General features: G+C 40.4%; 2 protein-coding genes across 2 annotated transcripts; both read left to right on the top strand.

Annotated features, from left to right (window-relative positions):
- Positions 1 to 33921: 33921 nt before the first annotated feature.
- fgf8a (fibroblast growth factor 8a) lies at positions 33922 to 41517 on the top strand. The gene is made up of 5 exons (XM_042502285.2): positions 33922 to 34482; positions 34578 to 34614; positions 35474 to 35654; positions 38046 to 38152; positions 40105 to 41517. The coding sequence occupies exons 1-5, from the start codon at positions 34451 to 34453 to the stop codon at positions 40387 to 40389; spliced, it is 642 nt and encodes a 213-aa protein (XP_042358219.1). The 5' UTR covers positions 33922 to 34450; the 3' UTR covers positions 40390 to 41517.
- A 19062-nt stretch (positions 41518 to 60579) lies between these two features.
- fbxw4 (F-box and WD repeat domain containing 4) lies at positions 60580 to 115223 on the top strand. The gene is made up of 9 exons (XM_042502255.2): positions 60580 to 60927; positions 63379 to 63474; positions 63962 to 64147; positions 65647 to 65779; positions 66537 to 66622; positions 95704 to 95769; positions 105836 to 105976; positions 112445 to 112586; positions 113232 to 115223. The coding sequence occupies exons 1-9, from the start codon at positions 60743 to 60745 to the stop codon at positions 113364 to 113366; spliced, it is 1170 nt and encodes a 389-aa protein (XP_042358189.2). The 5' UTR covers positions 60580 to 60742; the 3' UTR covers positions 113367 to 115223.
- The last annotated feature ends 12044 nt before the right edge of the window (positions 115224 to 127267 follow it).

The raw sequence follows: 127267 nt of genomic DNA on the forward strand, positions 1-127267 counted from the left end.
AACACATTCTCATCCCGGGTTGTCACACAAACTTCCACATCTACATATTAAGCTCTATGTATGCCTCTGTGTCTGCTGTTGACATTTCATGTTGCCGCTACTTACACCGGGATGTCAACTATAAAAGCATATGGTTATGTTTACACAGAAAAAGGCAACCAATGCTAGGATGTCAACAAAAGCAGATGCTTAGGATTTGGCAACAAAGGCATGGATGGTTAGGTTTAGTTACTAAGTGAAATCATGGAAATACTAGCTAAAAATAGGCAATAAACTCCTTTCTCATTGCTAGTAGATCAGAGGAGATGTCTAAGAAGGAGGAGAATTTTCTTGACACAATGGAACACGTCATCCCTTAATTTATCACAAATATTCAAAATCAGCACATCTGGAGAAAAATGATTTTCACTGGACAGGAAGGGGATGAAAAACTGTCATCTGAAGGAAACAAACTGTCAGACAAATGTAGTGCAGTTGTACCTAAAGTTCCTCAAGTTGGTACATAGGTACTTGACAGTACATTTGTTAGGGGGAAGCAAGCCTGTTGAGGTAGTCTGGACGGTTAAATCATTCCACAAGCAGAAACAATGGATTACCAGAACCATCCGGAAACATGAACAATGATAAAGCAGCAGCCAACAATTTCAGAAAACACAAGAAAGGACTAAATTACAGTTCACAAGTTAAAGAAGCTGATGGGATCACATTTCACTGGAGTTGTATCTGAAATAATTCTTTGTGTCAAATAAATGATTGATGCAGTCCAACCAAGTCGAGGTGAAGTGGATCCACCAAACTTGAGGACTCCTGAAACATGCTACCAAACAATCATAAGCAATGTTAATACAGTAAGTTTCCAAGGGGGATTTCAAGTGTATTAATGCTGTTTACAGAAACATTGTTCTGCACAGAAGCATAGCAGAGGTCATAATGCATAGGTGTGACTGTGCTTGGCCAGGGGAGCTGATGTGGTCAGAGGTGTGTCCAGCCCTGCTGGGTGGAGCTCAGTCCACGTAGAGAATAGCTTAAACTGACCATCTGTAACCTGTGATTTCAGCAGCCAGCGGCCGCATTCTGGACTGTCTCAGATGTGTGAGGTTGACCTAGGTCAACTTTCAGCCCAGTCTGCCTTAAACCTTTCACTGCACACTTGTGTTGCACTACCATCCAACTAAATTATGTCGCCTGTGAAAACTGTGGAATGTCAGATGTGGAAAGGAACACCCTTGTTGTGATGACAAGGAAGTAATATACTTTGAGGGCCACATTATGGGGAGGAAATGTGTACCACAGCCAGTGATGGCTAAATTGTTTTTGAGGCAAATGACAACAGTGAAGTTCAATGAAGAAACCAAAGGAGGTCCAGTGAATGACAGAAAAAAGGGTACAGTTTAGGGACATAACATGCAAAGAAGAAGATGAAATATAAAATAAAGTTTTCCTCCCAAACTGATCATGTTTTCTATTGCGGTATCGTCTAAGGATCATTTGAGTCAGTCTGCACCTGCAGGATTTTCTTGTAATCACAATTGATCTGAAGTCTTGCAAGCCTTGTAAGCAATTAACAAAATCATAGAGGTGATAAAAGAAGACATGCAGATATTTCATCAGTACATCTATAATGTGTGTGCATGCGTTTCATGCAAATGTAGGCATAAACTATAGGGGTGTTTCCACCAGGAGGTCATGTTAGTTCAGTTCAGATGCATTTTTTGCCTTTTAAATGTGAAAAGTTGTTAATGGTACCTTAGAGCTGTCCTCATTTTTCGTCACCCCTGTTGGGTTACCTCGCACACCGATCTTGTACTAAAAGGTGGAGCTAGAAACACTGCAGTCTGTGGATTGGTCAGTAGAGAATCAACACTGTGTTCAGGGCTAAGCTAGCTGCTTTAACCGCTGATTCATACCATGACAAGAGTTTCAGACAATAGTAAACTATAAAATAAAAGGGTGTGTTGTAGCCTCTAGCAGCAGCTGGAGACTGAGAGAAATGCCGTAAACTTTTAAGGTGGAATCTTTACTTGTAATGTCACTCAATGCATGACATGACGATGTGAATCCATCAACACACCTGAGATTTCAATATGACAGCGTTGACCAGGATGACATTCACTTTTTGTAATAAGTGGATCTTCAAACATAAACAAATTATTTGTGACCAGATTATGCAAACTGCATATATTTTAATTCTCACTAGGAGAAAAAAATGTATGAGAGTGTAGTTCCTTTGTGCTCTGCAGCAGTAACCTCTGTTCTTGCCCAACAAGGAGTCAATGCACAAACCCACTATTTATGAATATTCCATTGAGAAAGACTCTCACTCCAGCCTGCTCTTTTTTGTTCTGAAAATGTCACCATGCAGCCCCATTCTGAGGACGATAAACATGGTGCAGACTTCACTCTGTATCACTGGTGAACAAGGAAAATCAGCAGGTGCAGCTGGATGTAGCAGTGAGTAACAACAACCTGTTCACATGTAAGAGTACTATCTACAGTGGAAATGCTAAACTGATCTAGGTACGTGTTTGTAGGGATTAATTTTGGATCCAAAGCCACAGTGACTCTCCATCACCTCTCAGGCCAGGATGTGTTATTACAGAAGGGACAGCCCATCCCTGGCTGCTTACCAGTGGATATCTCTGCAGTACAATACGTAGACATCTTAGACCTAATGTCAAAGGTGTTAATTCTTCACACTCTGTTGATATGGTCAGCTCTTTTTTTTAATGTTTCCAACTAAAATTATGTCCGGATCGATTTAGTTGATCCAGGGCGGCTTTGGCTCAGGGGTAGAGCAGGTCGTCCCCCAACAGGGAGGTCAGCAGTTCAATCCCCAGCTTCTCTGGGCAACAAGATGCTTAATCCCAAATTGCTCCTGATGCCGCATCATCTGAGTGTGAGTGCGTGTAAATGATACTGAGTAGCAGGTGGCACCATGTACGGTAGCCTCGGCCACCAGTGTGTGAATGTGTGTGTGAATGAGTGAATGTGACAATGTAGCGTGAAAGTGCTTTGAGTGGTCAATAAGACTAGAAAAGCAGAATACAAGTACAGTCCATTTACCATATACCATCTTACAAAATGCACCTTTAAAAGTGATTGCTTGACAGAAGAAATGTCTAATCTGCAGTTGAGGTTACACGCGGATGTATCTTTCAGCAGGTTTCTGAAGCTCACATTACATGGTGAATATATGTTCAAAACTGCAGCGTTCGATCAGACCATTCAGTATTGACTGTATAGCTCACCACATTTGTATGACTTGTGGCTTCTCTACAATAACCACAAGAACTTAAGTCTAAAAAGTCATCATATTCTCCATCTCTCACTGTCAAAGAGAATATTTTTCTTCCTCTCCAGTCTACATTATTTGTTCCTGATCCAGCTCCATGTGTCCCAACTAGTGTTTTTCACCCTTGGAGAAGTGAAGACATCTCATCGCAATTTGTCCAAATCACAGCACAGCCCTCATGTAATGAGCGGGCCACCACAGCTATGATGATTACAGCGCTGACGGTGGCTAGCAGGCCACAATAATAACTAGTGGGACGCATAGGAATAGAATGAGAGCAGGAGAGAGTATGAATGGAAGATAAAGAAGAGAGAAATATGTTGTAGGAGGAGCTTTGTACATAGTCTCCAAATCCAACACAATCTGTGATGTTTCTTTGTACTCTCAGATATTCTCATAAAGATCATTGCTGAAAAGCAGCTGTGTGTACGCACATGCTGTACATCTATTATGTTAGAAAGAGGCACTTTGATTTACATAGTTTATGAGGAGTACTACTCAGACCACATTTAAACATGAATGGCCCTTAAAGAAAAGTCTCTCCTTTGAGTTAAAAAACGATTCTTGTGTACATGGATCTGTAAAAACAACCTAAAATGCTGCAGTATGCATGCAAGGCCAGGAGCTGGCAGTGTAACTTTGTAAAGACACACCAAAGAAGAACACCACAGGCCTGCCAAGCCCCCAGGAAGTGCACCAGGCGTTGATGCAAATTTTACATTGTGGCCAAAAGTAGAATTACACCATCAGGGTCGGTCACGTGGTGAAAGAGTTTTCCCAGGATAGAGACGTCTGTAATCATTCATTCATTCATTTTCCATAACCGCTTGTCCTTGCAAGGGTCGCGAGGGGGCTGGAGCCAATCCCAGCTGTCTTCGGGCGGAAGGCGGGGTACACCCTGGACAGGTCGCCAGACTATCGCAGGGCCGACACATATAGACAGACAACCATATAGGCGCACAGTCACACCTAAGGGCAATTTAGAGTCACCAATCAACCTGAGCTGCATGTCTTTGGAATGTGGGAGGAAGCCGGAGACCCCGGAGAGAACCCACACAGACATGGGGAGAACATGCAAACTCTGCACAGAAGGGCCCCCGCCCACAGACTGAACCGCGTTCCAACCCGGGTTCAAACCAGGAACCCTCTTGCTGTGTAAAACACACCACTCCGTCTGTAATCAGTTAATCATTTTCTGTTAGCATCAAAACCCCGCGAAATGACTTAATTTAATCCATTCAGTTCAATAACATTTGAAAGGTCTCAAAGAACTGCAAGATTAATTTTTTTTGACCGCCATTTAAGCTAGCAAGGCATTAATCCAACAGTCAGTCTCTCCGCTGGCAGAAGTTACCTACTTGGGCATTAACTGGTTTTGTCATACGAAGCTGCTGAGAGTTTTATTTTGCAAGTTGAATGAAAAACCAAAAGGCTAACATACTGCATAATGATTAGGCCCTTGGTGATATGGCTGTGTAAATGTGTGTGTCATCTGCATAATTATGTGCTTGGGCACACTCCGCTGTGCAATTCTACACCTGGAAAAAGTTTTTTTCTGCTTCATTTGCTAATGAGCAGCTCTCAAGGCCCCGCCCCCATGGTTGTATCCAGACATCCTTATTATTACATCATGGCACCTGTGCATAAACGGTTAAAAAAATATTAATACCAATTGCATTTGGATAATTGCACATTGTGATCAACTGCACATTCTGATAATAAAATTGTACACTGTAATATTGAAATTGAACAGGTTTACGTCAATTTTGTCATGTCTCTGTTAAACAATTATACACACAGTCCTGTCCAGCTTCAATGTGTGGACATGTTGCTATATTTGTATATGCAAAATACAGTGTAATGCATTGTTGTCAACTGGTACTGCTAACCTGGCTAGAACTGGTATTGCCAACAACATCTTGGTTTTTAAATTTGTATTAGAATGCAGTCACCTCGGTTGTGATGTCATTCCAATATCTGACCTTTGACATAAATAGAATCAAGCATCAAGTCAGTATATCTAACCCTCTGGTATATCAATTTTACCCACGCTTTCTTTTGCCTGTCCCTTGTGAGCACAGCAAAATGATGGTTTAAATGCAGTTGCAAGTCACTGGAGTACACCTTTAATTATTTTGTCTTTGCAAAACCATTAACAGCCGTTGCTAAGTAGCTGAGAAGCTCTTGAAGAAGAAGCACAGAAGAAGGAAAATGAACAGAGGCTGGCCACGCTCCATGGACAGAGACAAACAGTAGAGAGCGGCTGTACCTCAACACAAACACATGACCATACACGCACACACACACACACACATACACACACATGCTACGAAATGTTTTCGACTCCACACAAACAAATCCACATCAGCTATTTCAGCTATGTATGCTATGCTCTCTCTCTCTCTCTCTCTCAGACTCTTCCGCTCATTCACTAACCACTGTGCTGACACACTGGGGCGTGCTGCACAAAGTGTGCTCAGCAGAATTACAAGTCACACAGTGACAGGAATGTTGTTAAATGGTGACAAATTAACACTTTTTTCTTAAGTTTCAAATATGCTTGTGAATTCTGTAAAATGTAATTTTCTGATATTCTAGCTCACAGCCCACACACTAGATTTCTTATGGAGCTTGCAAGCACAACACATAGTCTTCCTGTGTGTTTGCTCACTTGTCATAAGATCCTTTTATAATTTTGTGCCGTTATTATTATAAAAAGGTATAATTTTAAGCTGGCAGCAGTAACATCTGTGTTTTGTTTGTTTGTCGTTATTAAGTTTTAATTGCAATAACAAAGACACCGGGTGACATACGTACCTTGTTTGAGCAAAATGGAATGAATTAAGAATAAATGTGTTTGTACAGCAAATACTATTAGATATTATTGTTATTTCAGTCATATAGCGTATTCATCAATCATTCGGTAACTTGGCCTGTTTTTCTCCCAGCAGCAGTTGCAGTGTGTGTCAGCAGTGATGCATTGAGTCCTCTCATTAGCATACAGCTTCAGCCAGAGATGGATTGTTCTTCTGCTGCTCTCATCCTACAGGTGATTGATCTGTTAACAACAATTTCCCTTACAGACTTTTGATTGAGTGCTGCTTGTCTTTGCCTGAAAAGACCAGTGTGTGTGTGTGTGTGTGTGTGTGTGTGTGTGTGTGTGTGTGTGTGTGTGTGTGTGTGTGTGTGTGTGTGTGTGTGTGTGTGTGTGTGTGTGCTGGAGGCCGGCCCAGAGCAGCCTCAGCTGGGTGTCTTTCAGCTCTCTATTTATGAGCTCTTCTTTACATATTCATTCTGCTACATTTAAACAAAGACCACGGATTGCCTCTCTCCCTCTGTGACTGTACTGCAGTGTGTGTGTGTGTGTGTGTGTGTGTGTGTGTGTGTGTGTGTGTGTGTGTGTGTGTTGATGATGACAAAAAAAGAATGAGAGGAAAGAGAAGCAGGAGAGTGCATTGCTCTAACTTTTTGTCTTTCATTTATTTCTTTATTTCCTGGTTAAGCACTCACAGTCAGAGTGGGATCTTGATGTTTGTGGATTCATGTCACAGATGATATTTTGGACCATATTTTATGTTTTTAAATTTTTTGTTATTTCCTCCAGACAAATTCTTGGCAAACATTTGAACCAGTCTGCAGTGAATGATGAAACTTTTATCAGCTTGTTCAGAGTGATTTACTGTAGGTTTTGTCATACGAAGCTGCTGAGAGTTTTATTTTGCAAGTCAAAAAAAACCAAAAGGCTAACATACTGCACAATGATTAGGCCCTTGGTGATATGGTTGTGTAAATGTGTGTGTCATCTGCATAATTATCATAACACGTTTTGTTATTTTCCATAGTGTGAGCCAATGGAAACATGTAGATGTTAAACAGAAGATGTCCCAGAATGGGGGAATGGTAAACTCCACGTCATTTTTGAACATTCACACAAGAAGTTGTCCCTTTTCTTTAATTAAGAACATTACTTGCTTGTTTTGTTTTATACTTTTTTCTTTTTTTATTTGTTGCTAATTTTCAGGTATTTTTCTGTAGCTTTTTACAAATTTCCTGCTATTTTTTAAAACATTTTTTCTTAAGTTGCTCATAAACTTCTGCCCATGTTTCTGAAAGAAATCAAGCTAATTTACTCCAGTTTCACAGGGTTAAACCACTGCAGAAGAGATACATTGATTTAAAGAGCTGCAGCGAAAGCTTAAAAGAAGAAAAAAACATGTAAAAAAAACATGATGGAAATATGACATTTCTGTTGGTGTTATACATTAATGTGAGCTAGAACATTTTAAATCTGTCAGTATAGTGTGGAAGCCTGGGTTACATGCTTCATGTACATCATCATATACACATAACGTTTTATTTTGCTTTTATTAATAAACAAATAAAGCCACATGTAAAACAGTTTTTAATATTTTTACTTTTTTAATTTCCAGGGTTTTTTTCTTTTTGCTCAGTTTTTTTAACAACAGCACTTCAAACTGTGGCTTACATTTTTTTAAATGTAACATTTTAAAATCATAACTCAAGGTCCATTTACTAACTTTTTTAGATTTCATGGTCTTGATCAATGTGTTGATTGAGTTTCCTCAGTTGTAAAGCAATTTTGTTCTGTTTGTTTGTTTGCTTTTAATGTTGCCATTTGTGTCTTAAACCTCCAATATGGTGACATTTTGTCATTTACTTATTAAGGCATTAAAGCCAAAAAAATTGACTTAACAGCTTTGTTGATTCATTCCCTCAGTAATAATTTTTTATGCTCGGTATCTCGAGAGTCTTTCATCACATTTGATAAGTGGTGAAATCTCACCATTGCACATACAGTATGTTTCAGCAGGCCAAGAGGGCGGCTGGCCCATCAGGGTCAGCATCTTGTTTCTGAAGCTTTTCTATCTAAATCAGCATAATCTACTCTGAGTCGTTTTTGTTATTTGTGTCACTCTCCATGTTGGTTGTGACATCCCTCTCAGGTCTAAAGTCAGAGAGAGAGAGAGAGAGAGAGAAAGATCTGACAGCTGTGTAGATAACAAGGCCCTGGTTGCCATGGTGAGGGGATCTGATTGACGGCTAAAGGGGGGTTGATTGATAAGGACCCCCCTGCTATTCCAGTGACAGCTCCTGTCAGAGAGCCAGCTCGTCTCACATCAAATGTATCAACTGGTACAGCCCACTCCCACCCCCAACACACACACACACACACACACACACACACACACATACTGAGACAGCAGCCCAAACATTTAGCTTACCAACTCATACATGTCTGTCTGTCTTACAGTTGCCACTGGTTTAACATGTCTTATCTTTTCAGACTGAATATAACAAAGGAATGCACCCATCAACATAAATACTGTAATGTTTCACTTTGTTTTACAAGAGTGTGTGTTTGGTGGATATCAGCTCTATGCATTGATGGATAACAGTGAAGATATAGTGTTTAAGTTTTGCTATACACATTTTATATTCAAGGTGCAACTACTGTACTATCTTGTGTTCATACTCATCAAAGTACAAAGACTGCATTAACTCCTTATGTTCAACTACTTCAGAGCACGTGAACCATCAAGCTAAGAAGAACTCTGTTACACATTGCTGCATTTTCATCAGTAGTAAAGAGAGCATAAGTAGAAAAGACAAAAAAGTGTTGATCAGTTTGTGATTACAATGTGCAGCAAATGAAGTGCTTGCCATGATCTCTAACCTATTTTACATCTGAGGCAAAGCTTATCAGCTTGGTGATACTCTAACAAAGGATAAGAATCAACTTTCTCACGCACACCAGTGTCTCAGTGCACCAGCTTTGAGGTCAGACAGGCCTAGTGTCAGACTGAGCTCCTCTGGGAGCTATTTCAGGCTGCTGATAGGAAGGCACACACACACACACACACACACAAACACACACAGGGTCCTACAACATGTTTTGGGAAGGCGAAGAGAGTTCACTGTCCAAATTAGAACCAATAGACTGGGGGAAGACAGATTCGGTTCCACCCATCATTTTGACTTATACTTCCAGAACTCTGTCTTGGCCTAGTATTATGATGATCATGATCACTTTGATCTTTGTGTGTTCAGTACACAGGTAGACATTAAGGGTGTGTTCAAGTTTAGCTTAGTACAGATATGAGGCTGGACTTTAGCACAGTGATGGTTTGAGCCGTACCAAACATCAGCATGCTAACATGCTCACAGTGACAACACAGATGATGTTTAGAAGGAATTAATGAAGTGTCACTTTATCCCATGATGGACCAGGACAGATTGGGAGTTGTTGAAAAGCAAATGTCGAACAAATTTAAGCAGGTGTAGTATCCATTACTGCAGGAAGGCATGGCAGTTGAAATAGCCACACCAGAAGGACGAAATAACAAAACGTATTTAGGCCTACCTATAATGTTTTGGCTTGGCATGTCATGACTGGTTGATAAACACAATCAGGACATGAACATGGGCATCTGCATCACTGTTTTAAAAAGTTTCTTCCCATCAAGACTAAAACAAAACCCTGGACAATCAATCACTAAAGTTATTACAATTTATCCTAAAGGGAACATGAAATTCTAAACATTCAGTATGTTCTCATTCCAAAGTTCTCAATACCACCGCTTTGGCACTTTTCAGCATAGGATCCTGACACAAAAGCCCCCTTTTGTGTCTGCATGATACGCCATTGGACAGGATCAGATGAATGTGGCTGGACAGAATTGGTTGCAGTGTTTTTATATGCAAGCAGATGGCCGGATGTCACCTGCCACGGCAGAATATATCAATTGCGAACGCAGACAAACAGAATCTGTCATGTCCACATGATACGCAGCTGGACAGCTTCAAGTTGAAACATTGCCAGTAACGACGCAACATAAGGAGTGCAAAAGTCGCTATAAACCCTGACTTTCATGAGGGACTCCGTTGTTCACTTCTTGTCTGAATATGATGGGTTTTTATGTGCTTCCTTCCTCTAATCCTAACCATCTGTGCCAGTATGTGCTTTTGTTGACGTCCTGGCCTTGGTTGTCATGTGCCTTTGATGCCGACACATATCCACATTCAGAGTAATTCCACCATGTGCTCGTGTTGGCATCACGGCATCCCTAAACATCAACAGCAGACATAGAAGGATACCAAGAGTGTAACATGTAGATGTGGAAGTCCACTGACAAAGTGGCAACATTCGATGACTTGGGATGAGAACACGTTGAAACAACAAACTCCATCAAAGAGTTGTTGATATAGTAAATTTATTATAGGGGAACCAAAAAAAATTGTACCAAATGTTGGACCATTCTATTGAATAGATGTGATATTTTTTAAAATTTTTTTCAAAGATAGTTTTTGGGGCTTTTTGCCTTTATTGGATGGGACAATGACAGCGTGAAAGGGGGAGAGAAAGAGAGGACAGCATGCAGCAAAGGCTCGAGGCCAGACTTTAACCCACGGTGGCTGTGGCGAGAACATAGCCTCTATACATGGGATACCTGCTGTACCAGGTGATCTACTGGACGCCCCAATGCTGTAATAATTATATTAAAACTTTGACCTGTTATAGTCAATAGACATTTTATATATTTCACTCTGGAACAAAGTGGTGGACCAATGGACCTACTGACTGAGTAACATCCACATCCCTAGAGCCATTCCATAAGGAAAAAGTGAAAGTGAGGTTAAACTGCTAGTCTGACTTTTTCAAAAGTGAAAAATATGCCTTCCATTAACTTTAAAGCTATCGCCTTTACACACTGAATGTTGTTAGCTTAAAATCTACTCATGAATTCTATTCTTTTTTTCAGAGAAGATTCATTTTAATGCTCAAAACTTGTGATCTCATGGAGGGGACAATCCCATTATTGACTCCAAAGATAAACGGAATGCAAAATTGAAATAAACTTGAAATATTGTCTCAGTAGTCTCTGGGTAAGACAGGAAACCATGTCCATGATTGAGATGAGCTGTCCTCTGTACCACAGTAGGTCGTGTTCAGATTTGTCAGGAAGACTATGTTAGGTATAAAAGTGGAGGTGATGGACGGCTGTCTTGTTGTGTTTTAGTTATCTAACTCCACCTTTACTATAATCTTACTCCCTCCTGCATGGTAATCCTGCTGTAGTTGATATGCACAGATAATGTTGAAAATTATTATAAAAGAAATAACACTGAACATAAAAAAAAGAATCTGTGTCTGGCTGTGAGTACACTGAATTAATAGAATTGTAAGTCAAACAGAGTGCTTGGGAGTTTCAGCATGAAAAGTGGTCACACACTCAAAATATGAAATATCTGTATGAACTATTTAAAATCATAGAGTAGTTTGGCGCAGACTTTATTTGAAAAGGAGACAGAGATGAGGAGGTGTGTGCAGAGGAGTGAACATGTTGTCAGTCGGTCTCACTGGACAGTGAAGGTCTCTGCTTGGTGGGTCCGCGGGGTTATCAGCCCTTTTCAGATATGTGCGACCTTCTCTGTCACCACCCAGGGGTGACAGGCCCGCTGACAGGGCAGAGAAGAGATAATGGATCCAACTGACAGCCTCCTCTTCCCCCAATTAACCGTGGCTCTCCTTGCTACGTGAACGTCCCACAGCCTTCAGGCATCCCAATCCCACCACAGAACCTTCCTCTGGTGCTGCCTAAATACGGACTGGTGACTGAGGTGGGCATCACAGCGAGAGGAACATGACTGTAACGCCTGATGAACCAACGGGATACCTCAGTCTCCTGAGGGTTGCACTACTGTGCAGGGGTCAAAGGTCAAGGTTGTGCAGGACACTGATATAAAACATATCATTATTATCATCATCACTTTTTTTCCATTTCAGTGTCATCAATTTTATCTATTTAGTTAATGTAAAATAAGTCATAATATCTTCGCAAATGTTTAATTCATAGCAACAGCAAAGACAGCTTGTGAAAAAAAGTACATTTAAGACTTTTTGAGGCTTTTTAATGCCACTCAGAATTACATTAAAGACTAATTTTACAACCAAAATCCTATAATAATAATAATAATAATAATAATAATAATAATTTTTTAAAAAAGAACCAACATCAATTATTTACTGTTGGCAAACTGTCTCAGCAATTTTGTGTTTCTCACTTTGCATTTGGGATTCCACTAATTTGATTCCCATCATGCCAAGTGAAAAACCTTCACATCCCTATGTTGTCCAGGGTACAGTGACAGCTATCTAGCAGAAACTGGATCCTCTGCTTGCAGCATAATGGCCGTGAACAAAATATCAGTGGGGTTGGTTCTGTTATCCTGATCTGCATGACATTAATGCAAGAGAGATTCAGTAAATTATTTTAAGGAAAACAGATGTTATCTTGAGATTTTAAAAAATAATTTCAGGAGAAAAATCAATTCATAGAATCCTACCTACGATGTCTTAGCATTTTTAAGACTTTTGAAAGATTGATTTAAGACATTTTAATACCAATAAAGTCCTTGTAACACCCACAAATGTTATAACATCCCACAAACATAATTCAAATCTGCAGCTTTTAATGTAATAATCCAACAAATGTAATAGCAGTTGCCTACTACAAAGAAAATATGAAATTTCCTGCAAATGTCCAGGAAAGATATCTATATAACATCCAGAGAAGACATCTATATGTCATAGAAGACGTAGACATAGAAGACAAGACATCAATACTATGTACAGAGGGGACATCTATATGACTTACAGAAAGGACATCTATCCAGAGGAGACATCTACATGATGTACAGAAAAGACATCTATTCTATGTCCATGATGTAGTATGGATGTCTTTTCGTAGTTTGTTTGAAGTAGGCAACTGCTATTACGTTTGTGGGAAATTTATTCTGTTTGTTGGATTATTACATTAAAAGCTGCATATTTGTATTACAATTGTGGTTTACTACATTTGCAGGTGTTACAGGCCTCACAGAGGCCTTTGAGATTAAGCAATACAGTTCCTTTTAAGACTCTCTGAGGATCCATAGCAACCCTGGTTTTATTTAAATTATTTATTATTTAAATTACAATTTCAACTTTTAAATTACATTAAAGCCAGAGTGAGTATGCTTTGAAAGAAGAAATAACACATTCGACCTTTTACAAATGAAAACTTGAATATAAAAGTAATCAAACACATCCTTGTTCAATTCAATTTTCTTAGGGGTTTTGCCGCCATACTTATGACCAATTGAGAACACAACTGTTTGCAGTGTTGATGCCAGGTTAAAACGTTATAGCTATAGGGCAGGTGGGATACATGTGCACATACAACATTTTGTGATGTATAGAGAAAGATAAAATGCTATATGACAGATAATAACCTCTTAAAACAGCATGCAGACTGTGCAGTAGATGGTTTAGTCCTTGAACATAAGCTAATTGGCTTGATTTCTTTCAAAGAGAGAGGGCAATGAGCAACAAAAGGAGAAATTACCCAAAAATTTGCAGGAAATGTGTAAAAAGTTCAAGAAAATTACCAGAAAATTAATAAGAAAAACAAAACAAAACAAACAAAAAATGAAGAGGATAAAGTAAGTAAAAACAAATAATAAGGCACGCAAGACTCAGAAAACGTCCCTAAAAATAATACAATTCTGTAAAATAACCTTAAAGTATAAACAATTTTTTCCTATAGCTAGTCATTTTCCCATACATTTCCCCCCCAAATTTTAAAATAATTTTCTACATCTTCTTTTTCAATTTCTGTAACATTTCTGACCACATTGCTCATTTTATTCTCCCCCATGTTTTTGAAAGAAATGTACTCAGGATTCACAGATTAAAAACTAGTGAAAGGCATCCGAAAGCAGCGCAAGAGAAATGATGTTGCTCGAGGTTTCAAAGAGTGAAGCTCCTTTGCATTTAGGGACAATTACCCAGTCTGAGCTGTGAATTTCATGTCCTCACTTAGTCCTGTGGCTGGAGATTTTCATTGTGTCACACCTTGTCCCCTCTTCACTCGTCTCATTTTTTAACCGGATCCAGCACAGCAGCCATCTTTCAGTCTCTCTGTCATCAGCAGGCAGCCGGTCTTCATGCTGTACGTCTGCAGGTTCACCAGCAGTGCCATGCTGGAGCTCCCTCTAAGCCCCGTCCAGGCCGTCAGGAGCCCTGCTCCCTGCAGCTCCAGTCCTGCAGGTACTGTGCAGCGCTGTGCTCCAGCTCTAACCCCCAAAGCAGCGTATGGTAAAGCCATCAGGGCCAGCGTCCCTTTGAAGAGGGGGACCAAAAGAAACACAACAGCTCTGAACACGATGCCGCGTCTCCCCTTTCCACCGGCCCGTTTTTTTCTTTTCCTCTTCGAAAAAATTCCTGCAAGACCCCGTATTACTCTCTGCTTTTTCAATTTATTTCCCCTCTTGCTCGCTGCCTAATCTCTCCCTCCCTCTCAGTCTCTCACTCATTCCACTTAACCCTAAACTGCCTCATACTCCCGCTCTGTCTTGCTATCTTTCAAATATGAACACTGATGCTGAGGTTTTTCCTCAGTAGTCACACAGATTGGCTGTTTTCTCATCAATTTATACAGTAAAACACTGCACAAAAGTTTCTTTTTTCACCGTATGTACAACATTACAGAACACTGTGTATTTGGCCTGTTTCTAAAATGGAGCAGAAGGTAGAACTGGAGTGATTCTTTTATTACAGCTAATTTCATTAAAATAAGTGATTATCATTTTGTCTTTGTGTTTCCAAGCAGTGTGTGTGGTGCATCTGCCAAAGATGTCACACATGCTGCTCCACTCAACATCAGGCCCATTTGGTGGTTGCCCTCTCAGGAATGTGAAGACTGCAGTCACCTGATGTCCTGTGTGTATGTCATTGTCATGGCATGGTGCCATATTAGGTTACACTTATCTCTGCCAATAAGTGAATATTAAGGAGAAGTCTGTGTCATTGCAAAATACTTGTTTTTGTGTTGATATTCACTGTTTAAATTTGCAAATTTTATGAAAAAACATAATTGTTCATTAAATAATTAAACTTCAAAACTGATTCTGAAAAGATATGTTGCTTTTGATTTTTTTTTTTTTAATTCTCTTTATGGAGTTTTTAAAATGTACTATTATACAAAATAATGTACAAAATCTTGAGGAAAGAAAGAAAACTACCTTCTTCTTTCATCTGATGCCATCAGTGGTGTTTCACATGCGTGCAAAAGATGGCATTTGGCGAATTCAGAATGAGAACGGGTTGGTCATTTAGTAAACCCTCTGTGTCATCATGGAGCCCCAGTTTTTAATTGAGCACAGCTTTTTCTACTTTTAGTTTTCTCAAGATGTCAAATGCACCTGAGCACCTGGAACCTCCCACCTCTGTTGACCAAGAAATCAAAAAAGTGAAGCTTTACCATCCAATGTCCCATTACAGACTGTCTTTGTCTGTCCCCCTACTTGTCGATGCAATCTTTGTTTTTGCAGTGCTTTATTGCAATAAAATTGCTCTAGCTGGTTCTGCATGTGTGTGTGTGCGTGATTCACAAAAAAATAAAGGCAACTCCTTCCAGTGAGACTAAAAGCCCACCATTATTAATGATCTATGGAGCAAAACCAAAAAGGTTGAATCAAGCTTTCGCACCGTCATTCAACGCCTGTCATGTTGTCATATACACACATACACACACAATATGTCATGTAAAAGAAAAATGCACTTCTGTCACTATGATATTTACTTCACTGACATTACCACTAACCTGCAGATTTAAGTGAAGCTTATAGCAGAGTTTCAGGAGCAGGACTACACCTCTACCGCACCTCAACCGCGCCTCTTCCGGCTTAAATATCCTCCTAACCCGATCTCCCCCTTTCGTTCTTGTTATTCTGCACCCCTCCCTCCCTCCCTCAATCTCTTTCCTTTTCCTCCTTCTGTCCGTAGGGTCCTAGGGGATCTGTCGTGCCCGGGAGCCACGGCGGATTCCCACCGAAGCTTCCCCACACCGCACTCAACCATCCATTCCAATAATCCAACATCAATGTTTATACCAAATCTACATTCACGTCAATAAATTGTTAAAATTAATTCCGATTGAGGTGTGGTCCTTGCTAGTGAATATATCTTCTAACTCACTTTGATTCTTTCAGCATGTGCATTAAATGTGGATGTAGCAACCTCTATCATGGTGATTTTCCACAGGGCAACTTAATGTTCCTGCTGACCTTTACATGAACACAAGGAAACCACCGTGTGTCAAGTCCATAATACATCTGACTGTGATGTCATAAACACACAGGTGTGATGATGTTAGGTGTGCTCTCCTGGACACTGATTTCACACACAGAGGACAGGTAGTGAGGTGTTCAGTTGCAGCTGACAATCTGTAAGACAGTTATCAGCAACCTGCTCACACAAAGACTCACTGAATCCATTAGATTCACAGAGTGTGTTATGATCACAAACACCGTTCAGCACTCTACACACACATGCGTAGAGTCATGGTGGGAAAATGCAGGACCAGTTGGGATTCAAATCAATTGGATAGACCGTAACACATACACACACACACACACACACACGCACACACATACACTTCACACAATGTGTCCATCAGTGTGAACCGAACAGTTTCCGCCTTAAACCCACGCTGCTCCACTCACCAACTGTGGGAACAGTTTCCCACGCTGGTCTACCTCACCGCCTCGCCCACGCCTGCGTGTGTGTGTGTGCGTGTGTGTGCTCAGTACTATGTGTGTGTTTATATTTCTTAAATTCTATATTTATGTGCATGTCTGTGTGTGTGTGTATTTTATGTCATGTTATAATGTATAAATTGTGTGTTCATGTGTATATTTAGAAGTACAGTATTATATAATACAATATATACTATGTAATATTATCCACGTGTCTGCATCTGTACAGAATGTGACTGTGCATGTTTATGTCTTTGAGTGTGTCTGATAATGCATTTGTTCCCACACTGTGCTTGTATGTGGGGGCTCTCATGTATGTGTGTGTGTGTGTGTGTGTGTGTGTGTGTGTGTGTGTGTGTGTGTGTGTGTGTGTGTGTGTGCGTGCGTGCGTGCGTGTGTGCGTGCGTGCGTGTGTGTGTGTGTGCGTGTGTGAGCGTTTGTGCATGCAGTGTGCATGTGCCCACAGTCTGGTCGCTGCAGCACTCTCAGACATTCACTCAGCTCAGCTAATTCTCAGCAGAGGCAGTTTGCCAGGTATTTTTACTGCCTCACTTCTGTGTGTGTGTGTGTGTGTGTGTGTGTGTGTGTGTGTGTGTGTGTGTGTGTGTGTGTGTGTGTGTGTGTGTGTGTGTGTGTGTGAGTGTGGAGAATGTGAAAAGCAGTCCAGCGACCTCCAGAGGACTGATGTGAGGGCAGAGACCATGGCAAAGCCTGAAGCAGATCCGGAGGCAGCACTCTCACCCAGAGCCATCAGTGGAAGGGTATGAGTCTCCAAATGAACACTGATCACACACATCCTAGTTCAGGTTTCATTGTGTAGCACAATTTCATAGAAATGGTCCTCATTTGTTGCATGTAAGCGCTTTACCTCAATATAAACATAGCAAAAAACTGGGTTTTCTAGCACACAGTTTGTATGTTTTCCTACAAAAGTAATGAAAAGTTCATACATATCCCCCTTCCAACCGGAACACAACTGGACAGCATCAGATGAGAACACGCTCAGACAGAATCGATGGTGTTGTTATTGTTCGCTGGTGGATTGCCAGATGGCATCAAGTGCGTTGACATGCAACACATATGGGCGGTGTCACTTGAGAACACGGTCAGTGCACATGAAGCGCTGAAGGACAGCATCAGGTAATAACACTGCCACTAACCATGTAATATAAGTTCACTAGCAAGGACCACACCTCAATCTGAATTAATTTTAACAATTTATTGACGTGAATGTAGATTTGGTATAAACATTCATGTTGGATTATTGGAATGGATGGTTGAGTGCGGTGTGGGGAAGCCGATTAAGAATCCGCCGTGGCTCCCGGGCACGACAGATCCCCAAAAGCGTGCATTATATGAGAGAGGAAAAAGCCAATTTGAGATTTCTTAGGTCGGAACGGACGTAACGGTGATAAGCTTGGGAGGACCATCTGCCCATGATCTGAATAAAGTGTTCTGGTATACCGCTGCGGGAAGCCGAGGTGGCAGCTCCGATTCTGAAAGAATGTCCGGAGTAATTCATGGGAGAGATGCCTGACAATGACGGGACGTGACGGAAGTGTTGGCGGAACCAGAAGCCAGTAACCACCTGGCCGGATTCAGATGCAAACAGAGGGTCATCTTGGGATTTGCTTTGTGATGTCCAGAAATGTAAATAATTGGAGAGAATAAGGAAGGCGTTTAGAACTGATTGAATGTAGTAAGTAGAAGGCAGGAGTGGGTTGGCTTAGATTAGTTGGTTTTGGTTTTTTAAAAATAACTATGGTGTTGTTAGAGAAAAAAGGTCCAAGAGGCAGGCATGCCGACGTGGATCGTATCAAAGGGTCGAAGCAGTGAATTCTGAGCATCTGAGGAAACGGAAGAAGGCGAGAATGAACATTGCCTCTTGAGTTTGGTTGACGTGAGGTATGCTGTATCTGGAGCGGATGGTGTGGATACAGCGTGACAGCAGATCCGTGGTTAATGGGAGTCTACGAGGATTTTGGGCTGGTTCTTAGCGTGAGAGGCCTCTGAGTAGTGAGGTGATCTGGGGATGAGCTGGCCATGACTACCGGTTAGGAGTTTAGAGATGAACGAAGTGCCGCTGAGGTAGACTTTGATTGTCTGGGTTTTAATTTCCCAAGACAGAATGGCCGTGGGTGATGAAGGTGATGAGATCAAATGAAGGAAAAGTGATGTTATGCATGTCGTGAAAGTTGTGGAAACAATTCCAAGCCAACCGATATGGAGAGAGAGTTGCATGGGGACAGGCTATTGATGATGGTGTTCTGAGATTCCAGATCAGGGGCATGAAAGCTGGGTTTAGATGTTGAAAGACAAGGTCGAATATGGAGGAACGGAATTGGTGTGCGTCTACATGAGGAGCCAAGCTTCTGAACTTCTTTATTTATGATGTCAAACTACTGCGAGATTGTCTGAATAGATGAGGACAGATAGGCGACTCCATTCACAGCGACGATGATGGGGTAGATCTCAAAGAGAGCAGATAAAGTGACCTGGCAGTCTCCTTCCAACTCTTGGGGCCATTTGCCTACAAACCAACTTTCATCGTAAAAAACCCCAAAACCGGCCAGGCAGACGTCATCGAAAAAGTTGACGTCCTGAGGATGAGACAGGTGATCGTCATAAAGAAGGAGAATTGTTCCAATCGTCGAGCAGACGGAGCCAGAACCAGAGCTTGGCAAGAGATGGAGAGAGACGGAGGCCATGAGCGACGGGACGGAAGAAGCAACAGGCAACGGATGAGAAAGGAAGCGCCCCCCGGGGAACAATGCAGATGCAGGCTTCGAGGGTAAGCAGTAGAGGGTACTGGCAGCCCGGTGCCAAAAGCCCCAAGGAGAGTGAACCGTTGCAGTAGCTGATGTCGTACGTCTGGGGACCCCGACATCTCGGCGCCAGATGCCCCAAGGAGGCGAACTGTCGAAGTCACTGGGCCGTAGAACTGGGGGGGCAGCACCTCGGGCGAGTTAAGTTAGTACGGTTGCTGGGGCGTGCACAGAGAACATGGCATCCCAATGCTATACTCCCCAGCAAAAGCGAACTGCTGCAGGCGTCGATGTTAAGCAGTAGAGAGCACTGGCAGCCGCTGCCAGATGCCTCAGAAGAAGTGAAGCAGTGCAGTAGGAGAGGTCATACGGCCGGGGCACAGCATCTCGGTGCCAGAAGCTCCAACGAGGCGAACTGTCGAAGTCACTGTGAATATGCGACTGGGGCAGCGGCACCCGGTGCCAGATGCTAGCGAGGCCAAGTGGTTTGGTTGCGGCGTGCACAGCCGGGGGCAATAGTATCCCAATGCCAGACTCCCCAGCAAAAGCGAACCGCTGCAGGCATCGATGTTAAGCAGTGGAGGGCACTGGCAGCCTGGTGCCAGATGCCTCAAGAAGAGGGAAATGGTGCAGTGGCGGTCGTGCGGCGAGTAGCGGCATCTCGGTGCCAGAAGCTTCAGCGAGGCGAACTGTCAAAAGTCACTGTGAACGTACAACTGGGGGCAGCGGCACCCCAGTGCCAGAAGCCCCAGCGAGAGCGAAGTGGATTGGTTGCCAGGCGTGCACAACCCCGGCCCACATGGGTTGGGAGGCATAGGCGGGAGTCTCAACCAAGGCCGGCTGCTGCGGGTCATGCAGATGCACGGTGAGGGGCACTGACTACCGGTGCAGATGCCCAGCGAGGCGAACTGGTGCAGTGGCTGGGATTGCACGGCTGGGGCGCCCGACAACCCAACAGACCAGGAAGCTGTGGGTGTACGACTGGTGACAACAGCATCCCGGTGCAGGGTGCCCCAGTGAGAGCGAAGTGGTGCGATTGTCGAGCATACGCGGCCGAGGGCACCGATACCCTGGTGCCAGAAATTCCATCAAGAAACAAATGCTGCAATTGCTGAGGTTGAGCAGTAGAGGGCACCAGCAGCCCGGGGCCAGGTGCCCCAAAGGGACAGATCTGCTGTGGATGGCCAGGAAGAGCAGGAAGTGGCGCTGGCATCCCGGTGCCAGGCCGCCAACATGAGTGGGCTGCTCAAATTGAGGAGGGAGAACAGTCAAGGCAACACAGCGTCGAGAATCCCAGGTCAGGTGAGCTGGCGGGAGTGGGAGGGCGCCATGACACTTCAGACGTCTCAGGCAAACCTGACCTCCGCGGCCAGTGGGACCGAGGCAAAGCGACTTTTTTTTTTTTTTTTCCGGGAGTTTTTCCTTGGGTGATGGGAGGGTCTAAGGGCCGAGGGATGTTGTAAACTGCACAGCCCACTGAGGCGAACCATGTTTTGTGATAATGGGCTCAACGTATAAAATTGACTTGACTAGACTTCACTCGAGACGCCCGAGGCAGCATGTCCCCGCTTCCTACTTACGGCCGCGGAAGTGGTTGAAGACGAACCGGCCCTTTAACAGAGGTGCTGACGTCATGGCGCACGACGGGAGCCGCCGCGATGACGTCGCCCGGAAGAGCGCCGATGTTGACAGAGCAGCGCTTGGATGTCAGGATGTCAATAAGCTTGTTGTCAGTTCTGCGAAACGGTATTCCCCAGTCTGCAAAGGCGGCCGGCAATCGGGAGACCTCGCTTGTCGCTCGACATCGGGCCGCCGAGCCGGCAGAGTCAAGACAACGGCGGGAAGCCGCCACCATCCTCCGCTGCGATGGAGTAGGAGAACCGCGGCGGCGCAGGGCTGCACGGGGGCGACTGCGTCCTCGTCTTTCCGCTGAGGGTGGCGGACCAGGAGATGCAGAGGAACCATCGGCCGAGCCGTACATCTGGATGGTGAGCAGAGAGGGGCGGGTGGAACATGGACCATGGAGACAACCGGGGCGGCGGCGGTTACTGCGAAGTCGGCGTCTCCGGCACGGATGCGGCAGAGAAGTTGTCGGCGTCGGACCCTGAGGACGCCTGCACAGCCAGATGGAGACGGCGAGGGCCATCGTCACGGCTTCGATCGAAGGTCGTCATCCGATGGGGACGGAGAGACAGAATCCATAATAGGGGCGAGTGAGTGAACCGCAGCCGACTGAGAGCGAAACGCTACGTGGTGTGTCGGTACGCGCTCGTGCAGAATAACGAGAACGAAAAGGGGAGATCGGGTTAGGAGGATATTTAAGCCGGAAGAGGCGCGGTTGAGGTGCGGTAGAGGTGTGGTCCTGCTCCTGAAACTCTGCTATAAGCTTCACTAGCATGAGTGCACTTATATGGCAGTGGGATGACACAGCACGGTCCTTATGTTTAAACAACTTTTCTAATATGAAGTGCTATTTTTAAATGTTCTTGTTTACAAATGTGCCACAGCAATAAAATGCCAATCCCTCGCTCCTCAAATGCTCCATAAAAACTCCGGCTCTGTCCTCACCTTTTGTTGTTTGAGGCAGATCCTCTGGTAAAGTCAAATCACAGTATGCTGCTGTGACTGCCAAATGAAGTGTGTCATTCACATTCACTTTCATCAAGTGCAATGCAAAGTTGCAAACTTTCTGTTTGTGTATTTGTCCGTCTCTTTGTATCATTCTGTGTCCGCTCTCTAAATTTGGATTATTTTGTCGGTCTGTGAATACGGAGCTCTTTGTCAACTACTGTTTTTTTCTCAGCAGCAGTTTATGCAGTTGAGTCGCAGGTTGGATAATTTGACCATTCATCAGATCCGATCAATGGATGAGAGAAGCAGCTGCTGCTTAGGGAGTAAAAGCAAACTTTTAGACCCAGCAGAATGAAAGGTTAAGTTTCACTTTCACTGCATGGGATGTTCTGCTGCTCTGTCTGTACCAAGAGTGCATATACTATGAATAACCGAATGGTAGGCTATATATATTCCAGCAGCACTCTTAATGAACGCTTCAGCTCTGAAAAAAGAAAATCAATATGATGGCAGATGTTGTTATAAAATAAAAGAAGAAAGTGTAGGAAACCTTGCACTTGAACAAAAAACTCTCTTGCATACTTATTGCTAGTGTGGCTTTAGTTAAGCTACATCAAGCCTATGGTGGCACAGGTGCCCAAGGTTGCTGATCCTTGTGCTACAGTCTCCCTGCACATGCACTAGAAGGCAAGTTTTCATTAGAGATTTGTGCAAAACTTAAGTGATTTTTTCAAAATGTTGACAAAACATAATTGCAAGACGAATATCGTATAGCTTTATTTCTATTGTAGCCAACGCATTAGCCATCATTATTTCCAATCCAAGGCCACGTAGGCATGTTATTCTAGCAATAATGTAAAGGCAAGTCCCTTATATGTGGGAGCGGCCATGTATGAGGGATTTCTGGGAGGTGATAGTCCACAATTTTGTGGAGTCAAAACTTCTCCAAGATCCACTCAACTTTTGTTGAGTTATATGATGCAGTAACACGTCTTGTGGCTCCTGCTGCATCATGAGGGAGCCAGTTCCCACTGACAAGCACATTGCCATAGCATCATGTGACCTAGAAAAGCCAAAAAAGTGTTTCCATTGCAATTTTGCCAAATATGGCTTTTTTTTAAATGCTTGAAATAATACTTTATGCAAGCATTACAACTTTTTTGCGATAAATGGGATTATTTTTTGTAATTGATGTGTTTCCATTAGGTGTATTAATATAGAGGACTTCCTGAGAGGGAGAATCACTGCCTGGTTGGGAGACAGCACCAAATGGGACAACCTGGTCCTGCAGAGGGTGGTGTCATCAGCTAAACACAGCATCCAGTGTCAACTCAGAACTCAATGACCCTAAAAATGCAATGAAGAGTAGAGGTACCTATAGTAACAGTTAGCAAGCAAACAGACAGACAGGGAGTGACCTTTTTTTTTTTTTCAAACAGCCAGGAGATCAGTTTCTGTATTCTCGCTATGGACTACAGACACAGAGGTCATCTGTTTCTCTGTGTGTTCTCTGAGTAACAGCACAAGTCATGAAACACATGTGAAGCTCTCTGTAGAGACTCTTGACCTCTGCATCAACATGATCCTGCACCACCAGGTCAGAGTCACAGTTCACTGCTGGCTCTGGTAAAACACTGTGTGTGTGTGTGTGTGTGTGTGTGTGTGTGTGTGTGTGTGTGTGTGTGTGTGTGTGTGTGTGTCGGAGTATTGACTATGGTGGTCCTCAGCCCTCCTGCCAGTAACTAAATGATACCCACAGACTGGAAGACCATCACAACGATTCAACATGCATTTTTTCCATTAAGAAGTTGCCAATTTCATTACTGCTATCATAAGTGTTACTACATCAACCAAATTAGGCAGTTATTAGCTATTAACTGTTAGTTCCTTTGGATGATATAGTTTTCCTCTGTATCATCAATTTGTTTGACTGATTGGGAAAATAAATATTTCCAACCCCGGCTCTGCCCGTGGAGCAGTAGTCCTACCACCTCCATGAGATGTGGAAAAACTGTTGCACCCTGCACCCCAAGTCAAGTCAGAATAGTACCAAGTCCTGACAGGCAGTCCCAAGTCAAGTCTGTCAACTCCTAAGTAGAGCCACAAGCCTTACACTTTGAGTTTTGAGTCTTAAACAAGACATAATACGCTCCTGACATAATACAATACACGAGGGTAATAATATATTGAATTTACAAGGACACTGATTTTTTTTTTTTTATGTGTTTATTCCTTAAAACAAGTTTGGTTCAACTTTTTGCATGTAGGTCTGTATTTTTCAACCTGCACATTTCACATACAGAAATGTTGTTTTTTGTTGATCACTGTGTAGTTTTTGCACACAAATAAAAGTATCTTTGGTATCATTTTTCTTACTAATGCTCAGTAAAGGTAGTTCTTTCAGATTCTCTCTTGCAGCTTGATTGGACACTGTTGATAGGGAATTAGGTGCCGACTTGATAGGAATGAAGCCTTAATGTTAGTAGATTTGGAGGGAAATTAATTGATTCATGGCAGACTTCTTAAATAACATGATTTTCCATCTTTGAGATTGGGGAGAAGTTATCAATTATTTGTTTAAGTCAAAATGTTCAGTTGTCAAATTTGTTACTTGAGTCCACATCTCTTCTCTGTAGCTTTCTGACAAAAATGATTGAAAATTTCTTGGTTCTTACTTTTTATTACTGCATGTCTTCTCTGTCTTGTTCTCCCTCCTCTGCTGGTCAGTGGCCCAGTACCACACGCTTTCATTAAGGCACGTTTCAGACCAAAATCATTCATTCCAATAGCAGGCTAGTAACATGAATGCAAACTGTCTCAACAATGTTGAACTTTGATAAAACATGTCAGCTTTTTCTAAGGCAGGAACTGAACGGTCCTCGACCTAGCTTTTCTGAACTTTGAACAACCTTGTGGTGGTATGTTCTTACTGGGACTGAAATGTTTTTTACTAACATGTTTTCAATTTACTTCATAAACCACAGAAGTGGTGCTGATGTTGAAATAGTAGTAGTCACTATAGCCAACAGCCATGAGAACATGGTCTGATAGAACTTGGCCCTGGCAGTAATTTTTGTGTTCTGTACCCCTTCTTTCATTTGAAGATGGGCCCTTCCCTGCTTATCTACTAGCTGCCACCACTAAGTTTCCCACACTTGTTCATCACCTGACCTAGTCACCTGCTTCTCCTCTAACAGTAAGCTGTTTAATTTTAAGTAAACTGCTTTAAATGCACGTTCGTGGTTGCAGTGTCCTCAGAGTCCTCATCAAGATCTTCAGAGGTCTGCACACTCATTTCTTTCTACTTCCACACCTCTACATTTTTTTACTTTTCACACTTGTAGTCTTAAGATTCAGCGGACACTGTCTTCGGTGACATCAATTAAGGACAAATATTAGACTTCACACACAGCTCCTTCTGGAGAGATTAAATTGGCTTTATACTACTTTTTCACATTTGCAGTAGAACTCCTGGAAACATTCTGATGTTCTCTATAAAACAAGTCGTTTTTTAAGCCTCCTGCAGACTTTGAGAGTTTGGGAACCTTATAAATTTAGAGAAGGAGAATATGGACATGGCCGTGGCTGTGGGAAAGAGGCCAACTTGGGATGACAATCTTGTAATTGTTTGTCATTGAGTACTGATGAGTGCCTCATTTAATGCTGCATTTCTGTTGGTTGGTTAGTAGATGTAGGTCATAACAGCAGTCACACAGTGAATGGTCATTCCAAATGTCTGACACTGTCAGAATTTCATCCCAGGCTGTCTTTGATTGTACGAGCATGACCTGCAATCCTTGCATCCCTCTCATTGTGTTGGGACCATCACTTTAAAGTCAGGGCCAAAGATACATTTAGGTTACAATGGCAAGCTTTTGTCTGGCACAGCCCAAAATCGCAGTGTGTACTGGCCTTTAGACCATGATGGTGAGGATTCCCTTGAGCTTAAAGCGATAGTTGTTTCTAATCCAAACAGTCCCAGGCGGCTAAACACTTGGGTTGGAGATGCTCTGCAGAATCCACTCCTGCAAACATGGCTTCACTGTCAGACTCAGGGTTGAACAGATCCAGGTGTCAGAGCAGAGGCAGACAGGGGCTGCTGCTGAAGCCTCTGTGCTGGGTTTAAGTGGTCATATGGAATGGGTATTATGAGCATGTGTTCCTTGAAGGAGGGTATATTTGGTCAAACCCAGCAGGCCAATCAAAGACACGCAGGATTGGCGACTGGAAATGTCTGTAATGCCAGGCTCTCTCTCTCTCTCCCTCTCTCTCTCTCTCTCTCTCTCCATCCAGATGGATAAACCCTTGAAGGCGCACACACCTAATGAGTGGGGCCTGAGAAAGTGAGTAAAGGACCACAGAGTTACTTGAGACTTCTGGCTGAGCTCTGACTGTTATTTGGGTGGTTGTAATTGTGTCTGAGGCAAAGCCGAACAACCATGTACTGTTGATGAGACATAGTCCCAGAAAGAAAAGTTACATAAAATTTGATTGAATTGCTGACCGGGACGCTTTGAAGCTTCAATCATCACCATAATAATCAATATCCAAATGAGAATACATCGTTGTTGTTGTTTTTTTCCATCAGTGAACTGGTGGAGGAAACTGAAAAGAGGTGGCAAGTGCCAGACACTGTGTCATCAGCACACTCATTAACGCCCAACCAAAGCAAGTAAATTGATAGCCTGAGGATGTACAGTAACAGGTGAGACAAACTGTGGATGGTTATTGACAGCTGGCAGCTGTGGTAAATGGTAAAAAGGCTGCACTTGTGTGGCACTTTTCTGGTCATCCGACCACTCAAAGTGCTTTTACACTACATGTCACATTCACCCATTCACACATAGGGCTGGGCGATAAAACGATAATGATATCAATCGAGAAATAACTTCTCTTTTATTGAAATATGAGACGTAGTCGATAGAATGTCGATAGAACGCATTCCAGCCATGTTTTTACAGACAATGCGATTAGCCGATGATAATAAGAATAGCGCCGCGCAAACCAAACGCAGTGAATGACTTTGACTGGGTGTTTGACAACCAAGTTGTATGTGCTTTGACAGCATTTCATTATCGTGGATCAAACAGCTGACGGTCCGACAACAGCGCAGTGAGACAGACAAACAGAGCGGAGCTTCTCCAGCACCAAAGTGTCTGAAACAACCAAATTTGAGGTGGAAAGTGCCTTCTGTAGATATTTACAGACTACTTTGTGTTAGTTTCAGGTTAAATCAGACTTTGGATGGAATCATTTAGAAACACCAGGACGCATCGCTCATGTCTCATACAGCCACTCCTGCTGAGCTCTCATTACCTTATTTTCACCCTTTCTTTAACTGGGGATGTTGGCGAGCTGTTGGCAGCTATAGGAGAAGTAGGCCTACCCAAAAGTTGTTTTTTTCCTGAGTAAAATGATCACTAACGCAGATGTTTCACAGAAGATTCACAGAAGTTCAAGTCCTGAAGTCGGAGAGGTTGGCCTATTATCCACACAATGTGCTTAAATGTACCTGAAGTTTGTTTAAGATGGAGCTTTTTAATTTTAGATAATGCTGGAAAGTTTAATAAATCATATGCTTATAACACTCCAACATACCATGGTCAAATGAAACTGTGTCAGTGAACTATGAGGGCAAAAAACAAACCACAAAAAAAGCAAAATATTTGTTCATTAATCGTAATCAAATTAAAATGTTGATATTGATCGTGATCGTGATATTGATTTTAGGTATGAGGTTTGGACCTTTGCTGGGAGGAAATTTTAGTAACTGGACCTCTTTGAATTTTAGTAGAATAGGTCCTCCAGTAGGTGATACCTGTTCTACAGTATATTTGTCATGTTCAATGTCTGACAGAAAATAAATATTTAAACCAAAATTAACCTTATGATATCTTCATATATCAGGAGTAAAAGGGAACCTTTAAGCTTAACAGAAATATTGATTTGATGTATATCGTTATATATACATCGATATTGGCTGATATGAAAAAAATTTATTGTGATAAATTTTTCCATATCGCCCAGCCCTATTCACACATTTGTGGCCGAGACTATCGTACAAGGTGTCACCTGCTCCTCAGTAACCATTCATACAAACTAACACTCTGATGGCACAGCATCTGGAGCAATTTGGGGTTCAATATCTTGCCCAAGGACACTTTAACATGTTGACTGGAGGAGCCTGGGATCAAACCGCTGATCTTCTGATTAGAGGACAACTCACTCTACCTCTGAACCACAGTGCTTGCTTTGCATCCAGTGATACAGCCCAACCTATGGCGTTTGAGTATTATTAACTTACAGAAACATTATCTTCAATAGTCTACCTTCCACTTTCTCTTTCAACCCCTCGATCACTCTCTCTCTCACACACAGGGTGGCATCAAATCCTACCAAAGTCGAAGCATATTTGGGTGGTTCATTAGCATTTCTGAATATAATTGATTACTATTACCCCTTGTCGAAGGTTGCATCTTGCCGAAGCTTTAATTATTCATGGATATATTATCACTGAACCTTTAAGGCTCCAGACAAAAATGGTATTCAGGACAGACCAGTGTTGGTTTGAGGCTGATGCTGGATGACTGGGTACTGCTGACATATCTTTGGATTGGACCTGCACAGTTACTTACTTATTTGTTACATTTAATTATCATTAAGGTGTTAGAATCACAAATGCTACAGAACATGACATTAACGTAATGTATATGCTTTAAAAATTATGATGTAAAGATGGATGGTGGACGTATGGATGTAATCCTGCTGTCTCTAGTTTGTAATTAAGGAACTAATTGCGAATCCCCCAGTGAACTCACAGGAGCTATTTGTCATACTAATTAAATAACAAGGCATATCTAGTAGCAACTTGGTAAGATACATCACTTTACACGAGGGTGCATAAAATCACTAACTAATGAATAATGAACAAGCCGTTACTTCTTGTTCACATACACGTGATCAAAGTGCTCAGTATGCTGATTTATAATTATTTTTGGGCTAATCAGTACCTGAATCATTAATGTAGTATCTCCCAGTGTTGCAATTCACTAGTATATGCTTATTGATGATTTATTAAATATCAGAATGTTCCTGATTCATCCCTCGCTCATTCTTTAGTAACTCACTCAGTTTAGTTTTCTCAGCAGTGGACGCTCAGTACCTTTTAACAATGTTGGAAAAAGTTGATATATTGTGTTAGTTGACTATAACTGGACTTTCAAAATAAACAAGTGGGTTCAATGGAAATCAGACTAAATTGAATTTCTCACAGTCCAACTAACACACACAGATTCTGCGATTAGAGGTTGATTGACTGGCAAAGGCATTCTGCACGTGCTGCAATCCCCGCACTGCGTTTTGGCCCTAAGTCGAACAGCATAAATTCATAGAAAACAAAAGCCGGGGGAAAAAAAGAGGAAGAAGAAGGGAGGAAAACAAAACAAGACAAAGGTACCAAGAAAAGTGCAGATTACGTATGACATGCACAGCACTGTCAAGTTATCCATGTTGTCACTGTTCAACAAGCAACCTGTTTGTCACTTGCTAACTTTTTTGGTATGTGATGTAATAGATCAACTGGAAGAGGATCCAATAGCAACTGGCTGAAAGAGGGCATATTTCCACCTGCCATGGAGGAGTCAGAAATGCTTCAGTCAGTACATGGATTCTGGTGCTTGTACACTGGGACAAGAACAGCAGTCCAATTAAATGAGCTAATCAAGCTGTAGCTGTAGTTCCACTTAACTGTGCATGGAAAATCACTGACTGTAATATTTCAACCTACTGATGGTATGAATACCAAAAAGGAGAGACTGTCCGACAGTGGGCCCTGTCATCCCCATTTACATGCACTGACTTTTCACCAGAGTGACCATCTAGAACGGGCAGAAACACTGAGACAACCTACTAAGACATGAAAGCCAATCCTAACCCTAAACAAGCTTGACTGGGTAAAGGGATGAGAGAGAAATGATGGAGAGAGGAGGAAGGGTAGAGGGAGGAGGGGAGATGGCAGATGGCTGCACATTGGAATGCAGAGCAGGAATGATGGAGGGAGAGAGAGGTGTAACCAAGGTAGTAAATTGAAGAAAGGGGGGTTAGAGGGGGAAGGGGGATGATATTCAATAGAAAAATTGCAATGTGAAAAATTCTATAGAAGAAATGTTTCAGTGAAAACTGTTTTCTTTGTGTCCTGTGGAGTATCCAGAGAAAGAGAGGGAAATGTCACTGTTTATCGTTTAAGACTGAGCATCACAAACTAAATTCAGCTCTGCACTGTGGTAGAGGCAGAAATGTCAAAGGATAAATTTTGGTTGGAATGAAAATCAGGTTGATGATATTTCAGATGTTTAACAATGTTAGAATTTCACGTTGTGTGGATGTTAACATTTTGACATTCTCCATACCTTACAACTAAATGTCATTATTCTGCACCAAGATGTTGTTGGCATGAGATATTTGGAGGACGTTGGATTTTGGTTACTCAACAACACAACTTAAAACCAACAAAATAACAACGTCATCTGTTGCCAGTATTCTTTGGTATATTGATGTTGGCCTTAGACATTGTCCTGTCATTTAATTTTGGTCACCTGATTTTACAACCTAAATACAACCAAATATAAATATTTGATTAAGTTTGAGACCAGCTGGGTTGAATGTGCTTTTCAACCTTTAGAGCAGCTGCCAATGTCATCATAATTCACTACAAAGTGCAAGTCAGTTTAAGTGATGTAATCAACCACTTCCGTAAACCATCAGTTACATTATTGTTCTGTAGTTCTGTAGTGCAGATTTTACAGTATACTAAAATGAATGGAACCTCATGGATGACGAACTGAAAAAAATATTAGGTAATATAAAGCACAAACAATTGGTATTAACAAAATGCAAAAAAAAACCAAAAAAACCCCAAAAAAACATGCAAAATACTGGTCACCTAAGGTATTTTTAGTCATGTTCCATTATGGTCCAAATCATTCTATACGTTTCTATGAGCAGTTAAGTAAAGCTACAGTTATAGCTTGTTGAGGTCATTTAATTGGACTACTGTCCTTGTCCCAGTATACAAGCAGCGGGGTAGAATGGACATTTGTATATCTGACTTCACCACAGTAGGTGGAGATATGCCCCCTTTCAGCTAGTTGCTATTGGACCTTCTTCATTTTAACCTATTATGTCACATACCAAACAAGCTAATTTGCTGCATGTCTAACAGTGAAAATATGGATATATTTTTACCGCTGCAGATTTTGTACATACTCTACCCTTTACTTTTGACTTTTGTCTTGTTTTGTTTTCTAACCTTCTTTTGTTTTTCCCAGCTTTCCTCTACAAATTCATACCATTCGACTTACGGGTCAAAGCCTGGCATGGCAACTAGGAGAATGCGCAGAACACCTCGACCAGTTCAGGTCTGATTGAGGCATACCTATACATGAAAGAGTGAATCAACCCCCAACTGCATTATCAAGATGTGTTGGTCCACCTTTGAGAAATTCCATTTAGTGCTATTTCAGTCAGACTAACATGTTTACATTTATTTAAAAGTCCAGTTTTAGTCTGCCTAACAATAATTCGACTGTTTCCAACATCATGTACTGACTGTCCTTGATTGGCATTTGCTACCTATCCAGGACATCATTCGGGAGAAAACACCAATATACTGACATGAATTATGCTTTTTATTTTCAGTGTAAAAATATGTTTTTCATAAGCCCACACTGGTGGCGCTCTGTGCATGAGTAAAGGAGCAGAGAGGAGAGAAGGAGAGTATGGAGCAGAGGGGGAAGGGTGTTTGCCCCCCTGCAGGGCTGCTGATGGATGCAGTGCTCCTGGGGTTAAGGGGAGGGCAGCCAGGCCCTGAGCCAGGGTACAGAGTGGCAGCTACCTGCCGCTCATCAGACACTCAAACACACACACACAGTGTAGAAGATGCTAATGGGAGGGAGGGAAGGAAACAGAGAAACAAACCATGTGACAACACGAAGCCTGTCAGAGGAGCAGATGAAGTGACTTCAGCATGTGATGCAGACAAAGCAGAGCCTCATTCACAGCTCCACTCTGTCTTTAACACTGTCATATTACACCATCAAGGCCACTGGAGCATCACTCAGGCCAAACTTAGCCTTTTGAAACCTGGGGCGACATTGTTATTCTTGTGCTGCTTTTTTTATGTCATTCACAAGTATTATACCTTGGAACGGAAGCATATTGGTGCAATTTTCTTTTAAAAACACAGGAAAAGGGCAATAAAGGCAAGAAATGGTCCACAAACTGCAAGTTGAAAAGTGGAAATTGAATGTATTTTATTTTATTTTATAAAGCTTGGAAAAATATCTCTGGAAAAAAAACTAATTACAGAATTCTTTCAGTTTTAAGCACTTTTTGCATGTCTTGTTTGCCTTCTTTGTTTGTTGTTGTTGTTTATTTGTTTTGTGTTGTTTTTTGTTTGCCTGATTTGTTTTTTTACTCACTTTCAGTTTGCAGGTGATTTTCTTATATTGTTTGTTTAATTCGGGGTCATTTTCTCTTTAAGTTGCTATTTGCCTTCTTCCTAGGTTTTTTTTAAGAAATCAAGCCAATTTGCTCAGGTTTCAAAGGGTTAACTAGCCTCTCTGGAGCGCCCACTGGTGGCTTCTTCCTGTATGACCGGTTGACAGTGAAACTGTCTCTGGTGGGCTGTTTGAGTGTGACATTCACTTCTGTCTGTCAAGATGTATCACGGCCAATATGAACATATTCATTCATAACTCCACATACTTTAAAGTGACCCTAAAGAAACTCTTTAATTTGACTCCCAGTCTGCTGTCTTGCATCTTCTGCGTCCCTTTGCTCTCCAAAAAGCGGAGAGGGAGTCCTTAGTGGAGCACATCAGGCCTCCGCAGCTAATTTAATGATGCCTTAAATTTATTAATCAGCTCGTGCTGAGTTTCTGTGGCCTTGATGTGGCCGATACTGCGGTCTAATTAATGGCCAAACAATCAATAAGTGATAATGATCACGCTCAGAGGCCATTCGCTATAATAAAAGGGCGCGGTTTGCGGATAATTAATGTGGCGCAAAAAAAACAAAACGGGCCTATTTCATGTCAAGCTGCGGAGGTGTGAATGTCCCACTTGTCCACGCTGCTGTCTGCTCCATCTTAATGCATTCATGTCTCACCCTGTCATCCTCAACAGCTCTGCTCTGCAGTATCCAAAAAAACTGAATCCAGTCTTTAAAAGCCTGTTTGTCTCTCCTTAACCTCTCTCTTTATCAAATGAAGGGAGGGGGTGTTTTAAAAACGCTAATCGCCTGTAATCCTTTTAATATGTCTCACACTTTGCTCTGTCAATACACAAAGCTGAGCAGCTCATCCCCAAACTGGAGGAGCGGAGGAGAGGAGGCAGGAGGGTCATCGGGTTACCACTCCTCACAAACACATCTGATGAGGAGAGGGAGTCATTTTTTGATTTTTCCACAGACCTGTGTTGCGCGCGGGGCATGCCCAGGCTCCTCCTCGCCTCCTCTCTTCTCCCCCCCACCAAGTGTGGACCGCTCCTCAGGTACAGAGATGTTTTAGAAATCGCGGAGGGGGGGTCAGGGGAAGGAGGGGAGGGAGGGGAGAGTGGGGCTGGGGCTTTTGTTCTGCAGAAAAAGGGGGCTTGTTCTTAGCAGATCAGCCTGCCATTTTTAACCGGGGGTGTGCGAGCGCCGATCGAGAGGCTTGACACGGGAGCGCTGTGGGATGGGAGCAGAGAGAGGAGAGAAGGAGCGTCCAGCCTGCAGTCCTGCCACAGCCGAGCGGAGCAGCAGCAGCAGCAGCGAGACACCGACACGCCACTGAGTCTCCTCCACACACCTGAAGGCCGCAGAGGATTACAAAGCACCGGGAGTAGCCTGACAGCAACTTTTTTTTAACAGGAGAAGAAAACCTTGCAGCGCTTTTCTCTGACGCACAGCTCCGCTTCTGCAAGTGCACTTATTGCGCAGCCTTGTGACAGAAACAGATCTTAATTAATGTGAATGAAAAATCATAATTAGTCATTGCCATTTTTTGAGCTTGGCCTGTTCTGGACATTTATTTGGGGAATGTGCGTGCCGTGCGCCCATGAGCCTCTCTGACTTTTTTTTTTCTTGTGGATTTCGATAAAATTTTTGGACTCTGGTTTGTAACCCGCTGGACTCTGGAGGGACCCTCCTCAGAATTTACTGGAAGATCGTTTTACATTTATCCAAAATGCGACCCATCCCATCCAGACTCAGCTATCTGTGAGTGCTTCTCCTCCACGTCCTCTTTTTACGCAGTTATTCCTCCTCCACGCCAGTAACTTTACGCATGTTATTCTCTCTCTCTCTCTCTGCAGGTGTCTACACTTATTCGCGTTTTGCTACTATGCTCAGGTATGTCCCTGCTTTCATTTACTTTCATATGCATGTTTTAGAGTGTTCCGTTTTTGTTTTATTATGAAGCATATGGCAGTCGGAGCTCGCGATGCGCGGCGCAGTAACAGCGCGAGGAGGAAAGGTGAAGGATCATCATAACATTATGTGATACAACAATATCGGATGGCTCCCACGGTGCGCCGGACAGCGGGGGCGCGCGGCCTGCTGGCAGGTTGCTGATGAACATACCGGCCCTGGCACGGGACGCGTGGGCACAGACGGGGCATCGGGGCATCGGGAAATGCTTGCGAGTCTTGTGAAAAATGTCGTGGGGTTTAAAAGTGACCTGGGCCAATGTTTCCATCAGCAGCAGTCATTCCATCACAGCGAAGCGCGGCGGAGACAGACATCCAAGTGAATTGAAATACTGACTTTTTTCTTTTTTTTTTTTTTTTTTGCTTAAAGTTAAAGCTCTGTTAGCTGATTTATCCAACGTGTTTGTGCGATGTGGCGCGCATTCTCCTGTACGCACAACCTGTAATCACACCGCGCGTCTGTTTTGGAAGCTGTTAATTTGATTTGGCAGCAGTTTTCCTGGAACTTGTTACACTTGTCACTCTGGGAAAAACAACAACAAGCTGTTGTTGCGTTTGGAAATCTTTCCTCTGTGTTTAGGAGCCTCAGTCATTTCCTACAGTGACCCAAAGACACACAATTGGCTTCTCTGCTCCTGTTTTTTTTTCTTTCTTTTTGTTTTTTAATTATTAGCCTATTTAACTCTGGTTATTTTTGCGCGATTTATGTGCGTAAATTAACACATAAAATAAAGACAGGTGTACACATACTGATGATTGTGATGACATCTAATTTCTGACAGGTAACCAATCAGTCCCCGCCTAATTTCACGCAGCATGTAAGCGAGCAGAGCAAAGTGACGGACCGCGTGAGCCGCCGGTTGATCCGGATCTACCAGCTGTACAGCCGGACCAGCGGCAAGCACGTGCAGGTCCTGCCCAACAAGAAGATCAACGCCATGGCCGACGATGGAGATGTGCACGGTAAGAGAAGCCCTGCAATTTAATACGAACACCGAGACCCTCTGTGGGAGCCAAAAACCCTCCTGTGAAACCCGCCGGGGTCATCCCAATGTTTGAGTTTATTTCGCTTTTTTCCCCCTTTTTTGTGGAGTTTACAATACTATATATTTTTGGTGTTGAAACTGCAAAGAAATGATAATCTGGATTTATTTCAAGTATTGTTTATTTTTCCCTTTATACCTCTTGACCCAAACATAAATCTTTAATTGTCCTTTCAGCCTCGGAAATATCATGTTTTCTGCGCTGGACTGAATTTCGGTATACAATTCAAATTAAAAAAAAGAAAAGAAAAAAATCTGCCCTTATTAGATTTTGATCTGGCCTTGCAAATTTACACAATCTTGCAATTCAATTTATTATTATTATTATTATTATTATTATTATTATTATTATTATTATTATTATTATTATTATCATTATTATTATTATTTCACACTAGTTTTAAAACATATTTTTCGAGATTTATTTTGACATCTACATTTCTTTTTTGACCAAAATCATTCCCAGTATTTTTTGTTAACATGGCTCAAGGCCAGTATTCTAACACAATTAGCCCTTTAAAACCTGAGCATGTTTCTTTCAAAAACATGAGGAGAAAAACTTAGAGCGGAAAAAAAGCAAAATCAAATCGACAAGGAATTGACTTGGGGGAAAAAAGTTCTTAAAAAATAATAATTTTCTGAAATATTTTTAAAATGAATTATTAAGATAATAATAGGTGTAGTTTTGGAACATTTTCCCTTGTTTTTAAAAATGATTGTCTAAATCTATTAATTTATTACAATAGCCAGAACACTTCTTAACAAGTTGCTCATTTCCTTTTCCCCTCAAAACAAAACAAGCCAATTTGCTTGTGGCTCAAATGTTTAAATACTTCAGATTTAGATTTTTCCCCCCGTTCACTCAGGCATTCAAATTTGTCTATTTCTGGCATGTTTCAAGATGATGAAATTTCCAGACAAAAGTGAAACGCTCTTATCATCAACATTATCTTGAAGCCTTTTAAGCAAACTGTTGAATTGCTCTTCTTTGCACCATTTGTGCTCCTTCCCTGTGCTGCTGGAGCAACTCCGAGTGCAGAGAAACTGTCCACTGGATTGTAGATGGTGCTGGAGGTGATCCTCCAGAGATCCCGCAGATCTGGAAGAGCCATTAGAAGTCATCCTACTTCTACCTTCCGAACATTTCCTGCATAGCTCCCCTCTCCCCTCCTCCACCCCCACCTTCAACCCCGCTCCGTCCAGCCTGAACCGAACGGGCCTTGCCGAGCTTTGCAGCCACTCTGGCCTACAAATTTTTGTTGTATATGGGAACTCCACTGAAAAAAATCTGTAGATAATGTTGTGTTTTCTGCAAATGGGATCAAATGTTGCAGGATGTAATTGTATGCACATAAAAAAAGCGTGCAAGCAGGTTCATACTGGAGTCATTCTCTATGAAATGAGAAAGTGTGAAAGAGAGAATGTGTGCGTGTGTGTCTCCCACGACTGTCTCTGACTCTGCCTGTCACTCAGCTCACCACAGCTCTAACTCTCAGACGTGTAGTGGTTAGTCAGTGGGTGTGTGACCTCAGTAACCCTGTGGTCGACGCCATGGAACCATTTTTATGAGACAATGTGGATTAAAAAATGGTTTTTATAAGAGGTCATCTGCTCTTGGCTTTGAATGTTCTGGAGAAATATCTATGAGAACTTCAAATCACCGCAGTGTACACACACACACACACTGAATGAACTGACGATGAAACTCATCTGTCATTCTGCAAAAAGTCAAATAATAATTGTTTTTTATCTTGCTGAAAAGCAACATCACATAAAGTCATGCTCTGCGAACTGTCTATATGTCCTGTGTCTTTCAGTATGTTTCTGGATATAGAGATAAATGTGGAGCTTTATGTGTGAGGTCAATGCAGATTTATTTGAAAAGGAATTCTTGATGAGCCTGCCAGGGTTGCCTCTTTAGCTTTCAAAGAATCAAAAGACACGTGGTTTTATCATTTTGCAAGAATTTCAGCTTGCATAAATCCCCAGGAATGGTCCCAAAGGTTTTGTGTGTGTGTGTGTGTGTGTTTGTGTGTGTGTGTGTGTGTGTGTGTGTGTGTGTGTGTGTGTGTGTGTGTGTGTGTGGAAAGAGAGTTTGCATGCTTGGAAGCACACTCAAGCTTTTCTGCGTGTGTTGTCGATGCTTTTATGTCCGCTCACACATGCATTCGCACTGAAAAGTCAATCATTCAGCTTTGAATGTTTTCGGAATATTTCAGACCCAAAAAGACACGTTAATATTTTTTTAACAACCCCCCTGTTCTCAGCTATTGTTGCTAAAAACAAAACTCTTTCTGTTTCATTTATTTAGCTAAACTCATTGTGGAGACGGACACATTTGGGAGCCGAGTGCGCATCAAGGGAGCTGAGACAGGCTTCTACATCTGCATGAACAAGAGGGGAAAGCTCATCGGCAAGGTGAGGAGAAAAGCTGGTCTGAAGCAGAAACAATGAGAGGTTAGAGGAGGATTTTGAGTTTGTCCTGGGGGCTTTTTGTAAAGGAAAACCTCAAGGCAAATTTCTGAGAGCAGAAAATCAAAATCACTCATTTGTCCTCAGTGTGTCACTCTGGGACTCCGTGTTGGCATCTATGAGTGCATTTTGCGAGATGTGAAAAAATAAGGTATAGAAGCTCTATAGAAATCTGAAGATGCATCTAAGAATAGAAGGTTTGTGTGAATACAGGTCAGGTTCACAGTATCAGTATATGAACACCATTCTGAATGAGCCTGGACTATTTTCATGGTGTGTTCAGTTAGATATCACTGCACAGCATAGGAAAACATGAATCTCTCATAAAATAGTTCCAAAAGTTACCTAAGATACACACTAATTAGTTTAAGTAATACCATTGGTTCTATTCTATATTTTTCTGATATCAACGAATCCCATTGAATGGCTGCAACCAACCCCAAAACAACCAGCTCTTCACAAAAATAATCTCAAACAAAGTCACTATTTACTTCCATCTGTCCATCTGTTAAAAACTGGGGTGATCAGCACTTTTAGGAAATTACTAAACCTTTTTTTATCAATGTAAATTTTTAAAAAATTTACATCTTCAGAAGGAACCAATGGGCTCAGAGCTGAGAGCCATCAACAGGCCAAAACATAAAAGTCTTTACAAGGAATTTGTTAAGAATAAGAAGATTACAGCGCACACACACACACACAAACACAAACACACACGTGTTTATGTATATATTCCAACCTGCAGACTGTATCTTGAGATAAAATTTAATGTGACGCAACACAACGCAGTGCAACATAACACATCTTAATGTAACGCATAACTCACAACGTGCAAAATGAAACTTTCAACACAACGCACAACACAATGCGCAATGCAATCAAGTGTTATGTACGGTAATCTAATGTGTTGGGTAAGGTGGTCTTTATCAAGTACACAGTGTGTTTTTGGGATAATTATATATGTGGTGTGTTAATTAGAGTTTCTAGGCTGGGGTTTAGTTAGTTAGTGTCCTGGATGTTTATTCGTTGCTGTTCTGTGAGTGTGTAGGTGTGTGTTATCTCAGTGCCCCTCTCTCACTGTGACGGCTAATAAACAGAGCTGCCAGCCTCCCTTACCCCCCCCCTCCCCAAACACACGCACTCCCCTCCACCCACCAAGCACCCTGCCTCGTACACCATCTGCCCCGAGCTACCGGCCCAGTCACAGCCTGCCCCAGCCCCAGTGTGTGTGTGTTTGTGTGTGTGTGAAGAGAAAGAATGAACAGAGAGTGTGTCTTTTGGGTGTACGATGACTATTTTTAACACACTGCTTGTTACAGTAGGCTCGTGCTGCGTCCAAGTCCAGTGAAAGCTGTTTGAGCTGACCTTACTGTACAGTCGGTGGATCGTGTTTTTCACTCGGTGATATCAGCGACTGGAGGTCACACTTCAGCCAGCTGTGCACTGTCACTGCACACCACTGGGGAGGAGTATTTAAGGATCTATTGATTCAATTGAAGAAGAGCTGCTCGGTTAAATTTAACCACAGTGCAACAGGAGATCAAACCAGAGGTGAAAGTGACACTTGGGGGCTGATTAAGGCTTTATGGCTGGAGGATCCGTCCTGCAGCTACTGACCCGCAAGGGCTGCTGGATGTTTGCTAAGGGGGGAGAAGAGTCATCGCTTACTGTCATCCCCCTCTCTCTGATCTGTAATGACTGTAGCATATGCCGCATGTATGAGGGGAGGGCTCTGTGTGTGTGTGTGTGTGTGTGTGTGTGTGTGTGTGTGTGTGTGTGTGTGTGTGTGCAGGGGACAGGCTGCACAGGGAAGCCTTTATACATCTGATATTTGCCATCTGTAAATCTTCTCTGAACATTCCCACTAACTGTGTTTCTGCGTTTTTGTCTTTCTGCAGAAGAACGGACAAGGCCGCGACTGTATCTTCACAGAGATCGTTCTTGAAAACAACTACACGGCGCTGAGGAACGCCCGCTATGAGGGCTGGTACATGGCCTTCACCCGCCGTGGGAGGCCACGGAAAGGTTCGCGTACGCGCCAGCACCAGCGCGAGGTCCATTTCATGAAGAGGCTGCCGAAGGGGCAGCAGCCCGCCCACTCCAGCCACCACCGCCCCTTTGACTTCATCCACTACCCTTTCAGTCAAAGGACTAAACGCACACGCTACTCATCAGAGCGCTGAGAAGGGGAGCGAGAGGAAAGACAGAAAGAAAGAGGAGAAACTGACAGACTGACCAAATTCCCAGCAGCCGGCACACTCCTCCGCTCTCCTGCAAAACCTCTAAAGACATTTTTATACTGAGCATTACTATATCTTAATATGTAGGTTGTTTTCTATTTTTCTCAAAAAAAAGCTGTACATAGACAAAAACATGAGAATTTATTTTTGTACTCCAGACTTAGTACTGACCTGTGTGTTTGTAGATGCACATCACTAACTGTCTGACTTATCGAGACTCTTAGTAGAGTGCACTGTGTTGTTGTTTTTTATTTCATTTGACCAGTGGAGTCTGTTTTTGGACTCTCGCCTGCTGCTCAAGGAGACTTGAAGGGCCCTGATTGACCGCACTGCCAGGAACGCTGCATTCACACACACAAACTGTCACACACTGTGCGTTGGGTAAACGTTGCAGAAGCGTGTGGCGGTAACACTGCAGTGTTTTAAGCATCCTGACTGGGATGGTTCTGTGTCGCTCTCACACAGTGATGGAACAATGTGGCAGCTACATTTGATAATCACAGGTTCTGACTGTAATATTGATGTGTACAAAATGCAGTGTGTAAGGCACCCGACACGCCTGCTCCCCCTCACCCTCTTGTGTTCTCGTTGCCCACTGAATGTTTGTTTTTATACATATATAAATATATTTTTATTTGAGGATGTGTAAAATAATTTTAAGGATGGAATATTTATTTAAAATGTGTAATAAATGTACATTAAATACTGATATTAAACTCTTGTTTGGTACATACGTGCTTTGGGCCCATTTGTGAAACCTTGAAAAGACACACAGCAGTTTGCTGAGGAGTGTAATCTTCTGTGCATACGTACTGAGCTGTGTGTTAATACTTCTGAGCTCAGTCTGATAGCACCTGTACCACACCTGTAAGACACGTGACTTACCTATGCTCTCAGATTATCATAATTAAGTTAAATAATACGTTGAAGGTACATCCAGGACAACACGATGTCAGTACCAGTTATATTTGACATAAACAGTAACAGTTGTCTGACCACGGACAATCTCATCTTAAAGAGCAAATTGGATTCAGTACAACATGTTTAACCCTTGATGCATGTTTGGTGCATTTTACATGCCTTTCATTGTTCACTTTTTGCTAATTTTGGCTGTTTTAATGCAAATTTTGGCAAGATTGAGTATCTTTGTTCAATCTTGGAATTTCCAGCTCAGCTCCTACAATAAGTCCTACAATAAGTCTAAGGAAACTAAATTCGTACATTGATACCGTTAAGTGCAAAAATGTGCCATTGAAACCCACTAAAATTTTTGATCCCACAGCCATCAAAGCATATACAGTAAACATGAATTATATTATTTCTGGGTGCATTCTGGGCTTTTACCTTGGAATTCGTCATTTATACTATTTTCCATCTGATGATGCCTTTTTTTAATTTATTTTTTGGCATATGGAGAAAATACATGCTATTTCCACAAGGTGCATTGTCTCAATCAACGCTGCTAATCAATGAATTGAATGAATTGACATCCTGACAGAAACCTTCTTTTTTTATTAATAAATATTTCGTATTTATGATTAGGGCTGATGTTGGTTAAAAAAACAATAAACTCAATAAAAGAAGAAATCATGTTAATGTCTAATATTTTTTATGGCCTGATGTTGAAAAGTGCATTTTGTGTACAGAACAATAAGAATGTAAGTATTTGGCACTGCACAAAAAATAATGTATAAAAAAAAAAACCAATGTCACTGCTAATTATTGACATACCCTAGACTGTGATAATCATCATATTAATTATCTACTTAGCAAGTAGCATTAGCATTAGCATGAAGTTTATTGAAAATACTTAAATTTTTGTGGGTTTTTTTTAATCTGAAACATAGTGGCATCATGACAAAAACCTGGCATTTAAAGGGTTAACATTCCAACAATTAACAAATATTTGACATTGATGATTAGGACAGGTGTGAGTAAAAAAAAAAAAAGTGGTGAACGTAGAAAATCATATTAATGTATATTTTTTCTACCTTGATTTTAAAAAGCGCATTTTATCAGCAGTGCGATAAGTGTGTGTAATATCAAAGTGGGCCCTAAGGGTTAATGTTAAGTGGTGCTCATTTATGTACACAAATCACTCATCTCAAGGCAAAAATGAGTTAATTTGTTCATTGTATGTGTTGGCGCCATAGATGGTATATAAATATAGATGACATGTCCTCACTTAACTCCACTGTACAGAAATGAAGCCCAAATATCCTGGATACGGCTCCATTCACTAACATAGAGGGGCGTGCTTTATGACTTATACTGCAGTCAGACACCAGGGGGTGATCCAGATGTTTTGGCTTTACTGTTAGGGAGCTGTTATGTCATCCCTACAGTCTAAAGAGTAGACGCGAAGTCTGATGTGCACCTCTCTAAAAGCTTCATTACAAGTTGTTGCAATGCAGACCTGTTTATTTTCTAAAGCCTCATTTCCACTGCACAATAAACCCGGTAACACCCGCTAAGATCTGGCTCTTTAATGCTATGGGAATGCGTACGATTGGCATTCACACCAGGGTCAAATGACTCTGCAGTAGACATGGCCTCCGATTAGCATTGATGGGAATGCAACACCTGGGTAAACAAGCTAATTTCAGCTGTTGGCGAGATACAATGATGCGCCTTCAGTCATTATTGTTCATGTCCACCAAAGCAGCTAAAACACCAATCCAAATACAGAGATAAATAACATGAAGAAAGCACTGAAAAGTTTTCTAAGACATCTGTTCCTGCTGCTGTCTACTGTTCACCTGTTCTCTTGCCTGTTCGTGAGGTCACACCAACTCACCAAAAAGACAACGCACACACGGACGCATGCACGCACACACACATGCCAGCAGACAGAAAGTTGCCCTCCAGTGGTAAATGTGGCAGTGAGACATTCAGACATTTAGCGGGTTTACCCCTGTTTAAAAAACTTGCGTGCACCTGCTGATTGTGGTGGGAATGAGGTATAAGCTGACAACCAAGCTGTAAACTGGAGACAAAGCTTTTGTTAACTTTTATTTTACAGATTAGAAGCAATCAATGGTGAAGTTGATAGCCCCATTTACACTGCAGGAATATCAAGCTGTTATGTCACCTTCACATTTTTTATAAAATGTCCAATCATGGAAAGGAGGGGCAGAGTTGTCTCAGCTCTAAGTCATGAACGGAGGTAGTCACAGCCCCGAAACAAGGTCTGTGCAAAATGTAAAGCTGGAAAGGCATGACCATGGGCATGAGGTTTTTACAATGTGAGTATGCAACCCACTGCGGGAGATTTAAAAAATAGCTGTTACCTCTGCAGCTAATTAATTAATTAAGTGAAGCTTTATAGCAGAGTTTCAGGAGCAGGACCACACCTCTACCGCACCTCAACCGCGCCTCTTCCGGCTTAAATATCCTCCTAACCCGATCTCCCCCTTTCGTTCTCGTTATTCTGCACGAGCGCGTACCGACACACCACGTAGCGTTTCGCTCTCAGTCGGCTGCGGTTCGCTCACTCACCCCTATTATGGATTCTGTCTCTCTGTCCCCATCGGATGACAACCTTCGGTCGAAGCCGTGACGATGGCCCTCGCCGTCTCCATCTGGCCGTGCAGGCGTCCTCAGGGTCCGACGCCGACAACTTCTCTGTCGCATCCGTGCCGGAGACGCCGACTTCGGCAGTGCAACCGGCCGCCGGCCCCTCGGTTGCCTCCATGGTCCATGTTCCACCCGGCTCCTCTCTGCTCACCATCCAGATGTACGGCTTGGCCGATGGTTCCTCTGCATCTCCTGGTCCGCCACCCTCAGCGGAAAGAAGAGGACGCGGTCGCCCCCGTGCAGCCCTGCGCCGCTGCGGTTCTCCTACTCCATCGCAGCGGAGGATGGTGACGGCCTCCCGCCGTTGTCTCGACTCTGCCGGCTCGTCGGCCCGATGTCGAGCGATGAGCGCTGGAGCGCCGTGTGGACATCACAAAGCAAATCCCAAGATGACCCTCTGTTTGCATCTGAATCCGGCCAGGTGGTTACCGGCTTCCGGTTCCACCAACATTTCCATCAGGTCCCGTGTCAGGCATCTCTCCCATGAATTACTCCGGACATTCTTTCAGAATCGGAGCTGCCACCTCGGCTTCCCGCAGCGGTATACCGGAACACTTTATTCAGATCATGGGCAGATGGTCCTCCCAAGCTTATCACCGTTACATCCGTTCCGACCTAAGAGATCTCAAATCGGCTTTTTCCTCTCTCATATAATGCACGCTTTTGGGGATCTGTCGTGCCCGGGAGCCACGGCGGATTCCCACCGAAGCTTCCCCACACCGCACTCAACCATCCATTCCAATAATCCAACATCAATGTTTATACCAAATCTACATTCACGTCAATAAATTGTTAAAATTAATTCCGATTGAGGTGTGGTCCTTGCTAGTGAAAAACAACAACAACAGTGGCCGTAATTGTCTGCAAACTGGGAAAACAATGAGGTTCAGGAGCTCCTTACCCTCCAAGCAGAGGACGAGATCGGCCTCCATATAACAGACACTGGAGCAGAATGATGCTGCCATTGGTTGGTTCTGTGTAAAAATGCAGGGACGGTATATGCGCTGTGGCCCTATAGTGCAACCTCTGTGTTAAAAAAATAAATAAATAAAATAGAAAAATAAAAAAAGACCTCACACAATAGCATTTTAAGTCTTGTGTCTGATTTAGAATGGTGTCACATAAGTACAGGACAGGCCGCTAGTCAGAAGGCAAATATTTGCAATGTGAAATGTCATTGTGCTAATAATGTAAGCATGTTGCATTTGTGGGAAAAAAAACGTGCATTGTGTTTTGTCTGTGCATCTTCCGAGTTATAAGTTATAAGTTATAAGGACAGATTTGTGTATTTGTGTTTTTGATGTGTTTTAGATAATTTAATTTAACAAAATTTCACAGAAACCCCATTGCCAACTATGGATATGTAACTGCAAAGCAACCAAACAAATGCTCCAAATGGCCCGGCCACTTGCCTACCTACGCACTTTACTTGATCATATGGCGGACATTTCTTTAGAGACAAATGCACGTTTCAAATATTGAGGGGGGCATGTCCCCCACATATACTCCCATGATGTACACCTATGGTCTTACATTAAGTGCGTCTTCCCTAGAAAAGTGAATTAAAAAAAACTTTGCGTCTAATGGCTTATTTCTTGCTCTAAAATGTAGGGGTTTAGGGCTTAAAGAGATACTTTTAAATTTGTTTGTAAACATTTTTATACTGAGCATTACTATATCTTAATATGTAGGTTGTTTTCTATTTTTCTCAAAAAAAAGCTGTACATAGACAAAAACATGAGAATTTATTTTTGTACTCCAGACTTAGTACTGACCTGTGTGTTTGTAGATGCACATCACTAACTGTCTGACTTATCGAGACTCTTAGTAGAGTGCACTGTGTTGTTGTTTTTTATTTCATTTGACCAGTGGAGTCTGTTTTTGGACTCTCGCCTGCTGCTCAAGGGAGACTTGAAGGGCCCTGATTGACCGTGACTGCCAGGAACGCTGCATTCACACACAAACTGTCACACACTGTCGTTGGGTAAACGTTGCAGAAGCGTGTGGCGGTAACACTGCAGTGTTTTAAGCATCCTGACTGGGATGGTTCTGTGTCGCTCTCACACAGTGATGGAACAATGTGGCAGCTACATTTGATAATCACAGGTTCTGACTGTAATATTGATGTGTACAAAATGCAGTGTGTAAGGCACCCGACACGCCCGCTCCCCCTCACCCTTACCCTCTTGTGTTCTCGTTGCCCACTGAATGTTTGTTTTTATACATATATAAATATATTTTTATTTGAGGATGTGTAAAATAATTTTAAGGATGGAATATTTATTTAAAATGTGTAATAAATGTACATTAAATACTGATATTAAACTCTTGTTTGGTACATACGTGCTTTGGGCCCATTTGTGAAACCTTGAAAAGACACACAGCAGTTTGCTGAGGAGTGTAATCTTCTGTGCATACGTACTGAGCTGTGTGTTAATACTTCTGAGCTCAGTCTGATAGCACCTGTACCACACCTGTAAGACACGTGACTTACCTATGCTCTCAGATTATCATAATTAAGTTAAATAATACGTTGAAGGTACATCCAGGACAACACGATGTCAGTACCAGTTATATTTGACATAAACAGTAACAGTTGTCTGACCACGGACAATCTCATCTTAAAGTGCAAATTGGATTCAGTACAACATGTTTAACCTTTGATGCATGTTTGGTGCATTTTACATGCCTTTCATTGTTCACCTTTTGCTAATTTTGGCTGTTTTAATGCAAATTTTGGCAAGATTGAGTATCTTCGTTCAATCTTGGAATTTCCAGCTCAGCTCCTACAATAAGTCCTACAATAAGTCTAAGGAAACTAAATTCGTACATTGATACCGTTAAGTGCAAAAATGTGCCATTGAAACCCACTAAAATTTTTGATCCCACAGCCATCAAAGCATATACAGTAAACATGAATTATATTATTTCTGGGTGCATTCTGAGCTTTACCTTAAATTAGTCATTTATACTATTTTCCATCTGATGATGCCTTTTTTTAATTTATTTTTTGGCATATGGAGAAAATACATGCTATTTCCACAAGGTGCATTGTCTCAATCAACGTTGCTAATCAATGAATTGAATGAATTGACATCATGACAGAAACCTTCTTTTTTTATTAAGATATATTTCATATTTATGATTAGGGCTGATGTTGGTTAAAAAAACAATAAACTCAATAAAAGAAGAAATCATGTTAATGTCTAATATTTTTTATGGCCTGATGTTGAAAAGTGCATTTTGTGTACAGAACAATAAGAATGAATGAAATTTGGCACTGCACAAAAAATAATGTATAAAAAAAAACATTGTCACTGCTAATTATTGACATACCCTAGACTGTGATAATCATCATATTAATTATCTACTTAGCAAGTAGCATTAGCATTAGCATGAAGTTCATTGAAAATAATTACATTTTTGTGGGTTTTTTTTTTAATCTGAAACATAGTGGCATCATGACCAAAACCTGGCATTTAAAGGGTTAACATTCCAACAATTAACAAATATTTGACATTGATGATTAGGACAGGTGTGAGTAAAAAAAAAAAAAGTGGTGAACGTGAAAATCATATTAATATTTTTCTACCTTGATTTTAAAAAGCGCATTTTATCAGCAGTGCGATAAGTGTGTGTAATATCAAAGTGGGCCCTAAGGGTTAATGTTAGGTGGTGCTCATTTATGTACACAAATCACTCATCTCAAGGCAAAAATGAGTTCATTTGTTCATTGTATGTGTTGGCTCCATAGATGGTATATAAATATAGATGACATGTCCTCACTTAACTCCACTGTACAGAAATGAAGCCCAAATATCCTGGATACGGCTCCATTCACTAACATAGAGGGGCGTGCTTTATGACTTATACTGCAGTCAGACACCAGGGGTGATCCAGATGTTTTGGCTTTACTGTTAGGGAGCTGTTATGTCATCCCTACAGTCTAAAGAGTAGACGCGAAGTCTGATGTGCACCTCTCTAAAAGCTTCATTACAAGTTGTTGCAATGCAGACCTGTTTATTTTCTAAAGCCTCATTTCCACTGCACAATAAACCCGGTAACACCCGCTAAGATCTGGCTCTTATATGCTATGGGAATGCGTACGATTGGCATTCACACCAGGGTCAGATGAGTCTGCAGTAGACATGGCCTCCGATTAGCATTGATGGGAATGCAACACCTGGGTAAACAAGCTAATTTCAGCTGTTGGCGAGATACAATGATGCGCCTTCAGTCATTATTGTTCATGTCCACCAAAGCAGCTAAAACACCAATCCAAATACAGAGATAAATAACATGAAGAAAGCACTGAAAAGTTTTTCTAAGACATCTGTTCCTGCTGCTGTCTACTGTTCACCTGTTCTCTTGCCTGTTAGTGAGGTCACCAACTCACCAAAAGACAAGCGCACAGACGCATGCACGCACACACACATGCCAGCAGACAGAAAGTTGCCCTCCAGTGGTAAATGTGGCAGTGAGACATTCAGACATTTAGCGGGTTTACCCCTGTTTAAAAACTTGCGTGCACCTGCTGATTGTGGTGGGAATGAGGTATAAGCTGACAACCAAGCTGTAAACTGGAGACAAAGCTTTTGTTAACTTTTATTTTACAGATTAGAAGCAATCAATGGTGAAGTTGATAGCCCCATTTACACTGCAGGAATATCACGCTGTTATGTCACCTTCACATTTTTTTATAAAATGTCCAATCATGGAAAGGAGGGGCAGAGTTGTCTCAGCTCTAAGTCAGGAAGCGGAGGTAGTCACAGCCCGAAACAAGGTCTGTGCAAAATGTAAAGCTGGAAAGGCATGACCATGGGCATGAGGTTTTTACAATGTGAGTATGCAACCCACTGCGGGAGATTTAAAAAATAGCTGTTACCTCTGCAGCTAATTAATTAATTAAGTGAAGCTTTATAGCAGAGTTTCAGGAGCAGGACCACACCTCTACGCACCTCAACGCGCCTCTTCCTCCGGCTTAAATATCCTCCTAACCCGATCTCCCCCTTTCGTTCGTTATTACTGCACGAAGCGGCGTGCCGACACCACCTGCGTAGTTTCGCTCTCAGTGGCTGCGGTTCGCTCACTCACCCTAATTATGGATTCTGTCTCTGTCCCCATCGGATGACAACCTTGGTCGAAGCGTGGCGATGGCCCTCGCCGTCTCCATCTGGCCGTGCAGGCGTCCTCAGGGTCCGCGCCCGACAACTTCTCTGTCGCATCCGTGCCGGAGACGCCGACTTGACAGTGCAACGACGCCCGGCCCCTCGGTTGCCTCCATGGTCCATGTTCCACCCGGCTCCTCTCTGCTCACCATCCAGATGTGCGGCTTGGCCGATGGTTCCTCTGCATCTCCTGGTCCGCCACCCTCAGCGGAAAGAAGAGGACGCAGTCGCCCCGTGCAGCCCCTGCGCCGCCTGCGGTTCTCCTACTCCATCGCAGCGGAGGATGGTGGCACCTCCCGCCGTTGTCTCGACTCTGCCCGGCTCGTCGGCCCGATGTCAGCGATGAGCGCTGGGCGCCCGTGTGGACATCTACAAACAAATCCCAAGATGACCCTCTGTTTGCATCTGAATCCGGCCAGGTGGTTACCGGCTTCAGTTCCACCAACATTTCCATCAGGTCCCGTGTCAGGCATCTCTCCCTTGAATTACTCCGGACATTCTTTCAGAATCAGACTGCCACCTCGGCTTCCCGCAGCGGTATACCGGAACACTTTATTCAGATCATGGGCAGATGGTCCTCCCAAGCTTATCACCGTTACATCCGTTCCGACCTAAGAGATCTCAAATCGGCTTTTCCTCTCTCATATAATGACGCTGTTTGGGGATCTGTGCCCAATGACGGGCGGATTCCCACGGCTTCCACACCGCACTCAACCATCCATTCCAATAATCCAACATCAATGTTTATACCAAATCTACATTCACGTCAATAAATTGTTAAAATTAATTCCGATTGAGGTGTGGTCCTTGCTAGTGAAAAACAACAACAACAGTGGCCGTAATTGTCTGCAAACTGGGAAAACAATGAGGTTCAGGAGCTCCTTACCCTCCGAGCAGAGGACGAGATCGGCCTCCATATAACAGACACTGGAGCAGAATGATGCTGCCATTGGTTGGTTCTGTGTAAAAATGCAGGGACGGTATATGCGCTGTGGCCCTATAGTGCAACCTCTGTGTAAAAAAAAAATAAAAATAAAATAGAAAAATAAAAAAAGACCTCACACAACAGCATTTTAAGTCTTGTGTCTGATTTAGAATGGTGTCACATAAGTACAGGACAGGCCGCTAGAAGGCAAATATTTGCAATGTGAAATGTCATTGTGCTAATAATGTAAGCATGTTGCATTTGTGGGAAAAAAAACGTGCATCGTGTTTTGTCTGTGCATCTTCCGAGTTATAAGTTATAAGTTATAAGGACAGATTTGTGTATTTATGTTTTTGATGTGTTTTAGATAATTTAAATTAACAAAATTTCACAGAAACCCCATTGCCAACTATGGATATGTAACTGCAAAGCAACCAAACAAATGCTCCAAATGGCCCCGGCCACTTGCCTAGGCTACGCAGCACAACGATCATATGGCGGACATTTCTTTAGAGACAAATGCACGTTTCAAATATTGAGGGGGGCATGTCCCCCACATATACTCCCATGATGTACACCTATGGTCTTACATTAAGTGCGTCTTCCCTAGAAAAGTGAATTAAAAAAGACTTTGCGTCTAATGGCTTATTTCTTGCTCTAAAATGTAGGGGTTTGGGGCTTAAAGAGATACTTTTAAATTTGTCATCAATCATTTCCTGGTTTCTATTATGGATTTATTTTTTTTATTTGGAGGTTTGTTGAAAAATAAACAGGTGCTTTTTTTTCTAGTGTCGGTGTTAACCTTCAGACACCGGCACCTCTCAAAGGATCAGAATGACATGCTGTGGCCTTTGGTTTGTCCCCGTATGAAACCTGACCAGGGACAGCTAACAGGGAGGGTATTCTTAGTCTGATCCCAACAGGGATAATAAGGTCACCAGCAGCACCCCCACCCCTTCCTTTTTAGCAGATAGCAGCGTGTCACAGTCGGAGCCCTTTGCTGTGGTGGGGATGATACCACTGTGTTTGTTTTTAGGCTTTAATTTTCCTTCAGGTTCTGTAACTCTCAGTATCTTCAATGTTATTCTTAAATTTCCCACCTTTTAACACAACCAAGCCTTTGATTGGACAATCTCACCAAGAACTAGTGTGTGTGTGTGTGTGTGTATGTATGAGTGGGTTCGTTTCTCTGTGTTAGTTTGCATTTTGTTTGCCAGCAGGAGAGCCAATAGTTCCAGCACCTGCTGATTAACCCTTTAGAACCTGGATGGACATCAGGTTTGTTTGTGTGTGTATGCATTCAGATGCCTTTTATAAGAATTTGTCCTGCAAATTGCAACATATATATATACTGTTTCTTTTAAACAAAAGTAATGCCTTGTTTGCAATGCTTGTTTCAGCTTTACTTGACTCTTCTTAGCTCTCTTTGGTTCTAGGTTTTTTTTCTCAATTTCATTTGCCACAGAAGATATGCCTCAGTGTGTTTGAATTCTCAGCTCATCCCCATAGAGATGCCCCATGAAATCATGAAATCATCTTGAACTTGCTTAATTCAGAGTGTTAGTCTAGTATACATGTAGTGTTTATAGTGAACAGTACAGTGTGTAATGCACAGCATGGTGTATGTAGTGGGCAGCATAGTGTATGTAGTGTATGACATAGTATACATAGTCCACACCATAGTTTACACAGTGTATAGTATAGTGTGTGTAGTGTAGTGAACAACATAGTGTGCAGTATAGTGTGCATTGTGCCTAGCATACTGCACATGTTGTACAGCATAGTGTACAGCCTAGTGTATGTAGCGCACAGCATCATTTGCATAGTGTACAGTGCAGTGGACACAGAGTATGTAGTGCACAGCATCATTTGCATAGTGTACAGTATAGTGTACATAGTGTGTGTGGTGTGCAGCATAGTGCACACAGTGTACAGTGTGGTTTATGTAGTGTGCAGTGTTGTGTGTGCAGTGCTTGGCATAGCACCCAGGTAGATGGAACATTAAATGACAAAAGCTGAAAAAGTTTAAGAATAGTTTGAATGTTTTGGATACTTAATTGACCTTTGCAATTAATTAAGGCTGCAACAAATACTTTTCTTAATTTAAGGGGACCTGCACCTATTTTCAAAATTCATAAATGTAATTCCTATGATCTGAGATACATGAACACTTGTCAACTTCCTTCAGCAGTTAATCCTGGTAGATGAAGGGCTGTTTTAACACAAAGCACTGAATTAAATGGTCTTGACAATACATGGCATTAATCTGCTTAACTCCTTCCACATTGGATTAACAGAGTATGTCCCTCAGGACTTCCCATAGAAGCTCACAGACACTAAATCAATCAATTAAAGCCAGCTATTGGTGATAACTCAATGATGTAACCTGATAGCAATAAAAACATACTGTTCAAATGCAGTTTGGATAGTTTTAAAGAGTATGGTTTTGTAGACTACTTAATAAATTTAATTTCTTTTTCTTTTTTTTTCAAATGCAGGACTTGCAGAACCTATGGAGACCAGAGGACTTTGTGGAAATTGATTCAATTAGGGCCCTAGTCTGCCCTCTCCATTACAGCCCCCACCACAGCCTCCAGCATCTGTAAAGTCAGAGTGAACCTCAGCAAACCTCAGTAAACTGGCTTGTGGGAAAAATCACACCTTCTGTGTCGCCAATGCTGCCATGCAAATGTGGAGCAATTCCAGAGCCAAAAAACAGGGGGGGGGGGGACATCGCTTTCATCCATTTTATTGAGCCGCAACCATCATCCTTAACCCCGGATAAACAAACACAGCTACACTCTTCATTTGCTTAGGGAGCAATTTAACCCCTGTCTCGACCCCCCCGTGGAGGCCGTAGAATAGCAGGGGTGACCAGAGAACGTGACCCTGCCTCCCTAAGCAGCTTCGAATGCCACAAGCCACACAGAAGCTGCCCCCATCAAAAAGCACTTACAACCTCCAGCCACTTGTATACGCTCTGAAACAATCAGGAAGATGAGGATTTTCCCAGAGAGAAGCAGCTCCTGTTGGTCCTCTGGGCTGACTTTGAGCTGGAGACGGTGGGAGAGTCATATATCAATAGTAATCAGAACTTCTATGAGGACCGTCATCAGGAATATTATTTGCTCATCAGGTATGAAGATACCTCCAAAATTGTCACTTTTTAGTATATTTGGAACCACTGCTGCCCTTTTAGAAAATAAAGTTAATGATAGGTTAGAGCACTCGTTATAGACTTGTCTAAGACTTGTCTCGAAGTACCAGGATATTATTAACTTTTAGTAAGTCTACCAAAATCTGTCCACTGCCTCATAAGGAATTTGACATTACGGATAAGAAATGGTGCAAACTGGTGCCAAGGGAAATAAAGACTAAACTTATTCACTTTAAAATAATATATGAAATATCAAAGGTCTTCACTAAATGTCCAAATTATTTTGTCACAAATATAAAGTTTCAAAATTCAGTACTTTTATATACCCACCCAATTTGGCTTGATTTCTTTTAAAAAACATGGGAAGAAGGCAATGAGCAACTAAAGAAGAAATGACTTAAGAAATAAATTAATATGAAATCAGTAAAAGTGCAAGGAAATTACATAAAAATGTGTTTAAAAAAAGAGAGAACATGAAAAACATAAATAAATAATAGGAGATGGAAATTACCTGGAAAAGGTGCTTAAAATTATAATTCTATAACATAATTTTTAATATATACTTTTAATAATTAGCTTTAAATGTAGTTTTTCCCTAGTGTTTTTCCCTAGACATTTTCCCTAGCCTTTTTTAAAAAATCTTTTTCCCAAAGAAATTGCAATTTGCTGAGGGTTCAAAGGTTTAAATACTTGTAAAAGACATCTGAAAACAGCACAACAAATGTGATGTCACTTAAAGTTTCAATGGTTAAGTTTCAGCATTTGTACTGCTTTTCTTTTATTTTTATGGTCTTCTCCATTTCTCAGCTTTCTCCCTGTAGTATAGATTTAGTGTTTGCTTTCCTTCTCTTTCTGTTGTTGTTTGTGTGATAGACAGAATAGAATTGTTTGGTTGTTTTTATGCCTGTTATTCATCTTTTATTCTGTGTGCAACACAGCACAGAGAGGTCCTTGTCGAAATTCTCCATGACATCCTGACGTAGGCTGATGCAGGTGAATGCTCCGTGTTGGTTCTGCTTCAGCTTAGTGCCATCTCTGACACAGTGCATCATAGCATTATTATTGACAGGTTGAGAACATGGATTAGTTCTCTTGATACTTTTCTAACATAAAATTTGATGTTGAATGTTAATAGCTTTACCTCCTCTCTAGCATTTTTTATGGATGGGGTGCCACAGGGCTCCAATCTAGGATCTAGGAAATGTATTATCTCAGGTGGTACTGTCAGACTTTTAATCAAATTACATAAGCATGATCACATCTACCCTATTAAAGCTTCACTCACTAGGCAGGTTTCCACTACAGATTTATGCAAAACTTATGTTTTCAAAATGTCACTAAAACACAATTGTGAGATGACTGTTGCCATTTAGTGATGTTCTGTTACTTCTCTGGCTATGACATTCCAAGCAGCATGGCGATGGATGTTCGAAACAGTAGCAGATTTATGTCTATTGCAGCCACCACACTTGCCGTCATTATTTCCAATCCAAGGCCACATAGGCATGTTATGAAGCGATAATGGAAAGACATGCCCCTTACACATGTGAGCGGCCACGTATGAGGGCTTTCTGGGAGATGATAGTTCACAGTTTCACAGAGGAATTGTGAATTCAAAACTTCCAGATTATCTAATGACCTATGTTAAACATAAAAGTGACAAAAGTGTTTCCATTGCAGCTTTGTGAAATGGCTTTTTTGAACCGCCTGAAATACCATCTCTTGAGCTTAAAAACTTTTGCGATAAATGGGATATACATATGTTATACACATTTATATATTAGGTATATTTTTTGTTTGCAATTTCAATTTGTGCAATTTGAGGGCTAATGGAAACCTGCCTACTGACTGCCTGTTCATTTTAGAGTTGATTTTTTAATTTTAGTCTTGACTTTTAAGGCCCTACATGCAATGGCAAAACATTACTCACAAGTCCATTGTTCTCTAGTGCAGCCTTGTCAAGACTGAAAACTAGTGGTGACAGGACATTTGCTGTTAGGGCTCCAGCCCTCTGGAACAGCTTACCTTAGGGTCTTTGAATAGAGAGCTCTCTGCTCTCTCTTAATTTTTCTCTCAAGATGCACTTCTAATTTCTGTCTTTCTCATAATTCTCTTGATTATTTTCTTTTTATATGTGCTTTGATCCATTATTGGTCTTTACTTTGAGCTGTTTCATTTGTTTGTGTTTGCTGAATATGCATTTGTATTTGATTGCTGTCCTGCTTTCTTTTATCTATCCTGGTGTGTGAGGCACAGCCCTAAATTTTTAAGTTGACTGAATCTGAGAAGACAAGTTGAACGATGACAAAATTATTCCAAACTGTCATATCGAATTCACTCAGCCTAAAATTTTAAGGCAGCCCAGACACCAACTCTATTAACTTAAAACAAAAATGTTATTTTTACATTGAAATTAGCCCTTTAAAACCTGAGCAAATTGGCTTGATTTCTTTTAAAAATAGAGGAAGAAGGCAACAAGCAAAAATCAAAATTTAGCAAGAAATTAGTAAAAAGCAAAAAGAAAATACAAACAAGAAATTTGTTAAAAGTTACAAGAAAATTAAATGAAAATAAGTTAAAGTTTAAAAAAGTAAATAAAAAAACAAACAACAACAATTCTCCCAGATTTCAGAGGTCTAAATGCGAGTTAAAGGCATCTAAACGCGGAACAGGAAAACTAATGTTGATCCAGGTGTTAATCCTTCGAAACCTGAGCAAATTGGCCTGATTTATCTCAAAACGTGGGAGGAACAGATATGAGCAACAAATCAAATGACCAAACACAAGAAATTGGTTTAAAGTACAATAAATTATCTGAAAATTCATTAAGAAAAAGTTAAATAAAATAAAATTATATTTTTCTAAAGTAAAAGAAAGTTAGAAAACAAGTAAACATGGAAATCACATGGTAAAAGTGCTTTAAAATATATATTAATTTTCTAACATAATTTTAAATATGTAATAAATAATTATAAACATGTTTTTTCCCAAGATATTTTTACATATCTTTAAAAAAAATCTAAATCTATTTATCTGTGAAACAATTATTACCAAGGTGTCTTTTTCTAATATTTTTGAAAGAAATTGCTCCAATTTGCTTTGGGTCCAAAGGTTTAACTACTTGTGAAAAGTGTCTCAGAGCAGCATAAGGAAAGTGATGTGGCTCCAGGTTTCAGCGGGTTAAAGGGTTAACACTGTTTTACTCTAGGAACGTGACAGAACAGCTTGTGTGTGATTAGTGACCGCCAGTAGTGATGTGACGCTGCACTGTACTGAGCTGCTAACTCACACTTGTGTGAGGATGTTCTTGTGTACTGAGCTCAGAGGCAGTAAGGTGGACAGATTCTCTATCAAAAATGACAGGCGGCCCATTAAAGCCAAGCCCCCATTCAGCAGCGCTAACAAAAGCCACCAGTTTGACCAGGCTGGATAATTGAAACGCAAACAACTGATCAAAGTGAAGCTGCAGCTCGTCAGTTTCATTGTTTATGTACAGGCCTTATGCGAGACCTGTTGACTTTTCCAATTGGAGCTGTAAACTTTTGTTTGTCCATGCATTTCCAATGACTGATGACTGATTGTCAGTCTGATCTGAACAATTACCAGCTAAATGTGTTTGCCAGCCCCCCCACCCACACACACACTCTTTGCTGCCCTAAAAAGATCAAAGGAAGACCCCTCCTTCCATAGCCCCCTTGAAACACCCCCACCAAAACCCCCAAACGTCCCCTCCACTCCCCGCAACCCTCCTCCCAACCTCTTCATTTCCTTTTAGCCATGACAGTTCAGCTGGAAAGCCAACCATAAATGATTTTTTTCGACGGCCCAGTGTTTGGGACATGGCCTTTTAGAGAGCTTTCATCAAGGGGACATGTCTTTTTTTTTTTTTTTTAAAGAAAGAGAAAAACAATCTGCATATTTCAATTCTTTGCGGTTGTGCTCAGCTGATCAAAGAGCTGCAGGGATGCCACTCGTAACTGAAGGCTTGAGGACCCTCATGATGTGAATGAGCACAAATTGATGCTACTGATGCTAAACGGTTAAGCGCCTTGTAAAATGTCACAAGGTCAATCAACTTTTGGTAATCATTTGACCGTAACACAACCCTGGCAGTTTTAGTGACTAAACAGGCCTCAGGGCTGTGCTGGGCTGGATTCCACTTACATTCTGTTGCACAATGTCTGTTTACCTCACAATATGAGACGAGGAGCGAAATCTAAACCATTCTGGATCTGAGTGAAAATAAGAAAATTAATTGATTATTGTTACTGAGTGAGAGGGGGACATTTGAAAGCACTGGAAAAAACTAATCAGTGGATTTAGTGTTAAGATTTTTTTTGTTAATTTTTATAGATAGATTGGTAGATTAATAGATATTTAAACATATTGATACATATAATTTGCAGCAACATTGATTGTGACAGTGTACCTAGTGGAAATACAGTTTCAATTGTATTTTTTTTGCACTTATGAACGTAGAAGGTAGATTTATTGGTCATTTTTTTAAAGTTTAAAAGTTTAAAAAATGAAATCACTTTTGTTCTTGATCTTGCTGCATCTTTGGAGTTTAAAGATGAGTTGATTCAAATCAGCAGCCACTATGAAAATTCCATCCAGTTCCTTGGACATGTTGCTGCTGGTGGCATCATTCAATTCCTGCAGTGCATTTTCAAAATTTGCATCAGAGTCCCTTGTCCAAATGGCCCCCAATCTCTCTGTGAAGATGTGCGCAGAGCTTTAATTGCATCTCATCTATCCACTCTCCTACGACCGGACATTAGCCAGAAGAAGGCTTGATAGAGAAGCTCCCCTCTGGTCTGACTTGCCGCTTGGCACGTTGCCATTCTATCACAGTCTGCTGCGTTCAGTCCAAAACCCACACAACCTTTCCCAATGCTGATAAGTGCTTCTCTATTGTAGAAAAGTAGTGCAGCAGAAGGGGTCATGGTGTAGGAGCTGAGCTGGATATTCCAAGATTAAACAAAAATGCACAATCATGCCAAAATTTATGCTATAAGCATGAACACAGCACAAGATATAAACAAATGAACAATGAAAAGCATGGACAATGCACCAAATTGTCCCTAAGGGTTTGTATACATATGAGCAATACAGATGACCAGCTGAGGGACTATATTATGCCATAAATACACTTTATACAGCTTGTTAAGCCATAACGTTACATAAATGCCACAAAAAAACAAAGCCATGCCATTGCAATATGATACAATGTATCACATTGTTGTTGGGTTTTTTGCCAGTGAAACCTGCAGAAGTTTTATCAGTGATGAGTATTGTTTTACTTTATTGTTGCTAGGCCTAGCATTCATTTACAGTTCACCATATTATGAATCAGTATGACATTTAGTTGCAAATGAAATATCCTATAATTCTTTCAAACAACCATAACATTACCACTTTTTCTTGGTCCTGATTGGCTGAAGTCTATTTTAGACTGCTGGTATATTGCAGCTGATACAACACCACTTATAAAATGGATTGGTGTATTGGTATTAATTGCAGTTCATTTTTAATCAACAAAATTTATTTCATTTTTATGTACCAAAAAACTGAAAATAATTTCCACATCTTTATCATAATGGGGTAGCTTCAGTAAATGCAGTTGTTGAATAAAACAATTCAAACTGAGAGGTGTAGAATTCTGTCATATTAGAAATAAACAATGTGGTAAAACATATATATTCACTTCTAAATTCACATTGTCTACCAGAAAGATGCCACCAATTGAAGTGACAGTGTTGCTTTTAACTGTAATACTTCTTTAATATTCTTCAAAGGAAGTGGCAGTTCTACACATCAAGTGACCCGCTGAACATTTAACTCATTTTATGGGAACACGCACAGACCCTGAGGAAGAAATCCAAGGATAAAAGAGGCAGTTCATACCCACCTTTTTGGTATCCTTTGTCTCTGACTGAGGCTTTCAAGTTAAAGACATCTTGACTATTGAACTTTCTTTGTGGTACAATCCTCAGGACCTCATTTTGCCATCATGACACACACACACACACCTGCCGTTTCAACGTTGTGACAGCTGGTAATGAGAAAATTTTATCTGCAGGAGAATAAATATTTGAATGCAGACATCCTGAGACCATTGCTGCATTATTATTATCTTGTAATACTGGGTAAAACCTGTTCATGTGTATTGTTTTGTGGTGATTTATTGAAGGAAGTGCCCACCATGGTGGTTAATTGGCTGAGAAGTCTTTCTGGGGAAAGAAAGGAGTGTTATGTACGTTACATTCTGTGCCTGAACGTCTGCATCTGTAATTAAGAGACACAATAAAAACAAGTTCAGAGAAGCAGCCACCTTGCCTTTTACCAAGAACACTTCAGCCTCAGGTTAACTGTTGCTGCGACACATGAATAAATGTGAGCTCATCGCCCTGCAAAGCTACAGCAGCCTATATGCATGAATTGTCACCTGGCACCTGAATTTTGTGTTTTTCTTTATGTGTCCCCTGCAATGCTGCGAAAGATCACAGCGAAGTAATTAAAGAGATGTCATGGATCGTAATCATGAGTCTGAAAATGATCTTTTATGCTGCAAGGATACCAGTATTGTGTAATTTCCCTGTTGTCAGCAAATCTATATAAAGACCCCAACCAACAATGTGTTAGTCCATCTCTCAGTACTGTCCCTGCCCGTGACCCATTTGTTCCAATCTTTTAAAACAGCTCACAAATTTACATAGTTTCATTTTTCAGTAATGATCAGTTTCTTTCTTTTTTTCCCCTTTTTTTTAAATCACTGGTTATTATAGTTTTTACCAAATGCTGCTCAGACAAGACAAAATAGCGTAATTGCTGGGATCTATTTTCAGCAGTGTATTACTCCACATTTGTGCTTTGGTGAGTATTTGGCAGTGGTGGGTGGTGGGATGCATTACATTTACTCTGTTGCATGTACTTGAGTAGTTGATTTTATTTCATTTTTGTCAATTAAAGTTTACTTTTAAGAGCAGTTGTTTTGCAGAATAGTCTCTCTCTCTCTCTCTCTCTCTCTCACACACACACACACACACACACACACACACATCATAATATGGGTCTTCTGGAAATTTTTGGGCCATGTTTGTTAAGTTTGTTCTCCCCATGTTTGAAATTGAAACAATTTGCTCTGGTTTGCTCAGGTATTTATTTATTTATTTAGAGTTAAACTGATCTTATTGTACTGTTTAGTTTCATTTTGAAACAATAAAAATAAAAGGTAAGAATGGCTATATCTGGATGTAGACACACTGAAGGCACAAGAGATCCCAGCACATACGTCATCACGTCCAGTTACGCAGCGTCGTCGTCATCCGTCTCAGCTCATTGCTGCAATGGCTTCCTGTTTACCCTGTCGAGTAGCTTTCTGAAGATGAAACATATTTTAGCGTGTTTAATAGCCGCTGTTTTGACAGTAGGTCGGTGTCCGGGCTGACAGAGAGCCGAGCCGTCAGCATGCTGCTGTCCCAGCTGCCGGAGGACGTCCTCTACCATGTCTGGTCTTATTTGGACTACAAATCTCTCAGTCGCCTCTCTCAAGTTTGTAAAAGTATCTACCACTTTGTGAACCGGGACGCTGTGTGGAGGAAGATTGCCAAAGAGTTTTTAAACACAGGAATCACTCGGAACGGGACGGACATGTAAGAAAACAGTGGCGCATTGATAACAAGTCTGACGTGTATATTTAGCTCAGCGTTAGCCTGAGCGGTGTCACTGGTGGTGCAGTGACAGTGTTTACTGCTCTCTGCGGACACCTGTGCTGTATGCTGGTCATCAGTCAGGTTCACCACACCTGTGCTTTACACTGTCCGAGTGTGCTGTGGCGGTGGGGCACCTTTACTGTGATCAGGATTGCAGCAGAGCGATTCAAGTAGGCACTGTGTTCATATTTCAATTTAGCATTGAGAACTTCACATGACATCCATGTTTGGAGTACATGAGTGTTATGGTATGGTGCCCCACACCCATGACCACATAACATTTACCCCAGTTCCTTAGTTCCTTTCAGTGTCTATGCAGTATGTTGCCTACAATCAGGGTCGAACTTAACACATTTAGCACACCCCCGCCCCCCTGAATTATTATTATTATTATTATTATTATTATTATTATTATCATTATTATTATTATTATCATTATCTTTGCCATTAACCAGCTTTAATATCACACACACTCATAACGCTCTGCTCACAAAATGTGTTTTCCAAAAAAAAAATTATACAGTAATATTATTATCTACTTACATTGAATTTTACAACCAATATCAGTCCTAATAAATATCAAATATAAAAAAAAAAAAATCAGAATTTTAATCCCTTTAATGCCAGTTTTTTTCATGATGCCACTATATTGTTAGATGAAAAAACAATATTTTTTATGACAACAGTCTTGGATATGTCAATGAGTAGCAGCAGCATTGATTGTGACAGTGTACCTTGTGGAAATAGCATGTATTTCTCCTGTGGCCAAATATGGTAAAAATGACATCATCAGGTCAAAAAAGTAAAAATGACAAATTCCAAGGCAAAAGCCCAGAATGACACCCAGAAATAATACAATGCATGTTTTTATGCTTTGGTGTGGGATCTAAAATTGCATTTTGAATGGGTCAGTGGTTTAAATTTTTTGCACTTAACAGTAGAAATGTAAAAATTTTGTTTTCACTGTGTGTTTTCGACTCATTGTAGGAGTTGAGCTAAGATTCTAAGATTAAACCAAAATACACAAGCTTGCCAAAATGTATGCCATATGCATGAACACAGCCAAAATGATCACGAAGAAATGAAGAATGGAAAGCTTCTAAAGTGCACTAAACAGTCCCTAAGGGTTAATGTATTTATTTCATTTAATGGTAAATGGAATAAATACATTAACCCCTCATTAGCAAGAGCTAATGAGTAATCAAAACATATATACACCTTAGCTAACATACCATAAATAATAAAAAAAAAAACAAACAATAAGAGAGTACAGTATGTGCAAATTTGCAAATTTCATCTTCCTCTAGTTTTTGTAGGGCGCCATAATTACTCTTATTCAGGTGCATTTCCTTCAAAAGCTTTGAGCATAGTGCCTTTGGAACCAAAAGTAACCCCTATGAACACGCACCTAGACCATAGATCTGTGACGTGTTTCCACTGCAGACAGTACTCTTACATGTGGACGGGCTTGTTGTCACTCACATCCATCCAGTAGCACTGACTGTATTTTCTTGTTCACCGGTGATACAGAGTGAAGTCTGCACCCTGTTTATCATCCACAGAACAGGGCTGCATTGCAACATTTTTTAGAACAAAAAAGAGCAGGCTGCAGTGCTTTGACTCCTTGTCAGGCAACAGCGGGGGTTTAGTGCTGCTGGGGTGCACAGGACTAATACTCTGCCACATTTTTTTCTCCAAGTTAGGATAAGAATAAATTCAGTTCACATAATATGGTCACAAAGGTCCACTCATTACTAAAAGTGTCTCTCATCTAAGGAAAGCAATAAGTACAGATGGCGAAGCCAAAAAAGTGTTTCTATTGCAGTTTTGTGAAAAATGACTTTTTTGAATTAACTGAAATACCACCTCATGTGAGCATAAAACTTTTTTGCGATATTTTTTTGAAAATGACGTGTTTCCATCAGGTGTATTTTGTATTTCAATTTGTGCAATTTGAGGGTTAATGGAAACACGCCTACTGGCCATCCCAGTGTCCTCCCTCAGGCCTTTCCTCCAGTGACTGGGCCAGACCCACACTGGTCACTGTGGTTGCCGTGGAGATTCAGGTGATAGTGTCATGGCAGTTGTCGACCCCGCTGAGAGCGAGAGGGTGACACATCCTGTAGGTCCTCGCAGTGAGACAGCTTCAAGCTGCTTCCTCCTGCTTCCTCCTGCTCACTGTGCTCCCCCTCTGCCAGGGGCTCGCTCACCACATGTGAATGCATATGCCACTGTTCTGGATGAGTGTCTGCCGCTCCTGCACACAGGCCCCGGCCCCTCACACGAGCACTGCTAGCACCACTGAGCTCAGTAAGGTTGCAGCTCAGCGCCAGTAATGTTTACATCTTTACGTCTACATCTCTAACATTTAAACTGTCACTATCATTGTAGATATCCTTCCATCCCACTGAAGGAGAGAGTGAAGATAGCTCAAAACTGGTATGATGGGGTCTGCAGAAGGGCAGTTCCTCTCAAATGGAAAACAAAGTGAGTATTTTGCCTCTTCGCTGTTTAAAGACTGGAATGCTTTGATGTTTTTTTGATTCAGTATCACCCAGACAATATGCAATGTAACAAATGAGAAATAGAGCCCTGCTTCTCTGCCTGAACCCAATGGAATCAGGTTAGGTTCTCACCGATTTAACATGTATTTATTTATTAATTTTAAATGAAAACGACTTGAACTGTTTCATGCTTATATGGCACTTTGGAAAGAATTTGAATAGACTATAGGCGCACTGAGGGTCGCAGCCTGTTCTGCAGAACCTTTCATGCACGAGATGACAGACTAACAGAGGGAAGAAACAAAGAAGTGGTGCGAGGAAAAACTCAGCCCTTTGCTTGGAATACATGTTTCAATGTTACAAAACGCATAATGTACTTGACATCTTTTACTGGAGTCTGTCGTGGTGACTTAACATTTATATAAACTAAGCTCTCATCATTTCTCTTAAATCCCTTATCTTGTCCTCAGACTGTTGCCGTGGTTGCAGCTGGACAGGGACACACTGTTTCTGTCTCAGGCTGCTGATATTGGAGCGTACCATCTGCACCAAGACTCCAGGAGGCTCCAGCGTAACCCATATGAGATCTACTCGGGCCACAAGGGCGATGTGTGTCGCTTTGTTCTGACGGACTCTCACCTCATCAGTGGTGGAAGGTAACTAATGCTCATTTTGTTTTCTCCTGGGACTTTATGTGATTTAACCTGCATTTTCTATCTGTTATAGGAATTTTTCATATCTGAAAATATGTATAGACACACTGCATACACAATTACATACACAGGTACCCGTTTATTGAAGAAACCTTGTCGCACATTTGTGCAGCAACATACCATAGAGAAGCAGGTCAGAGTGCTTTACTTCAAAACAAAATGAAAATGGGTCGTGTGAAGGGCTGTCCCAAAGTCCTGTTTTTGGGCACTGTATCTTTAGTAAGAAATATTTGCAAATAATTTTTAAAAGTCAGGGAAATCCTTAAAACTAGGGCTGTCAAGCAATTAAAAAAATCGTATTAATTACATACGCTATGGTTAATTAATCTAAATTGATTGTATACGTCGATTTTTTCTGAGAAAGTATTTTTGAAAATTCAATTTTGAATTTTGGCACGAGTGAATCAACGAATAATTAAATAAATTTTAGTGTGGTTAATACAAATGACTGAAGTTTCCACTCTCTGTCAGTGACATGAGCAGTAACACCGAGTTAACTGTGATTGCTAACTGAAGTCCAGTGATCCCCAGTCAGCGTGATATATTCAGCCCCTGCCACTACACCTTTTTTCCTCTTTTTTGTGCCGTAAAGCTGCTGATTTTGGACACAGTTGTGCTCTTGATGGCAGCTTTTAAGCTGCGTCAGAGGATGCTATCTGTAAAGCCTCTGATAACCCAAACTGTCTACCACCCAACCTGCTCTGCAGTTTATTTCAATCCATTTTGCAGTGCAGTTTTTGGGTCGCAGGTTTTTTTGGTGAAGCACTTGGTGCTTTTAATTTTTTTCTTGTAAAGCACTGTGCAATACAAATAACATTTATTACTATTATAATTATGATTATTATTATTGTGTTAAATAATTCAATAATTTATTTAATAAATTGCACTCTTATGATTGATAGAGAGACAAAAAGAAAGAGAGAGTGAGAGAGAAAGAGAGTGGCTGAGTGAGTCAATATGCTGCAACCTGCTCTGCATTAAAAATGAGATTTTATCCATTTTAAACAGTCAAATCTGTGGCAATGACACATTTCCAACATTCCTATCAAGCTGTTCTTTGGGTGTCTCATGAGCAACTACTGTCACAATGAAGTGCCTCAACAATCAATTTGATCAAATAGTCTTAAATTTCAAATTAAGGTGTTTTTTTTTCTCTAAATTTTGACTGTACTTAACTATGTTTTTGGCTACCTGAAATTGAATTACAGCAAATGGAAAAGCTCCGTGTGCTGTTGTTATGATATCTTCCATCACAGCATGTCTTTATAATTAGGATCACGTTGTTTATTGTTGTGAATGAAATTGTTCAGATCAGCTTTGGTAACGGGAGAGAAGTGCTTTATCTCATGCTAAAAGAGGACTTTTTCAATAAATGTTTATGTATTTTGTCCAGTCAAGATATCAGATTAGTCCTGGAAGTAACTCTTCTTTGTCTTTGTCAGTGACGGCAAGATCCTGGTTCACAGCCGGAGGACTGACGAGTCACTGGAGTTATCAGGTCATAACCAGGAAGTCAACTGCCTGGACTCCAAGGACGGACTCATCATCAGTGGATCCAGAGACCGAACAGCCCGGGTCAGAGCACATCCACATTTTACATTTATTCATGTGATGCACACTGCCATGGTCTCTACAAGCCATATTTGTTAACCCCATTGTTTGAAACATGAACTTTAAAATTGTTCAGAGCAAGAACATTTCACTTCAGATTTATATTGAAATCTTAGCAAACTGGCTCAATTTCTTTCAAAAACAAGAAAAGAAGGCAAAGAAAAACTTAACAAAAATATGCCAAAGCATGAGTACAAAGTTACAAGAAAATTACCTTAAATTTTGAAAGAAAAGAAAAGGGAAAAACAAAAATGAACAATGAAATTACCTGAAAGAAGTTATAAGAAGATTACCTGAAAATTAGCAAGAAAAGAAAAGTAAAAACAACAATGAAGAAGGAAATGACCCGAAAGAAGTGCTAGAAAATGTATAGGAAATATATAGTTTTCTTGACATTTTTCCGCATTTTTTAAATATATATTTTTCTCTCTCTTACATTTTTCAAAAACAAATTCTCTTGTTTGTTTTTGATGTTTTAACTGTTTCTTGCTCATTGTCTTTTTTCATGGTTTCAAACGAACAAAAATGGATTTGTCTGGGTTTTAAAGGTTTAAATGCTTGTGAAAGGCATCTGGTAAACTGATGTGAATACAGGTTTCAAAGGGTTAATCATATATTCCATTGAAATTTCAGCAGTAGATATTGTGTGCATATTGCCATATGTGTGTTTATGCATATGTTATTGAATGTGCTTACTGGTGACTTTTGTTTGTTTGTCCAGATTTGGACTTTGACGTCCAGCTGCCCCAGAGACACCATCCCCATGTATGACAGAGTGTGGTCTGTTGCCATCAGTCCCACATTGAGGTGAGTGACACAGCTCAGCATCACTCACAAGAGTTTGGTTAACAAACAGTTTGGTTGCCACATATGGAGTCAGTGGAGGTGGTAGGCTCCTGCTCCTCTTTAAAACCACTCGCTGATGTTATTAACACAGATGACTGACAGTGAGAGATGACACCAATCCACAGTCCAGCAGGTCAATATCTAACTAACTGGATAGTGATAATCAAGGTAACTGGGGTCTGATGTCGGGCTTGTCTTGAATCAAAGTGGATTTCCGCTATAAATGTTTCTCATGGAGCTAACCTCTGTGGTTAGGCCTCCTGCTGACTACTGACTGAACTGTTTACCTTTTTTTCTACCAGCTTGTATAAACTCCTGTTGTTGCATCATATTACCTCGATGAACCCTTAAAAACTGTTTGGGGCATTTTAAGAGCTTTTCAGTTTTTATTTTTTGATAATTTTGGCTGTGTTCGTGTATGTGGCATGCGTTTTGGCAAGATTATGTATTTTTGTTTAATCTGTGAATTTGCAGCTCAGCTCCTACAATAAGTCTAAAATACACTGTGGAAACTAAATAGTTACATCCAGACTGTTAAGTGCAAAAATGCTCTTTTGAAACCCATTCAAGATGACATTTTTGATCCCACAGCCATCAAAGTATAAAAACATGCATTGTATTATTTCTGGGTGTCATTCTGGGCTTTTGCCTTGAAATGTGTCATTTTGACCATTTTCTACCTGATGATGTCATTTTTTACCATATTTGGCATATGAAAAATTACATGCTATTTCTGCTTCATCAGCAAAAATTTAAAAAAAAAATCTTTTTTGTGGGTTTTTTTTCCTCTAAAAACAAAGTGGTGTCATGACAAAAATGTATCATTTAAAGGGTTAAAACTATGAAAATTAATGAATTAATGAATATTTGATAATTGTGATTAGGACTGATATTAGTTAAAGAATTAACTCAATGAAAGTAGAAGATAATGTTAATATATAATGGTAACATTTTTAAAGCTTTATTTTCACTTTGTTCTCAGAGCAGTATGAGTGTGTGTAATATTAAAACCAGCCCAGTATTGGTCACATATATTGTATTGTCACATATATTTGTAATATTGTCACAGGTGGTTGTCATTGTCATTGATTTTAGTTTGATTTTAATGCTTCCAAGCATTAATAATGGCCATGATAATTGAAGTCCAAATCAGCTTTGTTTTGAAAAGGAGGTGGCAAATGTCAAATATGGATGTGGAATGGCATTGTCCTCAGTGCAGTGTCCTCAGTGCAGTCATTGACCTCCGCCTCAAGCAATTCTAGTGGCTGTCTGACGAGTTAAAAGAACCGGTGAGACTAATTTTGGATGGTCATGTTGCGACTGGCAGCTGTAGTAAAGCTCTTACTTTGCATGCAGTTATTCAGCCTGACATATGTCATTGTGAGTTTTTAAAAACTTACAGAAACTTTGTGCGCTATAGTCCACCTTCTCTTCCCTCTTTCTGCCACTCTTCCTCACACACATGCAGTAACACCAAGTCCCTCGAAAGTTTTGCAGGGTTCAGGTGGTTCATTAACATCTATGACTATGATTGATTCTTATTAGTACCCCCAATCCACCCAAGATAGACAAATAGAGTGTACATTTATAAAAACAGTATGTGTTTCCACCACAGTGCTAGCATGTAGGCTAACCTCCATGAGATTTTAAAATATCCACACAGCTACTGACTGAAATGGGCTTAAGAGAGCAGAACCAAAGTGTTTGAAGTGCTGGTGTAGAAGTGCCTTTGATTTCTCAGCCGTGTTTACACCCAGACACTTAATAACACGCGCACACACACACATACACACACACAGACACAGACACACACAGATGCAGAGTGCTGTAACAGTATCCTGACTTCAGCACCTGCTGGTCTAGCAGAGAGGCAGGTGATGGTCCATCTGGCTGCATAGTGGAAACATCACAGTTCACACACTCTGTGTCCAGCTTCAGGATTAATTGAAAATACAACAGTTAATGTTAGCTCCACAGCAGGACTCTGTCTGTATTATATCAGTAGTTTTTTTATTTTTCAGAATTAGGGATTTGCTTGACTAAACACAGGTCATCACATCTTCAGGTGATCGACCTGAGTGAAGAAGCAGGTTGCTTTTTTTTCTGTTGAAGATAATTCATGTCAAGGGCCTTTTTTTGCAGCAAGTACCTCAATTATGTCTTGGATGCTAACAAACCTAATCTTTGGCTTCAAGGTTCAGTGATTCTTTATGTGTAAATTTGTTGTGCAGACAGGAAATTCAGAAATCTATAACAAGACATTGCAACAATACAGATACAAAAGACAATAAAAAAATACATAAAAACAAGTATCATTTGCTATTAAAGTAGAACCTAAGTGTAAAAACAGCAAAAGAAGAACTCTCAAGAAGAATGTCATGACAATCTCCCCTTATACACACACACACACTCGCCCACTCACTCACTCCAAATCTTAAAGTGCCAAGTGCATCATCATGTGCTCTCTTCGTTCAATAGAGCAATAACAGCAGGTATAAAAGTATCTGCAGTGAGAGGCACTGCTTGTGGCTCTAAAGCAGATATATTTTCAATAATAATAATCAATAATAGTCCCTCCATGATTTGGCATACTTGTTTTTTAGATTGTTGTGACTTAAAATGCTCAATTTACCTGCATTTCTAATAAATTGTGATGCATGTTGGAGTATTTTTATGTATTTGATTATTCTGGAAAAGAAAATGTGTAAGCAATTGAAATTATAAATATAGTTGTAGTTTATAGTCATTTATCTGAGACTATTTATTGCAAAACTGTTTTGTCACTCACACACACACACACACACACACAAACAAACAAACAAACAAACACACACACACACACAAACAAACAAACAAACAAACACACACACACACACACACAGTTTGTCATGCAAAAATGCAAGCATGCCTCTATCACTAAGTAATTTATATCACAGTAACGTTCCCACTAGCCTGCATATTTAATCCAACTCAACTTGATTCTTTAGCACGTGCAGTCGATGTGGATGCATCAGCTTCTGTCACAATGATTTGTCTTGTCTGTTGTCCACAAGTTTTAGCTATTCTCTGGTTGTGTTTTGTGGAAGATAATATAATGCTATATAATGTTGCTCAAACAGTTGAGCCAGGCTCTTGTGCAGTACATCAGGTTATTGTCTTGCACGTTCTTTAGCAGTAATGTTTGTTGTTAAGATGTGAGTCATTTGTGTTGCACGTCTGCATTTTCACAACCAGAAACAAGGTAGTGAGTCTGTGGGAAAGGAGGATGATTGGTCAAATTTGCGCAAAAGTTGTGGTGATTGCAAAATCGCAAGATCGCGCAGAATTAAGATTATGTTTTTTGATGTGTTACAACATTCAATATGAACACTTTTAAAACAATGTTTTTTTACTCTTAGTGACTGTTTGGCACATTTTACATGCTTTGCATTCTACATTTTTTTAAAAATAATTTTGGCTGTATTCATGCATACATTTGGCAAGATTGTGTTTTTTTGTTTAGTCTTACATTTTTTTTATTTTTCATCTAAAAACATAGTGGCATGACAAAACTCCAGCATTTAAAGGGTTAAAATTTGGAAAATTAATGAATATTTAATGATTATCATTAGGACTGATGTTGGTTAAAAAATGTACTCTATGAAAGTAGAAAATAATATTAATGTATGATATTTTTAAAAGCTTGATTTTGAAAAGCACATTTTGTGTGCAGAGCAATAGGAGTTTGTGTGATATTAAAACCAGAGCACGTTTAGTAACTAATATTGTCATGGGTGGTTTTCATTGTAATATTAATTTTAGTTTATTATTTAAAGCTTGATTTTTTTGTGTGCAGAGTGATATGAGTGTGTGTTATATTAAAGTGGGTCCTAAGGGTTTTTATAGTATCTGTGCAGCTTTGTCATGTAATGTTCAGTTGAGGTTGGGGAAGTGAATAAATAAATAATGACCTTTGGTTACAGTAAATAAAACACTTGTTCTTTTAAATTAGCACGATTTAAGCAATATCACACGAGAGGGAGTGATGTTGTACTGTATATCATCATGGCAGTGATTCGGTCTGAAGATAATCACAGCCGTGATGATATACAGTACAACATTACGACCTTGAGTGTGATATAGCAGAATGATACATGCAGAGTTGTGTAAAACGTAAATAAAAACAGAATACAAGGATTTGTGAATCCTTTTCAACCTATATTCAATTGAATACACTACAAAGACATGGAACATGTTGCAGGCATCAAATTAAGAATGAGTGAATTTTTGCAAAAAAACAATAAAGTTTATCATTTTAACATTAAATATCTTGTCTTTGTAGTGTGTTCAGTTGAATATAGGTTGAAAAAGATTAGTATTCTGTTTTTATTCACGTTTTACACACCGTCCCAACTTTATTGGAATTGGGGTTTGTAGTATAGCGGGGAATCCAATACATGCACAGTACTGGTAAATGACTCCGAAACTTTCTCCTGTCTCTCTTGACAATAGAAATGGATTGCTGTGATTATATTCTCTACTGCTATTCTTGCAGTACTTTCGAGTCATCCAATATAGAGAGCATTTTTTGGAACAGGTCTACCACTAACTTATTGTTCAAAAGATCTGAAAACTTTTATCAGCAGTCTTTTCTTAATATTAGAATGACCTCTAACACTAAATAAAATTTGAATCCTTTAAACCTTATGTTAGTCCTGTCAGAGTCCTGAAGCCCTGTAAATAAGAGAGGAGCACATAAAATGTCCTCATTTTCTATCTAAACTTCAAACTGTTGCATACAGGGAAGTAAGCAATTCAGTATATCAGCGTGCATGCATGGTAGCCCTGTGTGTCTGATCCAGGCCTTGCAGCGTTTCTCAGATCTGACAGGAGCAGGCAGATTATCCACATCATTAATTCTCCAATTTGCTGGCTGAAATAGCAGACCGTGCCTCAGCCCACCGCCCCCTCAGAAAGGAAACTTGTTCCCTACCTCTCACTGACCAGCGGCCTGGTTAATTAAAATTCTTCTGGAGAGCAGGTGTCAACTCACTGATAAACCTGTTAGACTTACTTCTGCCCCACACACCGAGAGGCTCGCCCCTCCTGATCCCCGAGAGCTTTCTGCATAAGCCCAGCTAAAAAAGACAAATGAGGTGACAGAACCAACCAAATCAAACATTTGAGAAAGAGCTTGCAGAGCCAGAGGTGTAAGGCTGTAACAGATAATAAGGTTGAACTGAAACAGTAGTTGTAGACTTCCAGTGTATCTGACAGTCAGTATTCTCATTAGATATTATGATGCTGTAATTACAGATATAGACATTATAATGCAGTATAGATATAGATATAGATATTATAATGCAGTGATTATAGTGTATATGTTTTATATGTATTATAGAACTGATCAATACACACCATACATTGTGCAAGGTCTTAAAGCTACAGTTGGTAACTTTTCTGTTTAAAAAAAAAAGTCATCTTTTCTAAAACCGTCACCAGACAAGTTTCCATTAACCCTCAAATTGTGCAAATTGAAATTGCAAATATGCAATACGCCTATTGGAAAACGCGTCAATTTAAAGCAAAACTCCCATTTATTGCAAAAAAGAAGTTTTTCTGAATGATGAGGTGGTATTTTTAGGCAACTGGGAAAAGCCATATTTTGTAAAACAACAATGGAAACACTTTTTTGGCTTTTTTAGGTCACATGATGCTATGGCTATGTGCTTATCAGTAGGATCTGGCTCCCTCATGATGCAGCAGGAGCTACAAGAGCTGTTATTGCATCACATAACTCTTCAAAAGTTTAGAATCCACAATTCCTTGTGAAATCATGGACTATCACCTCCAAGATATCCCTCATGTGTCTTCCAGTTTTTTGAACAGGTTTTCTGTAAAATGCCTTAAATAAGATCTGTGGTTAACACAGGCTAAAGATATTTAGGCGTGGTTAAATCGGCCTACAGTGTTTGTCGAGGACGATAGACGCTGTCATAACTCGCATAACTCTTCACAAGTTGAGCGGATCATTTGGAAGTTCTGAATTTAGAATTCCTCTCTGAAATCGTGGACTATCACCTCCCAAAAATCCCTCATATGTGGCAACTCCCACATATAGGGGGCTTGGCTTTCCATTGTAGTTACATAACAGGACTACGTGGCCTTGGATTGGAAATAATGACGGCTAGTGTGGTGTCTGCAATAGAAATAAAGCTGCTAATGTTTGAACATCCATCACCATGCTTCTTGGAATGTTATCACCAGAGGAGAAGTCATAGAACATCACTCAGTGGAACACAGTCATGTAACAATTGTGGTTTACTGACATTTCCAAAATATCGCCTAAAAATTTGTGAAAAATCTGTCATGGAAACCTGCCTACTATGTTCTAAAAGGAGAACAGATAGATACAGAGACAGATATAGAAATATAAAAGATATTAAGTTAATAAAGTCACCATGTCTTAGTATGCTACAAGAAATGCTGGAATATTGCATCTGAAAGGGAATGAATCAGTTGAAAATCAGTGTCTTTGTGTTCTTTAAACTCAGATCTATGTATCATCTATGTAATTCATCTAGGAAGCAACACAAACCCACGTTCTATCCTAATGTACTCACATAGTTTAAATGAGTTTTTATCCTTGTATGTGTGTATTTGATCCTGTAGGCGCTCAGTTAAGGCATTACTAACAATACTTCAACTCCAATAGTAATAACATTTTTGAGGGATAATCTGAATAATTGTTAATTTAAGATTTAACACTTCAAAGTCTGTATGGATGGAAACCTGAGCAAAAGGTTTTAATTATCTACAAGACCATGGGAAAAGGCAACTGTTTTTCTTGTAGTTTTTACAAATTTTCAGTTAATTTTCTTGTAACTTTTTTACTTTTTTACTTTTTTGTTTTACTCCAGCAGCTTCAATATTCTCCAGTCAGGAGGCTGATTCTCTTCCCAGATGTACTTAACTTGAGGCAGGCATCGTAATTCACTCTCTAACAGTTTGTGGCATTTGTTTGTGCCATGTGCCACTTTGACTGATTTTGTTAGATCTTTAAAGGTTCATTCAGAGTGAATGACGTGAACGATGGCTGCCTTCACAGCATGCCTCCCACCAGCAGGTTGAGAACAGCTTTTGTTAGAAATGTAACTTACCCTGCTTCACACACCTTCCATCATTTACAGGGGCTGAATCGGCTACAGAAACAAAATTATTCAGCCTCCGCGCTGGCAACAGCCATGGACGCAGGCATTATTTTTGGGGGTTATCTGTCCATCCATTTCTTTTCTTTTCCTTTTTTATTTCTTCTTGTACCAAATTTGAAGAAATTTGTTTGTGCCATGTGCCACTTCAACTGGTTTTGTTAGATCTTCAAAGAAACAACTTAAGGAATTTTTCAAGTTTGGCACAAACATACACTTGGACCCAACGATGAACTGATTAGATTTCAGTGGTCAAGGGTCACTGTGACCTTCCATCCATCTAATTCTTGTGAATGCGATATCTCAAGAACGTCTTTAGGAAATGTCCTCAAATTTGGCAAAGACGTCCACTTGGATTCACAAATGATCTGATTATAATTTGAAGGGTCAAAGGTTAAAGGTCAAGGTCACTGAGACCTCACAAAACCTGTTTTTGGCCATAACTTTAGAATTTATACGCTAATTATGACAATTATGATTGAGCGAATGACAAAATATAGATGGACATCACAAAGTGTAACTTTTCAGACTCGATCACCCCCTGGTGCCTGACTGCAGTATTGGTTATTAAGTCCGCCCCCTCCAAGTTAATGTATGGCCAAACTAAAAACTCAATGTACACACCAAATACATTTTTCCCAAAGATGGTTTCTGTCACTGGAGGTAGTTCTCATCACCCTGTTGTTTGTTCAAGTGTTTGTTTTTATGATACGTTAGGTGTTAATAAGTTATTAAATTATACAAAAGGTGGCTTGCCATGATTGACAGCTGTGACAGCCGATCCATGCTCTCACATTCAACAGAATTGTTTGTGATTGGTCAGATGGGTGTTTCGGCAGAAACTCCCCCACCGCAGCTATCACTACTGCGCAGACTCCTGCTCTCAATGGCATCACCATCACAAGATGGCAATGCCTGTATCTGGAATATTTTGACCTCACTTTATCTTGGTGGGGGTAAGTGGGGGTGCATCGTCCATCTTTATTTACAGTCTATGATTTCAAATGAATCCCATTCAAGGTGCACTGAAGTTCTACACAACTAAATGAGTAAAACATATAGTCAAACTAAGTTGCAGTCAGTCAGTTAGTAAAGTAAGAGCCATATCAAAATCATAAGGTAATTTGTGAAATATACTGTTATTTTTCAATACTTCATATTGTATTTTCAATGTCTGCTTGTGCTGAGCCAGCAAGGTGCATTACTATTCTTATTTTGGGCATCAGACCTTCTTGTCTGCCCCCCTGTACTTTTTGATATTTGGGCTGTGTTTTAGAGGATGGATAGATTTGATAATGACTTGAATCTTTTTTGGTCTGTTTGTGCATGCTGCAGGCATTAATTGGTGTTTGTCAAGAGGAATTGGTTATGCACAGTATATCATCAAACAACGGGAGGAAAATCTATTTTTGTAGAACTGATAATCTATAAACTTAACACTTTTCCATCCACCACACACGCCCACATCTCATCCCACCTCTGTTTCCATCCCTGTGTTTCTGTTGTTCCACTGGATATCATCTCAAGGTCTGTTCATGAGGATTATTGTGACTGCAGTGAAAGGCCAAGGCTAGCGCAGGATGGCCGCCTCTGTCTACATTGCTTTGGAAAATACAGTATATTGATCCCATCAGTGGACCTTGGCTTTTTCCCCCATTCAGATTACTTTTCTCAATCATATTTCTTTTTCCACAGCATGTTGTGTGCTCACTGACGGAGATCATATTGGACGGGTTGAATGAAATATGACGAGGCACCACAGGAGGTTACAGGGGTAAAACAGGGTCAGATGAGTTTTCTCACTGTTAGATATGTGTCTGTTTTGTCCCTGTGAGGGTAAAGCTCTACTGCCCATGGTTTTTGGTGGGTCTTTCAACTACAATCGTGAGAGACTTTGGGCAGGTTTCCATTAACCCTTAATTGAAATTTTGAATATAAAATATGTCTAATGGAAACGTCATTTTCCAAAAAACTCCCATTTATTGCTAAAAAGTCTTACACTCACATGAGGTGGTATTTAAGGTATTTTAAAAAAGCAACATTTCGCAAAACTTCTGGAAACACTTGTTTGCTTTTTCAGGTCACATGATGCTATGGCTATGTGCTTGTCAGTAGGATCTGGCTCTCTCATGATGCGGCAGGAGCTACAAGAGCTGTTATTGCATCACATAACTCTTCAAAAGTTTAGAATCCACAATTCCTCTGTGAAATCGTGGACTATCACCTCCCAGAAATCCCTCATGTGTCTACGGGTTTTTTGAACGGGTTTTCGGTAAAATGCCTTAAATAAGATCTGTGGTTAACACAGGCTAAAGATATTTAGACGTGGTTAAATCGGACTGCGGTGCTTGTCGGGGACATTAGACGCCATCACACCGAACACAGAATCTCATTCAACCCACTTGCTCGCACTTGAACTTGTGAATTTATCTGTTTAGAATATTTTTCAATTGTGTACACTAAATCAGATCAGAAGTTGAATGATTAAGGGTGGTGACGTTTCAGTCTTGAGACCACAGTGTAGTTGGTTTAGCCTAGCAATAGCTTTTTGCTTCTGGTGATTTTATTTACGTTTCAAAACACACAAAAGTGGTGTTCATCTGTGAATATTATCTATGTTGTTCGTCACAGAGATTATTTTTGGCCATAATTGAAAATCCAATTAAAACATCCATTTTTGATGAGGGAACCAGTGCGATGCTAACATTGGGGTTGGCCTACAAAAAAACATCATCCCTTCACCACTCCATATTGCTTAATTTTGGATTTGTTATTTTTTAAGTATTGACCATTATTTTGTTATAAATTTTAAGTGGAGACTATTTCGAAACCATATGATCTCTCTCTTTCTCTCCATTTGCTTTATAGATGCATGAATGTTTGTAAAACAATATTGCCAAAGCCTCAGATACAATTAAGTGAAGACAATACAATAATGATATTCAAATCAACAGCAATCCATTGGATAAAAAAGGTGCATAAATAAAAAGAGCAAGAACATTTTGTATTTTGTGTGTGTGTGTGTGTGTGTGTGTGTGTGTGTGTGTGTGTGTGTGTGTGTGTGCGTGTGGTATCTTTACTGTATATAGACGTAACAAAAAATAAAAAAAATTAAAACAAAAAGTGAGATGTGCAGGAGAAATGAAGTATAAATGTCATGTCACCAACATACCTGGCTGCTTCTATGACACAGACGCTGTTTTCCATCAGTAGATACTGTATTTTTTTCTGGTCAGTGAGAGCAATAAATCTTGGCATTTACATTTCATTTGTGGGAAGAACTTTGTTCTAATATCATCATATATGCTACAGTTTAGCAGGAAATGTGTCTCTGTCTCCACCTGTCTCTGTGGACAGAGCTGACAGCCTGTCTTCACGAGGCAGCCAGGTCTGTCTGTGTCTGTGTCTTTCTATAGCCAAGCTGTGACCACTGAGTCTGTACACAGTCAATGTCTTTCTCAGTGTCTGATCAGTCATGCTGCTCAGATACTCGGCCACCGTGTATTGTCTGTTTAGAGCCAAATAGCACTGAAGTTTGCTTTGAGTATTTGTGATGGATGTCCAAAAGATAATTTAATGTTCTTTTTCTTTAGCTATAATTTGGTGGTGCCAGATTGTGTGAGGGCTGTCCTGAGGCCGTGTGCTGTTAGAGGACATGAGCCTCAGCTCCAGCTGGCTGAGGAGACTCTTCTCTATGTTCTCCTCTTGCCAGTGAAGAGCTTTGTAGTGGGAGGAGTTGGGGTTGCTATATGTGAAGAGTCTCTCACTCTCTCCTGCTGTATACCGGGTGTGTGAGGGTCCAGGCCATAGGAAGTGGGGCAGGTAGTTAGCTAATAGTTGACTGAGGTGTTTCTTGCAGACCCTGCTGTAATTCAAACAAGACCCAACAGGTTGAGGTGTGGGCCGGGCAGCTGCAGATGTGTAGCGACAGTGCAGCTCTCACACTGAGTCATGGCTGATCAGGTTTCTTGGACAAGGCTGGCTTTGAACTCGGCGCTCGGCCGACACTTGTCCAGCTTAATTATCTTTTGTGGACATTAGATTTGGATGTGAATTAGATGATCTCTCATTAATGTCTTCTTCCAGAGTGTCAGTCTGCATCCCTTGTGCTGTTAAGGAGTTGCTAAGTATACCAGTATAGATGTATTGCTTACAATTACAGTCCTGGGTAATAAGAAAAGCTGAAATCCCTGTCACCACAGTCAGGCAGGTACATGCAGTGTTACTCTAGCTGTGATGGTCCCTTCAGAAGCAAACCAAGGTATGAATATGTTTACATGAACATCAGTATTCCAGTTTGGGACTTAGCCTAGATTTTTAGAACGATGCTGATAGCCGTGTCCAGAGGCATTATGTTTTTGTGTTCAAAGTCTGCCTGTCCTTCTGTTTGTCAGTCTGTGTGTACTTTGACCTGGTTTGTCCTATTCTCACAAATGCAATATTTCAAGAAGGCCATGAGGGTATTTCCTCAAATTTGGCACAAACATTCACTTGGACTTAAAGATGAACTGGTTAGATTTTGGCACAAATTTGGCAAAATCATCTGATTTGACTCAACGATGAACTGATTAGATTTTGCTGGCCAAAGGTTAAACGTCAAGGTCACTGTGATCTTACGAAACACGTTTTTGGCCACGACTGAAGAATTCATGCACAAATTATGATAAAATTTCACACAAATGTCCAATAGGACAAAATGATGAAGTGATATTATTTTATATTCAAAAGGTCAGAGGTCACATCACTGTGGCATCTTAATGTTCTGCAGGGTATCTTGGGTTTCTCTCTTGAAACTGTGCTGATTGTATGGATTTGTGCTGTTGAAGATGTGTTTGAAGCATCCATGTTTTAGAATTTGTTGCCTCTTTGCAGCAACATCCATGTTTGAAGCATTGTCTACTAAAATAACTACATATGAGTCTGGACTGACATGGATGTAAATTGTGACCGCAACTTGACCGGTTTACTGAGAGATACAACCACGAGGCAGTTATTCGAGATTTTGTATGCAGGATTTGACATTTAAATGGAACATATAGAAACCTGGTCATTCCTATTCTTATGTGTATGATCATGATTGTGTTGAGGTTTGTCATTGTCTACATACAGCTATGTTTTTCTAATACCTTTAACTCACCGAGTAAAATTGACTTAATTTCCCAAACAGTTGGGGATGAACTCAGTTTCTTGCTGTTTAAACGCTCCTGCATTCATTCTGCATGTGTAAACTGGCAATGTGCGGATCCTGTGAGAATGGTGACGTCACAGCTGCACTTCATACATGCGCGTTACGTTTCAGGCAAATAGCCACGTGCGAGTAGGAGGACAACAATAACAACAATGGCAGACTATCAAGCTGTGTTTGTGCTGCTGACTCTGCTGAGGTTATAACGTTGTTGCACTGTGTGTCAGTACAAAGTCAGCTACTGGCCTGGCATGCACACTACAGTGTTTTTTGGTTGTTTTTTTGGATCCGTACATAAGGATTGTTTTCATAATGTTATCATATGAATGCAGATTTTTTTAGAAATGCAAAAGCAACTTTAACTCTTTTAGTAGGGCCGTTCTCATCCATACATGACCTAAAAAACTACTAATAAATCGACCTTCTGCCTTCTAAAATTAAAAAAATCTTACATGTCAGTGGTGTAAAATATTATTTTATGATTACAGTGAAAAAAGAAACACTGAAACCCTTTTCACAACTGACTGCAAAGTGTCATAAAAAACGTAATGTCTGCACACCGCCCTGTGCCAATTTCCTGCCCGACTAGGCGGGTATCCCGACTTGGAGCTGGGGAGGGGTTTGGCGTGGGGGGTACGCTACACTGACCACTAGTGTAGAGAAGGGGGGCTGGGCAGAAGCCAGTGAAGGGAGAAGCTACCCTGAAGAGAGGTGAGAACAGGGAGGGGGTTCGGATTGTTTTGTCTAGAATTCCTCAAGCACAACTACAAAGATGTTTCAGGGGCCAAAAGCGCTTTTCAAAGTTTCCAAAAGGAGAAAATGATTGTTGGATAAACCGTCCCCAATTCGCCACTTTCTCACCACCGCCGGGGGAGGACGACCTTTGACCTCCAGTATCAAAGTACAGGGTGACGCCACAGCAGCCACCCAGCCAGCCAGAGGCGGCCCTCTCTGACTGCACCCCCACCACCAGCGCCACCACCACCCAACCTCACACACTCCAATTTCACCCCCACTGCTCTGCCCCACTCAACCGCAAGAAAAAGCCCGAAATTCATGTCTTTCTCTTTGGTCTCTCCCGACCCGTCCCTGTGGCTCAGGAGTCAAGAATTCAATTAGTTAAAAAAAGAGAAGAAAAGAGCGAGGCTGCAACAATGCAGCGATAAGGGGGCAGAATGTGCGTTCCCACACGCTAAATACAGGGCGCTTTCCCTGGGGCCCACAGAGCCAGAGGACCCGCACCGCAGGAGGCGAGAATAATCACAGCTCCCTCTGAACCCCCTCATTACAGACACACACACACACACACACTCTCACACACACATGCACCTTACATTCCTTACACACAGATAGCTTCACACAGACACGCATTACAGGCAGACATTCCCTTGAAGAGGGACACACCTTGCAGACGCCACACACACATAAACAGCACACACACACCTCAGTACATAAAGACCTCTCATTACATGCTGGCCTCATACAGGTGTTCTCAGGTCTCCGGTTTACCAGGGAAGAGTGTTTTCATGCAAGACACACTCAGTTTTATGCCAGACGTGATAAAAACACAACAACCGTCCAAGTCTGTTTCCACATCTCCAAAACTACATGTACGTACAGAATAATATATGATAGAGATATATTTTTTGTAAAATTGCCTTGAACTTTACATTGACAGTATGTCACACAAAAATATACACATAACATGAATCATTTTTGTTAAAATTCTCAGCTTGTTAAACATCTATTATGACTAAGTAAAGTCCGCATAGAGTGTGTCTTTTCATAAAATTTCGACAAGTTGCACTTGCAATATAATTTTCTCTAGTATTGCTTATTTAACCCTTTGAACCCTGGATCGACATCAGTTTTTTTGTGCTGCGTTCAAGCGCTTTTCATATCTGTTTTACCATTCGAAACCTGAGCTAATTTGTTTGATTTCTTAAAAGAAAAAGAAAATGGTGAAAAAAGCAGTGAGTTATTCTATGTTGTTAAAAAAACATGTGTGTATGGACTCAGGCAGTGTGGAGGCCTGGTGGTGTGGGAGTGCGTGCTGTGTGCTGGCGGCAGTGTTATTCATACAGCACATTATCCTGATGAGCGTCACTCCCACCACATTTTGCGCAGCAGAAGCTCTGTGATCACTGGAGCTCTGCCTCTAGTCCATCCCAATATAAAAGTTGTCAGTCGCGCTCCTCGCTGACCCCGACCATACAAACACATGTCACAGAGACCTCCTTTCACTGACTCGCACCCTAAATGTCACCAAGTGATTGTGACTCAAACTCATTTTGGATCAAAAAGGCTGTTTTCTCATTTGCCTTCTAAATCATCCATTCATTGAGCTTCTTCAAAAGAAGTCAGTCCAAATAGTTTAGCCGTACGTATTGTCTTCAGAAGGGTTCAGCTCAGTGCAGTCAAGTGTTTCCTCCTGATTAAGGCCTTAGCTCATTAATTAGTGATCAGTAATCCATTAGTCAGTTAGAGTATCCATGAATCCATCATACTATCAAAGACATTGGAGTAATCATCTATTTATTTTTCTTTGGGTTAATGATTTTTTTCCAGAGAGACCTGTGATACTTTAAACGAATAACTACACACAAAATGTATATCAGTTACTCACCGCATGTTACTTTCAATTTATGAAGAAAACTTTATTTTTCAGCATGCATCCAAAGTCCAACTTAAACAGCTGCAAAACTATATCAAAAGATCTGTTTATGGAAACAGTACATCTGTACTTATGAATAAATACTACTTCCCAAATGCATGCAGTTTTTTTGGACAGTACTGTGCATTAGAATAAATGGTTCAAGATAACATTCTGTTAGTAATTGATATATGGTCATGGAGTGCCCCAGGGATGAGGTTTTTCTGTAGTCTGACATGGAACTGTTGTCCTGGTTCCCTCGTCAAAAAGCCTATGGGATTTTTCCATTGGATTCTGAATCACTGCAGAAAATAAGCTCTGTGATATGTTTATGATACTTACACGTTTTCTTCAGCAAGATAATCTCCACAAATACAATCACCACATGTAAAAAACATGCAATATGTCATGACCAGGACAACAAGGCGGTAAAGTTTGGCGTGATACAGCATGATGAAGTTCTGTAGTCTCCTTTAGTCGTTTCTTAGTAACCGCCCTTTTTTAAGACACATTAAAGCTTCAGATTTCACAGTGAGATATTTACTGACGTGTTTAATGTTAGAGAAAAAAAAACATGAAAGTCTCTTATTTCAGGCTTCTAACCAAAACCAGAACCCACTGACTTCCAGACAAGGGGACCGGAGGTGCTGAAATGCAAAGTGATTGCCGGTTTTTAGGGTTCATTGCTGCACCACTCTATTTTGCGGCTGAAGTATTATTGTAAGGTGGAGAGAGAAACATGCAGAAAATCAATGTCACCATAATCAGTTGTATGAGGGTAAAAGAGAAGCATGACTTGTTTCAACACAGTTTGCTCATTAAGCATTCAGGTTTTAAAACCCTGAAGAGAGAAGAGAAGGAGTGTTTGACGAGAGAGATACAAAATGTATCAAACGTAGGCTTCATTGAGCCAGATTAATTGTTGATTAATTGTCAATTCATGTAATTACACCCTTGCTTTGTTGTATTTTATAGCATTAGGAAATTAACACTGAGGGTTTTGTTATGTAAAAACTCTTAAGATAAAGCAAAATAAATGATTTAATAACAATAATAATGATAATAATAATGACTAAGACAAGCAAGTTTCACTTTCCATGATTTTATTTGGATATATTGCAATGCACAAGTAATAAGATTACAATGTGAGCAGTCTGAATATTCATTATTTAACATCATCAATTTATTTATAATGTACAGAAGGTATACACAACTTGCTTTGCTTAAGGGGCACTTCTGACAAGAGGCCAAGGGCCAGTCACAGCAACTCCATACATGTTTCCAGACTTTGAGGACATTTTAGGATTTTATGATGTTACCGAGGTTTTCAGATGTTTCTATTTAAGGATATTTTTAGGTTAGGCATGAGGTGGGCATTTCTAAGTTTTTTGTCTGTATCTACAATTTTCAGATGTTTCTGGGAATTTACGACACTTTAGGGTTTTAGCTTTGACCTCTGTTCGGGGTGTGGGGGATCCTCCAATGACTCTATTTTTTTTATAAACAATCTCTATTTCGATGCTGTTTTATGCACATCATATATATATACACTAAAAGTACAAAAACAATTCCCAGTGTGAATCACTTTATTTTAAATGTGAATTACAAAATGGTTTTGAGGCCATTCAGAACCCTCTCAGGGCCCAGATCAGTATCACTGATGCACAATATATATAATTCAGTCATGACTCATCAAAAACCTGTACACACAAACAGCAGTTTCCTCTAAATGTCCCAACAGTGACTTTAAGAGATGTGTTATATCTTAACTGCACTTATGGGGACAGCTAGCTACTAGGAGCGTGTTGTTGTGTCTGGTGTGTGTGGACGGTGTGGACGGTTGTGCGGGGTCTCAGTCTGTTCCAGCCGGGTGAACAGAGCCGAGGGGCCAGCTGAGGAATGTCCCGGTGACCCTACACACAGGAGACACAAACAGAAGCCAAAAGGGCCATGGGGGGGTTGGGGATGGGACAACAGGGTCCAAGGTGTGTGAGTGTGTGTGTGTGTGTGTGTGTGTGTGTGTGTGTGTGTGTGTGTGTGTGTGTGTGTGTGTGTGTGTGTGTGTGTGTGTTTGTGTTTGTGTGTGTCCATGCATAACTGTGAATTTGTGAGAGAAAGTGCATGTTTGTGTGCATGCATATGTTTGCCCATGCAGATCGGTGTGTAAGAAAAGGCTAAAGGAAGCAAGGAGAGGAGGCCAGGAGGGAAAGAAAGCGAGAGAGAGAGAGAGTGTGTGTGTGTGTGTGTGTGTGTGTGTGTGTGTGTGTGTGTGTGTGTGTGTGTGTGTGTGTGTGTGTGTGTGTGTGTGTGTGTGTGTGTGTGTGTCAGCGGGGGTCAGCACTTGTACCCTCTGGCCATTGTCTCCCTCCCTGACCGATATAAAAGCATCATAACCCTTTGAGCTCAGACATATTTAGAAAGCAGATAAAAGCACTTCTTACAAACTAGATACACGTCAGGCACAAAGCCCGGGGTCAAGCGCAACAAATTAACAACCCTCTTTCTGGCGGGAGGTGGGGATGGAGGGGTGCACCGCCCCTAGAGTCCATAGCCAAATGCCTCCACATTCCCAGAGTGGGGATGTGGGCTGTTCTCCTGCATTCATGTGTAATTGGTCCCAGGGCCAGAGGCTGAGATAAATACTGACTTACTTTTTGTGTTTGTATTATGCCCTCTTAATAGAGGACTTGTTTGGAATTCCCTAATTCCAACAAAAGTCAAGACGGCCATTATGAAAGAATTTAAGTCATTTGTCACTCAGAGGCACAAGTCCCATGAAAGCTGGCTTAAACACAGTGAAACTTTTCAAATTTTGTGTAGTTTATGTCACTTTTTACATGTCTAAATATATGGCATAAACTTACTAAATCAAAACAACACAACTGTACAGCTACACAGTTTCAAGGTGAAATGTATCATCGCAGCAAGGGCTACGTCCTCACCATAATCCTATGAATGCTTCTTTTAACAGGGTTCCATCTCATTATGACACAATTAGTTTACTCAAGTAATTCATAAAAGAATATATTTGTACTTTGACATTCATCATGTCCCAGACAAAAATGCCAAACATTTGTGGCTCGCATGTTAAAATTAGTTAAAATTGATAAAACAGTTCCACTGTTCTTTTACAATTCTCTAAAGCAGTGCTCTGTTTATTTAAACATCAAGGTGCAATAAAATTATTTTACCCCTAAAAAGAAAAAAATTAAAAATGTTGTAGTTATTTTGACATTTATCATCTGTCAGACTAAAAAGCCAGTTTGTTGTTCACACTTGTTACATCATTGGAAATTAAATCTCTGGGTTTTGGCATGTTGGTCAGACATATCAAGAATTTGCAAATTTTTTATCGCTATTTTTTTAACATTTTATAATGAAATAGTTGGAAAACTTGTCCAAAATGATTAAGTAGTTGTTCCACTGTATTCGACATGTTCTGCAAAGCAGTGCTCTGTTTGTTTAAACATCAAGGTGCAAAATCAATAAAAATAAATGAAAATTGCCCTTAAAAACAATTAATAATTGTGATGAATAATCTTGTTCTCTCTGTTGATTTAAAATAATCGTAATTAACATTTTGGCCGTAATCATGCAGCTCTAGTTCTGAATGTCCCATACAGACTTTTTTAAACAATTAGTATATTAGTTTACTTAAGTAATCTATTAAAAATGTGTTTTAATTTTGACAGTCATCATGTGTCAGACAAAAATGCCAAACATTTGTGGTTCACACTTGTTACATAATTAGAAAAATAATCTCTTTTGGTTTTAGCATGTTAGTCTGACAAGTCAAAGAATATGTCATTTTTTCCATCACTATTGTGATGCACATTTATTGTTAGTTTTAACCATTTTATATATGAAATTGTTTTTAAAAATAGTGCAAAATTATTAAGTAGTTCCACTGTACTTCACACCAGCTAGCATCTGGCTTTTTAATGCAATGGGAATGTGAATAATCAGCATTCACACCCAGGTCATATAACTCTGCAGTAGAAACAGGTTTTTATCGCATCCGACTCTGATCGGCATTAATGGAAACACAACATCCAGTGTTAATTTGAGATCCTTAATCTGAGATGCAATTACGCGCCGTCATTAAATACTCTCCATCTCCTCCTAAGCAGATAAAATATCGATCCAAATTAGTCTGCACCAAGTTTGAAAGAGAAACTGAATAAGTAAGAGAAGTGACTACTGAAAAGTTTTTACCATATCAGTGTGTGGGACCATCAAGTGGCAAATCCTGCCTCTCAGTCAGTGTAAGCTGAGATAGACTGCAGCCCCTTGCTGCCTTATATAGGATAAATGTGTCGAGAATATAAACAGATTATTTTTTTGGAGTTATGTCGCTCAGACAGCTGCAGAAACCATTGCTTCATAGTTAGCTACATCTCAGCCCCAAAGCACAGCTGCTCCGTATCATACCTCGTGGGGGCCAACTCTTGTCATTGACAGAAAAAGTTATTTAATTGATGATATAATCAATCATTTATGCAGATGTTTGACATGTCATGATTCTGAACAGGGGAAACTCTACTCATCTGTGTAATAATTATGTCCCATCCCTATGAAAGCTTATAAAAAATAGCGATCTTGTAAGGAAAAAAGATCTTGTATGTCATTATAAGGAGAAACTTTCTCAAACATAATGAGTCAGCATGTCTGAATGAGTTATCTCAAATAATGAGTTACTAGGCCTATATGATGTATTAGTATCTCAAATTAATAATAAAACTTTCTTACAATAATGAGTTAGTTTCTCAAATGACAAAGTTTGTATCTAAAAAAAAAAACCTTAAAAATGCTGATAAGCCTTCTCAAAATTATCTATCTCAAAATAATAACTCAGTGACTTAGTATTGCAAAATAAGGAGAAACTTTCCAAAAATACTGAGTTAATCTTTCAAGATAATGAGAAACTTTACAAAATCATGAGTTTCTTATCACAAAATGATGAGTTTATATCTAAAAAAAAATGAGTTGTATCTCAAAATAATGAGTGACGTATTAAAATAATGACTATTACCACAAAGTAATGCCTTAATATTTTGAAAGAATGACTCAGCATCTCAATATAATATTATTATCCCCAAATTATGAGAAACCTTTTTTAAAGAATGAGTAATTTATCTCAGAATGAAGTTATTTTTGCAAAATAAGAAGGAACTTTCTGAATATAATAAGTTATATCCAAAATGTGAGTAACGTTTCTCATCATTTTGAGTCAACATTTTAAGAAAGTCTACTATTATTGTTGATAAAACACAATTGCGAAATGACTGTGTTTCCACTGAGTGATGTTCTGCGACTTCTCCTCTGGTGATAACATTATAAGAAGCATGGTGATGGATGTTCAAAACATTAGCAGCTTTATTTCAATTGCAGACACCACACTAGCCGTCATTATTTCCAATACAAGGCCACGTAGGCCTGTTATGAGCCATTATGGAAAGGCAAGCCTCTTATACGTGGGAGTGGCCACATATGAGGGATTTCTGGGAGATGATAGTCCATGATTTCACAGAGGAATGGTGGATTCAGAACTTCTGGATGATCAGCTCAACTTTTGAAGAGTTATGTGATGCAATAACAGCTCTCATAGCTCCTGCTACATCATGAGGGAGCCAGATTCTACTGACAAGCTCATAGCCATAGCATCATGTGACCTAGAAAAAACAAAAAAGGTTTTCCATTGCAGTTTTGCCAAATACAGATTTTTTGAATCGCCTGAAATACCTCATGCAAGCTTAAACATTTTTTTTTGCAATAAACCTTTTTTGTTTTTTTTTTTTAAATTGATGTGTTTCATTAGGGATTTTTTTTTTATATTTGCAATTTCAATTTCAGTTTCAATTTACACAATTCAAGGGTTAATGGAAACCTTCCTCGTGTAGAATAAAGTGGTTTCAAACAAGATAATAATATAGCAATTGTGATTCAGGTACAGCCCAATAGTCTACAACCCTGTGTATCATTTTCCTTTACTGAGACTGAGAGTCATGTTTTATTAGCTTAAATTCCTCCTCATGTACATAAATGCATGTGCGCAGAGGGTCCGTGTTGTTGGTGTCCACTGAGCTGGGATCAGAGAGAGGTGACAGTGTGGGCAACAGCAGAGTGCTGGTGGTGGTCTTGGGAAAGCGTGGTGCTCCCTGTGCGGTCAGCGTGTTGATTTGGAGCTAACAATGTTGGTACTGTTGGACTCAACTCCCAGCAGGGGCTCTAACACTTTGTATGTGTGTGTGTGCTGTTGTTGTTGTTGTTGTTGCTGTCCATGTCTATGCTTCAGCCTGTATGAATGAGTGTGTGTTTGCACGCATGACAGTGTGGTGAATGTGTGTAGATTTGTCTTTTCATGTGTGTGTGTGTGTGTGTGTGTGTGTGTGTGTGTGTGTGTGTGTGTGTGTGTGTGTGTGTGTGTGTGTGTGTGTGTGTGTGTGTGTGTGGCTGTGTTCCCACTGAGGACTCCGTCAGTTTGTGTGACCCTGCCACACAGGCCCTTAGATAATACAGCCAGCTGATGAGGTTACCCAAACGGCAGCAGAGGCCCAGCATGCTGCTAATGATGAGGGGGGATGGCGGTGGGGGGGCACAGATCTGGGCAGAGCGGGGTGATTCTATTTGGTCAGAGATATGACTGTGTGTGTGTGCATATGTGTGTGTTTAGGGGGGACACCTGCCCCACATTAGGCGAGAGAGGCTCTGACCTTAGCAGCTATAATATCAGTGCAAGCTCTGACCCCAGATCAGGCCCGGTTGGCCCTTCAGCAGGGTGAGAGCGCTGGGGGAGATAAGGGGGGAGTCGTGCTCTCATTGTATGGCTGGTGTCCTCTGTCCTGCCTCTGCCAGCGCCACGGCCCACTGAGGGGTGAGTAATGTGAGTAATGGAGAGTAATAGGGTCCAGATAGTGAGTGTGACCGTAACCCTATTGTATCCTGTGTCAGCGGGGTCAGAGGTCACGTAGCGCGCATACTGGTCCCGGCCCCTCCCGACCCATTTGGGCCATAAATGAGTTTACCCAACACTAATTACCGAAGGCCTGCCAATGGACCACACTGCTTAATGGGCCTGACAGCTGCCTCTGTGCCGCACTTAGACATCCTCAGCACCCCCCAAAACCCTGTCCTGTCCTGTCCTGCCAACCCTTTACCCCCCCCAAACGCGTCCCACTCCTCTTGGCAGCACATGTGTGTATTCCTCAGTCTCAGCTCCGTTTGGGATTGTATGGATTGTTATGTAGAAAAGACATCTGGAGTGCCATGGATGAATTTGATTTGAAAATCATTTTTTTAACTGGCATTGTTGGGACATTACATAATAATAACTACAGAATGGACAATGAATATAAAATGTGCACAAAATCTGGCATACAACTTTTGCTCCAGAAGGTACTGAGTGGAACGCAGTCCTGTCCACATCTACAGACCTTTCCTGTGGAGGGCATATATTTTCTTTCACATTTTTTGGGACAAAATTTAGGATGTGGTTCTTGCAAGGGGGGGTTTTTTTGTTTGTTTTTTTGTGTTGGGGCATCTTGGCGCCATGGGGCTTGAAGGCAATGACCATTGAAGAGTTGGGATTGATGGATTTGATTTCTGGTTTTGCTGGTCTGGTCTGGTGCACAAGCTTAAACAAGTTTGATGTATGCAGACTGTCTGAACTGGTATTTTTCATTGTGTCATGATCTGGCAAATATAAGGGATTGATATAAAATCATGTTTGTAAACCTCTTGATGGAGCAACTATACAGGTTGTGTGTACTTTACTGCTGATGTCTGCAACGTGAGAAATCAAATTTCAGCAGAGATGGGATAATGGAGAGCCGCACATGCCATGTTTGTTCACTTATTGGTTGATGAGAAGAGACATTAGTTGGTTATTACAGTTAATTTCCCAAAAAAATCACTAAAACTGCACCAATTTGGCAACATTTTGGATTTTGAAGCCAACAGAAGAGCTGTTTTAACTGGCTTCAGGTGTGTAAGCTGAACTTTCATCGGATGGGGTTTCCTTTTGTATCTGATGCACGCTTTGACAGCGCAGCAGTGGACAAGGACCAGCTGATTCATGAACTTGAAATGAGGAATTATTTATCTGAAACCTCTGTATTTCACTACAGAAACCTAAACACAGTGTCAGCTGGCTGGTGGGAGATCGTCGATAAGCTGAAAGTTTCTGCTGAGATGAATGACCATCGCTAAAACAAACTAAGCTCACGTTACTTGATGTTGGCTATACTGTTTGTAATTTCCAGCAATTACCACAATATAAAACATGCTTTCTAATTGTAGTGTTACAAATGTAGGAAGGTAGCAAGGAGGCTACTCACCCATCTTTTAAGTGCTTACCTCTGCGGTCTGATCTCGAGTGCACAGCTGATAGTTACATGGTTTGTTTACATGAGGTAACAGAATTGCATATTTAATGGATTCAGCATGGACACGGAGAGCCGGTGTTCTGCAATGCACGTGATAGTTGAATGTTCATTTTCTGTTGAGTCATTATGTTCCAATCAGGATTGGCTGCTTGGGACAACTGGTAAAATTTGGTACATCGGTCCAGTCCAGTTTATGTTGTAAACTGGTTTGAAAATCACACAAGCTCAGCCATCGTCCTTACATAAACCCAGGCTGTCTCTGCAGTAGAAAGACACAAATACTTTTGAAATTGGTGCTATATGACCAGAGAAAACAGAGAAAAAACTGTTTGATCTCAGTTTTTTTGGCCCCTTTTCTCACTGTGCAGGAAGCAGTGTGACACCCACTTATTCACAAACTCCTGATGTTACAGCTAAAACTGCCTTAAAATACGCAAAGATCTGCTGGATGACGTATTTTTCATCATCATCATAGATCTTCGCCTATGTTGCTTTAAAGTCAATGTTGAGATTGAAAGTGAAACTTTCACAGATGATGAAGCATTTACGTAGTTTTATTAGTTATTGGTGCTGTATCTCTATAAACAGAAATCTGTGTATGTCTGCAGGATCTGTGGGCAGATCTTAGTGTCAGAACTGTTGTGGTTTCTGTTTGAGTTTGTTTGTATTATGAGTTTTATTAACCAATCAGGTTTTAGCAGTCTGTATAGAGAGCAGAAGAGGCTGGATACATTGGCTGACATGCAAACTCAGAACCAGATTTTTTAATAAAAGTATCTGCAATCACATGCAGATATGTGTTTATAGAGATTAGCTGAAATAAGTAAAGACAAAATGAGGACAGCACAGCAGCACTGGTTCTAGTGTCGGAGCCTCAGGTCACATTGTGACAGTGTTCCTGACCCCTGCTTTACCACAGCTGGAGCTAATGGCTTCCTTCCCTTCACTGTGGTTTACACGCGGGGAGTTAACCTCGGGGTCAACATAAATGTGGTTTCTGCTCTGAATGTACATACAGTCACAATCTCTGGGATCCTCTTATACCCTCACATGTCTACATAAGGCCCTCTAGTTTATACACAGGCTGCAGTGATTCATTAGCAATGCTGTAACTTCAAGAATATCACAATTGTTAATCCTTAACTGGAAATACAGATACATATTTCTATGAAATAATGAAACAGATGCTTAGATTTGGAAGCCCAATACCCAAACATGACTTTGAATGACAATTTGCAACTCTGTGTGTACGATTTCCATTTCTTCATGGAAATTGTGTGTTTATTAGCACTAAAATGATGTAAATTAATGGTTTAGATGGATGACGAAAATTAAAGCAATGATAAATCTGATTAAAGTCATTTACCTTTAGTGAGCTCTTTTATTAAATAGGGCTGACTAGTAGCAGTTGAGTGGAAATCACACTTGTATATATTAATATGATATTTTGACATATTGCAAATACTGTATATTATGTTTCTACAAGTCAAAACTAATTTATAGATATCTTCAATTTAATTTCAGATTTCTGTATTTTGATTATGAAAAACCATTACAGATATCTACAAATAACATTTTTGGCTGAAAAGGGGTTGTGATTAATGGAAATGTATGTCCCATTATAGACATCAGCGGGTGCATTTCCAATATGTCCGACATATCAACAAACCGTTATGGGTATGTGGCTGTTGTATTATTAAAGTACTCAAAGCCATTGGTCTACTTTTAAATTACCATTTTCATTTCTGATATGTATGTGCATCACTGAAGAAGACTACACTAACATTTTTACTATGTGGAATTCCCTTATTTGATATCTTAATAGAGTAGTGAAGGAATGACATATTTTTGTAGGCCAACCAGGAAATAAGCATCGCACTGGCTCTCTCGTCAAAAACCTGATGGGATATTTGAATTGGATTTTCAGTTATCGCCAAAAATAATCTCTGTGACGAACACAAGTTTATGATACTTACATGTTGTGTTCAGCAAGATAATATTCACAGATGGACACCACTTTTGTGTGTTTTGAAGCGTAAATAATATCGCCAGAAGCAAAAAGCTATTGCTAGGCTAAACCAACTACACTGTGGTCCCATGACTTAAACGTCACCACCCTTATTCGTTCAACTTCTGATCTGATTTAGTGTACACAATTGAAAAATATTATAAACAGATAAATCCACAAGTTCGAGCGTGAGCAAGTGGGTTGAATGAGATTTTGTGTCCGGTTTGATGACGTCTAATGTCCCTGACAAGCACTGTAGTCTGATTTAACCACATCTAAATATCTTTAGCCCGTGTTACCCACAGATCTTATTTAAGGCATTTTTCCGAAACCCTGTGTGTTTTGTGTGTTTTGAAGTGTAAATTAAATCGGCAGAAGCAAAAAGCTATTGTTAGGCTATACACGAACTACATCGTGGTCGCACAAGTTTAACGTCACAACTACAAACACTGTTAAAACACGATCGAAAAATATTATAAACAGATAAATCAACAAGTTTGTGGCGACTCTGTAAAGCTTTAAAGGCAGACAAGTGGGTTTAATGAGTTTCTGTGTCAGCTGTGATGACTTCTAACGTCCCCAACAAACACTGTAGTCCCGTGTAGCCATTTGTTGGTAACCGCCTTTTTTAAGACGAGTAAAACCTTAAAAGTTCAAAAATCGGGTTTAAGCGGACATATCTTATGTTGCAGAACAAAACATCTCATTATCTTTAGCCTGTGTTAACCACAGACCTTATTTAGTGCATTTTACCGAAACCCATTCAAAAAACCCATAGACTTTAAGACGAGGGAATCGTAAATGCTAAAAGGCTAACAGTGTTTTAGGACTCATTACTTCACTAGTCTATTCAGTTCGGACCAGTTTTAAAAGGAATTGTGGATTTCTAGATATTCCACTGATGATATATGTAATGTGAGAACAATTCTAGACATCTACAATGAACATTACCGCTAGGGAGAATTTAATTTGTTGATATCAACAGTTGACTTTTCCGCTTGTGAAAATGTAATTGTTGATATTAGTAATTAATGTATCCACTAGTTAGAATTGCATTGTAGATACCATTAATTGTAATTCCAACTAGTCAAAATTACATTATGATGTGTCAACATGGAATCATAATATGTTAAAACTATATTATAGATTTCTGTATTTGACTTTGAATAGAAGTTGATGGTTGAAGTTGACTAGTAGTTACAGATATCTATAAAGAATATCTATCAAGAATACGTATTTTGACTGGTGAAAAATAATTGTAGATAACTTTAACAAGATGTGCGACTAGTCAAAATTACATGATGGATGTTTTGTCGTGGAATTCTTAATGGTCAAAAGTAATTGTTGAAAGCTACACTTGCTATTACTGCTACTGATTAAATATTTTTTTTAAAAACTTGCCATACTTTACCAAGATAAAATGCCCAAAACTTTGTGGTCTTTCCTTCAAATGTGAGCATTGTTTTTTTTTTTTTTAATAGTTTTGTGTCATTTTAAATAAAATAGGTTCTGGTCAGCTCTTCAGCAAAAACATGTTTTTAATGACACTATAATTGTAATGTTTATTAAGATCCAGCATTCTAAACTATATCTCATGTAAATGAATACAATATTGACTTTTTGTGAAAACATATTGTATTACTTTCACAAATCCCAAAAACCTCTTAATGAATTCCATGCCACCATTGCTCTATAACGCACTTTCCTCTGTACTAAACTAGTTCTACAGGGAGGCAGCGGAAAACGACTCTCTGATGACTGTGGAGTAAAGTAATGATGACTTCTAAAAAAGTTAAAAAAATAAAAAAACATTCTGATAGTAGTACTACTACTACTACTACTACTACTACTACTACTACTACTAAAGATAATAATAATAACAATGATAATGTTCCTTTCGCATGTAATGCTGTAACTCTAATTTTACCAGAAACACAAGCCTGGCGGTGTTGTCTCTACTGACAATTCAACACTTATGACTGAACATAGCAATAGTGTGAAAATAAATTCATACATACACTGAATATCAAGACACAATATTAGACATCACTTTTTATCATATTGTAATTTTTTGTTTTTATTTTAGTTTATTTGTATATGTAATTTTTGCTTTATGGCAGCATTCCTCTTCCTACCCACTTCATGATTCCACAGAAATACTGTTTATTCTTTTTCTCTGCATCTGTCTCCTCCACTCTTCTCATCCGGCCAGCAGCTCTCGTCAGTGGCTATCTCTCTGTGTGTAACAGGCGGGCCCTCCCCCCTGTCCGTCAACCCTGTAGGAGGGCACTAAGCCCTGCGACTCAGGCCCGGCCAAAAAGAAGCCCCCCTACCACCAGCACCCCTGGCCACCACCCCACCCTCTACATAGCTCCTAACAGACAAACACACCCACTCCCACAGCGCTCCTCCCTTCTCCTTTCACTGCTCCCCCACCTCTCCACATGCGTGGTATTCAGTGTGCATACCTAGGCTGCTAATTCCAACCTGCCACTCCAATCAAAAGATCACGACTGTTGTGGTTTTCTTCTCTTTTCTTCTGCTGGGAAACAATGTTTGAAGGATGGAGGCAGGGACCAGAGTGTGTGTATGTGTGTGTGCTGCTGTGTGACAGCTCCGAGAGTCATGATGATACAAAGGTCACCTTTTCTTTCCTGTCAACTGTTAGTAAATGACTTGGAAAGAAAAAATAAAATAGCTTTTGTACCTCTTTTTGGTTCTGTTGTATCTCTATGAGGTCATTTTGTATCTTTTTTAGCCATTTTATGTCTCTCTGGTTGTTTTGTGTTTTTTGTAGTCATTTGGGTCTCTGAGTGAATGTTGTGTCTCTTTGAGATAATCTTGCCTCTTTTTTGGTCATTTTGTGCCTCTTTGTAGTCATTTTGTATCTCCTTGTGGTTGTTTTGTATCTCTATGGTCTTTTTGAGTCTTTTCCTGTTGAGTAAATGTTAGCTTGAGTGACATTTTGCAAGTGAAGGACAGGAGGCCCGCTGACCTGGGCTCGGTTTTCCCGGTTAGTAATCCATCCGTACTTATGAATAAATACAGTAGGCCTAAATGAAGTCTGAAACTGTTGAAGCTCAAGAAACGTTGTGAACTTCTGTTAATGTCATTCGTTTTAGATCTATGGGAGTCATTCCATTCTAGGTTTTTATTATTTTCATGAAATGTGTTGAATAGATTGGGTATTTTCTGGGCTAAACAAAACATTTAAAAATGTTGCCTTGAGCCCGATAAACATCTGATTGGCAGATTATTAATGTATTCATCAAAAATATAATTGACAAATGAATCAATAATAAAGATAATGTTTAATTGCAGCCCTCACAAACAATACAGCCCATCCATGTGATATTGCTCATTTATGATTGTCATGTAATTTCTATTTTGGGGAACACTGAGTTTTAGTACCAGATATACTGACAGCTCTGGTTTGACAGTCAGTTAATGGGGCTGGGACTGTCTGAGAGTCGTCCTCTTCAGTCAGTATTGGCTAACTGAAGGCGGAAAGATAACGTTATGTTATTGTCATTAACACTTTTTCACCTGAGAGTTTGATTTTAGCTGGTTTGAGTAGTTTTAATGAGTGTATTTCATCCCTCTGTCTCTGTCTCTCTGTGTACAGATCCTTTGTAACGGGCACTGCATGCTGTGAGAACTTCTCCCCTCTTCGTGTCTGGGATGTTGAACGGTGAGTCCAGAGGTTGCTTGGATGTGTCACAGTGACTGACTCTGGATAAGTACCCAAAACAACCCCACTTCAAACAATCCAAACTATTACTTTAATAGGTAATTTTATATATATATATATATATATATATTTTTTTTTTAAGAAAAACCAAAGTGTCAGTTACAGCTGAGCTGTAATCAGTCCAAACATTTATCATCTTTGACATCAGACACATGCACACGCACAAGTTGAGTTATTTCTGTATGGGTCATTATTTCATGGACAGGCCCTTTCTCATTCAGAAGTTATCACATGCTGCCGCTTTGTCAGTGATTTTGGCTTCAGGTGCTGTTTCACTTCAACCCAACATTGGTGCTTATGCACTAAATGATATATGAACAAATGTTCTCTTATTTTTGCTCGCATCCAGGATTTGTTCATATTTTGTTAGTGCCCATTGATTTGGGGGATTCACCAATGCTCTCTTATTTTTGCTCTTCTCTTAGATAAGAGGAAATTTACGTGTGGTCAGGAGCATTCTTACCAAGATAAGAGAAAAACACAAGGAAGAACAAGTTTTATATTTGAGGAACATTTAAAAAAAACAAAAAGCATAAATATCATTTTATCGAATTTAGATGAATGTTTTAGAGGAATTAAAATGGCTAGATTATTAAATCAGGGTTAAAGGGATACCACTTTACTAAGTGTATTAATCCCAGTTACTGTAATTTCAGTTACTGTTACTGTGCATCTCTCTGCTGACCAGAGTACATTTACTTAAGTACTGTGCTAAACTACAAATCTGTGGAACTTTAATGTTACCTGAGTATTTTAATCTTGTTCAGCTCTCCACTCCATTCCACTCCTCTAGAGGGAAATACTGTACTTTTTACTCTAGTACTATTTCAGAACTTTAGTTAGTGTGTAACAGGTGACTTATGATCAGTGTGATTCATCATTAAGCTCACCTGTTCAGAGCACATTTGGACGGCAATGAACATTTGGTGGATCTGGAGCTGACTTCTCTTATATTTTCTAATGTTGCTGCATGGGGCCCATTGCTTTAGTTTGTGAGAACTGACCCAAATTAGATAACATATTATAAGATAACAGTGTAGTTGGTTTATACAAGTGCAGCAGAAGTTATTTTTCTTTGCAAACGGCACCAAACCTGCCCTTATATTATGTTTAGGGGCCTGTGCTAACAGGTGACTTATGATCAGTAGGATTCATCATTGAGCACAGCTGGTCAGAGCAGATTTGGGTGGTTCAGAGTGTTTGATGCATCTGGAGTTGACTTCTCTGATATTTTCTCTTACCAGAAAATTAAGAGAAAATATAAGAAATTTAAGAGAACATTGGTGAATGAGGCTTGTTGTCTCAGTAAAGTAGAGATGAGTCCTTATGATAGTCATCACCATCAGCTCCTGTTAGTGAATCCTTTTGTGCACATAGACTTGTGTCTTTCTACAGGTGCATAATTCAACCATATATTTTTTGTAATGACGTGTCATTGTTTTCACATGATGGGTTCTGGAGAGCTTGTTATATACCAGAGCAATGTCCCCACCTGGCATCTGTTGTTGTGAAGTTTCCTCGTACAGCATAACAGCATCAGTGCATGGACGTAGCTGCAGTGTGGCCCCTGAAGCTCCGATTTGAAATCACCATGGGACAAACTATTCTCAAACAAGGAGCAGCTCGGAATGAGGGGCCTCTGAGAATTCCTGTCTGTGAAAAGCGCGGCTTAAACCTGATACATCCTCACCGGCTTGGCTGTAATTCCCAGCTTTACCTGAGCCAATTAAAACAAGCCAACACAACACAACACACAAAGCTGCTTCCTGGTCCTGGAAATCTGAGGAGGGAGAAGACGGGAGACACACAGGGAGAGCGAGGGAAGAGATGGGCGGGAAGGTTATGAGGAAACAGCAGGTGGTGAGGGAAATGGACATGGTTACAAGGTGGAGCATGCATCCTCCCATGCACTCATAAGCAAATCCATTTCAAACTATATTCAATTGAACACAGTGCAAAGACCTTTGATGTTTTAACTAATGAATTTAGAATCTCAAACACACACACACAAGTTGAAACAAGAGCAACAAAAGATTGAAAAAGTTGTGGAGTGCTCAAAAAACACCTATTTGGAACATTCACAGGTAAACAGGCTGATGAGAAACATATCAGACTATCATTAATAAGTATGAAAGGGGCATCCTCAAAAGGCTCAGCTGTTCATGAGCAAGGATAGCTGCTTTAAAAAATGGAAAACTGCTGAAAACTGTGCTGTGGTCTGTTGAGTCCACATTTCAGATTGTTGTTGGAAATCATGGATGTAGTGTCCTCCGGGCTAAAGAGGAAAAGGACCATTGAGATTGTTACCAGCTCAAAGTTCAAAGCATCAGTGATGGTAAGGGGAGGTGTTGGTGCCCATGGCATCATGGGTAACCACCATGAATTGAAAGGTACATACAGTTTTGGAGCAACATATGCTGCCATTCAGAAAAAGTCTTTTTCAGGGACGTCCCTGTTTATGCCAGCAAGACAATGAGGCACATTCTGCACATGTTCCAACAGCATCGCTTCATAATAAAAGAGTGCAGCAACTAGACTGACCTGCTGCAGTCCAGATATGTCTCCCAATGGACATGTGTTGAGCATTATGATGCACAAAATACAACAACAAAACCCTCGGGACTGTTGAGCAACATTTTACTAATACATGAAATAATACATATGAAATAAACAAAGCAGATGTATTAATTTCTAAATAGGCAAATTAGCTGCTTGCTTTAAATCTTTGAAATCTGGATTAAAGTTAGTTTTCTTGTGTTGCGTTCAGACATTTTTCACTTTGTGTGTGTGTGTGTTTTCTTACTTTTCTTTTTTTGGGGGCCATTTCAAAAGTCCCCTTTTTGCCTTTTTCTTTTGCTAGCAGTAATGCTATGAATGTTAAAACTGCAAATATTTCACTGCGTGTTACAGTGTGTTTTAGCTGTGCATCATTTAGATACGTTAAAGGGCATTGCTTTGAAATTCAGAGGGGCATGATATAGGGTCAGTGATTGATGATTTCAGGAGGATGGGTTTGACACTATTTTAATGTCTTTAATGTCTTACCAACCTTCAAAAATGAACTGCTATTAGAGATCAGTTGGGTTTTCTTTTATCGCAATTTACACCACAAACAAAATATTTGACAGAAAAACTGCAATTAGATATTAATTGAGATTTTTTGGGTTGTGGTTGCTGCTCTTAGTTTGTATGTTTGCATGCAAAGTGAAGTGAAGCTATGCTTTACTTGGTGGCTTTGTTTTCTTCCCTTCTTCTTCTTTTGTTTTTACCCGGCTTTTGTGTAGTTATTTATGCTGTTCTGCTTCCATGTTAAAGCTTGGCACAGGGACGATGGAGCATCTGCAGAACACCTTGGCCAGTTTAGATCAGTTTGAACATGAAAGAGTAGCTCGATTCCCAACTGTATCATCAAGTTGTGTTAGTCCATCTTCAAGAAATTTGACCTAGAATGATTTCAGTAACATGTTTTAGTCGGACTAACACAGGAATTTGACTTTTTCTGACATAGTGTAAGCGTACTGAGAGATTTTTTCTTCTGGTCGGCACTTATCAGCTAGCTTCAAGTTAAAAGGACGGGAGGTCATAAAGCCTCTGCTCCCTTTGAGCTCTTGTGGCTTTGATTTTAATTTCATTTAACTCTTTCTCTTTTTTTCCTCTACAATTAATTCTGACTTTTTTTCATCTCGGCGCCACAAAGACTTCCTCTGATCAGCCATATAGAGGGGGATCCCACAGAAGGAGCACCAATGGAGCAGCACCCCAACTTTTCACACTGTCTCCGCTCATGGCTAAACACAGAGAGAGGAAAAAAGCATCAAAGGGAAAGGACCCTGAACATCTCTCCCAACTCCCAAGAATCCCCTCTGTTGCTTCAGAAAGAGAGCCCTCCTTTTTTTTTACAATCAAATGGCCGGGCGAGGATTCCTCACATTCCTGACACTGAAAGGAGCAGAGTGACATGTCTGCGTCAGGGAGGATGCTCTGTTATACAAATTGCAGCCGTATTGTCTTTGCGGTGCACGCATGTATGTGACATTTTGAAGGTGGTCATTGTCGATGCGCTCCCCCTCTCCACCGTCTCCGCTCACATTCCTGCCGCAGCGAGCTCGGAGGTGCGGGCTGAATTGGGAGGACGTGCAGCAGTTGCGTGGCTCCCCTCTGTTTGTTTTAGCAAGTAAAAACCTCAGCAGGGCTCCTTTTCTCTACCTGTCTGATGGCTTTTGACGAGAGGGCTTGTTTCCCAGTGCGTCCCCAGGCTCCTGTTTGGAGCTCAGCCTCCAGCCACTTCTGTCACAAACACACACACACACACACATACACACACACTGCTTTTCTTTAGCTGTCCCCATACTAAAGGATAATGCCTTTAGCTTCTTCTATTTTTTCCACATTGTCAATTCATTAATGACTCCTTTTACAACTTGTGTGTGTGTGTGTGGCCTTTAAAGCCAACCTGACTCCTGTAGTGAAAGCAGACAGGCTTAAATCAGGACTTAGACCCTGTGTGTCGCACAGCCAGCAGTCCCCTCATGACAATCACTAAGTCAGTGCCCCCCAGGGCCACCAGTCTACCATCTCCCAGAGCAGCTGCCACACTGCAGCAGCAAAATTATTCCTCTTTAAAACCCATCACATCTATTGGAATCTTTGTTCTTTAAATGATTGCATGAGGCTTATAGGATCATTCTTATTAAGTCACAAGCTGCTGCTTTTGTCATTATTCCATTGTAAATCTTCTGTACAGTTCACCGTACTTTAATTTCATTTATCAGTCTTCATGGAGATACTATCTGACTTTGTTTTCAGCTTCTTGGTTCATGTTAAGACAAGAACAGCCCTACAAAAATGGAAAAGTCCTTTGCGTTTTTAAAAAAAATCTGCTTTCATATGATACATTGTGAAAAAGATCCTCATGTACACGAATCCGCAAAAACAACCAAAAAGGCTGTAGTATGTAGTAACTTTGGAATGAGAAACCATAGAAGAAAACCACATGCATGCTCAAGTGTGGCTGTGACTTAACCATTCTCACAGGATCTGCACATTGCCAGTTTACACAGTGACAGACGGGGTGGTGTTTTCAAAAGATTACACTCTGAAACCCTGTTTCAAAAGCTTGTGTTTTCAGGCCCTATAAATGCCCTGGTCATGTGACCAAAATGCTAAACTACCACAAAAGTTTAATGTTTCATGCAAGCACCATTGATGCATAAATGGCTCCTTAGTCAATCATTGTGCCATGTCACCTTTGATTGTAGTGTGTTGGAGGGATTCACCTAGGTTGGGTCAGTTGTAATATTTCTTGCTTTTCAGCCAAGCTGACAGAGAGTGCGCTACTTTCTTTCAGCTTTTCAGACTAATAAATGCACGATAGAAACCCACAACATGTGAAGAAAAGTAAAATTCTCACATATTTTCCTTATTAAACAGAGAATTACAACTGTACACCTTTTGAAAGGCAGTCGGCTGTTTACAGTCCTTTAACTTCTCCCTCCGCCACTAGGCGTCACTGTGTCTTTTAGCTCAGCTGCCTCTTCCACCAGTAGAGACCAGTGACTGAGCTCTGGTGGTGCATGCTGTTCACTACATACAATGAGTTTCAGAAAGAAAGGTGCCTGTATTTATGATGGTATTGAAAAACATACCCTTGGGATTTCTAATACTTTCATAATACTGTGATACCATCCAAGTCTAGATGAACTTTGAAACTGTGGGCCAATGCAGATGTTTTTTTGTTGTTGTCTATAAATAAATAAATAAATCCCTGCATTGTTCAGTATAGATAGAAGGGACATGCTGTTACTGGAATGTCATACTGAATTGACGCAGCCAATTTTCCCATGTTTTATTTTAACTCCATACAGCTTTAACCTGTAAGAGTGAGGTACAGGTGATACTGACGCAATGATCTGGCAACACCAAAGACAGTCAACAGTGGGACTTTGAAATGATTAGTATTCATATTTTAATTGTTTTAAATATCACAGAATTAAAAAAAAAAAAAATGTCTTTAATAGCGCTGTCAGCATTAACAAGTTAATCACAGCGCAATTTAAGTTAGTAGACCACGTTAGGGGCTGATCAAACCGAGACGTGTCGCCAGCAAAACCCTCGCCAGTAAAATCATTATTTCCCTATGGCACAGCGTGCCTTTCGGGCACTCCTCTCTTGCTGCTGTGCAATGCATTTTTGTGGTTTTTCGGCACACATCAAAGTTAAAATATTTTCAACTTTTACACCCAAGGCAGCAGAGTCACACCGCTCGTCAGTGTCTCTTTAGGCCATGTTTTCGCAGCCCCGCTCCACAGGTGCCCCCAGCTGTTGTAGCTGTTGCTACAAAAATAGCAGTGCATGTAGATGCAGCAGCTTCTCCAAACCTTGCTTCTGTTTTGCTAAATTTTGCTATATTTTCCTATTTTTTCGACACCATGACCCCTCTTGCTGAAGCACGACACTTCTACGATAGAGAAACAGTTATCAACATCTGGAAAGTTGTGTGGGGTTTGAACTGAATGCAGCAGACCACAGGAGGATCCCCACCAACGGCATATGCCAAGTGGCCAGTTAGACCAGAGGGGAGAAACGAAACCGGAATAGAGGGAGGAGAGCCGGCATCAGGGCGATGTCCAACCGCAGGATAATAAAGTGGATGAGATGTGATTGAGGCTCACTCAGCAACAGGAAATCAAAGACTCCTCTGCACACATCTTCACAGAGACATGGTTAACCCCTAAGATCGCAGTCAAGCTGTTGCACTGGATAGACGGACCTTGTTGGGAGCCATAAGGATACAAGACTCTGATACAAATTCAAAAAATGCACTGCAGGAATTGAACAATGCCACCAGCAGCAACATGTGCAGAACCAGATGGAATTTTCATAGTAGCTGCTGATTTTAATCAACTCATCCTTCAACTACAAAGATGTAGCAGGATCAAGGACAAACAAAATTTCGTTTTTAAACTTTGTTTAAAAAATTACATAAATCTAAGTTCTACCGTCCTTCTTCTACCTTATGTGTTTCCACATGTGCTTCCAAGGTTTTTATTTTGAGCAATCACACCTGGCGTGATGCACCTTGATGTGCTCGCCTCCTAACCCTTTCTTGATTTTTTATTGCGTTAACCACGGGTGGTCCTGGCTGACATTCCTGTCTGTAAGAGGCTGCACAGAGCTGAGTTTTAGAGCTAGAGTGACACGACTGGTATCATATGAAACTAGAAGGCCTAAGGAATCCAGTGGTATGCTAGGTTGTGAGAAAGGGAGCTAAATAATGCTCCAAATGGCATGTGAAGTAGTCAGACATACTTTTGTCAGTAATTCTCGCCTGGTGCTTGTATACTGGGACAGGGACAGTAGTCCAATTAAATGGCCTAATCAAGCTATAACTGTAGCTCCACTTAACTGTGCATGGAAACGTAAACTGACTGTGTAATGGTTATGACTCAGCCAGTCAGCTCTGTTTTAGAGCCTGCCATGTGACAATCTCCGGTCAGGCACGCTGCAGGCCAGACCCAGGTATTCAGCATGATGGACCCAGATAAGCAACGGAAAGGCTGGTCAGATCAGAACATTGTGCCGCTGCTCACTAACAGATACAGTCATTCTGACAGATTATATGCTTACACCTCCATCCTGTAATCACATGCGGCCCATAAAAGCCAGTGACCTACCAATTTGAGAGTCCCTGCTGTTTTGCACTATGCACCAGCACATTGCATGGTGCTATTACTGGCTTTAAGATCCCCGCGCAGATGTCAAGTCCATTTTATGGAAAGCTGGCTTTTATTTTTCTTTCACATTTGGCTGTTTGTCATTGTTACTGACAGTTCTTTCAGAGCAGTGCAGGATTGTAATCATGTTGTTAGAAGGATTTCGGAGGGGAGGGTTATGAATTGATGATCTCATTTTAGTCAGAGTGGCCATGCTGTGATGGAGACATCATTATTTAGTTATGAATGAACAGGCTCGTATCCCTTTGGCTTGAATGAGTCTCTTTTTGTGTGGCATGTGCTAAGCTGCTTGGTTTTAGTGGTAAGGGGAAAATGAGGGGTCACTACCCCACACAGACACAAAGTCAGCCTCATCACAGACTCCCCATTGGCCCGGGCTTAGTCATGAGACCCTGGCAATGAGAAAGCTCTCACCCAATAAGGTGCCCCGTGGAGAAAGCCCTGGTCCAATAAGAAGGTCCCCTGGGGTAAGGCTGGGGGATTACCAGCCTGAGCCCACGGATTGAGCTCCAGGGCGAGGGAGGGGGGCACGAGTCCAAGCACAGGGCTACTTGGTCGCCAAGGCCAGTGGCCTCTTTTAAATGGTTGCTACGGGGCAGGTATCAAACATGCGAGAGTCGCACACAGTCACGGTCATGGAGGGTATTAAATGGCAACAAAGAGACACTTATTCTGCAATAATCCGCCCTGCTGAGTTCAAGTTATTCTCCAATAATCAAGAGGCGAGGAGCAGGCGGGACAGAGCTGTGATCACAGGAGCATGGTGCTGCATGGAGCTTGACTCACACACACACACACTTACACCCAGGTCACACCACATCAACCCACACACACAAACTTTATTTTATCGCTTGGACATACACATAGCTCATGTGTATGTGTCTAGTCCCACAGTCACTAATCCAGGCTCAGTGACACACAGGCAACACATTTTGGTTTAAGATAGAAAGTAAATCATGAAATGCTCTTATAATGGGACTAAAAGCTAATCAAGACAACAATAATAATAAATAATGGTAACTTGACAAAATTTTGCCAAATAAATGTCTCAGTTTCTCTGAGTATGATAGCATTTAGATATATTGTACAAGTATTTGATAAGGTGTGTCTAGGCTCCTGTCCAGTGTCTGATGGGACAGGCTCCAGCTGTCTGTTCGCCCCGACAGGAAAACATGGAATGATGATATATGTGGTAATTTGGGCCATTTGACATTGCAGTTTATACTGTTAGACTAAATAATGGAATAACATTCTAGATTTGTTAATTATTTATTTCACTAGATTAGACAAATACAGAAATTCCCATTTCTTCTGTTAACAATTTCTTATTTAATTCTCCCAAAAATTTACTTAATTACCCTTAGAGACTGTTTGGCGCATTTTACACGCTTTAAATTTTTTGGATAATTTCAGCTTTTTTCATGTTTATGGCATACATTTTGGAAAATATTGTGTATTTTTTGTTTATTCTTGGAATTTCCAGTCAGCTCCTACAATAAGTCTAAAATACACTGTGGAAACTAAATTGTTACATTAATCTAAAAACATAGTTGCAACATAACAAAAACCTGGCGTTAAAAGTGTTAAAATTCTGAAAATTAATCAATATTTGATATTTATAGGACTGATGTTGGTTAAAAAAAAATAACTAAATCAAAATCAGGTGGGTGCCTATGGTGCCACCCAAAATTCCTGAACAACCCATCCCAAATTTGTTTTTTCTTTAATTTCAAAGAAATCGATCATAAGGGAAACATGATCCAAAGACATAATGCTAATGGTCGCTCTGTAGTAGGGCTGTGTAGTCCTGCCAATGCAGTTCACCTTAAGAACATAATGCATAGCAGACTATAGCCGCTGAGGAAATATTATTACTTCATTTTTTTCAATTGAGTGTATTGTCAAAATATTACTCTTTTTTTTTTCAAAATATAACAAATTTTATTGTAAACATAGATGATAGATGTTTTGAATGAGCATAAAGTGAAATCATGCTGGAACACATTTGAGCTATTGAAGTTTAGAGATGCACACTTAACAAATCCCCCCAAACGAAAGACACAAAAGAGGACTGACATCCCTACGTGTGTGATGACTCAGCAGAGATCACATCAACCAGGAGAATTAAGCCATATTACACAACAGGTGTGCTTTAATGTCATATGAGCACAACAGTGATGTGATAGCAAGCATCTCTGAAGTGAATGATCATATATCTTACGTAAAAACACAAATTCACTTGTTTATACCTCTGTCCCTCTCTCCTCCTCCAGGTCAGAGTGTGTGTGCAGTCTAGGCTTGGAGTTTCGTCGCGGGGCTGGTGTGTTGGACATGGTGTTTGAGTCTCCGTTCCAGCTCTTCACCTGCGGCTATGATACCTTCATCCGACTGTGGGACCTCCGACTCAGCCCACGGTACACCATCACTCACTGCACCAACCAGTGCTCCCTAAGAGTTTCTCTTTTTTCCTGTTTTGACAATTCAGACAGTCATCATACCCAGAAAACAGATATCCTGTTTTATGGGTCAGGTCTATATGCAGCACATCAAAATTTGCATATCATTTTCCACAATAGGCAGAGCAGACAATAAAAAGAAGAAAAATGACATTTTAAGCAAACCACCAAGCATGTTCTAACAAAGATATGATTCATTTTGTCCATCTTGTAATGTATAAATAATTTATCAGTCTGAGTTGGAAAGTCAGTATTTCATCATCTCATTGAATATATCAGGCATGTTATCTACTGGAGATGGATCGCTCTGTGACCATTTGCAAGTAGCTGGGTTTACATGCACGCTTTCTCTCAATCTGATTGAAAATTTCGGGTCAACTGTTCTCATAAGATGTCCTCTAATATGATCTGGTGTAAACATGGGCATGTAAACGGAGCAGCTGTGTGACATGGGTTTGAGCCTGTTGAAGCTGATTGAGGTGTTTATATGGATCATGTTTAATCTGGGCTTTTTAGTTATTCTAATCAGATCAGCAGCCTACAGAGTGATTGCTTTTTTTGCTGCTACTCTAAATAGTTTCAGGAGGAATCTGTTACTTCCTGTGATTCTCTCAAGCAGATCTTCCAAATGAAGAGACACATATAGTTAGTGGGAACTGCAACCCAATAATGAACATGAGCTTCCAAATTTTTTCCCAGAACAGCTGTATCTTTGTATAGATCCAAAAAATGTAATGTTGCCTCAACATTACCAAAGTTACCATGTATGGTATGTACATATACATACCTTACTCCTAGCCGCCATGATTGCCTTTGTAAATTATGGGCACGACTTCCAACCAGAGCCAGCATTTTTCAGTGGTAACAGAACACTTATCCTCTTCCATAGAGGATCAGGAAATAAAATGCGGAACATGCCACCTGGTACACCTCGGACGGGATAATGTGATGGTATCTCTGCCATCTCTGACAGCCATCTTAAAGCATTGTTTACCATTTTAAACCAAGCGCATCAGTGATTAGCTTTCAATGCTACGTTAACACAATGTTAAATGTAGTCATTAATAATTTTTGCATAGAGGATACAAATGACTAAATGTGACAAAAACTAATTAGCATTTTTGTCTTAAGACAAGATAACTGCCAAAATTAACACAGATTGAGAGACATACCACCTCCCTCCACACTAATGATTAATGTATTATATCTAACCGTTGGTTTCCTTCCATTCCAAATATATTGGTTGGATTGGTTGGAATTTAAACCGATAGTTACGTAAATATATACAATGGTTGTTCATCTCAATTCTTGCACTGAAGTTCAGTACGGATGTTGACCGGTTACCTAGATTTGCTTTGATTATCTTGTTTTGTTTTGTCCTTTTTTTATAGAAGTTAGTAGTATTGTGAGTTAAGCAGATGTTTGATTGTTTTTTGAGAGCAGTCAATGAGGATCTTCTCTTCAGCCCATCGGGGATCTGTTTGTTAAATAGTGACATCTACTGCTGCGGACCTTTACCATAACATGACTTACACCAAAGATACCAATGGCAGCTCTGTGTTCTGGGAATTCAGGGCCGTAGCACTTGAGGGAATTTTCATCCTAAAGCTACAAACATTGTCTGAAGAACACTGTAAACGGGTTTAAAAGTCCATAAAATGTTTACTTCGGAGATGCTGGTGGGACTGCAACTTAAGTTGAAGCACTAGGCAGCTGAGGTGTTAGATTGTGTTTAAAATGTGACCGCTGAAAGCATTTAAATAGTTAGTTCCTAGGTCTGGTGGGCATTTCAGTTGTCGTTTTCATGTAAACCAGGCAAACAGTTGAAATAAAGTCAGAGCTGAAATGTAATTTGACAATGAGCACTGAAAGCAGGTGAAGTGTCATTTAAGAGGGAGAGATGAAAGCAAATGAAATGTCTGTTGAATTCCAAATGATGAAAGTATTAAAGTAGTAGCAGTTATGTTTGACTGAAAACAGAAAACCTAAACTCCAAATACTTATTTTGTTACTAACTGAACAAACTAGGGTTGCATAGATTGTTTAATAATGGGTCAGTAATTTTTTTAAAGTAATTTTTGGTCAATGATTGATACCTTTGTTTTTGATTATTATGTTATTTTTATTTCAGCCTTTGGGCCAGAGACACAAAACATCTACATTATAAAAAATAAATGTTTTAAAGTTCTAAAGGGTATGTTTAAACATGGCACTATAGGCTGCCCTACACAATATTATAGGCTCAGTTTAATATGCAACTCAAGTTTATACAGAAAATGTCATTAAACTGCCTTGAATAAGTAGAATGCAGTCATACGCATTTATGAAACAACCTTTAATATGACCTTCTTTCAAAGTGAGACTCCAATCTTCTTGTGTTTGATGCTGTTTATTTGTCACCATCGTCGTCTTCACTTAACACACAAGACCTCAGCATCTGTGTCCACAATCATTAATCAAAGAACAAATTTTTACCATTACACTCAGCATGACTTGACACAACATTGCGGTCAAAACTGTATGTGCTCCTCCATCTAACAACAACACCTTGTGTTATGGTTCCTACCTAAATAAACACACACCCGATTTCATGACAGTGACCCCTAAAGGACAGGTAACGTCCTACATGTATTCACATTATGAATGGTTCCTATAGAAGGATTTCCTTAAATTTTGACCTTAATACAAGTTATTTATGATTACTGATAATGTTTGCCAATCATTTTAATTTTTAACCTGAAGTGAACCAACAATGTCAAGTAAAAATATGTCAATCTCAAGTCCAGTCATCACATTATCTTGGGTTTTCATAGGTGTAAATTCATGTTCTCATCTGAAATTGTAACATATCGCCACTCTGCACTTGACTTCCACGTCTACATATTACACTCTAGATATCCTTCTGTGTCTGCTGTTTACATTGCAGGATGCTCCTACTGTGATGTCAATAAATGCACATGGTTGGATGATGATGTTGATGATGATGTCATGGTAAAACAACAAAAGTACATGGTAACCAACGCTGGAACGTCAACATATGAACATGCTGGCATGGATGGTTGGGATTAGGGAAAGGAGACATATGGTAAGGTGTAGGAAAAAAACATCACATTCAGACAAGAAGAAAACACCAGATTCCTGCAAGAAATTCCTGGATTTGTTAGACCCATCCACCATCCCTCCTGCACACACTAAAGGCAACCTCATGCATCTTATATTCCATTGTTACCGGCAGTGTTACAACCTAACGCCGTTTTGTAGCACATTATAGGCCACAACATATTCCGTCCAGCCATGTTCTCAAGTGATGCCGTCCGTCCACATATCATGCTGCCATGGCAGGTGCTGTCTGGTGACATATAATAACGCATTAGGGTCTGTTTAGCTGAGTTTTAAACTGATGCCATCCAAGGCGTGCACTTGCAAAAGGTGCCTGTTGGCATCATGATTGTTCATCGAAAGCACCGTCAAAGCGGCAGCATTTGACAAGTAGGGAATGAGGACAGGCTGGTATTGTCCTTTAGCCTGGTTGGAAAAGCTTCAGAATAACATTCATGACATAGAAATTATTCCAAACCTCCTTTGTTATTTCCAGTAGTGTGAGCACGGGGAGCAGATCTGCAGCCCTCTGTGGTGTCCATATTAATGCAGCAGCCCTCACTTCACCATACGCCGGCAGGGTCCCTCAGATGACTGGGGAGGGCAGCATTTCTTTTGGACAGCGGGGGTTAGAAGGGTTTCAGGTTGTGTTTCGGGGGGATCAGTCAAGTAAGACAAATCAGATCTGATTGGCAGATAGCTCTTGGGACTTTGAAAGGGGTTGGGTTGGGGTGAGGGTTGGCAGAGGGGGGTCCCTCTTTAGATATCAATAATTCATACGGTCAAACCTAACTGGCCTCAAAAGGCTCCTAGGGTCATCCAGGAGGTTCAGGTTGTCTGGAAGTTGGGGCTCTCCACCAAAGAGAAATGTACCGTACAGACAAAAGAACAAATGCAGATGTTTTCTTGGTGCTTTATAGTTCTGATTGTGAACTCCATATGTGTCAATCTGTATTACAACATCAGGGTATTTATATATTGTGATATAGCTCATTTTCTGTTTTTAGATGAACTAACCATGCAGCAGGGATGTCTGTCTTTGATTGGCTGACTGAATACTATATATATGTATGAATATAATCGATGACCAAGAAACAAAACTACAAATGACTTACCTGATTGGCTGGATTTGAAGTGGGAAGTTTTACAACCAGTCATGGTAATTACATTAACAAATAATTTTTTTGTGGTCTCAATTAAAAATCCAGAGTCGGCTATGTCCAAGACCAAGACAAGATGGAGTCAAGATGAGTTCAATTCCGAGACGAGACTGAGACCCTCTAAAAGTAGTCTTGAGACTTATCTTGAGTACTACAACACCAATAATTAAGGTTACATATTTACAAATCATAGCTTTTAATGAGCAGAAAACCCCTAAATAAAGAGGAGAAATAACTGAAATGATGACCCATTGTTTATTTCTCAGAATCAGATATTCTTTTGATTATTTAAACTTCACAGTTTGATCGATATCTTAATATCCAGTAAATTGATACTTGATTAATCATAATCAATTATTTATTACCTATCTATTCATTTTTTACCAATAATTATTTAATTTATATTTATATTTATTATTATTATTTATTACCAATTATGGCCTAATTCCGACCATGCTTTTATAAAGTTTTTCTGTTACACTTGACTTACACCTTACACGTATACTTTGACTCATGGATTGAAAAAAAGGGGAACATGGTCTATTGTGTATTTAGTTGGTAGTGTTGGTGTTTTTCACCTTCAGAATGCAATGACAATGAGTGACCTGTGTGTGTGTGTGTGTGTGTGTGTGTGTGTGTGTGTGTGTGTGTGTGTGTGTGGCTGTGTGTGTGTGTGTAGAGAGAGAGAGAGTCTCCAGACGTCTCTGCTGCCCCATTGTCTGCCCCTGGTGTCTCTCCATCACTTATTGATGAGGATGCACTAATGGAGGATCGATGTCTATTGGCAGAAAATACTTACCCCAAAATACTTCCCCTCTCTTAACCACAGCCACCAGCACCCTGCTCTGCTGCACACTCAGCCTCCTGCTGTCCAAACACACTTGCACACATGCACCGACACACACACATACACTCACACACACATATTCACATCCTTTTTAACTACAGAACAGAACAGTGTTGTCTCCAAACCAAATTGTTTGGATTGAAATCAGCTGCAGCAGAGAGCTGCCCCTCTGATTTAATGATCATGTCTGGATGGTACATAAATTATAAACTATAGTTTAGTCAGACAGGCCCTTAGAAATACTGTAGTTTTCAGTCATGTGACTGGCACGGAGCCCTGGAGGGCAAAATAATGTTCCAACACAGTGCCTTAGAGTAGAAACTTAATGGAACTGCATCACAAACCCATCAAATTTCATTTTTTTCCCACCATCTTCATAAAAGAAAAAAGAAAAAAGATATGTGAACAAACTGCAAGTTTTGGGCACTTTGCAATCCAGTTACAGCACCTGCCGCAGCTTTTCTATCACTAATAACAGCTAAGTTCCTGCCAGAGTTCCACTTCAGCGATGTTTACATTCACCTTGTGGAGAACCCTTTTCCTTACACTGCAGGATAAAGGCATACAGAAGTACAGACAGTTATATTCATTTTTAACTTGGATGGGTCAGTAATGCTCCCATTTTAGCTTGCCTAACTTTAACTCTTCGAGTCCACTGGAGCTGTTGTCGGTCTACGAAAACAAACCTTATCAGAACGATCAGGAGAAGACATAATGACTAAAACTATAATAATTAAAATACTCCATGTTTACTTCAGCTTACCTATGGGGAAATGTTCCCTGCAGAGATGTGTGTACTTCGATGAATGCCATTCTTTACTCTCCTCAGGGATGGGGGCATGTAATAGCACATATCCACAATCTGCTCCCCTTTGGGTTTTCTTCTCTGGAAGGTATTCTGTAAAAGCACGACTCTGACTCATCTCTTCATCAGTTTGTGCTCCCGATTTAACAGCAACTGTCTGACATTTTAGCAGAGCTTACTACAAACCTGCCAAAAAACATTGTGGCGGGCAGCGGTGGAAGGCTTTGTTTTGCCCTCCAGTTGGGCATTCCTATAAGGTTGTGATGTCACTTGAAAACTATGAATATTCCTATACTTGTGGAAAAGCTGCTACATGTACACATTAGACGGCATACTTTTAATCTGCACAAAAGATAGGAAGGAGAAAGGGAAGCACCTCTCCAGTGCAGCTTCAAGAGGTCCAGTCACATTCTCCATACAGGATCTCTTTGGCACATTTAAAAGTTGAAAACATGTCAGAATCATATGGAGCTTCATCTCAACATGTGTGTTTCCTCTCTCATCCTTCTCAACAGGAAGTGTGTGATGGAGTGGGAGGAGCCTCATGACAGCGCTCTTTACTGCATCCAGACAGACGGAAATCACATGATAGCCAGCGGTTCGTCGTACTATGGTGTGGTCCGACTCTGGGACAAGCGGCAGACTGAGTGCCTGCAGGTGTGTACAGTGGCTCCTCAGGATAAACAGTACCTCACATGCTGTAAAGACCGGTTTAACCCTTTTGAACCTGGGAAAATCAGATTTCTTTCATAAAAACATAGGAAAAGGCAGCAAGCAACTTATCAAGACATGGTCACAAATTTGTAAGAAATAAGTAAAATATCACCTGAAAATAAGTAAAACAGAAAAGAAAAAACAAAACAGAAATCAATCCCAAAAATGCTGATTTATCTTAAGAATATATGTATATTTTTTCTTTGAAATGTTTTTAAAATGAAAAGTATAGTGATTCTAAATACAACTTTCTGGACATTTTCCTGACTATTCTTATATTTTTCTAACCCCAACTGCATTACTCCCTTTTTTCACAATTAATTTTAAGGCCATTTTCAACTTTTACTAATTTCTTGATCGTTTTTTTTTTTTTTTTTTTTTTGGTCAAGTAGTTGGTTACTGCCTGTTTTCCCCATGTTTTTTGTTTTTGTTTTTGTTTTTGTTTTTGTTTTTGTTTTTGTTTTTGTTTTTCAAATTTGTTCTGAGGGTTAAAACAGCATTTTATGACCTCAATGTCAGAGTAAAATTAAAAAAAACAGTAAAGTGAAGCGTGTTGTGATGTGATTTCTGTGTCTTGTTTCACTGCAGTTCTTCCAGCTGAGCTCTCACCCAGTGAGCAGCCCCGTGTACTGCCTGAGGTTCAGCAACTCTCACCTGTACGCAGCCCTCGCCACCTGCCTGCACTCACTGGACTTCAGACACAGCCCCAACCACATCAGATGACATGCGCACAAACACACACACACACACACACACACACAGACACACACACACAAAACACTGTTCAATAAAGCTGTCTATTTTCACAAAAACACTTTGAATGGAGCTGCTTATTCTGATGCAGCAATTCTCTGCACTGCTTTTGGTTTTGGAAGAACTGAGCATTTCTACTTGCCTGATATCAGACAGAACTGGCAACTTGTTTCACTTCGTTTCGATTTTCAGTCTAACATAACATTTACTCCGCTGACTTCCTTGAGAGAAGATTCGATTTTCCCTACCCAATCACTAAAGACAATCTTTCTTTGTATTCTGAATGTTGGAGTCATGGTGGTTTTATAGTTGTAAAAAAGTTGAAAAAAGCTATTTAAATATCTGTAACATCATCACAATGCAAAGTCTATGAGCTGATTGGGAACTTGCTGGCAGGCCTGGAAACACTACTGTGCACAGTCAGTAGTCACATACCACAGACATAAAACTGGAAGCTAGAAAACTTTTTCGGCATATGTGCCAGGGGAGAAACTCCCTTGGAATGAATTAACAAGGGCCATTTTTGGTTCGCTGTCTGGTTATTCCAAAGGGGCTGCTCACTTGGTCTTGGCCTACTTGGCTAAATCACATCATACATGCAAACACACCCTTAATTTCCATAGTCCAAGCTTGTAACGCAGGCTTTCTGTTCTAAAGTAGTGTCAAAGCTCGTGCTTAAATATCCTAATGACATCACTATAACATCTTCAGAGTTTTTATCAGACTTTAGAAAGTGGCCCTTTAAAGACTTCTATGATAGTAAGGTAAGCAAAGTACTTTTTGCACACAATGATTTAAAGATTCTAAGAGTTCAGGTAAAAATAAATACCTTTTTTATCAAATAGGCTCTTTTTCCCAGCAAATATTTGGACTTGACCTAGTATGAAAAGCATAGATGTTCCTAATGACATTGTGAGAATGTGTGATTGTGTTTGAATGTGACTCTATGATCTTACCAAAGTTAAAAAAAAAAACATTAAAAAAAAACATTAGTCAGCTTTCAAACACATCTGTTTGCATCATACAAATATTAGTGTGATTTGAATTGTCTGGAGTGATGATGGTAGCTGTGGGCAGAGAAAAACTGTAACTCCCTGTGAAGAGAGATGAACACAGTGAAAGTGAGCCGGACACAACTCGTGTGTTGGACATAAAGCATGCTGGTGCCTGCCAGGAAACGGTTAATCCGTTAGCTCGAGGCACTGTGAGCAGAAATTCTCAACACATAAAAATCATGTGCGCACACTGTCTGTTGAGCCAGTCAGTAAGTCCCAGAGAGGAAAACACAGCTCGACCTTTCCTCTCCAACACTCTGGATCCAGCCGAAGCTTTTGAAGGGATTTAGGCACATTAGCCTCTTGACAAACTTGTCCCATCACTGTGGAAACACACTGTTTGGGTTTACATATATTTGACCCCTGCACCTGAGATCACACAGAAGGGGATTAGAGTGTTTGACCACCCAAATCCACTCTGTAACAATATGAGGATCCATTTGATGGACAGAGATCAAATCTACATCATCACATCATCACACATCTGGATTATCCAACCACACATACAGTGCACCTGGTGGCTCACACACAGGAATACAACAGCTGGACTCCTTGTGTGTGTGTGTGTGTGTGTGTACACGCAAGCATGTACGTGTGTGTGGTAACCTAAAGGAGTCAGTGAAAAAGGATGAGGGCTCAAACTGCTCAGGACTGCTGAATACATTTATACTGAAGAAAATTTTAAACACAACATTTTTTCTCCTATTTTTTACAGGTTTAAGTTAAAGATGTGAGACTTGTTCATTCACTCAATAAATACATTTCCGTCAAATTTTGGTCAACAATTTGTTAATGTTGGTGTTAGCAAGCAATTTTCCTTTTCCAAGATAATCTAATCCAGATGTGACACATTAACATGCTGATTAAACAGCATCTTTACAGGTGTGCCTTTGGATGATTGCAATAAAAGGACACTCTAAAATGTGCAGTTTGTTAACAAAACAAATAAAATTCAAAATGCGTCTTGAGGTAGCATCCTGTTGGCATGTTGGCTACAGTAATGTCCAAAAGAGCTGCTGCTTGTGGTGTTCATTTTCATTTATCTGTATTAGGGCGGTACATTCAACCAGCCTCACAGCCACAGCCATGTAGCCACACCAGCTCAGGACCTCCAAATCCAGTGTCTTCCCTTTCAATATTGTCTGAGTGCAGCCACCCGGACACCCAACACGTTCTCATCCCAAATTGTCCCATTTTGCTGTTCTGCACTTCGTCCTTCTGCATCTGCTATTTATGTTCTGGGATGGCACCACAGTGATGTCAACAAATTCACATGGTTCTATGACCTGGCACATGTTTATGTTTAGACAATACAAGCATATAATAACCAATGCTGTAACGTCAACAAACACACCAGCGGGTTAGGATTAGGCAACAAGGGCACAGATGGTTTGGTTTAGGGGAAGGACGCACATGGTAAGGTGTAACAGAAAAGACATTACATTCAGATAGGAAGCGAACACTGCACTCCTGCATGAAAGTTCAGGGTTGTTGGACCCATCCACTGCCCCTCCTGCTCACCCTAAAGGTGCCCTTCCACTACTTATATTTCGTAAATACCAGCAGCATTTCAACCTGACGCTGTCCTGCCACATTTCATTTGGAGGCAGTTGGTGCTGTTCAGCCATCCACCGGCATATAATAACATTGCAACAGGTTGCATTCTCGCTTAACACAGTCAAGCAACTTTTCTTGTGTACGAGAAGGGTTCCTTTTGGTGTTGTGAGCTTACACAAAAGCACTGTCAAAGTGGTGCTATTTTACGAGTTTGGAATGAAAACGGGCAGGGACAGCTGATGCAATAATTGGTTTTTACAACCAAACAATTGCACAAACTGTCAGAGAACATCTCAGGGACACCCATCTGCATGCTTATTGTCTTCACCAGGGTCTTGGCCTGGCAGCAATTTATCATCATAGGCAATTTGTGAAGTTGTGAGGCTGGTTGGATCTACTGCCAAATTCATGGAAAGGACATTGGAGACATCTTGTGGTAGTGAAGTTGAAATAAACATAAAGTTCACAGGCAACAGCTCTGGTTGACATTCCTGCAGTCAGCATGCCAAAGACATACTCCCTCAAAGCTTGTAACTTCTGTTGCATTGTGTTGTGTGATCAAACAGCACATTTTGAATCGGTCTTTTATTGTGACCATTTGTTGGATTTATAGGCAAAGTTTTGAAAGAACAGTTTTTATTTCAGTTTTGGTATATTTTGTAAGTTGTGCTGAGATGTGGGAGTACATTAACATCACTAAAAAGAAGTCTGACAGGTCAGTTAACAGGAGCAGTCAGCAGCATCAGACATATTGGAAAGAACCTTATGTGAGAAAAATGGTGATTAATTTAACAGTAAAGCTACCACCCAGCATGTTACAGACCAACTTCCTGTTCCATCTTTGACCTGCTCTACTCACTGTTCTTCAGCTCAAAGATTTTCTTTGGTTTTTACTTGTGTGTTGCTATACCAGCCCCTCATGTCCCGGGGTGTCCTATGTAAGTCTGGGCAGAAGCTGTCCCTACTGGCCATTAATGGCATATATTAGATCATATGTCATCCATTAGCTAATATGCCAGGACCACATAAGAGGAGTGGCCAGGGTGCGTATAGACATTGCACACCCATGCAGGAGATGTGACCCCCAGGGACTCCTGACACTTGAATAAATCATAGAGGGCGGGGATGGGGGCAGTCTCCACAACAACATGCCACATACCAAATTTTCTGGGTAAAGGATTTTGTTAAACATAATCAGCAGTAAGTTCTTCAGCCAGGGCTTGTTATTTAAGGAAAATAATACCCATGTCCACTATTTAATAAAGCTGCAATAGCATTAGTATTGACAGTGGTGGTATGGCCCAAATGGTACTACGTCACTGAATACTTCATAAAGTTTGATACAGTAAAGAATTCTGAAAATATAGCTGTGTGATGGTGGCCTTGAGGTTATGTTCTGTAATTTCAATGTCCCTGGTTCAGATATGGTTGGGGATCTCCCTTGTTTCATTTTCTTAGGTTTCAGACTAAACGTCACAGCTCGAGGCAAGTCCATGTGCAAATCAAGAGGATGTGGCTAGCTCTGACATGTCTTTTATGTCTGAAAGACTGAGATTCATCTAAAGAGTTTGAAATATATGCTGAATATCGACAAAAGTAACCATGCTGTCATGCTCTTAATTTGATATGAGCTCTTGTTTTGTGGGGTGGCATGGTGGTGCAGTGGGGAGCACTATCTCCTTTAGTTCCAAAGTCCCAAACTGCTGGCTGGATTAGGTCTCTATGTGTGGAGTTTGCATGTCCTATACCACACCAGTCTGCCCCTTACTGAACTGGTAGTACTTTCCTCCAGTCACAAGAATTCACACACCTATTAAATTTTGCATATCTGGCCTGTGAATGTCTAATGAAATAAGCACTGAGTCCACAGTATATATAGGACATATAGGACAGTCTCAACACACTCTGTTCTTCACCAATGAATGATGTGCCCACTGACCAGCTTTCACCAGAGTCACCATTTCTAGTACCTCCTAAGTGACCATCATGCCCCGGCCTCATTGCCAGAACATACCTTAGAGTGAGCCAGAGCCCAAGATTGGTGATGTCGAGACCCCCACTCTAACTGACAATAGCCGCAATCACTGTTGTCCCAGCATGAGCTGGCTTGGTTTTGACTTGCATCAACTGCAAGGAAAATCTTATTTGTGTCACAGTTCTTTAGCATCCTGTGGGAGTCCACTGCTGACATCTTTGCAGGGGCTAATCATTTGGTCATCTCCAGTAAGGAAGATAGCTGCTGCCCTGCAGCTGATTTCTCATCCTCTGACTCAGTTTTACAGGGAGTGGCAATGTTATTGTGCAAAAACAGAATCAATGGACAGTATTAAGATCAACTGCGTTCCTACTGTGCTCATGGTTATCCATGAGATTCATCTATCCTCCAAGGAGGAGATGGATTAGCCTTCAGCAAAGATTCAGAGAAGTTAGGATTCGTGATCAACTGGAGAAAAAGCAGTCCACTACAACACCAATGGGTGGAGCATCTGGATGTTGTGCTCTATACATGCAGGTTGTGAACAACATAGACGGATGGCCTTGCAGCAAGCATTTTGTGCACTGCACCACAGTGGCATACATCAACAGGCAAGATGGAGTTCAGTCAACTGCCATGTTAAGGATGGCAGAGAGCCTGTGGTTGTGGGCCTCAGAGCACCTGTTGTCTCTGAAGGCTCTTCACATTCAGAGACTGGAATACAGAGGTTTTCACTGTATTCCAGTGAAACAGGTCTGGACCTGGTCTGGGAAAGTGAAGGAGGATCTGTGCGCCAGCCGATGCTCATTGATGACCCAGGAAATGTGGTGTGCAGAGTGTCTATTGTTTCTCTTTTGACCCTTGCAAGGTTAAGCTATGGTTCCACCCAGTTGGGTTGCATACCACCTTGGTTTGCTGGGGCCCCCTACTTCTCCACTACGGTTATAAAGAAAAAGGCAGACTGTGTGACTAACCTTTAGCAGGTCAGAATCAGTGCAGCTGGGTCAATGTTATGTCGCAACAGGGCGTTCATCCATTGGGGCCACCGACTGTACCCACAGAGTCCACTTGACAGTGGAGCCTGTGTAAAATAGAACACAGGTTACGATATTGTAACCCTAGCTCTATTAGCACAAGCAGGCGCTCTACCTACCTGTCCAGAGTATTACCTATAGAGTCCGTTAGAGGGCTTTACCTGTTCTAGTAGATAATGTGTTACCATGGCATAACCTTCATTCTCCCAGTGTTAACGCAGGGTTACTCCAGGTTCTCCAGCCTACCATTTGTCTGTGTTGTCTCCTTTTTTTGTGTGTGTCAAGCTGTTGTTTGTGTTTTGTGTTGTTTTTACAGCTAACAGTATTTTTGCCGGTGCTGCCTTGTCTGTGTTGGAACAATCAGCAAACCTTTACTACTACCTTTACTCTACTCTGAAAAAGACCACAATTCCTAGTTGTCACTGTGTGGACACAACAAAAAAGAGGTTCTTAGAACTATGCAGAAGTTCTATCACATCCTTTATGTCTCTGTATAGTTGGTGTGTGGGTCTGGGAAATAAGTGGGCCTGGTGGTGAGCAAAGTGTTGTCTTGTCTGTGCATGTCTTTTCTTCTCTATAGTGTCACTCAGTGTTTGAGAGCTTATACCACTGTAGGAGAAAAAAGGCTCCTTCCTTGCCCTCTCATCCCTGAGACCTGTCTTGGGTGACATCATCCATTTCAGAAGGTGCTGCTACATCATCCAGCACAAAGCTACTGTCAAGCATCCAACTTGTGAAACATGCCACACTGTTCATCCTCACACTTCAAACATGTCTTTGTTTTAAAAGCAGCTGCATCTGCTCTCTGCCTCTCTGTACTTCCTGTCCTTTCCGCGTGCTTGGTTGATTCTTTGATGGTTGATGGAATGTTTTTGAGCGAACTACCTAGCATTTGACCTCCTTTATTTTAGTGCTAGTGATGAGCCAAAAATCTCCAATGCACATACTGTGTAATGAGTCCATTTCTGATTTGCCCTTACACTGCAGCTTTTACAAGCACAAACAATTTGAAGTGACTACATGTATTTTTATTTTGATCCACATGGCCTTCATCAGGTCTATGAGGAGGCAATATAACTACTGCATAGCATTTTACGTCACCCTAAAACTACAACACTTAGGCTGTGATAGTGAGGCTGACTAAGACAAAAAATTGTGATATTTCAAAGCTCAATCTTCACCCCCACACATATAAATTCTGTCCAAATACAGTAGCACTAGATAACCCAAAAAACAATACCGACCTCAGCCTAAACATCAACACCACAGGAAACTCCAACAAAGCTGTGAATCACCTGAGAGACAAGGAAATAAGGCAAGAGGGCAGTGGCAGCACATGCCAGAGGCAAAACAGGACGCCACCTCAGGCGCCATCTTGACGGCTGTAAAAAAAATTTTACTGAGTCATTTCAGTAAGGAGTTAATTTGAAAGGGAAGAGAATTTTAAAAAACAACAAATCCATGCTGAAATCAGCAGGGAGAGAGCTAGTTAACATTAGCTTTTATCAGCGGCTGCGGTGGCTGCAACTAACAACTCAGAGGTTTGATTGAAAATAAGTGTTGAGCAAAGGTAATTTATAACCAGGCCCCTAGAAAAGCTGCTCAAAGTTGCAGCCATTTTTTTCTACTGGTCATTTATGTCATTACAGCGAAAAAAATCCCCTGCAGCCCTAAAAGTATTTTCCCCATAGACCACCATTATAAAGGAGATGTCTGTGAAACTGCTGACAGGACACCTCAAACTTAGAAAATACTTTAATATTTTGCCTCCTTTTATTGAAGTCATTCTCTTGTCACGTTTTAATATTTTTTGCAGTTTGTGGGACATTTCTTGCCAAGTTGCTTTAGGCCTTTTTCCCATATTTTTTCAAAGAAATCATCCAATTTTGCTGTGTTTACTGACAATTAAATAGCTTGTGAAAGGCATCTGAACGCAGCACAAGAGAGCTGATGTTGAATTAGGTATTGAAAGGCTAATTACATGAAAACAGTTCATTTAATTTTATAGTGTAGATTTGAATGTTTCCCTAGCAAAAAATAAATAAATAAAAATAACAAAAAGTAAAGTAAAAAACAATATCAGTATCAGCCAAGAATTTTAAAATCAGTTGATCCCAAAGTTCAATTAGAAAGTGAAATGGTACTTTTAATTATTATTTTACATTATTACATATTTTTTATAGTTTATTCTTTTTATCAAGTAAATTTGTTGTTCTTTTTGACCATTTTTATTGAGATTATTCTTTATTTGTTGATAATGTATTTATTCATTTGATTATTATAACATAATACACAATTTCCTGCAAATGTAATAGCTATGACATTTACTCAGATCATCAGACAATATCAGTGGTTTGGACAGAGCGGGTCAAAAAAGTAAAAGTACATAAACAAACAACAATGTCTACAAAGACCATTTTTCAAGTTATTACAATTTTGAAAGCTGAAGATTTTCATCTTTCCAGAAATGTAACAAATCCCTGCAAATGTAGTAGCTATTGCATTTGTAGGAAATTACATATAATGTTTGTAGAAGGCAATTGCTGTTACGTTTGTGGGCAATTTATTACTTTTGTGGGATTATTACATTAAAAGCTGCAGATTGGTTTTGCGTTTGTGGTTTATTATGCCTGTGGGCTGTTATCACGTTGGTGGGTGTTACAGGGATCACTTTTGGAGCCCTTAGTTCTTCAGTCCCACTAAGGTGACCACTTGGTTAACCCTCACCTCTGAGTGTGAGCCTTGAGTGGGAATTTCCACAGTAACAGCTCTGCCGCTGTTCCAGCTAGCCTAAACAAACACAGAGTAACCAGTGCAGGCACCTGTCACACATGGAAATCCACCATCCTGTGACTCATTCCCTTTCACACAATGACTAACCTGTAATTTACCCCTAGCACTTAACAAGACCATCACCGTAACATGAGGAGATGTGAAGAATCGACCACTGTTTTCTTTGGCCAAGTTCACTGGAGCTGAATGGAGCAGACAGCGTCTCTTTTCACTGGATGTGAGGCTTGTTTCCTTCAGCTCAGAGGCTGGGGCTGGCTCCTGGCTGCAGCACTGGCAGAGACAGGATCGGATATCAGAAGCAGCTCGCTGCTCAAGGTTTGTGTGGTTTCTGGACAGATTATTGGGTTCTAGGTGTTGGTTAATGAGCAGTCTACCTTTCCTGTGACCTGAAGAGCTTCAGTTTGGCTGCAGAGGGCTCTCCTCCTGTCAGAGTCCTGCTCAACACATATTTGTACCAATGGGGCCATCTGGTGCTCACCTAGTCAGCTTACAGGCTGATCATAGCAGTGCAGATTTAGCTGTTGACAGGGACATGAACACACTCTACACACTATTATATACTGTCATAAGTTAAATTCCTAATCACATGTTAAATAACTGAAGACTAGTTTCACCCTCCATCAAAATGTCCAAGACATGTATGGCTGAATATTATTTTTTTTTTTACTTTATATTTCTAAATATATTATAAAAGCACATGTTCAAATGTGAAACTGTCATGTCTTTTTCCCCCCTGTGCCAATGTTTTATGGGGGGAGCTTTTCTTTATCCACTGTGAGGGTCCAAAGACAGAGCGATGTCACATGTTCTAACCCAGCAAGCAATTGTGGTTCTAAAAACAGAATGGTACAATGCAACCAACAACTTTGAGTCATGTTTTCAGCAGCACATTTATTTTTTAGTTTCCAGAACATTCTTCTTAGGGTTTAGGGTAACATTCTCCATAAACATCAAAAAATGTTTAAAAAAAAAAATATATATATATATATATATATATATATATATATATATATATATATATATATATATATTCATTATTAACATATCTCTTTACATTACATTTTCATTAAATTAAAATAGGTCATACCAGTCCTTAATAACAGGTTCTGAATGTGTCTTTGAAAACATTCTTCCTTTGTTCTCATGTAACATTGTGGGAATGTTTTATAAAAGGAACATTCTATGATCTGTCACCTCTCGGCATCACCGAAACATCCTCAGAATGTTGTAGTTCAAATGTTTTGTCTCAGTCAGCATTTAACCTTACAGGAACATAATTTGAACTGACAGACATCCTTTAAACATTCTTTGAACGTTAGATTAAAAAATCTTCTTTAAAACATTATTGCAACTTGTAGGTAATGTGCACCAACACTAGCACTGTCTGTTTTACCCATCTATCCATCCTCTCATACATGGACTTTGTCTCTCTTTATACATAATATGTCACCTGACTTCCTCCTTTACTCCCATTACAATTGCTATGGCAACTAAAGGGTTATGTTAAGGCAACAACAGCACATGGCAGCCTCATAGTAAATGTAAATATGGGTCTTAATGACCTCCTTGCGCACACAACCTTGAGAGGAAGAAGATCTGTTCATGTGATGTAAAAGAGCACCAAATCAGCATTAATCCACCGCTCAAAAACTGTTTTAATGAAACAGTATACAGTGGAAACCACTATAGTGAGCATGATTCACAGGCTCCAAAAGCTTCAGACAGAATTATTTCTATACAATCGCTGTTTAAATAATTTGCTCCTTGTAGTTAAGTATTTCACTAAAAGTATTCATTTTGGGTCTTTTGTGGGGGAAAAAAGAAAACTTTGGTAATTCTACATAGCCCACACCCCCAATACAAATTTCCCAGCCTCTCATGCCCTCCCACCCTCCCAGCTCCTACCCCTCACCTGTCAGTCATTCCTGGGTCCCTGGTGCTCAGGGGACCACAGGCCTGTCAGACCTCCAGCAGCCCCTCAAAGAATATATCCCGCACAACCCACCCGTCCCTCCCCTACCTCACCCCCATCCCTCTCGGGCCCGCCAAACAAAAATAAAGTCACATTGAAGAGAGAGTGGTTGGGGCTCCTGCTTTGCAGATCAGTCAGTGGATACCTGATTGTCACTCATGGGGTTGGGCCCTTAATCCTATTGTTTCTCCGACAGGATTACTCTCTGTGGTCCCCCTCTCCCTGTGGCTGCGTGTGGGAGAAAGGCCAGATTAAGGGGATTAGCGTGTATCCTCCTGACTTGTCAAACTGGGATGTAAGGAACCATTGACTTTCTTGGGGACCCTGAATGAGGAGAGGCAGAGAGGTGCCTAAAGAAGAGGTCATGAAAGGTGGCGAACAAGCCAAAATTCCCCAAAGGACAATGTGATTTGTTTGCTTTTGTTCCCTTGAACTGGGCTGAAAAGTTCAAAGGGCCGGCCCTCAGGAGAAGAGAACGCCAAGCTGAGAGATGGAAGAGAGTGGAGGGAACTCAACTGATTTCACCATAGTCAGTCTGATATAGAACTCTTAAACTCTTGTGTAGAGTGTGCACTCAAGAAGTAAAACTCCAGCCACGCTGGCAGCATGCAGCTACAGTGTACAGTAAGAGCAACACATAGCAACAACTGCTTTTGTTTTCACCTTGTGGGTCTGTGTGTGCGTGTCAGCATGGCAAAGTGTGGTCCTGGTGACACTTATTGTAGCAGGAACTTGCACTGCAGCTGTTTCGAGTATCGTGCCAGATGTTTATTTGTCCGTGTTTGTTTCTCTGTCTGTCTGTCTAGCCCTCTTTACACTGCATGTTCAAGGCGAAATATTGCGTCATTATGCCACTTTACCATTCTGTATTAAAGGTGAGGTGAAGACAGGACACAGATGTGTCGTCTTTAAGTCGGCAGCGGAGGTAGTAAAAGTGTTGAATGGAGGTGTGTGACAAAAAGACAGCCCACAGGACAGGACAATCATAGAGTTAGAGTTAAATCTTTATTTAAAACATGCCAAATAAAATAGGAGAACAAAATAAAAAAACACCAGAATGCATATCAGACCATATATATATGTATGTATATGCACACACATAACAGCAGGATGTCAGATGCGGGCAGACACAGTGTACATGAAGCGCCATAACCAAGTGGTTAGCATGTACAGGAACATCTGTGCTGAGTATGGACTACAAGTCCCAGGCTCCAAAGACTCTTCCAAAGGTGGTGGAGAATGACAGGGCCAAGATCCTGTGGGACTCCCAGATCCAAACTGACAAACTGGTGATGGCTAACCAACCAGACATTGTAGTGGTCGATAACCAGCAGAATAAGGCAGTAGTGATAGATGTAGTAATCCTGAGAGTTAGCAACATCAGGAGGAAGGAACACGAGAAGCTCAAGAAATACCAAGGGCTGAAAGAGGAGCTAGAGAAAGCGTGGAAGGCAAAGGCCGTGGTGGTACCAGTGGTTGCTGGAGCACTCGGGGCAGTAACCCCCAAACTAGGACAGTGGCTCAAGCAGATACCAGGAACAACATCTGAGATCTATATATATATATATATATATATATATATATATATATATATGTATATATATATATATATATATATATGTATATGTATATATATATATATATGTATATATATATGTATGTATGTATATGTATGTATGTATGTATGTATATATATATGTATATATATGTGTGTGTATATATATATATGTGTGTGTGTATATATATGTATATATATATATATATATACAAGATTTAAGACAAAAACAAGAATAGATTAATCTGAATAAACAAATACACACATACGTCACATAAAGATACAGAAAACAAAGTCACAATATCAAAAGTGACATACTTGTCTTGTATCATATCTTGCCTGTTCCCCTTTCTGTTCTACCAGCTCATATCCCATCAGTGTTTTTAAAAACATGTTTAAATTCGTGAAATGTTCTACATGTTTTCCACAGTACAGTTGTTCCATAAATTAACCCCTCTGACTGTAATACAATGATATTTTGTATCAGTTCTCACCAACTGTTTGTTGAACATACAAATTCCTCTCCAATCATGTCAACTTTCGTTCATTTGAAACAACTTTTGGATATTATTAGGTAGTAGATGATTTTTTTAGCACTGTTCATGATTTTAACCATTTTAATATCAACCAGATCTTTGAATTTAAGTGCTTTTAATTTGATGAAGAGTGGGTTTGTTAGTTCTCTGTCAGTTCTTTTGTTTACTGTTCTCATGGCTCTTTTTTGAAGGATGAAGTTTGGATTTGTGGTTGTTTTATATATATTTCCCCACACTTCCACACACTAAGTTATGTATGGGAGTACAGAAAAAATAGTACACCCATTTGTTACTTCTAGGCTTTATTACTGTAAATTCTTATAATGAGGAAAAAGTCTCTAAAGACTCTCCAACTGGTCCAGAATGCTGCCGCAAGTGTATTAACAACAACTAAGAAAAAAGTTCGGATTTCTCCTGTTGTAGTTTCTCTGCACTGAATCCCCATAAATCTAACTAAATCCAGAATTGAATTTAAAATCCTTCCCCTCTTTCATATCTTTCATAACTCATAGTTCCCAACTATCCTATTATTAGCCCCACTTTTAGTGGCTGCAAAATCCAAGTGATGAACTATTTAAAGCATTGTTAATTCTATTCAAAATATAGAATTCTATAATAGACCACACTGAATAACAAGTACTTTTGGGACCCAAAATATTTTGTATTTTTATGTACCTTTTGTATTTCTACTTCAGTGGAATGTTGATTCCAGTACTTCTACTTAGTACAGTAATTTTACATTGCCATAGCCTATTGCTACTTATATTTAGGGCAAGTAAAACATCTAGTATCTAATTCTTCCACCACTAAAAATATGGGCTAAGTCATTAAATCAATTCATCATCAGCTCACTGATTTATTGTTAAATAACCATTATTATTGGTGAATGCAATATAATGTAATAATATAGTTCTATAGTATCTATCTGTCTATCATGAAAAAGTCACCCCAAACCTTAAAACATTTTTTCAAAGAAAAAACAGCCCCAAAAGTCAAAAATCAAACTAAACACCCATTCAAAATTAAAAGGAAAAAAGAAAAGGAAAAAAAGCATTCAAAAAACATGTAGCAAGGTGTGAGGGAGAAAACATGCCCCAAACATCAAAATTATTTCAAAAATAGAAAAAACTTTAATGTTAATCAAAATAGTTGGCAATTAATTTGCAGCTGTATTTTATGAACTGTTTGGTAATTTAAATTATTACAGTATTTTATAAACTCTTGTTATGTTCTTATGAAAATCTTAGTTTTGAAAGTAGCCTAACTAAAACGTTTATAGAAATACTGAGGTAAAAAAGGACATGATTTCCCTCTGAAATGTAGTGGGGTAAAAGTACAAAGTGGTATAAAAGGAAGTACTCAAGTAAAGAACCTCAAGTCTGTACTTAAGCACA

This window comes from Plectropomus leopardus, chromosome 13 (assembly GCF_026936395.1).
Source record: "Plectropomus leopardus strain MGB_pleo_1.0 chromosome 13, ASM2693639v1, whole genome shotgun sequence".
Classification (NCBI taxonomy): Eukaryota; Metazoa; Chordata; class Actinopteri; order Perciformes; family Serranidae; genus Plectropomus; species Plectropomus leopardus.

What these genes read in the sequence shown, in the direction of transcription:
- fbxw4 (XM_042502255.2), top strand. Translation starts at nt 60,743, where the DNA reads ATGCTGCTGTCCCAGCTGCCGGAGGACGTCCTCTACCATGTCTGGTCT. An exon ending in GCCATCAGTCCCACATTGAG is followed by an intron (nt 66,623 to 95,703) that starts GTGAGTGACACA and finishes CTCTGTGTACAG; the next exon opens with ATCCTTTGTAACGGGCACTG. An exon ending in CGTGTCTGGGATGTTGAACG is followed by an intron (nt 95,770 to 105,835) that starts GTGAGTCCAGAG and finishes CTCCTCCTCCAG; the next exon opens with GTCAGAGTGTGTGTGCAGTC.
- fgf8a (XM_042502285.2), top strand. Translation starts at nt 34,451, where the DNA reads ATGCGACCCATCCCATCCAGACTCAGCTATCT. An exon ending in CCATCCAGACTCAGCTATCT is followed by an intron (nt 34,483 to 34,577) that starts GTGAGTGCTTCT and finishes CTCTCTCTGCAG; the next exon opens with GTGTCTACACTTATTCGCGT. An exon ending in CGTTTTGCTACTATGCTCAG is followed by an intron (nt 34,615 to 35,473) that starts GTATGTCCCTGC and finishes AATTTCTGACAG; the next exon opens with GTAACCAATCAGTCCCCGCC.